Genomic DNA, 144,179 nt, shown 5'->3' on the forward strand with positions numbered 1-144,179 from the left:
AGTTTGCACAGAAATCAAGAGCAATGTATTATAGTGTACTTTTGTAAATTTGTATAGATACAGCCTATGTACACATGCAAATACTAATGGACTAATAAACTGACTATATTAGAATAATTTATTAATTTTCCAATAACTAAACTATAGGGACAGTTTAGAAAATTTGTTCAAAGTCTTAGGGAAGTAGGGACAGACATAAAAACTATTTAAGTATAGAGGTTTGATTACATTATGATTGTAGGTTAGCAATTGTTAGTAGTAGGAATTTTACTTAGTTGAATTTATAGACATTAGGAGATAAGACATATTCACAATGCTCTTGAAATTGTTGGAAGTGTTTAAAATTGTTACATGATTCATTTTTATGTGCAAAACTATATGTCATGTAAATCCTTATTACCTAAAATATTTTTCCTCTACCCAAACTTAGCATAGAACTAGATAGACAGAATAGCTAAGATAAGATTAGGATTTGTTGTTTTGGGAGGGTAAAGGAATATTTAATATAGTACAGGATTAAGAATTAGATAGAAAGATAACAAAATGTATATCTAGAAGGTAAATATCATTAAAAAAATGCTGGTTGCAGTTTTTAAAGACAAAAAGGGAGGAATGTGAAAGAGAAATTGGGAAAGGCATGCAGCAAGAAAGAAGCAGTAGCTGAGTGGTGACCTGTCAATCAAATGAAGGTCCCATTTGGAATGTTAACAGGAAACAGTTGAAGGTAAAAGCCAACTGTGGCTGAACTCTGGAACTGTCTTCTGCTGATTTGTCATATACCAGGGAAGGAGGATTCATCTCTTGAACTTGGATAATCTCTCACTTGCTCTGTTGGTGATAGTGACTGAAAGCCAGACTTATAAATCATTTTCTCTCAATTTCCTCCAACCTAAGGCTAGTCTGTAGTTTAGGGAGATCCCTAACCCTCTTACCTTCATTCTCCATCTTTTCCTGTCTTCCCCGAATAAACCTTTACATAAGATAAAGAAGAAAAAGTATTTTCATTTGGGACACCACAAACTCACTCTGAGTGTTTTAGATGAAAGGAGACAAGGGGGAAGGAAGCTATAGAAGCTGAAGAGGGAGGCTGGGAGAGAAGGAGGAAATGGAAGGAAGGGAGGTATAGAAGGAGGATGGGGAAGACAGAAGAAATAGGTTAACTGCCTGATCTGTTAGTTATCATTTACTCATCAAATATACCCCCACATCTATTACAGCATCTAGGAGAATTTCACCTTCCTTGGTTCTAACTAGAACTACTACATTTAATCATTAAGCATAGTAGTAGCATGTAACAGTAGCTAGGTTTGAGAGTATGGGAAGAAAGACTCTTTTGACTGCAAATCAGGGATGTCACACTATAAAATAAATTAAAATTTTAGGTGGTGCAAATGGTAAGAGAATGATTACCAATTATTATTTGGATGAAATCAATCCTATAAATATATCCAGGAAAATGTGATTGGAAAAGGAAGTGGGTTTGTCTTGATTTAAAATGGAGTAATAATAGGTGCATATACTATGTACTTATTGGATACCCACAAAAATGTCAAACTACTTTAAAAAATTCCTTCATAACATTAGGCATTTATATCATTATAGAGAAAAACCGCACACATTTGAAAAACAGAAAGATTTTAATCTATACTAGAATCTATATTAATATGACTGAGGAGACATTGAACTATTAATACATTGATTAAGTAATCAAATATACAATCATTTTGTTTCTGTGAAATGAAGTAAAAATTGCAAATTGGATATGAGTTCATGGAAAAGAGGCCAGTTCCCAAGTATATACACATATTTTAGAAAATGAATAAGTATTTTCTCTTTTCTGTAAGATTTAGCCTGCCATTGGAGAAAAAAATCATTTTTGAGGTTTCAGAGAGACTAAATTTAAGTCATCAATTTTGGGGAATTATAGCCAAAATCTATCTTTAATTCTGCATATTGTGTAAAGAGTTCAACAATTCTTAGGGCAAGTAAATGTTCTGAATCTCTTTGATAAATGACCCTATCTTCTACAAAGCTAGAGGCATAGCAAAGTAAATTCAGAAAGGTTTAAGCAGACTTTTACCTAGAATGCTACTTTTTTTGGTAGTTTTATGGGGGAAAAATGCCTCCAAGAAAACTTATACTTGCCACAACTAACCATTCTTTGGCCCAGGTGTAACCACAAATAATCTTTTCTGAGAAGTTACATTATCCATCAAACAAAATAAAAATAGTTTTTAATTCATTTGACAGAAGCATACTCAATACACAGCTAGATGCTGTGCCATTTACACAATTAACATAGCTTTATTATTAAATTTAAAAATTAAAGGAATAATTATAAGGCCACTCTGCCTCACATGGTATTCGAGAAACATTATTTTGATGATACCTGTCTTTAAACAATACAGGGCATGTCATTCTTCCTCATCAGTGTCCCGGAAAGCAATTTTGTTCTAATATGTTCCTGGAACAGAGATAGTATGGAACACAGCAGCTTAATGTTGTGGCATATTTATGTGTGTTCATTGACACACATTTTCCCCCTGATGACTGCTGTCATATCTGCTCAGTCTGGTAGTCAAAATAAGTCTTTATTTTTTTTCCCTTTATACACTGTAGACTAATCCCAACTAGACAAAGTTGAGGTGACTTTATTTTCTTCATTCCTAACTGATACTATAAAGCTATCTGCTAATACATCCAGTCTCAGGAATAATTACTTTTGTTAAAGATGTAAGAGACTGACAGAAGTAAAGCTTGACTTACCTAAAGTAAATTGTCTCCAGAGGGCTTAAAGTGGCTTTGAAAAAAAGAAGAATGTGCTTACAGAATGAAGAAAACAAAAACTCAGGCAGTATGTTATATGAAATACTTTTTTACAAAGTCTATTTTCTCTTCTCCCAGATTTTATTTGATTCAGATATTGGAATGAAAATCTGGTAAAGTCACCAAATAAAGGTGAATATGACAAAATTACTAGAATCCTGTGAGTCATGACAGTTTTAACACAATCTCTCAAGCTCCTCTTCATGATTATAGTATGGTAAATTTTAGCCTGTACTAGTACTACTTAACATGGAGGCAGACTTGTCTCTAAATGTGGAACTTTTATGTCATCATGTCAACAAAATTAAAGGCTGGGGAGGAGGTGTCATAAAGGCTTTGGATTTAAAACCTTTTCATCTCATTATTTTAATGCATGATTTATGTAAAACACTTGATAACATCAGTCTCCCTACTGCATTAAAAAGGGTTCTGTGAAGGTTTTTTAAGACCTTTGCTGCAATTACAAAGGATGTTTTTGATATGAAATTAAGAATAGTATAGACAATCTATGTTCTGAGATTGCAGCTTCATAAAGGCTAGATCTCTAAGGAGATCTTGAATGAAATATCCAAGAGGTTTGTTTTGACTGCTGGAGAATGAGAGAGAGAGATGAAGAAATGAGGAACTCTATTACTTACAGGGATGAGTCAGTCAGGAAATGTAGTGGACATCTGTCCTTGGAGTGAGAAAGAACTGAATTCAAATCCAGTCTGAGACACTTATTAGCTGTATGACCTTAGGCAAATTACTTAAACAGGCTTGTCTCAGTTCCTCCTCTGTAAAATGAGTCGGAGAAGGAAATAACAAACTATTACAATAATCTTTGCAAAACCAAACCAAACCAAACTGAACCAAACCAATGGGGTAATGAAGAGTTGGACACAACTGAACAATAACAATGTAAAAGAGAGAAATATGCAAAAAGAAGAAATGGCAAAAGAGAGGAATTAGATTCAGTGAAGCAAGAAATAGCCCACATGGGGGAAGGGCAGAAAGGAAGTGACCCAGAATTCTAAGGAAAGATCAGAGGCTGAGGGGAAGTCAGAAACTACCACTTCAACTGGATTCCTTCAGCTGAGAGCCTGACAAGAAGGTCCCAAAGGCTGGAGGTTCCCCTTTGGACAGCTTTCCTAGTGATTCCTGGAAGTTTTCTGCTTAACTTAGATCAACATAGTAGATTGGACTTTGATAAAAGCCATCTACTAAGGAAATTCAGGATTTCTCCACCTCTCTTTACCCAATTATCTTAAACTTTAGCAATAACCAGATTAACTCAAGAATAGGGACAACCAGCAGCTGACCAAAAAGGATGTCAAGGTTTAGAGCTTGCACTCCCCAAGATATGGAGGAGACAGTCTGCCAGTCTTCAGAGACTCCTGCCACCCACTTTCCTTATCCAACCCTCTTATTTCCCCTTCCCTGAGTGATTCTCCATTAAAGAGTTATTATAAAGATCAGGTCTGCCTACTTTCTGACATCAAAGAAGGTGACTGAGGATTTAGGGAGAATCATATCTCTCCACAAAGAGGAGGATAAGCTCAAGACTGGGGTTGGGAAGTAAACCAGATCTCAAAGAGAAAGTGAGAGTTGGGGTATTGGGAGAATCCAGAGGTAGGAAAGTCTATCCTGCCTCTCAACAACAACTAAGACCAAGAAGGGAGGCAGTGGGTCATTTCTCTAAACTCTCTCCTCCAGACCTTAAACTCTACCTTCCAAACCAAATCTCTGAGGAGACATACTCCGTCCCTTAGGGAAACAGAGGTTGTCTTCACCAATGGGAAGAGAGGGGAAAATCAACCTCTTTTCCCCTCACAGTCTCTCAACCCCTTCTTTCCCTCTCATTCAATTCCATCAGTGTAGGGGGGAGTAACCTCCCATAAGGACCCTATATTACATTACTTATAATACCATTTTGAGATAAAATTCAATCCAATCTGGAGAGATTTTTTTTTTCTTTTGAGTTCTCTCTAACCTTTTAAAGCAATGTATTAAAGTGTGATACTCTATAGTATACATGTATCTCTGGAAAAGTGCTAGAATTGCTTTCTTCATAGGAAAATAGAGCCCTTATAATTCCTGGGAGAAGGAAATACCTAGTTTAACTTGCTGCAATTTAACAGTTAACCAAAATGTGGCCCTAGAATACTGAAGTAAACTCAGTAAGTATCAAATACTAGTTCTCCATGGCTGCAGATTAGAGAAATGAATGCATTTGTTTCTGTTTGCACTGTTTTCCAGCTGAAAACCTCTCTTGTTAGCTGTCGACAATGTCACTTCCACATTTTCATGTGATGGGTTTCTACGGCTGCTTATTTTGAAACAGAGGTGATAATTAATCTTCCCACATTCAAGCACTGCAAACATATTTCCATTTCAAATGAGATAAGAACCAAGCTAAACCACCCACACTTATATTTTAGATAGCTTTGTAGTACACATTGTAACTGGACTGAATTTTTTTCATGGACTTGGCATTGGCATTATCAATGATGAGTTGTAAGGCATTATTTTTAATTGACATATCTGCCCAATAGCATACTAACCCATCCTAAGTTTGAAGGATAAAAGATATTTAGGGAATGGTGAAACATCAGTTGTCTTGCTGGTTTTATTTTGTATGTGATTCTGTCAGAATGAGAGCCCAATTTTTAGTGTTCTTCTTTTGCTTCTTCTTGTTCTCTTTTTCCTTCTCTTCCATCCCCCCTCTTTCATTTTCTTCATTTTCTCTGTACTACAAACATCCTCCTCATATCCTGGAGAATTCAACCCCCAAGCAATTTGAAAGAGCACCAGAAGAGACAATTACCCTGAAAAACAATTCAGAAAATTTGAGAACAATGTTTTAATAGAAATCACTACATTGAAATTTCACAACATCTCTACTGTGGAAAATGGAAAGTTCTTGGCATATAGAGATTGAATGGATCAAAATAAAGCCCTCTAAGAAGAGGATAAAGCATATATCATTTTTCTGTTATTTGATTTTCCATGAAGATACTTTATTTGAGCTTGTAGAAGATAAATTTATATGCCAAGATATTTGTTTACAAAAAATAATTATTTTATCCATCTACAGAATAATCTGCCAAAATTTAAACAAAAAATTAAGAGTTAGAGAGTCACTTGTCCCAATACCATGTCTGCCTAAAGACCAACAACTATAACATGACAATAAAAATAAAGGCTGACATTCATATAAATAATTCATTTATGATATTTATAACTTTATCTCATTTGAACCTTATAACAATGCTATGAGGTAGATGCAAATGTTATTTGCAATTTACAGATGGTAGCACTAAGGTTCAGAGAGCTTAAGTGAATTCATATAGCTAGTCAATATCAAAGGCTAAATTTGAACTCAAGTGTTTCTGAATCTAAAACCCCATTGTCTATTTGGCTACACTGACACTTATCATTAATTATTGGCAGTAAATAATAATGACTTACATTTGTAGAGTGTTTTGTGATTTTTACCCATTACTTTTTCTGAAAACAACCCAGTGAAGCAGGTAGTAAAAATGTTTTATCTCTAAATAAAGATGAAAATAATGAGGCATACCTAAAATATCCAAGCCAGGACATGAAACTAGGTCACTTTTATTGTAAACACAGTGCTTTTTTCACTCTTTTATTATATACATTTTTGCTATGTTCTTCTTGCTAAATCTTCAAGGTTGTATGTCTCTAAAAGGCTACAGTTCAGGACTGGTCTTAAAGGGTTTTGTTAGATTCTTTCTGGACTATACTTTATTATTAATGGCTACCATGTGACTTGCTGCCTCTTGTTAAGCAAAATAAAACCACTACACATTGAGGACACAAAGATAAACAATGACAGTCAAAGGGATTTAGGTTATCTATTGGGAGAATATAATATAAAATAGGATGCAATAAGTTCATTAGAGATATTCATGGAAGAAAGATGACATATTTAGGGACAATAGGTTACTTCTACCTTATTCTAGGGCAATTTATATGTAGAGACCTTTAAGAAATAGAAGTATTTTATTAGGTGAAGTCATGGAGAGAGTCATTTCAGGAATAATGGCAGCCTGAATAAATATAAAGTCCAAAGAGAAGCAAGGCTAGATATGGGAGATGCCTAATAGTTCCATTTAACTGGAAAGTAGAGTATATGAAAATGAAGTAGTATGAAGCAACCTTTAAAAGGTAGGTTGGAGTCATTTTGGAGATAAAATACAGTGCTAAATAGAGTTTCTCTTTTAACCTGTTGTCAGTGTCAATAAAATAAAGCTAAAGGATTTTATGCAGAGGAATGATGTGTTTAGGCTTGTGCATTAAGATTACTTTGGCAAAGGTAGATATGAAGGAAGGATTAGAGAGGCATAAGATTGATTCATTAATCAATCAATCAATTAGACTAATTCTGGGAGGCAGGGTATGGAATGATGGAGACTTGAATTAGAATCATTTAAGAACAAGTGGAAAGGGGAGAATGTGTATGAGTGATATGTGAAAGGTAGAATCAATAGGATATATTAATTCAATTTATTGAGGAATAAGGGAGAGGAAAAATTAAAAGCAGAATCTAAGTTTTGAGCCTGGGTGACTGACTCAATAGTGGTGCTGTCCATAGTGTAGTAATGTGCACTGTTTTGGGAGTTAGAGAATATAGGTTTAATTCCTGATTCTGACTTTGGGCAAGCCACTTTATTTCATAGGACCTTGGAGTTTTTACTTTTCAAATAAGATGATTGGGTTAAAAAAGATTTCAGGTCTCTTCTAGTTCTGGATCTATGATCTTATGTTTGTAGGAACCTCATTTCTTGCTACAGTGGATCCAGAATCTCATAAATATGTCTATTTTCTCCAATGATGCTGATTTCAACCTACCTACTCTTTCTTCTCCCACAGGATTCCTATCAGGTTTTTGTTCATGTCCTCCTATAAATATTTCATTAATGATTTGTCTAATAGGTTGGATGGAGGTCTTCCTCTATAAATCAGGCAGGACTTAGTCTATTATCAGATTCATTCTTTTTATGATTTGTTTAGCTCCTTTTCCATCATACAACTCCTGGACTGATTTCCTTTAATATATCAGAGACAGTGCAGAACAGTGAACAGAATGCCAGACTTGGGAGTGGGAGACTATAGTTAAATTTCACCTCTGACACTTGCAAATTGACCCTGGGTAAAAATTAAAGAAATATTTAGAATTTAGCTACAAGAGGGTAACAATTGAGAGAGACAGAGAGAGACAGAGAGAGACAGAGACAGAGACATATAGAGACACAGAAAGACAGAGATAGGAAGAAAGACAGAGAAAGAAAGAGACAAAGAGAGATTGATATAGAGATAGTTATAGTGCTAATGAAATCACTCATGTTTTGTTTTGCTTAATCAGTTTATTCTTTTTTAGTTAGTTATTCCTCTGTAGTATTGTTATACAGTGCTTTTGCTTATCATACTCTCCATTGCCTTCAGTGCTGTCTTTAGCAAAATAAAGAGACTATTTAGGGAAAAGTTTGGGGAGGAAAATAATGTGTACAGGTCTGATAAGTTAATTTTGAGATATTGGTAGGACATCTAGGTAGAAATATCTGGGAATCAGTTGGAATATAGGACTGATATTTAAGTGAAAGTTTAGACTTAGTGAAAAATATTATAAGAGTAATTTTCAGAAAGATTTAAAATGAAGCCATGACATTACTAGTATAGTAGGTATAAGGGTATGAAGGAGAGATTGTTTGGGGAGAATGTGAAGAAAGGAAGAACTAGTGGAGGGGATTTGGGAAATGCCTAGAGAAGGCAACACAAGAAAGAAATCTTAGAGAGGGATACTAAGAAGGAATTAGGATTAAGAGTTTCTACAATTTATAGAAGTAGTTATCTGAGGATACTCAGAAGCTAGGCTACTTGCCCAAGATGACTTAAATATTATACATAAAAAAGGGAAACTTGAATTCTGTTTTTCTTGACTTTGAGAATGGCACTCCATAAATTTTACCAAGCTGGCACTCAATATGATATTTAATTAAAATCATTGAATTTATATATAGAGAGACAAAAGTAAAGAATAGAACCTTGTGGGATAACCAATTTTAGGGATAGGAAGGTAAAGGAAATAGGGGTTGGTAAAGGAAAAAGGGCTTAGGGTATCAAGGGTATCAAAAAGGGTATCAAAGGGAAGAAAGAATGGAAAGAAAGGGAGTGGCAAGAAGGCAGGAAGAAAATGAGGAAATAATGTAACTTGGGGGATAAGGAAGGGAGAGAGTACAACAAAAGGGAAGTAAGGAGGAGAAATGGTAAGAGAAGTATCAGTTATATTTGATTGTACAATCAATCACACAACAAGATTTTATTCAGTTCCCACTTTGTGCCAGGGAGATACAAAGACAAAAATAAAAGTCACGACCTTCAAGTTTTTGAAAAAGCAACATCTACACATACAAATATATATATATATGAACTATACACAAAATATGTAAAATGTAGTTTTGTAAGATTTGGGAGAAATTAGCAATTGGAGATAATCATGAAAAGACTCTTGTAGAAGTTAATGTTTGAACTATGCTTTGAATGAAACTAGAGATTTTTCACAGGCATTGGTGAAGAGAGTTTATTGTAGGTGTGAGGGCCAGTTTGCACAAAGCCTGTACAGTGTCACAAAAGCAAACAAAAAGTTATAGAAAGTAGAGTGAATAGAGTGAAGTCAATCAATCAATCAAAAATCTATTATGTACCTATAAAGTGTCAGGCATGGTGCCAAGCATGTGGGATACAAAGACAAAAATAAAATAGTTCCTGACCTCAAGAAAAACATATTTAAATATGTAAATAATCTCAAATGATATTGAAGAGTCTAGGAGGATGAAGACTCAGGAATAATTTAGAAACCATATTGTGTGAGGGTTCAAGTCATAATAATGGGATGTTTAATCACTTATAATGTGCAAGTTACTGTGCTAGGTGATGAGATTCAAATAATGAAAAAAAAAGAGAAACAGGTTATGGATACACACATAATTATGATGCAAATTATCATGATGTGGGAAAAAACAGAAGCTAAGAAAAGATGTTTAATTTTAAATTTGTTGATAAGGCATAGCATGACTGTCTAGAGAGAAATTTCACCAAGAAGTCAGTGATAGATGACTGCACAACTTGTTCAAATGTATTTTGATAAATAAGCAATGTTTCTTACATAGCAGATTGGCAACTTAAGTGTTATAAACAAATAGGCAACATAGTGAAATGCAATCTGTGGCACAGATGTAGAAATATAGGCAGATTTGTACTTTCCATATTCAGTCATTATTCTAGATGATATCAGTCTCTCAATGTTTGAATTTGGATAAGTCATTTCACTCCAAATAGTTTTCTTCATATGTAAAATGAAGGAGTCAACATGAAATAAAAAAAAAAATAAAAGATGAAGTTACTCCCAAGTAAAATTACTAAGAATTTCTCTCATTTATTTCCATTTGTCGTCATGTGATGTCATCTCCAATTCTTAAACTACATGCTAAGAATAGAAGTCAACAATGTTTTGCTGCTGAAAGATAGATGATAAAAACACAGGGAATGATATTATTAGATCTGAAAGTCAAGGCTACAAGAAGGAATTTTTCAACATTTATGTAATGTTTAAGGCACTATGTAAGATGATAAAGGAAATTTAGCACTACTAATTTGGGAAATCATTAAAGAACTCATTTAGGAAGTGGTATTTCAGTTGAGTATTTATGGAAACTACATTCTAAGAGAGTAGTTAGATGATGCAGTAGTAGATAGAGTGATAGGACTGAAGTTAGGAAAACTCATCTTCTTAAGTTCAAATCTTGCCTCAGATACTTCTCAGATACTTAGCTCTTTGCATTTGGACAAATCACTTAACCCTGTTTGCCTCAGTTCCTCATCTGTAAAGTAAGTTGGAGAAGAAAATTGCAAATCACTCCACTAACTCTGCTAAGAAAACATAAGTGGGGTGAAAAATAAGACAATCCCAGAAAAATAACTGAAGAACAACAAATTCTAAGTAGCAGAGTTCAGGAGAAAGTACATAACAGGAATTGTGGAGAACCTATACAAAACTTGTAAAGTTCCTATATAGTATATAATCACCTAGTAGCACTGGATGTTATAAAGGTTAAATTTAGGGTTGAGACTGAATACAATAATTATTTGGTTACCAATGATTTAATTTCTTAAATCCTAAATGAAACACTCAACTCAGAATGGAATTTTATGGTGATTTAATTACAATAAGAGGAAGAAATTAAGAAAGAAATAACAAAGACAGACAGAGACAGAGAGAGGGAGAAAAAGAGTGAAAGAGAGAGAGAAAGAGAGATAGAAAGAGAGAGAGAGTTAACTCAAACTGATCTGACACAGGCTGAGCCAGGCAGGAGTTCAAAGCCTTGGAGAGACAAGGGAAAAGAGAATGAGTCCTTTTCACTCATGTAACCAATTGAGGGAAGCTGTCTGTGGGAGCTCCTCCAAGCTCGAGTTCCAGGTTCAAACTGGCGTCTAGCCCTCTCCACAGGAAGTGATGAAAACTCCCAAAGGCAGCTCTCTGCATCACTTCTTGTATCTCACATGTGCCAATGGTGGTTCAAGCTTGGCTTAGGACAGCACAGGGGACATTGTCATTTCTGATTTGATATTTGCTAGCACATGCCCGTATAGTGTGGGTGTGCATATTCCTGGGTGCTAGACCAAGCAAGATGGGGTAAAATCTAAAATTCACAGTCCCCCCTGATGGTGATTGGGGGACTAGTCACCCCAATTGATCAATAAACCTAAGAATCCTGCACCCCAAAAATTTCTAACTGCAGGTGTATACAAAATTTTACCCTCTAAAAGGAAAACTACAATAGTTAGAGATAAGGGGGAAATAGAAGAGAGACAGCAAAACCAATGTTTTGCTGGGGGCACTGACAAAAGCCAATTAGGGGCAGTTCTCTTTGGCATAAGAGTGTAAATTCAAAATAAATGTTCAATCAACCTTCAGTTCAATCAACCGCACCACAAGGTTCATTCTGGATCTTGCTGTAGTGTAAGGGTTTAGGTATCTTTCTGCAAACAGCTTATTACTTGGATTTAGGAGTTAGCAAGCTTCTTCTCTGAAGATCTTTCTCGAACAAAAATTAAATTTTGGATTTTTTGAAAGTACAATCCCCCCTGCCTGAAGAAGGTGTTGAAAAACACCCAGTACAGCTCAGGATGAAAAGTTTAGTTATGGGTGTGTGTGAGTCAATTTAAAGAAAAAAGCCAAAACAAAAACAAAAAAAATAATGAAAGAAAAATTAAACCCTTTTATTTTATATATATGTGTGTGTGTGCAAATATATATATATATATACATATATATATATATATAAGAAGAATTTGAAATCAGTAACAAAATATCAAAAATATATGTATATAAAATTTTGAGTAAGCAAGAATAAATTTCTAACAGGTCCTTATATTAGGGTCAAGTGAAAGCAATTTCTAATTTTACAAGTCTATAGGACAGAATGCAGTAATATTTTACTTACCCATTTGCAGCCAAGGCTACAAGAAGTTGCCATACTATAGGAGAGAAAAAAGGACCAGATTTTTATTTTGATAGGGAAATGTCATTCCCTGGTCTGATTTTACCTTCATTCTCAGGGACAGAGGAAGCCAGAATGATAGGAAAACTTTGGTAATTGTCCTTAAGTATTTTCACAAAGAGTGTGGATACAAGGAAGGCCTACATCTTAATGTAAGTCAAATGTCGCAACCTCACACTTGGTTCAAGTCCTTAGTATTGGCTTAGAAGTACATCAGTCCTACCTGGATTGGTTTCTTCTTTTTTTAATCTCTATGCTCTTTTGGCACTATTCAGGTTAAATCTGTGCTCCTTTTTTGATCCCATTTCCTAGAATCAGACACAAACATTAATCACAATCCCATAACAATTATCAATAAATGGCAGGTTCCCACAGTCTAAAGCTGTTTGGGTATGCATTAATATTTTAGCAACTATATATATATATTGATGTTGGAAACTATGGAGTGTCTCTTTATAACATGATTGTTCACAGTCCTCAAATGCTATATAAACCTATAGAACTGCTTGCCATCGGGCCACCCCTTTTTTTAATGGGCAAGATGGGCATGTTGTATTCAGATTTACAAGGGATTATTATTTCCTGGTCAATTAATGAGTTTATTTCTGGGGTAATACCCTCTGTTGCCTCCTTTTAGAGAGGATACTGAGGAATGGAAGAAGGTGGGTTGGATTTAATTTTAATTTGCACAGGAATGGCTGATTTAAGTAAGCCTACATCAGAAGATGTAGCCCAAAGAGACTCCGGTGTATCTGTAGGTATTTCAAAGGTGGGAGGCTCTTTTGCCTCCTGCCTCTCTGAGAGAAGTACAGGGATTAAATTTAAAGATTCCTCAGGCATTTCCAAGGACATAGAGCCATCTGGGACACAGATTATTGTGGCTTGTAGTTTGCATAGTAAATCCCTCCCCAGCAAGTTTGTGGGGGATCCAGGCATTAAAAGTAAAGAATGTTCATCAGTTAGGAGTCCTACGCATACCATGTGAGGAGAATGTTTTGGGACCTTTAATGGTGCTTCTGATACACCTACTACATTTAGGGAGGCAATAGAGTCACATTTTGCATCTGGTTTGCTTACCAAAACTGACCTAGATGCCCCAATGTCCAGAAGACAATTATAGTAAGAATTTCCCACCTTTAAAGTGACATGAGGTTCCTTACTGTGTGTGTGGGGAGTATATAGGGATTATTGACATTAAAATATAAGGATCTGGAAAATCAAAGGTTTCACTCTTTGATCCCAAGGCCCTCTCCCCCCTTCACACCTTCATAAATATGCTTGGACAGTTTTTTGGGATCCCCCACATTATTGGGGGTTTTCACCCAGAGAATAGTGTGGACAAGCTCCATTTTTTATATATTGTTGTTGGGCATTGTTTTGGGTATTATCGTTTTCCTCATTTGGAACACTGTCATTATTTTGATTGGCATTACAGTTCCTATAGTTATTATTCCTAAAGTTGTTATTATTTCTTTTTTCCCATATCCAGCTCCTACAGACCATCATTGCCTGGCCTCTCTTCCCACAGAACAGGCATGTTAATGATTTATCTGTGAATTCCTGCGAAGGGGCTATGGTCTCTACCTTATTTTTCAGTTGTTTTTGTAACCTTTCAATTTCTTTCATTAAGTCTTCCACTGACTTATTGTGTGCCTCAGGTCTTTTTGCAGACCTGAAAAGATTAAAATTTAGGAAAACTGAGGCAGGTAGAAATTAATTTCTCTCTGCAAGGAGTATTATTTTTATGAGGTTTATTAAAGGTCAAGGGTTAAAGAAAATACAAGGAAGAGAAGCACATCATGGCCCACACAAATTTCACTCACATCATGAGATATGTTTGTTTGCCAGTGGAGCCAGGAAGAGAAGAGAGCCCGCTGTGGGTGGAGACCCTTTAAATAATGATTTTGCTCTTGGCCCAGGTGAGACCCCAGTGAGATTACAAAGCACTCTGGGGAAGTGGAGCAAGGATTTCTGGGGATTGAAGTCCTGGATTCAAGTCTATTTTTACGATTCTCCATTTGATTGTTATTGGGGAAAGAAGTTTCCCCAAAAAGGATCATGAAAACATAATCAACTTAAAGATTACAATAATTTGAGGATAAGAGAAAAAAAAAAGAACAAAACCAATAACTGCTGGATGCATTGACAAAAAGCCAGTTAGGGGGCAGTCCCCTTTCTGGCATGAAAGTATACATACAAATAAATGTTCAATCAACCACACCCAAAGATCATTTTTGTGCAGATTGTGATCTGGAGGTTTCTTCATGGTGTCTTCTCCAATAGTTCAATTTCTGGATTCAGAGAGGTAGCATCTTTCTTTGCCTAAAATTCTTCTAAAAGGAATTTAAAATTTATAATTTTAATAATAATAATTTTTACATTCCCCCTTAAAGAGGGTGATTGAAAAATACAGGATCACTTAGGGATGCATGCCTGAGGTGTGAGGTATATGTACCAATTGGTAAGAGAAATTAAAAAGACATCAGAAAAATCCAAATGAAAAAGAAAAATTTCTGGATGAAAATATAGACTATTAAAGTCTTATGTGTAAACATTCCATGTAAAGGAAAAATAAATCTATGACAGGTGCTTGAATCAGGGCCCAATCAAAATGATCTAAGCAATGATGCATTTACCCAGTCAATAGCCAGGACTACAGAAAGTTACCATATTATGAAAGGCAGAAAAAGGGACCAGATTTATAGAAGCCAAGTAGGAGCCAAGTTTGTAGATACTCATCTGTGAGTATTTTCAGAGTGAGTGTGGACACAAAGAAAGCCTATGTCTAGCAATGATGAACACAGTAACCTCGAGTCTTCACACTAGGTTCACGACCTTTGCATTGGCTTAGAAGTGCATCAGTCCATCCTGGATTGGATTTTCTTTGGCTCTGTGCAATGGCTCTTTTGTGTATATCTTGTCCTGGAATAAGACAGAATCATTAAGCAAAGTCCCATAATTTTTTTTAAATAATTAATGGCATCATTTTTATAGTCTTTAGCTTTTTGGGCATGCATTAGCAAATGTATCTTAAACTTATAGTAATGAAAAGTCAAAAAGTTAAAGAAAATCTTAATGCTGGTGACATGTGTTTCAAATATAAAAAAAGAGAAAAATATATTAAAAGCCTGAAAAAGTATATTGCACATGTGAGAAAAATATAATAAAAGTTTTAAAAATTCAAAAATATAGTTTATAATCATTGACACGCTGTGTCAGCTAAGAAAATATAGAATGCAAGGCTTTCTCACCAAAAATGAGATCTATTTCCTCTTCATGCCTGGCCATGTTCTACTGTGAGTATAAGGCAAATGTATTGAGCAAGGATTACCTTTTTCACTTTTAAAGAACAGTAGTACAAATATGGAGGTATCAATATCCCCAAAATTCTCAATAGCCCAATTAATTACAATAGCAAATAAACACACTATCATATTTCATATAAATTGCTATATGGCATTTTTAAAAACCTATGAATTGATGGATATTTGTCACAAGTTTTTTACAAATGTAGCAATCTTTCAACCTTGGTATTTAAACATATATTTTAAACAAGGTAAAACTTATCTTGGGTTAAGAACATAATCAAGAAATCTATATATCATTCTGGTGGAAGTTAAGTAGTGAGCTGAAGAGTATAAATAAAGGGGTGCTCCTTTTTTGGAGGCTTTTTTAGGGATACATGCCCTGAGATTAACTGTCCAAGTTCCATTCACATATTTAGAAATGCAGGAAGGTTGGGGGTTATAATTGTATTTCACTTCAGCTACTGGAATGGGCCTTACCTCATGGTAGGGGCAGGAAAAAATAACCAGAGATTGTTCAAAAAAATTCCAGAAATCATATTTTAAAAAATCCTTAAAATCAGTTGAGATATTTAGCACATTAAATTTTTCAAGTTTGTTATAGCAATTGTAACCAGTTCTGATGAAGTCCATCTATCCTCTTTGTAACAATTTACAAAGGCAAAAATAGAAAAAAGCTGTTTTTTCATAATGGGCTTAATTACAATGATATTTGTTCAATAGTTATAGGGGAAAAGCAACAGAATTTTAAAACTCAGTACATTAAATGAACAGTATAACAGAATAATATTGAATCCAGTAATATATGAACTTAAAATCACAAAGTTAGACCTTAAACAAAACAATCAGGAAAATGCAATACAGAGATTTTTATGATCATTGGAGTCTGAAATGCCTTAAAAATATAGCCTCCAGTATCTTTGAAGTTCCTTGGGTCCTTATCCATTTAAATGTCTATTGTCCGAAGGCAGAGTGGTAAGGGCTAAGCAATGGGGGATAAGGGACCCATCCAGGGCCCCACAGCTGGGGAGTATCTGAGGCCAGATTTTAACCCAGGACAGCATGTCTTTAGGGCTGGCTCTCAGTTTTCTGAGCCACCAATTTGCCTCCCCAAAGTTAGCTGAATCTTCTATTTAATGGGATCTCTGCCTCCCAAGAGGCTCTTCCTCTACTCAGAGATTGCAACAAGATGTAAGTGAATTGTGAATGGGCTAATGTGCCCTAGGCATGTGCTTTTCTTATTTTGTATTTCTTTATCCTTTATTTCTAATAATCTTTAATAAACCTCTAAAAATATAATGCTTTTAGTAGACAAACTAATTTAACTGTTACATGTCCTATTATATTTGGTTTTGTGTCACCCTGGAAGCACTTTGGTTTCAATTGGTGTGGAAAGTTTTTCATAGAGGACTTGACTTTTAGTGTTTCTAAGCTGAAGGTGAAGGTGAAGATGAAGGTGTGGAGGCTGACGTTGACTTTGCCACTCCAATATCAGAATCTTTTGGTTATTACTGCTTTGTAATACAGTTTGAAATCTTATAAGGTTTATTTACCTTTCTTCACATTTTTTTCCCATTAATTACCTTATTATTTTTTGGTGTTTTGCTCTTCTAGTTGAATTTTGTTATTATTTTTGGAGCTGCATAAAATTTTTTGGTAGTTTGACTGATTTGACATTGAATAATTAAATTAATTTAGGCAGAATTGTCATTTTTATATTGGCTTAGCCTCCTCATGATCAATTAATATTGTTCCATTGTTCTACTTTAACTTTGTTAGTAAGAAAAGTGTTTTATAATTGTGTTAATATAGTTTCTGGTTTTCTCTTTGCAAGTATACTTCCAAGTGTTGTATATTGCCTAGAATTACTTTAAATGGAACTTTTATTTCTATCTCCTTGTGCACTTTGTTGGTATTATATTCAAAAGCTGATGATTCATGTCGATTTATTTTTTCCTTCAATTCTGCTTGTTGTTAATTATTTCAACTAGTTTTTATATATTTTTGTAAAATACTCCAAGTATATGATTATATCATCAACAAAGATTAACAGTTTTTCCTCATTACCTATTTTTATACCTTGTATTTTATTTTCTTCTCTTATTTCTATTGCCAACATTTCTAATACAGTATTTGACAATAGTTATGACAATGGGCTTCCTTGTTTCATCTTGCTTTTATTGTGAAGGTTTATGACTTATTCTCCTTACAGGTAATGCTTTCTGGTGGTTTAGATAAATGATATTTATAACTTTAAGGAAATTTCCATTTATTCCTAGCTTTTCCAGTGTTTTTAGTAGGAATGAGTATTGGATTTTGGTCACATTCTTAGGAGTTAAAAGTATCTTCCCATGTGGGAATATAAACAGTTTAATTTTATTGACTTTTTTATGATTTCTATTTCCTTTTTATTTTTTTATGCTTCTTTTGAATTTAATATTTGAAAGTAAAATTTCCATCCCATTGTTCTAGACTTTTTATTAGAAATGCTTGAAAGCTCATTATTTCATACTGTGGAATATTTTACTCAGTTTTACTGTTGTGCGTCATTTTTGCTTGCAATCCAGTTACTTTGCTCTCAGAAACATTTCATTGCCAGCTTTCTGATCATTTGATGTAGAAGCTGCTAAGTCTTATATCCTGACTGTGGCTCAATGATATTTGAATTGTTTCTTTTGGCTCTTTGTAATATTTTCTCCTTGAACCAGGTGTTCTGGAATTTGTCTATAATATTCCTAGGAGTTTTCCTTTGGGGATCTCTCTCATGAGGTGATTGGCAGATAATTTTCATTTGAATTTTATCTTTGAGTTCGAGGATATCAAGACAAATTTCCCAATAATTTCTTAAAACATGGTATCTGCTCTTTTGATCATGACTTCTATATAGTCTAATAAATATTAGGTTATCTCTCCTGGATCTGTGTTTCCAGGACTGTTTTTTTTAAAATATATTTCACATTTTTTTCTTCTTTTCATTTCACTTTTTTCTTTCTTTTTCTTTCTTTTAAACATTATTTTATTTGGTCATTTCCAAACATTATTCATTGGAAACAAAGATCATTTTCTTTTCCTCCCCTCTTCCCCCCACCTCTCCCATAGCTGACGCATGATTCCACTGGGTATCACAAGTGTTCTTGATTCAAACCCATTTCCCTGTTGTTGGTATTTGCATTAGAGTGTTCATTTCACTTTTGTTTCTTAATGTCTCATGAATTTTTTCCATTCCATTTGTCCAATTATAATTTTAAGGGATTATTTTCTTTATTATGGTTTTATAACTCCTTTTACATTTCAATGATTCTACTTTTTAAAAGGAGTTGCTTTCTTCAATTACTTTTTGTACACTTCTTTATTTTTGTTATGTTTACTAAGCTATTTAATCTTTTTTTCATGATTCTCTTACATAATTTTCATTTATTTTCCTGCTTTTTTCTGAACTGCTTTTATTTGATTTGTGAAATCCTTTTGAGTGCTTCTAGGAATTCCTTATTTACCTGATACAAATTTACATGTTTCTTTGAAGCTTTGCAAGTATCTAGAAATAGTGAAATAAATATAAGGAGGCTGTTTCAAGTAATACATTGGTTTGATTTTATACTTTAAAAATATCTACCTAATAATGATTTATAATTTGAAAATATTTTTTGTTTTAATTTGTATATGCTAATTATTTTTTTCTGTTCCAATTAAATTCAGAATACAAAAATAAAGAAAAAAGAAAAATAGTATCCAGCATATGGATCAGAGACCCATAGTAACTTGCTATAAAGCAGGCAAGTTGGTCAAAGCTTCCCTAAAACCTAGTACTTATGTGTCACTTTATTGTTTGTGTGGCAATTTGCATTATCATTTTACATCAATCCTGTAAGGTTGGAGCTATTTAGTGAACTAGTTAATAAACTTATTTTGAGCTTCTATTATGTACCAGACATAGTTTTATGTGCTAGATACAAAAGGAGGAAAAATAGTCCCTATTTGAAGGATCTCACAATCTAATAGATATTTTTATTTACACTTTAGACTTGAAAACTGAGGATGAGAAAAGTTAAGTGAAATTATCTACTATGTAATGGATATGTGATTCCTTTTACTCTAAGGTCTGTTATACTAAAGAATTGAGAAATTCATAGTTTATACTGAGAATATATACATTATGGAGAAACATTTCTATTATTTCTGTCTCTTTTCTATTACCTAAAATCCCTTCCATGTCTCCACTTGTAAGGTTGAAGATAAGCCAGTTAGACCTCCTATAGGAGCAGATATCAGAAGAGATAGCACTGAAAGTAGGCCATTTCTTCTCATAGAATAGATTTTATTATTTTCTGTATCTGAGTGACTAAGTCAGATGAAAACATAGGATGCTTTCTGCTAGTTCTTTTATATTCTTTATGAACAACTTATTGAATTTGGCTATGCTTTTCAGGTTTGAGAGATAAAAAGAAGTTTTCTTACTTCTGGCACCTGTTTGGTTGAAAAGATATGCATTTTTCTGTTGGTATAGTTCACCAAATCTGCCATGTATATAGTTAACTTTATAATATTAGGCACATAACTGGTCTCTATGGATTTCAGTTTTTGTGTTCATAAAAAAAGGCATTGGAGCAATTGAAGCACCAAGTCCCATCCTGCTCCAAATTCATGATCCTGTGATTCCACAACTTTTCCTTCATTATTTTAAATACCACTGGAAACTCAAAAAGGATCAACAGGGACATCTAACTGTTGTCCATGACACTGAGGAGGTCATATTGTTATTTTATTTCTCTTTGTAACTTCTCATGAATTGTTATGAAAAGATCTTACATGTTTCTTCCCTCTTCAGTGTTGCAAAGTGTTGGATATTTTGCAAATATAATAAGTTGATATTTAATTTGATAATATTAATTAGATATTTGGTATTGGGGTTTTTATAATTTTGTGTATTATATTTTAGGCATTTAAAATATTACTTTGAGAAAAGGTCTATAGGCCTCATCCAATTGCCATCAGAGGAAGAAGGAAAAATAACAGAAAACAAATTCAGTTATCAATGTCTATTATAATAATATGGAAAAAATAGATAAGGCTATTTTAAAAGGTGATATTCATTAACACTGAAACTTTGCATTTTTTATGTACATCATCATTCTTAACCATAGTAAAATTTTATTTGGCAATATGTTTCATTTCAGAATACTAGTCACAATTAGTCCCAGTAATAGATCCCAATTAGTTCAAATAATGGATGCCATTAAGTAATTTCATGTGTTCAAATTCATATTTTTAAAAATTATAATTTTGCAAAATATGAGTAATTGGTCCCACTCCAATGGAAATGTGCAGTGTGAATACAAATAATATGACCACTTCACAAGATTCATTACCCATATTAAATTAGACCTATTTTTTGAAAGATAATTCTAAACTATATCTGTAAACCCTTTATCAGACAAATTTTGGAAAACAAATGAAAAACTGGATTGGAATTTCTGCTCTGTATAGCATCATTTTTCTAACAGAGTACTTGAGATGTTACTAAAGGAAATTTTAAAAAGCTTGACTCAGTTTCCTTTAATTTGGTCTTTCATTACTCTTAAATTACTGACTACCAGAGTGGTCTAATTTGATTACTTCAATATTTATGGATTTATAATATTATTAATATGTGTATTCCTTCAATCTATGTATATGGTAATTTCTCCATAATTTAGTACATAGTCTTTAATAATTTCTGTTTGGACAATGGTCAGCCAATAGCCAAACTGGTGAAAAGCCTTGATAAAATTAGATATATTCATCCTCATATAACTAAAATATATCCCATAACTAATCTACAGGTATTTACAGTTTTTTAGGCAGTGCCAGAAAGTATTCTTCATAGGCATAGCTCTTGAAAACACAGAATGACTCATACATCACTATGTCATTATTAAAATTAAATTTTAATAATTATAAAATAACTATCATTTATATAACATTTTAAAATTTGCAAAGTGTTTTATAAGTATTATCTAATTTTATCTCATAACAACTCTGGGAGGTAGGTGCTATTATTATCCTCATTTTTTTAATAAATAAACTGAGGCAGGAGAGATTTAGTTTCATATAGCTAGTAAGTGTATGAAGTAGGATTTGAACCTGGATTTTCCTCATTCCAGGTCAGTTAAGACATTTTAATCTGGCTAGTTTTCTCTCTCCACTATTCAAAAATGAAAAAGAGCCCTTTCCTCTTCTGGCATAGTTCTCTCTCTCTCTCTCTCTCTCTCTCTCTCTCTCTCTCTCTCTCTCTGTATATATATATATATATATATATATATATATGTATGTATGTATGTTTGTATGTATGTTTGTATGTGTGTATATGTATCACTTGTGAGCTCACCATTCTGTCCTGATCCTGGTTATCCTAAAACATCTCTGATAGGTAAATATTCTCTAAGGAGTTGGACTTAGAGACCTCAATTTCTCCCTTATTACTTCTTCATAAGAGGAGAGTTTCCCTGTCGGGACCAGGAAAATGTCAGCACATTGTGCCATGTAGTTTGACCATTGTACTTTAAGTCAATTCATCATTGCTATTCAGCTCATATAATAGCTAGAGCTTGCCAGCTTCTCTTACCTAAGAGAGTTATTGTTTACAGATAAATAAGGAGCAGTTCTCTACTCTACTTCTAAAAGGCCAGCCCAGTAAGATGCACAGAGGCCTGGAAGTAATTATTTTAGCTTGGAAGCTGACTGACCTTTGGAGCCTAAAATCTAAGAAAGGTTTCAAATATAAGTTATTATAATTTAGCATTAATTTTTCTCAACAACCCATGAGCTATAATAAATGAGGATCAGGATGATTTCAGAAAAACCTGGGAAGATTTATTTGACCTATATAAAAAGTGAAGTGAGAAGAACCAGAAAAAAAACATTATATACACTAACAACAATATTGGAATGAAGATCATATGTGAAATACTTAGTAACTCTAACCAGTAAAATGCTCCAAGAGAATTTCAAATTAAAATGAAAGATTCTGTCCATCTCTGGAAAGAGAGATCTGGAACTCTGAGCTGAAGTCAAAGCATAATTTTTTCACTTTATTTTCATTATTATTTTTTGCAACATGGCTAATGTAGAAATATGTTTTGCATCACTTTGCATGTATAATGAATATCATATTGCTTCCTTAACAATTGGTAGGGGAGGGGATTTAGGGAGGAAAAGAATTGGGAACTCACACTTTGAAAAAATTAATATTAAAAAATTAAATTTCTAAAAAGGAATCTGTTATAGATAATTTGTATTCTACATTATTTGAAGGAGTTTCCTTTTTGAAAGATCTCTAAAATGATGTTTAGAACCTCCCCTCATTAAACTCTTGCAAAAAGTCCTAAAAATGTAAAGAATGAAAAAATGAGTAAATACTACAATCATTAGATGGAAAAGGATCTCTATCGGTTTCTCTCTTTTCCCCAGATGCTATTTATAGCTATTGCTACATCGAAATGCCTCATACTGTCATTTGGTGGCTTTGGTTGTAGAACAAAATTAATAAAAATGTTCACCTGAGGTAAAAAAAAAAAACATACTGACTGATTTTGTCCAATTCTTGGATTTTTCAGCTCAAACTGCAATCTGTAAACTTTTCAAAAACTTTAAAGAAAGGCAAGCAATTCAAAGAATAAGATGGGAGCAGTGAGTGTCAATTTCATTTGCCTTTGGAACCAATTCATACATTAATTTGTTTCTAGAGTTTGTAAAGATCAGTTTGAAATTTATAATTTACAGTATTTGTTTACAAATACATAAGGAAACAATAAATGCTTCAAACACCATCTGCCTGTATTTTCCCTAAAGGGTTTTGCATATTTTCAACAAGAACAGAGTCTAAATATCTTGCAATTTTCTCCAAATTTCATAATTTCACAGTGTCCCTGCTAATGAAGTACAGTATGTGCCCTTATAATAAGCCAAATTGATTTCAATCTGCAGACAGTGCCTCCTAATATTGTGAAAACATAGCAGGAACTGTTTGGTGAATAGGAGTGTTACTTTGGAGGAGAAGGAAGACTGAAGGCAAATTTCATTTTGACACTAGAATGAAAAAAACATTTTGTACTACAACTAACAATTGGGTTCAGGTATCTCAGAAACCTGGAAAAAAGAGCCTGGCAGACCAAGAAATATTAAATGAGTGCATGTTGATATATGGAAGCTATTGAGGCAAAAGATAACTGATCATTCCTTCATATAGGTAAACTGGTGATGAAAATCAGTATCATCTCTGATATGCAAATGCAGTCTTTGGACATCTGAAAAAAAGAATATTTGAGGACCACAAAATTAGATCTGAAATTAATTTCCTGGTTTGACATAGTCATACTTTCTGACTTTCTTTGTAGGGTAGAAGCACAACTTATATACAAGAAGGATTTTAAGATGTTGTAAACCTAGTGCCATAGTATCATAGAATCTTAGGACTAGGAAGAATTGTTTTTTGAGACTGGATCTTCCTATTCTGTTCAATCTTCCAAGTATAGGATGGGACCAGAGGCAGTATTAATTGAATTAGAAGCTTTAACTTGTCTTTTTTTTTTCTTTCTAAGTTGGGCTAATTCACCACTCCTTATGCAGCCTGCTTCCTCGGAGCTCATCATATTTTTTTCCCCAGAAGTACAGGCATCCAATTGATTTTAATACTATAGCATTATAGAACTCTCAAACTCTAGTAATCCATCAGATTCAACTTCCCCAGAATCAGTGACTACCAGTCTTAGTATGGGCAACACATTTAGAGGATATTTGATCTATTTTTTTTAACCAATGGATAGATATATCTCCTCTACACCATATTTGAAAAATTCCCAGGCCTGCCACTGGCCAAAGGGCCAAGAGTGGAAATTGGGTTCCATGGAGGGCATATTTAACTGGAAGTAATTTTAGAATGAAAGATTACAATAAATATAAAATCTTAGACTGATTGAAATTCTCAATCCAAGGAAATAATGTATATATTACTAGATAGAAATGTATATGTCAGACATTAATACTATTCAGGAAAAAAAGACTTAAAAGGACAAATACAAAAAATGTCATTTTCTCCAAGAAAGGTGTTAGATGTCATTAATATTATAAAGCCTAAGTGAGCAAGCAATAATGTTATTTGGTGGGAAATTCAAGATTTAATAGCAAACATTTCTTAAATGCTTGCCACTTATAAGACATTGCACTAGACCATTGTAATACAAAGACAAAAATAATTCAAACCCTGCCTTTAGAAACTTTAAATGCTCCTGGGAGAATATGATATATGCACAAATAGGCAAACACAAATAAATTAATATATAAATGTATGCAAAGCAATTTTGAGATGGAGAAATTTGTAATTATTAGGGGAGTATAAATCAGGTAAGGTCTCATATCTTACCATGTGACTTCTCTACTCAATAAACATTATTGAGTTCCTACTGCCTTAATGTTTTACCTATCACCTATTTTAGTCTTTTTCAACTTGGCCTCAATTTACCTTTTCATAATTATTACACAATAATCTCCCTGAACTTTGCAAACTAGGTATACTGACCTTTTGGTTAGTCTAGCATGACATTTCATATCCTATCTTGGTGCCTTTGCTCTAGATGTCCTTATGACTGGACTGTACTCCCTCCTCATCTCTGTTTCTTAGGATCCCTGGTTTCCTTCATAATTCACATTGAATACCATCTGCTAAATTAAGCCTTTTTTTTTTAATTCAGAGCCACAGTAAATAGACTATTGGGCCTGGAGTCAAGAATACCTGAGTTCAAATTCTACCCTAATGCTTATTTACTATATGATACTCTTAAACTCTATTTGCCTCAGTTTCCTCACTTGTAAAATGGGGATAATAGTATCTACCTTAGAGGATTGTTAAAATTTGATGAGATAACATCTGTAAAAAAGGTTTAGCACAGTGCTGCACCCCTACTAAGCTGCTAGTTTCCTCTCTGCAAATTATTTTGTCCTTACTTTGTATATATAGTACTGATAGTTATATTGATGCATGTTGTCTTCCCTTATAGGTGGGAATGATTTCATCTTTGTTTTTCTATCCATAGCACTTAATAGTTCTTGGAATCAAGTAGAACTTAAAAAAACTGTTGATGGATTGATTGATAGCTACTTCAAATATTTAGGGATGGCCTGGGGAAGAGAAATGATACTTTTTTCTCTCTACACCAAAAAGACAGAATTAAGAGCCCCAAGTAAAAGTTTCAGAAGGGAAAACATGTATTTGATATAAGGCAATAAAAATCCCTAATGATTGAGCTATTCCCAAGTGTAATGGGCTACCTTAGCAATCTTTTACATAGTAGATGCTCATTAATGTTTATTGATTGATTAAGGATTGTTTGCACTGGTAATTATATGTAAAAACTACAAAGGGGCTAAATGATTTTTAGTGTTTTCATCTAAATCCCACCATCTTAGGAGTCAAAGAAAAATAAAGGAAGACCAACTTAAGGAGTTCAGTTTTGTGTGATTTATGAAAGTAAAGAAAAGAATATGCTAAAAATTGAAGAAAGGTGGAAGAAATAGTAGTTCTGATTTTGAAGTCTTAGAGAAATTCACAAATATTAAGATGGGGCTAAAAGAACAAGTATCTTGAGAAATTTACTGCTACTTAAACAGAGAAAATAATATCAAACTCCTTCAGAACTGTCCCTGCCTCCAAAAAATTCATTTGAATATATTTTTAAATTAAAGAGAAATAGGTGAAAACAGTAAGCTAAAAGAGAATGATGATGATGATGATAATGATGATTAGAGACAGAGAGAGAGACACAGAGATAGAGACAAAGACAGAAATATAGAAATAGAGACAAAGAGACAGAGATATGTAGATGGAGAAAAATTGGAGGGAGGAGAGTCAAATGTAAAACAAACTACAAAAAACAAACTATAAAATGTATTATGAAGATGTTTAAGGGAGAAACATAGACATTTTCTGATTTGTTTGGCTCCAGAAGGTGAAAACCAAGAAAAACGGGTTTAAATTTTAAAGAGAAAATTTTTTCAACAATTAAATCTCCCCGAAAGTGGGACAATTTGCCTCAATAGATGTGTTTTTTCATCTTCTTTGGAGGTCTTCAAAAAACTGGACAGTTACTTGTGTGTTGTGTTATAGTGTGGGTGTTTTCAATTGTGGATGGGATTAGATGGCCATTGAGAATATTCTCAATATTTAAATTCTGTGATTCTGATTTTATTTGCAGTTAAAACAGTCATATGGAGGAAGTATAACACTTTTATTTTCTCTACAATGATTCTTGTTTATCACAATGAAGAATAGAAGGAATTTTATTTCTTATAGATAAGCTTTTTACTTAGAGTTTCTGTATTTCTGTGACTTAAATTATTTACATTTCAATTACTATATTAGTTGGAGTTACAACTTCTTACTTATTCATTCATTTTTTTTTAAACTCTTTCCTTCTGTCTTAGAATCAATACTGGTTCCAAGGCAGAAAAGAGATAAGGGATAGGCAACAGGGGTTAAATGACTTGCCCAGGGTTCTACAGGTAGGCCGTGTGTCTGTTCACAGATTTCAACCCAGGATCTCCTTTCTCTAGGTCTAGCTGTCCCCATTTATCTATCTTAAAGAGGTGTGATTTTACTTAAAGACATTTAAAAATTGCCTAGAGTAACAGAGGAAGAAATAGATTACCTAAACAACCCCATATCAGAAAAAAAAATTGAACAAGCCATCAAAAAACTCACTAAGAAAAAAACCCCAGGTCCAGATGGATACACAAAGGCATTCTATCAAACATTAAAAGAACATTAATCCCAATATTATACAAACTATTTGACAGAATAAGCAAAGAAGGAGTTCTATCAAATTCCTTTTATGACACAAATATGGTACTTGATTCCAAAGCCAAGCAGGTCAAAAACAGAGAAAGAAAACTATAGACCAATCCCCCTACTGAATATAGATGCAAAAATCTTAAATAGGATACTAGCAAAAAGACTCCAGCAATTGATCATGAGGGTTATTCACTATGACCAGGCAGGATTCATACCAGGAATGCAAGGATGGTTCAATATTAGGAAAACCATCCATATAATTGACCATATTAACAAGAAACTGACAAAAATCACATCATTATCTCAATAGATACTGAGAAAGCCTTTGACAAAATACAACACTCATTCCTATTGAAAACACTAGAAAGCATAGGAAGAGAAGGAACTTTCCTAAAAATAATAAACAGTGTATACCTAAAACCATCAGCAAACATTATCTGCAATGGGGAAAAACTAAAAAGTTTCCCAATAAGATCAGGAGTGAAACAAGGATGCCCATTATCATCTTATTTAACATTGTACTAGAAACACTAGCAGTAGAAATTAGAGAAGAAAAACACATTGAAGGTATTAAAATAGGCAATGAAGAGACCAAGTTATCACTCTTTGCAGATGACATGATGGTCTACTTAAAGAATCCTAGAGAATCAACCAAAAAGCTAGTCAAAATAATCAACAACTTTAGCAAAGTTTCAGGATACAAAATTAACCCACATCAGTCATCAGCATTTCTTTATATCTCCAACACATCTCAGCAGCAAGAATTAGAAAGAGAAATTCCATTTAAAATCACCCTAGACAATATAAAATACTTAGGATTCTGTCTGCTGAGACAAACACAGGAAGTATATGAACACAACCTCAAAACACTTTCCACACAATTAAAATTAGATCTAAACAATTGGAAAATCATTGATTGCTCATTGGTAGGCTTAGCTAACATAATAAAAATGACAATCCTACCCAAATTAATTTACTTATTTAGTGCCATACCCATTGATCTACTAAAATAACTTTTTTACTGAATCAGAAAAAAAAGCATAACAAAGTTCATTTGGAAGAACAAAAGATCAAGGATATCTAGGGAATTCATGAAAAAAAAAATGTGAAGCAAGGTGGCCTTGCAGTCCCAGATCTCAAACTATACTATAAAGCAGTGGTCATCAAAACAATATGGTACTGGTTAAGAGACAAAAAGGAGAATCAGTGGAATAGTTGTTGTACTGAGGTAAGTGATCTCATCAAGATAGTCTATGATAAGCCCAATGATCCCAGCTTTTGGGACTGAAACCCACTATTTGATAAAAACTGCTGTGAAAATTGGAAGACAGTATGGGAGAGATAGGGTTTGGATCAACATCTCACACCCTACAACAAGATAAACTCAGAATGGGTCAATGACTTGAATATAAAGAAAGAAACTATTTAAAAGAAATATAAAAAAAGAAACTATAAATAAATTAGGTGAACACAGAATAGTATACATGTGAAATAATTGGGAAAGGAAAGATTGTAAAACCAAGCAAGAGCTAGAAAAAAATCACAAAATGTAAAATCAATAATTTTAACTACATCAAATTTAAAAGTTTCTGTACAAACAAAACCAATGTAACTAGAATCAGAAGGGAAACAACAAATTGGGAAACAATCTTCATTACAAAAACCTCTGACGAAGGTCTAATTACTCAAATCTATAAAAAGCTAAACCAATTGTACAAGAAATCAAGCCATTCTCTATTTGATAAATGGGCAAGGGACATAAATAGGCAATTTTCAGTTAAAGAAATCAAAACTATTAATAAGTACATGTAAAAGTGTTCTAAATCTCTTATAGTCAGAGAAATGCAAATCAAAAGAACTCTGAGGTATCACCTCACACCTAGCGGATTGGTCAACATGCCAGCAAAGGAAAGTAATGAATGATGGAGGGGATGTGGCAAAGTAGGGACATTAATGCATTGCTGGTGAAGTTGTGAATTGATTCAACCATTCTGGAGGGCAATTTAGAATTATGCCCAAAGGGCACTAAAAGATTGTCTGCCATTTGATCCAGCCATAGCACTGCTGGGTTTGTACTCAAAAGAGATAATAAGGAAAAAGACTTGTACAAGAATATTCATAGCTGCACTTTTGTGGTGGCCAAAAATTGGAAAATGAGGGGATGCCCTTCAATTGGGGAATGGCTAAACAAATTGTGGTATCTTTTGGTGATGGAATACTATTGTGCTCAAAGGAATAATAAAGTGGAGAAATTCCATGGGAACTGGAATGACCTCCAGTAATTGATGCAGAGTGAAAGGAGCAGAACCAGGAGAACATTGTACACAGAGACTGATACACTGTGATACAATTGAATGTAATGGACCTCTCCATTAGTGGCAGTGCAGTAATCCTGAATAACTTGGAGGGATCAATGAGAAAAAAACACTATCCACATTCAGAGGAAAAACTGTGGAAGGAAAAACACCAAAGAAAAACAACTGCTTGAATACATGGGTTGAGGGGATATCGTTGGGGATATAGACTCTAAATGAACTTCAAATAGCAACAACCTGGAAATGGGTTTTGATCAAGGACACATGTGAAATTGCACATCAGCTATGGGAGGGGTGAGGTGAGGTGAGGGAGAGAAATAATATGATTCTTGTAACCAAGGAATAATGTTCTAAATTGACTAAAAATTATTTTAAATTAAAAAAGGAAAAACACTCCTAAACGTTTTAACTATAAAGGAATGTTACATTAAAAAAATTTAAGAAAACTATTGAAAATTGAATTGTTACTAAAATTTTAGATGAACATATTTGACTTTATTTTGGGGATCCATTTTCTTAAAAGTTATTTAATACAATGAATTATATTGGTAAATATATCAGTTATTAGAATTCTTTAAGGACTGTTTTTAATGTCACTACATTTCACATTCCATTGCAGCAAACAATATGGTGATAGAACTCATTTGAGTCATTAGCCTATGCCAATGTTGGTGAAGTTTTTAGAGACTGCGTGCCCAAATGGCAATCCTTACACTACATGTGAGTACCTCAGCTTACCCCAGTTGGGGGAGGGAGGAATCATTTCCATTGGGCTGCTGGGCAGAGGGGAGGGTGATGTGAGAAATGTCCTCAAGTGTGTGAAGAGAGAGAAGGGAGCAGCCCCCTCCAGTACATGCGCAAAAGGTTTGCCAACATGGGCCTATGCTAATTGATGAGTATGGTGGTAGATCATACCTACTTCCAAATTAGGTAGTATCAAGTTTAATCTTATTGATTGTATTCACAATAGTAAGTGATCACTATGTTGTAGTCACTATCAATTAATATATTCACCTCACTTTTGTTGACTTTGAATTCAACTTTCTTTGCAAAGGGAATTATGAATGTATTAATGAGGGATTTATATTAGAAAATATTAAAAATTTTGGTCATAGTTTTTCCTCTTCCAAAAGCTCCTTCCTCTCTACATCCCAAATTTGCCCTATAGTTTGGAAAAATATCAGACTAAGTGAAAGAAATAAAATGGACTCCAATAATTTAGCTGGACAAGAGTTGATAGATAAGGTAGGTAGGATTTGTAAACCTCAAAATTCCTTAGACTTATAATTGTTGAAAATTTCACCATTGGGATATTTCATACTTGGAAAATTTCTTACTGATAGTCTATTGGAATGGGAACCCCATTGGCATGGGAGGTTCCTTCTCTTCCCTTCTTAAGATTACTTTAGGACAGAAACCCTTTGCTGAACAATGGAAAGGACTTTGACCTATGCTTAAGCATAGAACAGGAATTTCTTTGAGTCTTGATTGATTTTAGAATTGATGCAATGGAGATACTTGGAATAAATCTCCACCCTATTCAGTCCTAATAGGATTGAGTAAGGGCTGCAGCCTAGATCAAAATTTAATTATTCCAATCTCTACCATACTCAAGTTAACAGGATTTAGAAAGGGCTGTAGCAAAGGAGTATAGATTTAATCATTTGAAAATATGACCTTCAACAGACATGTGCAAAAGCCAGAAACCTCTGGGCGGTCCTGGGTTAAGCGAGAGCCTCCATTGACAGGGAAATTGATGAAGAGTGATTGGTAGATGTGAGGAATGAGGGGAGGCAACTTGGATGGTGTCCTTAAAGATAGGAGGGTCTGGAGACTGAGGGAGGATTGAGTTTTTGGTGGGTGTGGTGCCTGGGCTCTGAGGAAGCTTGCTCTGAAGGAAGCTGAAGGTGGGGGCCTCTGAGACTGTTTCTCCATTTTGGACACGTGAGTGAAAGGGACTGATCTCCTTTCTTTGCCCCAGCTATCTAAGGGCTTGGGCCTTTTGGCCCAGCCTAAACAGAAGGGGTATTTAAGCCCTATTCCCTTCTCTCCCCTTTCTCTCTATATATATATCTCTAATTCCTTTCTTGCTCCTATTGTAAATAAACTCCAAAAAAGGCTGACGGCTGACTTGAGTTTTTCATTTAGGAATTACATAGCTGATTCCTTGGCGACCTTAAATTAATATATATCAGTCTTTTAAAGTGATTCCCTTGTAACATTTGTGGCTGACCACACGGGAGTCTAAAGAATCCTCTCAATAAAACTTTTTCCTTGCCTTTTTACTATACTGTTTCACCACTTAGTCCTTTTTTTTTTAAAAAAAAAAAACTTGGCTTAAAGACACAGCTGCTAGAACACGTGAGTATAAAAAACTTTTTCTCTTTTCTCCTTAAGTTAAATTGGAATCAGCAGTTTTTTCTTTTTCTTCCCTTTAATCTTAAGGGACAGCTGGGTAGCTCAGCGGATTGAGAGCCAGCCCTAGAGGCAGAAGGTCCTGGGTTCAAATCGGACCTCAGATACTTCCCAGCTGTGTGACTCTGATAGACAGAAAACAGCTGTTTTTAAATCTCAGCAACAGGACTCTAAAGTCCTAGCTGGAAGAACTGTTTCTAAATATCCTTTCCCTTAAGGAACAACTTCCTGGATTAAAAAAAAAAAACCCTGTGGAAAGTTTGTTGCTTTACCCTGCTCCCCACGTGTTTTGTGAAATTACAAAATATACATATAAAAATGAGTACTACATTCTTTGACAATTATATGGCAGCTGAAGAAGTAGGGGCATTGAGGAATGAAGGATACCTCCAAATTTTTATATTAATAGGTACTGTCATTTTTGTACTCCTCAATACTATATTTAGAGATGAAAAAATAAAAAATATTGAGGATAAAATAAAACAAAATGAGGATAAAATAAAACAAAATGAGGATAAAATAAAACAAAATGAGGATAAAATAGAAAATATTGAGGATAAAATAGAAAATGTTGAGGATAAAATAGAAAAAAATGAGGATAAAATAGAAAATATTGAGGATAAAATAGAAAATATTGAGGATAAAATAGAAAAAATTGAGGATACAATAGAAAAAATTGAGGATACAATAGAAAAAATTGAGGATAAAATAGGAAATATTGAGAATAAAATAGAAAAACTTGAGGATAAAATAGGAAATATTGAGAATAAAATAGGAAATATTGAGGATAAAATGGGAGATATGGAAGATAAAATAGGAAAAATTGAGGAAAAAATGCAAGCCCAATTAGAAGATCTAAAATGTTTCTTACAGGATCAATGGGCAAACACCCACTCTACCAGAAACAGACCTGTTTCTGAACCTTTGAATGAGGAAATTTCCTTCCCTGAAATAGAGATGGAAAACACCTTCCCTATAGCCCAGTTAACAGACTGCTTCTCTCGTGCAGTGCAAATCTTGTCTGAATTTAATCCCCAAAACCCTTCCCCTGCAATCCCAGCTTCTCATGTTCCTTCTCCTACAGAAAACCAAATTCCAATGCAAGGGAGATCTTGTCCTCCTAGAGAAACCTGTCCTTGTCAAACTGACCCACAAGTGCAAAATTCAACTAGAGGCCTGTTTCCTCTAAGAGAAGTACCTGAAATAGGACGAAATGGGGATGTGGTGACTTTAAGACATAGGATACCGTTTACTCCCCAAGAAATAAATGAATTTACACGAAATATCCCCACATATGAACAAGATCCTTTTCTAGTAACAAAAAAGATGGGAGACATATTTTTTCAATATAATCCGTCTTACAAGGACGTTGAGAGCTTACTACAGGCTTTTTTAAGTGAACGTGAAAAAAATAAAATAATTGCTCATGTCAACAAAACCCGGGGGCGTAATGCAGCACATTGGCCATCTCAGGATCCCGAATGGGACTATAATAATCCTGAGGACTATCTACAACTATACCGTTGTAGAGAGGCCATCCTCACGGCCATGAAGGAATGTGCGGACAGTACAGATAAGTGGATGGAACTGGAAAAAATTAAGCAAAAGGAAAACGAAACACCCTCCAGATTTATGGACAGAATTATCGAGTTTGGGGACAGATACTTAGATTGGGACTTAAATAAAGAGAATAGTTTAAGACAAGTTAGAAGAATATTTGTAAATAATTCTTGCAAAGTAATTAAAAATTATTTTAAAACACAATGCCCAAGATGGTCAGATATGGACCTTGAAGAATTGCGAAAAACAGCTATATATGTTTTTAAGGGAAACGAAGAAAAGGAGAAAGAGAATAATGATGACATGGAGGAAATGAAGAAAAAAATGAGATGTGTAATAGATAGGATAACTAAATTAGAAAGTGGGCATGATAATGAACCAACGACAATTGCCCCTCTCCAGAAATCCAATTATCAATCCATTACTTGCCACTTCTGTGAGAAGAAGGGCCACAAAATGATGGAATGTAGAACCTTTCTTAAGATGTTTGGAAGGAATACACAGTTTAATAATGGTTTTAGAAATAATAACTATAGAAATTATGATAATGGTTATAGAAACCAAAATTCTAGAAATTATAATAATGACTATGGAAATAACTATAATGAATATAGAAATAAGAACTTTAGAAACCAGAATTATAGAAATAGGAATTGGGAATTTAATGACAATGCTCAAATTGAAGAAAATTTTAATGATAATACTCAACAATATATGAGAAATGGCGCTCGTCCAAAAATTACTCGAGGTACTAATGACCCTCAGAGAGGTGCCCTTCAGGGGGGTGCCCAAGGAATATCCCAAACACAATGATGGTGCCCGGGGGGGGCTGGGGCACAGGAATCAGAGGATACAACCTTTGATTTCCCAGACCCTGATGTCCTACTACCCGTTGTCCCTATCCACTGCCCTCCCCATACTAATGAACCCCATGTTACCTTAAAAGTGGGTAACACCTATTATGATTGTCTATTAGACACCGGAGCTTCCTGGTCTGTATTAAAGAGAACACCTGATTTACAATGTTATTCTATTGGCTCAGAGAATGTAATGGGAGTATCAGGAATAACCCAAAGAGTTAAAAGACTTCCTCCTAGAATGGTGTCTGTAGGACCCCTAGAGGTACAACACTCCTTCCTTTTGATGCCTGACTCCCCTTTAAATTTGCTGGGGAGGGACCTTCTATGCAAACTCAGAGCCACAATAACCTGCTCCCCAGATGGCTCATTATCATTAGAAGTACCAGAGGAATCTTTAAATTTACTCCCTGTACTTCTCTCTGAAAACCAGGAGGCAAAAGAACCTTCCATTTTTGAAATACCTAAAGATATACTGGAGTCTCTTTGGGCCACATCTTCTTCTGATGTAGGCTTACTTAAATCTGCTGTTCCTGTGCAGATAAAAACTAAATCTAGCCCACCTCCTTCTATCCCTCAGTATCCCCTCTCAAAGGAGGCAATTGAGGGTATTACACCAGTTATTAACTCATTAATAGAACAGGGAATAATAATCCCTTGCAAATCTGAATACAACACGCCCATCCTGCCAATTAAAAAACCAAAAAAAGGACCCGATGGCAAACACATCTATAGATTCGTACAGGATCTAAGGGCAGTGAATAATCACGTTATAAAGAGACACTCCGTAGTTTCTAACATACATACTATTATTTCATCTATTCCTAGCACAGCTACATACTTTACAGTAGTAGACTTGTGTTCAGCTTTCTTTTCCATACCAATACATGAAAACTCCAGGCATATTTTTGCTTTCACCTGGAAGGGCTCACAATATACCTGGTGTCGGCTGCCACAGGGTTATGTCGAAAGTCCGAGCTTATTTGAGCAAATTTTGAGCCAAGACACAGACAATATAACATTTAAAAATAGCAAATTAATCAAATATGTAGATGATCTACTCTTGGCTTCAACAGATGCAGAAACATGTCAAGAAGATAGCAAACATCTTCTTTTGGAATTGCACAAAAGAGGACATAAAATCTCTAAGGATAAAGTTCAATGGTGTCTCCAAAAAGTAGAATATTTGGGATTCATCTTGACTGCGGGTGCTCGTTATATTTCTCCAAAACGAATTGAGAACATTCAAAAATTGAGTGCTCCTACCACTAAGAAACAGCTGAGAGCAATTTTAGGAGCAACAGGGTTTTGTAGACAATGGATTCCTTGCTATGGGGAAATCACTAAACCCCTTATAGCATTAACAAAGGATTCGGTTCCTGAACCCCTCAAATTAGAGCCTGAACACTTGTCAGCTCTAACAGATCTGAAAAAGGCTATCATGTCTGCCCCTGCTCTAGGCATCCCAGATTACGACAAGCCATTTACTTTATATGTGCATGAGCGAAGAGGAGTAGCCTCTGGTGTGTTAACTCAGACTTTGGGACCTTCTCAGCGCCCAATTGCTTATTATTCTGCCCAACTAGACCCAGTAGCAGCAGGAGCACCACCATGCCTTAGAGGAGTAGCTGCTACAGCCTTACTAGTAACAAAAACCGTTGATTTAGTATTGGGATGTCCATTAACAATAATGTGCCCACATGAGATTGAAGCATTATTGGTAAAACATAGAACACAGGCATTCTCGGATCAGAGAATTACAAGGTATGAAATAACCTTATTAAATAGTGAAAATATTACCTTGAAACGCTGTTCAACTCTTAACCCTGCCACCTTGCTTCCAGATTTACCTACTTCAGGAGAACCACTACATAACTGTGAAACATTAGTGTCCATGGCAGAAAAGCCTCGAGATAATCTCTTGGACACTCCCTTAGACAATGCAGATCTGATTTTATTTACCGATGGTTCCTCTTTTATGAGGGATGGCATACGTTACACTGGAGCTGCCGTAGTCTCAGAATTTGCCACTGAATGGTCAGCTTCACTACCTTCTAACATTAGCGCTCAAGGAGCAGAACTCATAGCTCTAAAACAAGCTTGTATAATTGCCAAGGATAAAAAGGCAACAATTTATACGGATTCTAGATATGCTTTCGGCATTTGTCACTCAGTCGGGATGCTATGGCTCCAAAGAGGATTTTTAACCTCAGCTGGAAAATCCATAGCTAATGCAGAAATTATTAATGAAGTTCTTTCTGCTCTCAAACTGCCTAAAGCCCTAGCTGTAGTTCATTGCTCTGCCCATACAGGTGGCTCTGACCCTGTCTCTAGAGGAAATGACCGAGCAGATGCCGCTGCAAAACTAGCAGCCATAGAAGGACCTGGATTAATTTTAACATTAACAACCACTGATAATTTAAATTTATCACTCTCCTATAATGAAAAGGAAGTGGAAAAATGGAAACAAAAATTTAAAGCAAAACAAATTAATGGAGTATGGGTGTCACCTGAAGGAAAACCCCTGCTCCCTAGAAGTTTCTATAACCAAATTTGCCAATCTATTCATAAAAATGGTCATTTTGGCACCCAGGGCATCGTGGACTCTGTCAAGAGAGTATGGATAGCCCCTGGTATAACTACTGTAGCCTCTAAAGTATGTTCAGCCTGCCCTATCTGCCAGGCATATAACCAACATGCATATCGTGGAAAAGCCTTTGGGGGACGTCCTCTGGCTTACACACCTTTTGAACATCTACAGATAGATTTCATTACAATGCCAAAAGCTGGACGTTATAAATTTTGTCTAGTAATTGTAGATCAACTAACCAGATGGCCGGAAGCATTTCCTACAACCCGAGCCACAGCAGATTTTGTTGCAAAGATACTTTTAAAAGAAATTATCCCTCGTTTTGGCCTACCAGAACGTATTGACTCCGATAGAGGGAGTCATTTTACCGATTCTGTCTTAAATCAAATATATTCTTGCTTGGGGATAACTCCAAAATTCCATGTTCCATATCACCCCCAGAGCTCAGGCCAAGTGGAGAGGATGAATAAAGAACTTAAGACTATGATTGGCAAATTATGCACTGAGACCCATTTAAAATGGCCTGAAATTCTCCCTCTGGCCCTATTTTATCTTAGAAGCAGGCCTAGAGGAGACTTACATATTTCACCATTTGAGATGCTTTTTGGACATCCGCCTATACAGGCTAAGCCTTTCTCCCCGGCTTATACATCACTATTAGGGGGAGATATTACTATTGCTTCCTATATACAGGAGTTACAGCACAAACTACGTGAACTTCATGAATCCGGAGCTGCAGTACAAGCTGGACCATTAGACTTTTCTCTGCATGACCTGAACCCAGGAGATAAAGTTTATATCAAGAATTTCAAGCGAACTGGAGCAACTGAACCTTCATGGGAAGGACCATTCCAAATATTATTAACTACTCCAACATCTATAAAGATTGGAGAAAGAGACTCTTGGATTCACTGCTCACATGTGAAGAAAGCATCTTCTGCTGAGACTGATTGACTCTATCCTATTATATGAATTGTGACTCTATCTTATCATATGAATTGGAGATAATAATCCATAGACAAATGGATATTTTTTTTCAAGAATATATTGAATTACTGATTTTTTTCTTATTTTTTCTTATTTCTTTTCTTTTATTTTTTATCAGAATATTTGATTTTTTTTCTCATTTTTTGTACTGAAGGTACACATAATTAATACTAATATTTTTTTCCCTGCAGTAATACAAGTTAATATATATACTCTTGCTATAATATCAATATATGCCTAAAAGCTTTAAACTATGGGAACCTGCCATTTATTGATAAAATATTATAGGACTGTGATTAATGTTTGTGTCTGATTCCAGGAAAAGGGATAAAAACAAGGAGCACAGACTAAACCTGAATAGTGCCAATAGAGCACACTAGAAATATTAAAGTGAGACTCGAGGTTGCGACGCTTAACTTATGTTTAAGTCGTAGGACTTCCTTGTATCTACACTCTTTTTGAAGTACTCAAACAAGTAAAAAGCTTGACTATCATGCTGGCTCCCTATATCCCTGAGGAAAAATCAGACAAGGGAATGACATTTCCCCATCAAAATAGAATTCTAATTCTTTTCTTCTTATATTATGGCAACTTCCTGTAGTCTTGGCTACAAATGGCTAAGTGAAATATTACTGCATTCTGTCCTACATACTTGTGGGATAGAAATTACTTTAAACTGGACCTATACAAGGTCTATTTTGAGTTTTTCTTATGTTTTTGATTATTTTTTCTATTCTTTTGATAATTGACACATACAACCCCATAACTGAACATTGCATTCTGAGCTAAACTTGATATTTTTTTTTAATACTTACTTCAGGGGGGATTGTATTTTAATTTAAAATCTAAGAATTTTTGAATTTTTTTTGTTTGAGATTTTATTTTTATAAAAATCCAAGACTTTTGTTTAAGATTTTACTTTTATAAAAAATTCAAAGATTTTGATTTTGTTCAAGAAAAGATCTTCAAGAAAGAAGCTTGAAACTTTTCTATCCAGAGAATGAACTGTTGCAGAAAGATGCCAAAAACCTACACTTCATCAAGAAGATCAAGAATGAACTTTGGATGTGATTGATTGGACTGAACTTTTGATTGAACATTTATTGTAACATTTATGCCAAAAGGGACTGCCCCTAATTTGGCTTTCTGTCAATGCGCCTAGCAAACATTGGTTTTGCTTTCTTTTCTTTTCTATTTCCTCTCTCACCATTCTAATTTCTCCTAGAAAATTGAATATTGTATATATCTTTAGTTAGAAGTGAATTTAGAACTACAAAATGATTATATTAAATGATCAATGGGGAGACTAGTCTCCCAATGATCATCAGGGGGGATTGTAAACCTCAAAATTCCTTAGACTTATAATTGTTGAAAATTTCACCATTGGGATATTTCATACTTGGAAAATTTCTTACTGATAGTCTATTGGAATGGGAACCCCATTGGCATGGGAGGTTCCTTCTCTTCCCTTCTTAAGATTACTTTAGGACAGAAACCCTTTGCTGAACAATGGAAAGGACTTTGACCTATGCTTAAGCATAGAACAGGAATTTCTTTGAGTCTTGATTGATTTTAGAATTGATGCAATGGAGATACTTGGAATAAATCTCCACCCTATTCAGTCCTAATAGGATTGAGTAAGGGCTGCAGCCTAGATCAAAATTTAATTATTCCAATCTCTACCATACTCAAGTTAACAGGATTTAGAAAGGGCTGTAGCAAAGGAGTATAGATTTAATCATTTGAAAATATGACCTTCAACAGACATGTGCAAAAGCCAGAAACCTCTGGGCGGTCCTGGGTTAAGCGAGAGCCTCCATTGACAGGGAAATTGATGAAGAGTGATTGGTAGATGTGAGGAATGAGGGGAGGCAACTTGGATGGTGTCCTTAAAGATAGGAGGGTCTGGAGACTGAGGGAGGATTGAGTTTTTGGTGGGTGTGGTGCCTGGGCTCTGAGGAAGCTTGCTCTGAAGGAAGCTGAAGGTGGGGGCCTCTGAGACTGTTTCTCCATTTTGGACACGTGAGTGAAAGGGACTGATCTCCTTTCTTTGCCCCAGCTATCTAAGGGCTTGGGCCTTTTGGCCCAGCCTAAACAGAAGGGGTATTTAAGCCCTATTCCCTTCTCTCCCCTTTCTCTCTATATATATATCTCTAATTCCTTTCTTGCTCCTATTGTAAATAAACTCCAAAAAAGGCTGACGGCTGACTTGAGTTTTTCATTTAGGAATTACATAGCTGATTCCTTGGCGACCTTAAATTAATATATATCAGTCTTTTAAAGTGATTCCCTTGTAACAGATTTAAATTGAGTTTAGAAAGGCATACAAGATTAAAATGGTTAGTTAAATTTCAATTTCTATAATAAATTACAAGATTACTACCACATGATGTAGTCTTATTTGGAAAACAAACAAACATACTTCTAAATCCCAGTAAAAAAAGAAAAAATGCCATTTTGGCAGGGATTGGTAAATAATATATACCTTTCTCAAATTGTCTTGAGACATCCCCAGAAGAATTAAATTGTCTTTTATAAAATAACGTGTTGTGCCAAATTGTATGTAAAGGGAATTAAAGGAAAACACCCTCAGCCTTCATATGGCTTTCAATCTAAGGTAAAAAAAATATTGTGTAGTATTTACTGTGTCAGCAGTTTATCATATATATTGTAAACCTTAAAATTCCTTAGACTTATAAATGTTGGAAATTTCACCATTGGGATATTTCATACTTGGAAAATTTCTTACTGATAGTCTATTGGAATGGGAACCCCATTGGCATGGGAGGTTCCTCCTCTTCCCTTCTTAAGATTACTTTAGGACAGAAACCTTTTGCTGAACAATGGAAAGGACTTTGACCTATGCTTAAGCATAGAACAGGAATTTCTTTGAGTCATGATTGACTTTAGAATTGATACAATGGAGATACTTGGAATCAATCTCCACCCAATTCAGTCCTAACAGGATTGAGTAAGGGCTGCAGCCTAGATCAAAATTTAATTATTCCAATCTCTACCCTACTCAGGTTAACAGGATTTAGAAAGGGCTGTAGCAAAGGATCAAAGATTTAATTATTTGAAAATATGACCTTCAACAGACATGTGCAAAGCCAGACCTCTGGGCGGTCCTGGGTTAAGCTAGAGCCTCCATTGGCACAGGGAAATTGATGGACACGTGATTGGTAGATGTGAGGACTGAGGGGAGGGAACTTGGATGGTTTCCTTAAGGATAGGGGGGTCTGAAGACTGGAGGTGGGGGTTGAGAGTTTGTCTGAGTGGTGGGAGGGTGCTCTGAGAAGCTTGCTCTGAAGGAAGCTGAAGGTGGGGGCCTCTGAGACTGTTTCTCCATTTTGGTCATGTGAGTAATAGGGACTGATCTCTTTTCTTTGCCCCAGCTATCTAAGGGCTTGGGCCTTTTGGCCCAGCCTAAACAGAAGGGGTATTTAAGCCCTATTCCCTTCTCTCCCTTTTTCTCTCTCTCTAATTCCTTTCTTCCTCCTATTGTAATTAAACTCCATAAAAGATTGACTGCTGACTTGAGTTTTCATTTAGGAATTACATAGCTGAATTCCTTGGCGACCTTAAATTAATATATATCAGTCTTTTAAAGTGATTTCCTTGTCACAATATATATATATATATATAATCATGCCTACATAGAACAATTTTTATTTTCAAGAAATTAATGTGATCAAATGAGTAAAATGTTTTATAGTATAAAAAAGGGAGGTAGTTTGGGGATGTGTAAGATTGAATTATGTTGGGCCAGTATCAGAAGGTTATCTACAGTTTGGGAAGGCCAACAAACTCCAGCCAAGCAAAGCCTGGCCTGGGACTACATACACAGGTCACTCAGTGAAATGGGAAAGTAGATTTAATAAAAAAGAATAAGGTAGAAGGGTATGGGATAACCTAAAGCTAATATTTCTAACTAATACCCCAGGATCTAATATCTCTTAATAGGGATTTCTTCAGAGTGATTTTTCCTACTCCAATCCTCTCTTTGGTGCCCCAAATCCCAGTCCCTGATCTTGGCTAAGCTAAAATGAACCTCCCCCCCCCAGCTGATTTTAAGGAAAGGGTCGGTATAATCCTGATAGAGCCCAAGGAAGGTCCTAGATCCAAAAGGACCCAGGAATGGTCTCACAATTAGATGCCAGATAGTTCAGGATCACCAGGAACTGCAGTAGATAACAACAGATCAGCATGGCAGCAGTACAACAGGTTAGCAGAGCAGCATGACAGCCAGACAGCAAAATAGGAAAGGGAATATAGAGTGTTATAAGATAGTATCAGCCACTAAGGAAAAGCAGCCTGTCTCTCCAGGTCAAAAGTAAAGAAAGACCCCTAAACCTCAGTTAACTCTTTCTCCCTTACTATCCCATCCTATAATTCTCTCCCTGTTAGTCTCATGCCTCTGCAAACTTTGTCTAACCTTCTCTTCCTTATAACAATAGCTGTACCTCTTATAAAGTATTTTTAAGTTATTTAATACATGTGATATTCAAGATTGTGTCATACTTAAAATAAGATAAAATATGAATACTTCTGTACATAATAGTATTAGTCACTTGAACTGCTGAAATGTATTTTTTTTAAATCCTTACCTTCCATCTTTGAGTCCAAGGCAGAAGAGTGGTAAGAGCTAAGCAATGGGCGTTAAGTGACTTGCCCACAAGTCACACAGCTAGGAAGTATCTGAGCCCAGATTTGAACCTATGACCTCCTGTCTCTAGGCCTGGCTCTTGATCCACTGAGTCACCCAGCTGCCCCTCCCCCCCAAATTTAATTTTTGACTTTGTAAATTTGATAGATTATAAGTTGAGGCAGGGATTCTTTGACTTTTCATCTTTGTTTTCTCTAGCATCCATCAGAATGATTGTGTCATATAGTAGTCATTTGATGATTGAATTTTTAATTCATTATTTTATTGTTTATTTATTGTTTTGAATTATTTAATTTATTGATTTGTCTGTTTTGTCCTAGACCTATGATTTTGTCAGTGAAAAGATTTTTCTTATAAGGAAACTTTTGTGAGCAGTGAACACTGGCAATCATTCTGCAACTTAGAGTCTTATGGAGTGACCTGAGGGAAATAACAATTTAAGGAACTTGCTCAGCATCATAAAGTCTGTCACAGTATGTACCAGAGACAGGGCTCGAACAAAGGTAGTTCTGATGCCTCTCCATTGACAATAGGACACCACCTTTATTTTTTTTTTCATAAAGCCACCACTTTTGAAGTCTTATGTAGGTAGTAAATTATACAAGATTAAAGATCATGATCATATTTAAACTTTCTATAAAACTTCTTTTAACTCTGGGAATATTGCAAAAAAAAACATTTTGGACATATATATTGGTGATGAGGATAGTATGACTATGAATGATGGAGATGCCTTTTATATATAGGTTTGAGGCATACTCATGTCTTCCTTCAAGCATCAACTAAAATTTTGCCTTCCATAAGAAGTTTTTGCTGATCCTTCTTAAGGCCAGTACCTTTTCCCTGAGTTTATCTCTATTTTATTATATGTGTCTACATATATTATATTATGTAAACAATTATGTATTATCTATCCTCTGTCTACATGTCTTGTATATATACTTGTTTGCATATTGTCTTCCTGATTAGGTGGTAAGTTCAAGAACGGAACCTGTCTTTTACCTTTCTTTGTAGCTCAGCAGAGTTATTGAACTAGTATAGTGGGCACTAGTAAATTATTGGTGTCTGTTGATTACTTATAGTTGTACCACTTTTGCTCTTCCAAGATTTTCAGTGTTCTAACTTGGTATCCCAGATTTTGATGTTAGGCAGGGAGCAGGAGTGTGATGACATTTTTCTATGCTTCTGGGTCAATTCAAACTCTTGGGGACATAGATAGGTTAATAGTACTTAAATATTCACAGTGCAAGAGCAGTACAGACACTTATTATTGGTTTATGATACTTCCTGAGAGCTGATAAGAATGGCAAAAAGGTTTTTAATGAAGCAAAATTTTATTCTATCATTTTGGAGATGACGGTTAGGATGTAATGCAAGGTAAAATTGTGATGACCCCTTTAAGGATTTTAATCACAGAGAACTGAAATGTGTTTTAAAAGTTCTATAATGCTTACATGCTCTGTTCTGTATGTCTGCCATCAAGGTGCTAATTTCCTTGCCTCCAGTGACAAAAAAAAAAATAAAAGCGACACTTTCTTAAACCCAGCTGTTAGGGTATCAAAGGAAACAAAATGAAAGGAAGAAATGAAATAGAGTATATAAGGAGAAAAACACACAGTGATAATGAAATGAAAAATTACATGCCAAAATGAAAATTAGCAAGTGAAAGAAAGGAAGCAATAAGATGACAATTTTGAATCCCTAGCTAAAACTTGTATATAATTTAAGTTTTGTGAGTATATCAATATATCAAGACTGACTTTCATAACATAACCTGAAGATGTTCAAAGACTTTTAACTCCATGGTTCAACATAGAACTTATCACAATCAAAGCATCAGTATAACTGAACTCCATGACTTTTGCTAATAATATATTTCCCTTTGGCAAGATTCCTTATAAGTTGTAAGCAAGAAGATATTGCTTTTTCTCTGCTTTCCCTTGAGACGTGTATATGCTAGATTTAAAAGATTTCAAAAATGATTATAACTTTTATAAGCATTACCTTTATTGTGAAAACTAGGTCAGTGGTTTTGTGTAACATACACAAACTCTGAATTTCAAACAATAGCAATGAAGGTGTGTGGCACTTTATGCTGTCAAGATTGTTTGGACAATTCTTGAAAATTTGACCATTCCTGACAAATCAGAGTTAGTTTTCTATAATGAGATGATTATCAGGTGAAGGACTATATCTTTCTTTGGACTTCTGTCTAAACAGCTCCCAGAATTAGCCTAAACTCAGACAGAAACAATTTCTTTTTTACCTTTTGTCATTAAGTTGCCAATCAAAAATGATTTAAAATTAGGTGTCTTTAAGATGTTCAAAGAATATGAGGAAAGCTTCAAGGACATGGAGTGGAATTCCCATGGTGAACTTATTGGATGAGAACTGCATGTGGACTAAATGGGTCATCACCTAAATAATTTTAAAAGGGATATATATTTTGATAAGATAAACATCCATTAGAGAGGACTTCTTAACCTTTGTATAAATCTGTTATAGACCTCTGTGGCAGTTTTTGGTAAAGCCTGTGGAATCTTTCTCTAAAATGCATAAAATAAAATAAGATGAAAAAGAAATCAATTATATTGTAATATAGTTACCAAAATACTTTTAAGGAATTCATGGACACTAGGCTAAGAACTCCTGCTAAGAGTTTTAGTGTAATATCTCTGATGAAACAAGGAAGTTTTGCCTTATCTTTTAGAGATCCATACTGGGGGAGAAATTAATGCCTCCTCTGTAATTATATAATAGATCTTTAGCTGAAATATCTGCTCAGAGTCTTAGTAATGGTGCTTCAACTGGGACTGATTCACTATAGGTACAGGGTAGAAAGCTTTGGCCAAGAGAAAGAAGTCAGACTGAAGGCATAAACTAGGTGGTTGGTAAGAAAAAGGTGGGTGCTTTCCTACAGACGCAAACACAATCACATGCATATATTTAAGATGATTCAGGAAAGAACAATGCATTAGATGCATGTAGAGATCAAGGAACAAAGTGTAATTTTTGAGATTTAATGTGGAGCAAAGCCCTGAAAGGGGAAATGCATGTACAATGGAAGGTAGAACAAGTAGTAGGTTAGGAACCATACAGGAAGATATCATTTGGGATCTGAATGCTAAAGGATCAGGCAAAATGGAAAGTCATAAGGTTAATCAGAAGACAGGAAATTCACAGGTAGCCAAAGAGAAAGAGAAAGTAGGAAGAATAATTGATAGGATTTGGGATTTAGAATTAGAAGTCATCTAGCCCATATCATATATATGTATATATATGTATGTATAAATATATATATATGTATATATACAATCAAATATATAACCAACACAGCCTAATGTAGCTCCAACACTTTGGAATGTCTGGCCTAAACAATATGAAAATGTAATTGAGAAATTATTAGCTGAATAAATTAAAATACAATAGATAATGTTAATATGTTTTTCTCAGTCACAGGTATCCTTATTATATCACTGAGTAGTCTCTGTTTCAATTTGAGTTTAATATAAATGATCTCATCCAAGTCCTAATTTTATAGATAAAAAATAAGGTCATATGAGGTTAAATGAATGGCCCTAGGAAACATAGGTAGTAAGAGGCACCATTTCATTTAATATCTAGCACTTTTCCATAGCGTGAGTATAGGAACTTGAACTCTGAGGAATTCTTCCTTTGGAGTTATTCAATTTTATAATCGTTTAATCCAACAAGCCTTATTATTAAACTTATTTATATGTGAGACAATGTACTAGGATCTAGAGATACAAAGGAAACAAAAAGAGTGACTGCCTTAAAGGAGCTTACACTTTTGTAGGGGGATATAGCATTTAAACAATTCAATAACATTCAATTTGCGGATCAATGGAATAATAAAAACCAAGGTGATCAGAAAAATTCTCCACCAGAATTTTGAACCTGAGTTAAATGTTGATGGAATCAAAGATTCTAAAAGTCAGAGCTGAGGAAACACTGTATCCCAGATATGTGGATAGCTTGTACAAAGGAGGGGGGAAATGTAATGCCAAGTTCAGGGAATAAATAGGAAATGAGCCAATTTGGCTGGAACATAAAGTGTTTGAAATAACTCTGGAAATGAAGACTGGAATAAGACTCTGCAAGGCTTTAAATATCACAAGCTACAACATTTGCATCTTCCCCCAGCAACAATGGGGAGTCATTGAAGCTTTTGATCAGTGAAATGGTATCACTAGCCCAGTGCTTTAGGAAAATCATTTTGGAAGGTATAGAGAGAGCACAGATAAGTCAGAGGAAGAAAAGCTTTTATAGAGCAAGATCCAGAACAAGAGTTTCTCTAACCAAGTTCTGCAGGTGAACACAGTTAACATGAGGGTAGAATGTGGGCCCTGCCATTCTTAGAGAGAGAAAGTAATTTATTTCTGTATCAAGAAGAGCTATTTCAAATTAGCCTGGTGAATGAACCATCCAATTTCATCCTCTGGTGTTACCTATATGTAGCTAGTAAGCCTATAAAAGGTAGAGAAAGACCAGAATTTTTGTGCCTCTCAATTGATCCTTATACTGGCAAGCAAATTGTGCTTTCAGAAAAGGGAAAAAAAAGAGCCAAATGAGACCTTTTGGTGGCTTAACAGAGAAACCCCAAGGAGACTGTTTACTTGTGTAGTTATTCCTGTGGGTCTTTGTTTGGAGTAGCCTGTGTAACAGTATGTGTGTCTCAAGAGATTCTTTTCAGTGGGCTGAACTAAAAGCAATTGGAAGTTTTAAGACAAAATATATGCTCAAGGAAAGAAGTAAGTAAGAATGCTATTACAAGATTATTGTCAGCTGTGTCCTTAATATTTTGCCCTTTTCACTAAGTTTTGGGAACCATGGTCATCAGAGGTCATGACAAAGTAGATCTGTTCCAAAGTACTGTGCAGCCTCTTCCTTAGCTGATTGTCTCATACTATCTTTAAGTAGAATTTTTCTCCTTAAGGACAAAATATTGTATTATTGTTGCCTATAAAAATAAAATCTGTGGGAAGCCATGCAAAAACCAAATTGATTTATTTCCCTGACAATAACTGGTCCTCTCAGAAGTATGTACAATAACACTATGTTTTATTATCCTTCTGTTTATGAGGTTCCTGTGGGTTATTTACTTATTTTTGACTATGGATAGAAGTGATTATTAGCTTGCTTTTAAAAACCTAGTAATAGACAGGCAGCTTCAATAGCTTGCCTTGCTGCTATGCTCTATCTCTCAGGTAGTTTGCTGAACTGAATTGGACTTTTCCCCTCTTCTGTTTGATTTTACCAGAATTATTTAAAATATCTGCCTCCCATCAGTGGAACAGACTTGGGGTAAATAACCTCATCAAGATAGAGCGAGATAAACCCAAAGATCCCAGCTTTTGGAACAAAAACCCAACATTTGATAAAAACTTCTGGGAAAATTGGAAAACAGTGTGGGACAGATTAGGTTTAGATCAACATCTCACACCCTACACCAAGATAAACTCAGAATGCATGAATGAAAAATATAAAAAAGGAAACTATAAATAAATAAGGTGAACATAGAATAGTGTACCTGTCAGATCTATGGGAAAGGAAAGATTTTAAGACCAAGCAAGAGATAGAGACTATGACAAAATGTAAAATGAATAATTTTGATAACATTAAACTAAGAAGTTTTTGTACAAACATAATCAATGCAACAAAAATCAGAAGAGAAGCAACAAATTGGGAATAAAAACCTTTATAACAAAAACCACTGACAAAGGTCTAATTACTCAAATGTATAAGGATCTAAATCAATAGCACAAAATATCAAGCCATGCCTCAATTGATCAATGGGCAAGGGACATGAATAGGCAATTTTCAGATAAAGAAAGCAAAACCATCAATAAGCAGGTAAAAATGTTCTAAATCACTTATAATTAGAGAAATGCAAATCAAAACAACTATGAGGTACCACCTCACACCTAATAGATTGGCTAACATGACGACAAAGGTAAATAATAAATATGGAGGGAATGTGGCAAAATTGGGACATTAATGCATTGCTGGTAGAGTTGTGAATTGATCCAACCATTCTGGAAGGCAATTTGGAATTATGCCCAAATGGCATGAAAATACTGTCCCCTTTGATCTAACCATACCACTGCTGGGCTTATAACCCAAAGAGATAATAAGGAAAAAGACTTGTACAAAAATATTTATAATAATGCTCTTTGTAGTGGCAAAAAGAAATGGAAAATGAAGGAATGCCTTCTAATTGGGAAATGTCTGAACAAATTATGGTAACTTGGTGATGGAATACTATTGTGCTCAAAAGAATAATGAACTGGAAGAATTTCATGTAAACTGGAAGGACCTCCAGGAATTGATGCAGATCAAAAGGAGCAAAACCAGGAGAACTTTTTAAAACAGAGACTATGGCACAATCAAATGTAATGAACTTCTCTACTAGCAGCAATGCATTGACCCACGACAATTCTGTGGGAATTATGAGAAGGGATGCTATCCACATATAGAGAAAAAACTGTGGGAGCATAAACACAGAAGAAAACATTTTCTTGATCACATGGTTCAATGGGGATATGATTGGGGATGTAGACTCTAAATGATCACCATAGTATTAATATGGAAATAGATCTTGATCAATCATACATGTAAAACCCAATGTAATTGCTTGTTGGCTATTGGAAAGGGGTGGGAGGAGAGGAAGGAGAGAACATGAATCATGTAACCATGGAAAAATCATTTAAATTAAATAAATAAATAAACTTTATAATTAAAAAATCAAAAATAAATACAGGGTCAAAAATTATCTGCCTCCCAAATATTTATATTTTCCAATTAATGCAATTCAATCCAACAAGTATCCACTAACACCTTCATGCTAAGCATTATCCTACTTATTAGTAAGTTAAGATAGTTTTTTATTTATTTTTCCCTTTTCATATTAAAGAGGAAAAAGATAAACAATATTTTTCAATAAGAGATCCCCTGTTATGCAGTTTGTATTTAGAGACAACCTGATGTGCTTTTTGGCAGTTGGTGACAGTTAGAAGGGTGTGACTGAGTGTGGTTTGTAAGTTGAAGACCATTGGAAATGGCTTTTTGTCTCTGGCTCTCCTGGGGAAAGGGTGTGTTGCTAACACTCTCTCTGACTGGAGACAGAGAAACAGAATAAGGCCTTAAGAGCATTATTGATTATTGATTAACTTAGGTAGATAAGTTAGATAGATAGTGGTTACATTTTCAGATAGAGAGAATAGTGAGAGTAGGCGAGGGCTTAGCCTAGAAGAAGATACTGCTCTCTGAGGCAAACCAAAGATAAATTTACTTAAGTGCATGAAAGGGTATGAAATTCATTTCAGAATATATATCTTAGAGCATAAATTTCAAGTCAGATATGTTCCCTCTTGCTTCCCCTGACTTGTTGGAGACATTTCTAGAAAGAGTAGGTCAGAAAATTTATTCAGCTGACATTTGTGCTGGATGAGAATAACATACCCCTAGACTAGCTTGCAGAGTGAACAATGTAGGTTTTCTGTTTATTTGCTAAGAGAGATTTTTAAGACATGATTTTTATTGAACATTTGTAAGACTTACTCTTACATTATTACAAATACTTTACAATAAAAAAATCAGCTTAAAAAATTACATTTTTCTGAATTTGTCATTGTATAGTTTAAGCAAAAGAGTATGATATTTAAATATGAAGGTCATTCTCCAAGTATCACAGCAGAATACTTATGGATTCACTTCATAAAAATATATACACACACACACATATATATATGCACACACACATACATATATATATTGATTAAGAGGGATTTTTGATAGAATGGCATGGTCAGAACTTTGGTTTAGAGAAATCCATTCAGCAGCAGTTTAGAGGACAGACACATTTAATTATTACTTAAAGTTCTTTTTTCCAGTTCTATAAAGCAAAATTTTGATTGGTGTGTTAATCAATAAATAATTTATGTAATATTGTCATTTTTATATTGATTATGAGTGCAAAGATATTATTCTTTCATGCTATCTTTATTTCTGTAAAGACTATTTTGTAGTTGTATTCATATAATTTCTGTGTGTGCCTTGGTAGAGATGTTTCTGATATTTATTACATTTATAATTATTTTGAATTTAATTTTTCATTTTAGTTGCATCATACTGAATGTTGACAGTAATAAAGATGCTAGTTAAATGAGTTTATTTTATATTGTATTACTTTGCTCATTATTATTTCAATTAATTTTAATTAAATATCTCATTATTTAAGTAGACCATAATATTGCCTGCAAAATGCAATAAATTTGTTTCATATTTGTCCTTGTCTATTCACTCATCATTTACTTTTTCTTATCATACTGTTACTGTTAGTATATTAGAAATATGACAAATAATAGTAGTGAAAACAGACATCCTTGCTTCAGTCATGTTCTTATCAGTGTGGACTCTAATTTTTCTCAATTATTTTTATTACCAGTTCTTTTTTTTAGACAAATACTATTCATCATGTTGAGAAAAGGTCTGCAACAAGTCTTAATATTTTTAAACTAAGTTATTTTTTAATTATGTCTAAAGTTTGTTCTGCATTAACTGATAAAATAGTATAACATACTATATATCTATAGATGTATAGATGCGCGTATGTGTACATACATATTTATATGAGTATGCATACACAGATATCCCCCCCACCCAATATTGAACCAAATCTTCCCTCCTGGAATAAATTTAGCATGATCATAGGGTTTAATCCTTTTGATATAATTCTATAGCCTCACTGGAAATATTTTACAACTATATCCATTAAGTATAAGTCTGCTGTTTTCTTTCTTTGTTTCATTGCTCTCAATTTGAGTATTGTTAAAATTTATTGTGGTTGAGACTGATATATATATATATATATATATATATATGTATATATATACATATATACATATATTAATTTGGTGGTCCCAGGGATTTAATTTCTAAATCCAAAAATGAATCTACTAAAGTAAATGAAATTTATGGTAGTTTATTTACAGTAGAGGGAAAAGAAGAAAGAAGAGGGGAGAGAGAGAGAGAGAGAGAGAGAGAGAGAGAGAGAGAGAGAGAGAGAGAGAGAGAGAGAGAGAGAGAGAGAGAGAGAGAGAGCACTCTGGCTTCCACTGATACCAGTTATAAATTCTAAGCCCCAGGCAGGAGAAAAGAGTCTCAAGATGAAGGGCCTTTCCTGAAGGCTTCACACCCCCAGAAAGACAAGGTCACTAAGTCAGTCTTTCACTCACCAATGGTGACTGTCTAAAAGGAAAGCTAAAAGGGAAGTCTGAGGTCTCCTGCACCAGTTCCTCCAGGGTCAAGTTCCTCTTCCATTCTCTTCTCTAGTGTCTGTCCTCCAGTCTTTACTCCAAGTCAGAGTTCTTCCATCTATCTCAAATCTCAAATCTCCTTCTTCTGGCCTCTGGTCCTCCTTTTAAAGATCTTTTTCTCTTGTATCACCTGCCCTAAATTTCAGGTCTACCAATCACAGCAGACTCTTCTCTACAGGACTGCCCACTCGTTAGTTCACACCTTCTTTGGTTAGATTATACCTTTATTGGTTACTTAACACCTTTTATGGTTAGTTCATCTTTTGTAGTTAGTTAACACCTTTTTGTAGTTAAAATGGGTAGACATACTTCAAATACTGAGTTACCACCTTTTGGGGATTAAAATCTAAAAATAGATTGTGGATAACAATTCAATCTTCCCAATAAAGGAAGAGATAAGTACCTTCGTTATTACAATCAGGGGATTACAATTTAATCTTCACAATAAAGGAAGAGATAAATATTTTCATTGTTACAATCAGGAGATAGCTAAATCCAATCTTCAGAATCCCCCCTGATGATCATTGGGAGACTAGGCACCCCACTGATCATTTAACATAATCATCTTGTAGTCCTAAAACCTTCTAACTACAGATGTATACAATATTTCAATTTCTAAGATGAATTACAATAATTAGAGATGAATAGAAAATAGAGAAAGCAAAACCAATGTTTTGCTAGGCACATTGACAAAAAGTCAAATTAGGGGGAAGTCCCCTTTGGCATAAAAGTGTACATTTAAAATGAATGTTCAGTCCCCCTTTTGCTCAAATGATTTACACCCAAAAGTTCATTCTCGATCTTCTTGATGCAGTGTAAGTTTCTGCAAGCATCTTTTTTCAAAAAGTTTATTCTTCTAGATTCAAGGAGTTATCAAAATCCTTTTCCTGAAATTCTTCTCAAACAAAATTTTAAATATTGAATTTTTAAAAATAAAAATACATTAGGGATATTGGCCTATAGTTTTCTTTCTCTGTTTTTAACCTGCCTGGCTTTGGGATCAGTACCATGTTTGTGTCATAAAAAGAATTTGGTAAAACCCCTTCTTGGCCTATTCTGTCAAATAGTTTGTATAATATTGGGGTTAGCTGTTCTTTGAATGTTTCATAGAATTCATTTGTGAATCCTTCTGGACCTGGGGATTTTTTCTTAGGGAGTTCTTTGATGGCTTGTTCAATTTCTTTTTCAAATATGGGTTTGTTTAGGTAATTTATTTCTTCTTCTGTTAGTCTAGGCAATTTATATTATTGTAAGTATTCATCCATATCACTTAGTTTGCCATATTTTTTGCCATATAATTGAGCATAGTAGTTTTTAATGATTGCCTTGATTTCCTCTTCATTAGAGGTGAGGTCTCCCTTTTCATCTTGGATACTGTCAATTTGGTTTTTATCTTTCCTTTTTTTAATTAGACTGACTAGTATTTTGTCTATTTTATTTGTTTTTTCAAAATACCAGCTTCTAGTCTTATTTATTAAATCAATAGTTCTTTGACTTTCAATTTTATTAATTTCTCCTTTGATTTTTAGGATTTCTAATAGAGTCTTCATCTGAGGATTATTAATTTGTTCACTTTCTAGTTTTTTAATTTGCATGCCCAATTCATTGACCTCTGCTCTTCTTAATTTGTTTATATATGAACTCAAGGATATAAATTTCCCCCTGAGTACTCCTTTGGCTGTATCCCATAGGTTTTGAAGGGATGTCTCACCATTGTCATTTTCTTCAATGAAGTTATTAATTGTTTCAATGATTTGTTCTTTAGCTAGCTGGTTTTGGAGAATCATATTGTTTAATTTCCAATTAATTTTTGATTGATCTCTTCATGTATTCTTACTAATTATTATTTTTATTGCATTGTGGTCTGAGAAGGTTGCATTTATTATTTCTGCTCTTTTGCACTTGTTTGCAATGCTTTATGCCCTAGTACATTGTCAATCATTGTGAATGTACCATGTGCTGCTGAAAAGAAGGTATATTCCTTTTTGTCCCTATTTATTTTTCTCCACATGTCTACTAACTCTAATTTTTTTAAGATTTATTCACTTCTCTTACCACTTTCTTATTTATTTTTTGGTTTGATTTATCTAGTTCTGATAGAGGAAGGTTCAGGTCTCCCACTAGTATAGTTTTTCTATCTATTTCATCCTTGAACTCCACTAGTTCCTCCTTTAGAAATTTGAATGCTATGCCATTTAGTGAATAGATGTTCAGTATTGATATTTCCTCATTGTCTATACTGCCTTTTTTCAGGATGTAATGACCTTCCCTATCTCTTATGACTAGATTTATTTTTACTTTGGCTTTGTCCAATGTCATGATTGCTACTCCTGCCTTCTTTTTTATCATTTGATGCCCAATAGATTTGGCTCCATCCTCTTACTTTCACCCTATGTGTATCTACCTTCCTCATGTGTGTTTCTTGCAGACAGCATATGGTAGGGTTTTGGATTCTGATCCACTCTGATATTTCCTTGCATTTTATGGGTGAGTTCATTCCATTCACATTCAGAGTTATGATTATTAGCTGTGTATTTTCCAGCGTTTTGATTTCTACTCCTGGTCCTGCCTTTTCTTCTTTCACTATTTCCTTCTATGCCAATGTTTGTCTATAGTTAGTTCCCCTAGTTCCCAACCTTATTTTACTTCCCTTTCTACCCCCTCCCTTCTTATTCCCTCACTTATTTTCCCCTGTAGTCTTTTTAAAGTTTTCTCCCCTCTCCCTCCCTTGTACTGCTTCCCTCCCCACCAGTCCATTTTTACCCTTCTACTCCCCTATAGGGTGCAAATCTATTCTCTTCCCCAATGTATTGGATGGTCCTTTCTCTTTGGGTCAGTTTCAAAGTACTTAAGAGTTGAGTATTTCCTATATCCAACCTCTTTACCCTTCCAGTGTATCAATGTTCTCCCCCCTCCCACCATGAGCTTCTTTGTGATATATAAATTTACCCCCATTTGTTTCTTTTCCCATTTCTTTTAGTCATAACCTCTTTTTTAGCTCTAGTCATGTATATATATATATACATGCACATGTATATGTATTTATGCATGCATATATCTATATACCTATTTATGTCTTGTCCTTTTATCCTATACAGTTTGTCACTGTTCCCTCTAAGTATAATTCTTCTAGCTGCCCAGGTGATAGCAACAGTTTTTAAGAGTTACCAATGACCTCTTTTCTTATAGGGATACATATAGGCCAATCTTCCTAATGAATATAGATGCAAAAATCTTAAATAGGATACTAGCAAAAAGACTCCAGCAAGTCAATACAAGTGTTATCCACTACGATCAGGTAGGATTGATACCAGGAATGCAAGCATGGTTCAATATTAGGAAAACCATCCACATAATTGACCATATAAACAAGCAAACCGACAAAAATCACATGATTATCTCGATAGATGCAGAAAAAGCCTTTGACAAAATACAACACCCATTCCTATTGAAAACACTAGAAAGTATAGGAATAGAAGGGCCTTTCCTAAAAATAATAAACAATATATACCTAAAACTATCAGTAAACATCATCTGCAATGGGGAAAAACTCAAAGTCTTCCCAATAAGATCAGGAGTGAAACAAGGATGCCCATTATCACCTCTATTATTTAATATTGTACTAGAAACACTCACAGTAGCAATTAGAGAAGAAAAAGAAATTGAAAGTATTAAAATTGGCAATGAGGAGACCAAGCTGTCACTCTTTGCAGATGATATGATGATTTACTTAAAGAATCCTAGGGAATCAACCAAAAAGCTAGTTGAAATAATCAACCACTTTAGTAAAGTTGCCGTATACAAAATAATCCCACATAAGTCATCAGCATTTCTATATATCTCCAACCCATTTCAGCAGCTAGAATTAGAAAGAGAAATTCCATTTAAAGTCACCTGAGACAATATAAAATCCTTAGGAATCTATCTGCCGAGGCAAACACAGGAACTATATGAACACAACTACAAAACACTCTCCACACAATTAAAACTTGATCTAAACAACTGGAAAAACATTGATTGCTCATGGGTGGGATGAGCTAACATAATAAAAATGACCATCCTACCCAAACTTATCTATCTTTTTAGTGCCATATCCATTGAACTACCAAAAAAGTATTTTACTGAATTAGAGAAAACCATAACAAAGTTCATTTGGAAGAATAAAGGATCAAGGATATCCAGGGAAATAATGAAAAAAAAATACAAAGGAAGGTGGCCATGCAGTCCCAGATCTCAAACTATATTACAAAGCAGTGGTCATCAAAACATTTTGGTACTGGCTAAGAGACAGAAAGGAGGATCAGTGGAATAGACTTGGGGTTAATGACCTCAGCAAGACAGTCTAAGACAAACCCAAAGACCCCAGCTTTTGGGACAAAAATCCAGTAGTTTATAAAAACTGCTGGGAAAATTGGAAGACAGTGTGGTAGAGATTAGGTTTGGATCAATACCCCACACCCTACACCAAGATAAACTCAGAATGGGTGAATGACTTCAATATGAAGATAGAAACTATAAGTAAATTAGGTGAACACAGAAATGTATACATGTCAGACCTTTGGGAATGGAAAGATTTTAAAACTATGCAAGACTTAGAAAGAGTCACAAAATGCAAAATAAATAATTTTGACTACATCAAATTAAAAAGTTTTTGTACAAACAAAACCAATGTAACTAAAATTAGAAGAAAAGCAACAAATTGGGTAACAATCTTCATTACAAAAACCTCTGACAAAGGTCTAATTACTCAAATTTATAAAGAGATAAACTAGTTGTGCAAAAAAATCAAGCCATTCTCCAATTGAAAAATGGGCAAGGGACATGAATAGGCAATTTTCAGTTAAAGAAATCAAAACTATTAATAAGCACATGAAAAAGTGTTCTAAATCTCTTATAGTCAGAGAGATGCAAATCAAAAGAACTCTGAGGTATCACCTCATACCTAGAAGATTGGTCAACATGCCAGCAAAGGAAAGTTATGAATGCTGGAGGGGAGGTGGCAAAGTAGGGACATTAATGCATTGCTGGTAGAGTTGTGAATTCATCCAGCCATTCTGGAGGGCAATTTGGAACTATGCCCAAAGGGCGATAAAAGACTGTCTGCCCTTTGATCCAGCCATAGCACTGCTGGGTTTGTACCCCAAAGTGATAATAAGGAAAAAGACTTGTACAAGAATATTCATAGCTGCACTCTTTGTGGTGGCCAAAAATTGGAAAATGAGGGGATGCCCTTCAATTGGAGAATGGCTGAACAAATTGTGATATATGTTGGTGATGGAATACTATTGTGCTCAAAGGAATAATAAAGTGGAGGAATTCCATGGAGACTGGAACAACCTCCAGGAAGTGATGCAGAGTGAGAGAGCAGAACAAGGAGAACATTGTACACAGAGACTGACACACTGTGGTACAAGAGAACTTAATGGACTTCTCCATTAATGGCTTTACAATGTCCCTGAACAATCTGCAGGGATCTACGAGAAAAAAAAAAAAAACTATCCTCAAGCAGAGGACAAAGTGAGAGAGTAAAAACATTGAGGAAAACCAACTGCTTGACTACAGAGGTTGAGCGGCAATGATCGAGGAGAGACACTAAATGAGCACCTTAATGCAAATACCAACAACAATTAAAGGGGTTCAGAGCAAGGACACATGTCATACCCAGACAAATCACGTGTTGGCTAGTGGAGGGATTGCGGGGGGGGGGGGGGTTGAAGAAAAGTAAATGATCTGTTTCCAATGAATAATGTATGAAAATGACCAAATTAAAAAATGTTTTTAAAACTTAAAAAAAAAAGCTTTTGGGATTGCATCTGAAAAAAAAATAAAATAAAAATACAATACAACCCCCCCCCCTGAAGTGTGTGTTTATTAACACCCAGATAAACTCAAAGTGGTTGAGTTATTGGAGAATGAGTCAATTATCAAATGAAAAAATCAGAAATAAATTAATAAAATATATATTTTATATATTATAGAATATTATATATATTATTATATACATATTATATATATTATATATATTATAATATTATACATATAATATTATAAAATATATAAAAATATATATAACATAAAAAATAATAAAGGAAAAAATTAAGCTTTTGAGAGAAAGAAAAATTCAAAATCAGAATAAAAATATCAAAAACTATGTATATAAAATTTCTGAATTAAAAAAGAATAATTTTATAACAGGGCCTTTTATTAGGGCCCAATTAAATTAAATTCCTGTCTTACAAATCTGTAGGGAAAAAATTGCAATAATTTTGTATTTTACCCATTATCAGTCAGGACTACAGGAAGTTGTCATATCTTAAGAGAGAAAAAAGAAAAACTAGATTTTCATGTAAAAAGTGAAGTGTCAGTCCTTAGTCTGATATTTCATCATTTCTCAGGGATAGGGGAGCCAGAATAGTCAATTTTTAGGTACTTGCATTGGAAGAATTTTGCAAGGAGTGTGATTCAAGAAGTTCTGTGTCTTAATATATCTTAAGTACCTCAATCTTGAGTCACACACTAGGTTCAAATTCTTTCATATTGGCATAGAAGTTCATCAGTCCTACATGGATTGGTTTCTTTTGACCTGTGTTATCTTTTGGCACTTTTCAGGTTAAATCTGTGCTTCTATGGCACTATGTAGATAAAATCTGTGCTCCTTTTTTTGATCCCTAGAATCAGACACAATCATTAATCAGAGTCCCATAATATTTATCAATAAATGGCAAGTTTCCATAGTCTTAAACTTTTGGGGTATACATTTTTATGCTAAGCAAATGGATATCTTAGCTTATTGCAAAAATCAAAAATAGAAAATCTTTTCAATACAATTACATGTGCTTCAAATGCAAACATGAAAAAGAAAAAATACTGTATGGCACAAATAAAGTGCAATAAAATAGTACAGATCCACCAATAGGGAAGTATTATCATAATAAATAGTTAAATACAATCAATACAATTAATTATTCATTATCAACGGAAGGTATAATTAGTCATAGAGGTACTGTATTAAAAAATCCATTTCTCCTTTGCTACTATTTGGAGGGGAGACAAAACTAAAAAGAATTAAGTAATATCAACAAAATCAATAAAATCTAAGGGGCACCATCTTCTACCCCACATGGAGGGGCAGTAACACCCTGATCATTTTTTGTATGATTTCGACTTTTTATATATTGTTTGGTATTTTTTTTGTGTTTTTTTTGTCTCAGTTTGAGCACTGTCATTTTCCCAATTTCTAGTTCTATAATTTTTATTTCTAAAATTTTGATTCCTATAGTCATTATAATTATTTCTATCACTTCTAAAGTTGTGATTTCTATGATCATTATTATAGTCATTGCTATAGTTATTATTTCTAAAGTTGTTATTATTTCTTTTTACCTGTAACCAGTTCTTACAGACCATTATTACATGGCCTCTTTTCCCACAGTAAAGGCATGTTATTGATTTATTTGTGGATTCCTGCAAATGGAGTATGGTCTCTCCATGATTTTTCAGTTTTCTTTTTAACATTTCAATTTCTTTCTGTAAGTCTTCCACTGATTTACTGTTTTCCTCATGTCTTTTTGTATGGCCCTTATAACCATAGACTGCTACTCTCCTCAATTCTTCAATGTCCATAGAGTCCCAGTTCGGGAAGCTAGTTTTAAAGTATTCTTTTACCACTGAACAACAATTGTTAATGAATTGTCTACTTATTTGTCTAATGTTCTCTTTCTCTGGATAGAACAAAGCCCATATATATGTTCCCCACATCAATAGTCTGTCCATAAACTGAGATGGAATCTCATCTATTTCTTGTTTGTTGCTTTCGAATTTAGACCATGAATCTGATCTATCAGAGCACACTCTCATGGCTGTCAATAATGCTTCTCTAGCCTGGTTTAGTTTTTCATAATCTGGTTCAACATTGGGATTCCAATGTGGATTTTCAGTTGGCCAATAATTTGCTCCCTTACCTTGCTTCTGATTAGCCAACAAGATGACTTTATTTTTCTGTTTGTCAGAATTTTTTCTAATAAAATTTTGACATCTATCCAAGTGGGATCAAAAGTTTTGAATATGTTTCCAATCTTTTTATAATTAATATTAGCTCTTCCTCAAACGAGGGACAGTCTTCCTTGAATTTATTTAAATCTTCAAGATTGAAAGGTGTTTATTATTTTATAGATACCAAGTTCCCATTTTTATTGAAAATTGGAATTTCCCTTAATGGGAATAAACTTCAATCTGAATTTTCTTGTGTTTCTGTCTCTAGTCTTCTTGCTCTGTTTTCAGTGGGGTAGGTATGACAAAGGGAAGGGGTGGGCAAGCTGAGGGGAAAGTGTGGTTGGCCCATAGTGCCAGAGGGATAAGAGGTAGGAGCAGTATGGGAAATAAATTGGTCAGGGTGGGAAGGAGGGGCAGAGAAAGAAGGGGCATCAGCTGGGGGAAAGGATGCAGAAGGTTTGGGGCAGGAGGAATTGACAAGATGTGAAGTTAGGGTGGAAGGGATGGGGCAGTCAGCATGGGTGGGGGGAGGAGTGGTTTGGGTAGTAATGGAAGGAGTAAGTTGTGTATGGGAGAAGATGGTTTGTGAACTAGGATTCATACTGTCTAGAGCAGAGTGGGACAGAGATTCTGATAATGAGGAAGTATGGAGAGATAAGTCACTCCTATTGTGAAATTTTAATGAGTTCCTTTTAGTATTTTTAATGAAAGCTATGAGCTCCCTGAACTTTCCTCTATAAACTCAAGCTGAGTATTTAGTTCTGCATTCTGTTGAGTATCAATTGTTTGGTTTAACTGGGAAATGGGTTTTTCAAGGGGAGACTGACATAATTCTCCTATCTGATTCTCTAGCTGATGTAGGGTATTTTCCAGTTTTCTCTTAGATAAAAATAGATACAATATTACAGTTCCAACAATTAAAATATCAACCAGGAACAGTGCAGAGTAAATAGGAAATAGCCATTTCCATACATACTTTCAGATTATGAAATGGACAAAGAACAATGTTTGTACAGTTTTGGTCATTTTACTGAAAAGCCAGTTGTTAATTAAGTTGTATGCTGGCTGTAACCACATTTTTTTAGGAGTTTGGGTGTGATCATTTTAAAATTTTCAATCCAATTGACTTTTTCTGGGTGAAAGGTCAAAGCAAGACAAGGCTAAAACTTAATACAAACACCCTCTCTAGCAGGGCTCATTTCTCCAGGTTTACCTCACAGCTACTTAAGAACATTCCAGTCAGTTAGTATTGTCAGTGAGGATGGGCTAATTGGGTTGTTTGTTCCCTAAGGCAAAGGAGACTTAGAAATAGCTCTCCCAGCAAGGACCTTAGGGCCCTGTTGCCAAGATTAAAACAGTTGTGTCCTATCTAATTGAAAGAGAGAGGAAAAAACAAAACAAAACAAAATTTGAATTTATTTCTACACCTGATCAAAATAAGCTATTAAAAGCTGACTTAGGGATAGTCACAGTAAAGAAAAAAATTAGGAAAGTTAAGAAGATTGAATTTACTAAAGTAAATGGAATTTATGGTAGTTTATTTATAATAGAGGGAAGATATTAAGGAAGAGAGAAAAGGGGAGAGAGAAAGATAGAGAAAGCTAGAGCTCTGGCTTCCCCTGATACCAGTTATAAATTCTAAGCCCCAGGCAGGAGAAAAGAGTCTCAAGATGATGGGCCTTTCCTGAAGGCTTCACACCCCCAGAAAGACAAGGTCACTAAGTCAGCCTTTCACTCACCAATGGTGACTGTCTAAAAGGAAAGCTAAAAGGGAAGTCTGAGGTCTCCTGCACCAGTTCCTCCAGGGTCAGTTCCTCTTCCATTCTCTTCTCTAGTGTCTGTCCTCCAGTCTTTACTCCAAGTCAGAGTTCTTCCATCTATCTCAAATCTCAAATCTCCTTCTTCTGGCCTCTGGTCCTCCTTTTAAAGATCTTTTTCTCTTGTGTCACTGCCCTAAATTTCAGGTCTACCAATCACAGTAGATGCTTCTCTACAGGACTGCCCACTCTTTAGTTCACACCTTCTTTGGTTAGATTATACCATTTTTGGTTACTTAACACCTTACATACTTCAAATACTGAGTTACCACCTTTTGGGGATTAAAATCTAAAAATAGATTGTGGATGACAATTCAATCTTCCCAATAAAGGAAGAGCTAAGTACCTTCATTGTTACAATCAGGGGATTATAATTTAATCTTCACAATAAAGGAAGAGCTAAGTATCTTCATTTTTACAATCAGGAGAAAGCTAAATACAATCTTCACAGACCACAATTTGATCAAGACAATATTTGATTGAATCCCCTCTTTCACTAGTTTTTACAAAAATTCATATAGTATTAGAAATAATTGTTTTTTTTTTTGAAAATTTGATGCAATTCACTTATAAATTCATCAGGCCATTCTGGTTCCCTTTCTTTTTGGAAATTAATTGATGATTTTGAATGTTCCTTTTCTTTCACTTTCACTGTGTGGATTTGTTTTCATTTTCTTAGTTTGCCTCTTCAACTTCACTTAACCTATTGTGTTTCTTAGATGTATTCTTACTTTTATGAGTGTTTACTTTTCTATCTGAGAAGCCCAGAAATGAATAAATACTCCTAACCTGGTCTGACTACAGAATAATAGGTTGGATTGCTAAACCATTTTTTTCTGGATATTGTTTCATTGTACACCAACCAATTCATCTAGAATTTGGAGTCTGGTAAAATAACCCATTCTTTTCCCAAATTGGTTGTTCAGTCACATCTCCCAAATCCTGCATTTGTGAAATATATTAATTCCCATATCAACAGTTATTTGTTTGTATATCTTATATTACTTTCTACTAGGTTTTGAGCTCCATGAGAGACTATGCTTCATTTGATTAATCAGCCAACTAAAATTCAGTAAAGACTATACATGCTAAATATTGCTGAGGGATGAAAATATAAATAATTATTTATAATCTAAAAACCAACCAACCACATGTTCTTATTTCAGTCCATGATGTGATCATTTATCATAACTAAGGCATATCATGTCTTGAAAAACTTTTGAAGAAAGAAATATTATTTTCCCTCTGCTACTTACTAGCTGAGCCTGGGCAAGTCATTTAACCTCTATGAACTTCTGTCAAATCTCTATGACTTATTGATATAGGCATTTAAGAGATATTTACAAAGATAAAGGGTTCCCACAACAGTGAAATCTCAGATACTTAAGTGTTTCTTTGTCTCTTCAATCCTCTAGTTGAGCAGTTGAAGCAACAATAGCAGCATAAGCAGATGAGCAGAAAGAAAGAATTTCCTATAAAGAGAAGCAAAGGAAAGAATGCATTTTAGATTGATCATCTCATGCTTGGTTCATGGAGTTGAAATGTAAAATAGTTAATATGCATCCACTAAAAAGGAATTATGTCTGACTTCTCATATGCTACTTCTCATTATATACATACACAAATATATGGGTACACATGTATATGCTCATGCATAAATATATACATAAATTTATGTGTTAATAGGTATAATGTATAATACATATATTTATATCATACATACCTATATTTAAAAAGTGAAAAGTACTAGTGAAAAGATGAGATCAATTATCATTAAATCAAATAAATAACAACAGGATGATGTAATTCTACAAAGACTTTTTAAAATCATTATTCTGAATGCACACAAGTGTTCAAATATGTGGCCACAAAGAAGGTTCTTGATCACTAGATTTGAACTTTGGAAGGTGAAATACTATAATACTATATATAAGTATACATATGTATGTATACTTTTAAGTATACATTAAGTATACATATATATTTAAGTATACATATATGTAAGTATATATCATGGAAAGAATGAGATGATGAGACCTGCACCTTTTTTCTTGAATCTGGGTAATATGTTAGACTGATTTGGGGTTCTTTAATAAACCTATTCTGAATAGTCTGAATGCTATTGAACTTTAGAAATCATCTTAGAATTTCTGTTTCATTGAATGTGGTTTCTTGAATTTTCTGTTTTAGATGGATCTAGAAATAAATAAACAGTAAGATAGTTGGGAATTCCAAATTAGACTTAAAATGTTTCAGGATGTATGGGAATATTTATCACTTATTACTGTTTTGATGAAAAGCATTCTGATTCTATCAAGAACAAATATTTATTTTTTATTTATTTTGTTAAGTCAGGAGATTCAAGTAAAGAAGTCAGGGAGTTCTGATATCAACACTTTTATTGTCCTTCTATCTGACCTTAGGCAAATTATTTAATGTAGAAGACTAGGAAAGGCTATTATATTCCAGGCTTAGCATCACTTCTTCCTTGTGCTATATTTATAAAATGAGATTGCCCTGGTTCTTGGGTAGAACATGAGTACAAAGAATAAAGAGGAGTGCAGGATGAAATAATTTGTGAAGTTAGAATTTCAAAGTAACTGAGGGAATTTTTAGTTTGTATGGTTCAGACTAAGAATTCATCCTTTTAATGAACTCAGTTTAGGTAGGCTAAACTTTTAACTACTTGCTGATCTATTGTCAGCAATTACTATTCTTTCCCCATAGTATTGAATAAGAAAAATAAACAATGCTCCTATTGTTTTGTGCCATTACATAGTAAATTAAGTTACTATTAATTTTTATTATAAGCTTTCTGCTTTGCTTGTAAATCCTCTTATTTATAGATACTGTTGGGAAAACATTCATTTCTAGAAATAGAAAGGAAATAACTTTTTGGCAATTTTTTTCTCAGAAAAAATCAATTAACTAATCAATTAAAAAGCATCTATTATATGCTTTCTATGTCCCAGGCACTGCACTAAGCACTAGGGATACAAAAGAAGGTAAAAACAGTGTGCCTTTAAAGTACCTACATGTTAATGAGAAGATTCCATGTAAATATTGTTCCATATATGTATCTATCTATCTATCTATCTATCTATCTATCTATCTATCTATCTACATATATATATATATATATATATATATATATAAATCTTAAATGGTATATGGTCAGGTAATAGCCATGGAAGAGGAGAAGAAATCATTATTGGGGCAGGCAGGATTTAATCTGAGGCATGGAGGAAGTCAGGGAAAGTTTGAGGCAAAGATGAGGAAGAAGAAGATTCTAGACCAGGGCCAGATAATATAAAGGAACTGAGATGAGAGATGGAGAATTGTATTTAATGAGTAGAGTAGTTAGTATAATTGGATTATAGAATGTATGGAGGGAGTAAGAGCAAGAAATCTGAAAAGGGGAAATGGGACTAGATTATGAAGAACTCTAAATAACAATAAGGAATTTATATGTGATCCTGAAGATAATAGGGAATCGATAGGTTCTTTTGGCAAGATGGAGTGACATTATCGGATAAACCTTTTTGGAAAATCATTTTGGCAGCTGAATGAGGATGAACAGGAGTGGGGAAAGGCTTGAGGTCAAGAGACCAATTAAAATAATATTTTGATAGTCCAGACAGGAGATGAGGACCTAAACCAGAATTGTGACTCTGTGTGTGTGTGTGTGTGTGTGTGTGTGTGTGTGTGTTGAGAGAGAGAGAGAGAGAGAGAGAGAGAGAGAGAGAGAGAGAGAGCACTATGGTAGAGTTATGTAAATAAAAATGACATGATTTGGTAGTAGATTACAAATGTCGAATAAGTAAGAGTGAAGAGTTAAGGATAATGTTGAGGTTGTGAAACCTAGGAAAAAGAGAGGAGAGTGGTGTCATTGGTAGTAATAATTAAGTTTATTTAAAAATGTTTGAGGACCAAAAGAATAAGTTCTATTTTTGTACATGTTAAGTTTGAGATGCCTGTGGGATATCCAAGTCAAGGAGTCCAATATTTAATTAAAGCCTATATTGTAGTTCAGGAGAAAGAGACTAAGGATAAAAATATAGATCTAAGTCTTTTTAAAAATGCATTTAATTGATTAATTAAGATAATTTTCTACGGTTACATAATTTATGTTCTTTCCCTCCCCTCTTTTTCCCTCCCCTCCCATACCCAATGATCAATTTCACTGGTTTTTACATGTGTCATTGATCAGGATCTATTTCCATATTATTGATATTTGCACTAGGTTGATCATTTAGAGTCTACATCCCCAATCATATCCCCATTGACCATATGATCAAGCAGTTGTTTTTCTCCGCTGTTTCCACTCCCATAGTCCTTTCTCTGGATGTGGACCGCATCCCTTCTCATAAGTTCCTCAGAATTGTCCTGGATCATTGCATTGCTGCTAGTAGAGAAGTCTACTACATTCAATTGTGCCACAGTATATCTGACTGTATAAGGTTATCCTGATTCAGTTACTTTCACTCTGCATCAGTTGCTGGAAGTATTTACAGTTTGCATGGAATTCCTCTAGTTCATTATTCTTTTGAGCACAATAGTATTCTATTATGAACATATACCACAGTTTGTTCAGCCATTCTCCAATTGAAGGGCATCCAGTCATTTTCCAATTTTTTCCAACACAAAGAGCATGGCTATAAATATTTTTGTACAGGTCTTTTCCCTTATTATCTCCTTGGGAGATAAACCCAGCCATGGTATGGCTGGATCAAAGGGGAGGCTGTAAGTCTTTTGAATTACACAGCAATGATAATTGGACTTATAGGAACTGATGAGGGCACTAAGTGACATCATGAGGCGAAAAGAGAAGAGAGCTTTATGGGTTATTTGGAAGAAGTAGTATCAGAAGATCTGAAAATGATATCTAAATTATATGAGGTACTGCTTTAAATATATAAGGACCATTTGACAAATAAGAAGTAGTCTAAGCATATGAAGAAGCAATTTTCAAAACAAGAGTGATAACTACAAATAACTATACAAAAAAATACTCCAAAATATCATTATTAAGAGAAATCTAACTTAAAACAGTTCTATGATTCCACCTCATATACCTCTGAATGGCATTGATCCCCAAAACAAAAATGATAATTTTGAAGGGTTATTTTAGGATGGCACATTAATTTTGGTGGGTCTTTGAATTGTTCTAAACATCCTGGAAAGGAATTTGGAAATTTTTTTTTAAGAACTTCATATACACTTTGACCCAGGCATATGAATACTAAGTAAAAATCCCCAATTAGGTGAAAGACAAAGGGAAAGTTTCCATAGATACAAAATATAGCAGTAATTTTTGTTATGGCCAGAACTAGAAACAAAATAAGTGGCATAAATTGGGCTGAACAAATTTTGTTATATAAACATAATGTATTATTTTTGAATAAGAAAAAATTTTGAGGTTGACTGATACATAGAAATCTGTGAAGACTTGTATAAGTTAATAGAGAAGAGAGTGAAGATAACCAGGAGAGCAATTTATATTATGACCACAATAACATAAAGGTAAAAATAATTTTTCAAAAAGAGTTATTACCAATGCAGTGACCAACAATGACTTAATAAGATTAATGATAATGAAGAAAATCTGCTCTCTCTTGGAGGGGCGTTAATGAACTAAAAGTGCTGGCGTTTTTAGACATAGCAGAAATGATCATTGAAAAAGACTTCTATTTTAGGGGGAGGCAGTTAATGGGTACTAATAGGATACAAAAAATAGCAAAAGGATATAAACAATATCAAATATATTAGAATACTGCAGAAAGAATTCTTGAAGGTGGTATAGAGAAGCAGAACAATTTTGGTATCATCAAGCTAAATTTAATATACACTTACAAAAAGTATACAACAGAATTAATATATTCATATAAAATCCTTCTTTTTTACATTGAAATGTTAGTAGTAGTAGTCTCTCCATAACCGAGGATGACGATTGTCTTTGTGCATTTTCGTCTATGATAGATGAGTGTATCGGGTGTATGGGGTGTTCAGGGAGGGGTAGTATCGCTGGTATGGAGGGCTTGTCATGCCCTCCTAGGCCAGCACTCCAGCCTCTGACCCCCACCTGACGCTCAGCTCTCACTTGTGGCTCCCAATAGCTGCTAGCATGCAGCAGCGGCCACATCCCGAGCAACGGCTTCTACAAGCCGGCTAAACCTTGTGAGGATAGCCATCTGGCCGTCGACCCCTGGTGAGCCAGGGCTTTGCTCACCCAGCATGTGAAGACTGCTTCGGCGGAACAGACAGAAGAAACCAATAAGAAGGTTCAACAGCTGAGATGGCGACGCAGCAAAGCACTGTGTAGTGCTTCTGGCATGTTGGAGCACAAAAGACAACACGGCCATCCAATGCAGCTGAGGAAGTCTCCAGGTGTAATGACTTTTCGTGCCACTGGACCTAGGCTTCCAACACCGAGAGAGTGGGACTGTCTGTGTGCGTCAACTTTTCCACTTAAATCTCTTTCACGCATGAGTATCTTTGTGCACACTCATCTATCCTAACCCCGTCCACTCTCTTCAAGACCTGCGGCGATGGTGGAGTGGCAATGCAACAGGTGGAGGTGACCATGGACCAGTGGTCGCTCGGCTCTGTAGGGCAGCAGAGACATTCGGCTGCATCCTGGGTGACTGAGCAGCCCTCTCTAGGACAGCACTGCTCACCCTAATCAAGGGAGGGGACTAGAAAAGGTGTCCCAAATGCTTGCCCTACAAACACTCGGTCAGCATACCGCAGCTGGTGGGTCATCCCTTTAAGCGGTTGAAAGCAAAGGAAACAAAATACAAAGAAACTCCTACTAGGAGCATGGAACATCAGAACATTACTTGATAGAGAGAATACCCCAAGACCTGAGAGAAGAACAGCTCTAATTGGTAAATAACTGGCACGATATAAAATCAAAATTGCAGCATTAAGCGAAACACGCTTACCAGAAGAGGGATCACTCAGCGAACGCACCACTAGATACACCTTCTTCTGGAAAGGTAGAGCCACAAATGAAGACAGAATCCATGGTGTTGGCCTGGCTATAAAGACCAGTTTGCTCAAACAGCTGCCAGACTTGCCTGTGGGCATCAGTAAGAGGCTCATGAAGATCCATTTGCCTCTCAGCAAAGACCAGTATGCCACAATCATCAGCGCATATGCCCCTATACTGACCAGCACAGAGGAGACCATCGAGCAGTTCTAGTGCCCACAAATGACAAGCTGATACTACTGGGAAACTTTAATGCCCGCGTTGGCTAGGACCACGAAAGATGGAAAGGAGTGCTCGGCAAACAGGGCATGGGCAAAATGAACAACAACGGCCTACTGCTACTAAGCAAATACTCAGAGTTTGAACTCACGATCACTAACAATATGTTCAGAATGGCGAAAAAATATAAAACAAAGTGGATGCACCCACGATAAAAACAGTGGCATCTCATTGACTACATCATTGTATGCTGGCGAGACATCCAGGATGTACAGATTACCAGAGCCATGAGAGGAACTGAATGCTGGACAGACCACCAATTGGTTACAGCGACTCTTCAAATGTGCATTGTGCCTCGCCATCCAAAATGTGGCCAGACAGTTCGCGCATTTTACAACATGAGTCATCTTAGAGAACCATTTTATTTGCAAACATTCCAGTCCTGCCTGGACGAAAAGCTGACTGTCAAGGGACCACTCACTGGAAGCTCAACTGAGAAATGAAACCAGTTTAGAGACACAGTGAAGGAAACATCAAAGGCAGTCCTAGGCCCCAAACAACACAACCACCAGGACTGGTTTGACAAGAACAACACTGCTACTGAAGACCTATTGAGCAAAAAGAACAAAGACTTTATGGAGTGGCAAAATAACCCAAACTCTGCTCCTAAAAAGGACAGATTCAAGTCTCTCCAAGTCACGGCACACTGTGAGATCAGGAAGATGCAAGACAGATGGTGGGGAAAAAAGGCAGAAGAAATCCAGCACTTTGTTAATATGAAAAACTACAAACAATTTTTCAGTGCCCTCAAGACGGTCTATGGGCCATTAAAACCCACCACCACTCCCTTGCTATCCTCTGACGGTGACACTCTCATAAAAGATAAAAAAAGGCATCAGCAACAGGTGGAAAGGACACTTCAGTCAGCTTCTCAATCGACCTTCTTCAGTCGACCAAAGTTCCCTTGACCAGATCCCCCAAAACCACACCACTGAACAACTTGAAGTCCCTCCTTCCATAGAGGAAGTCCAAAAAGCCATTAAACAAGTGAGTGCAGGCAAGGCACCCGGTAAAGACGGGATCCCAACTGAAGTGTACAAGGCCTTAAATGGAAAGGCACTTCAGGCATTCCACATAGTGCTGACCAGCATATGGGAAGAGGAAGACATGCTTCCAGAACTCAGAGATGCCTCCATCGTAGCTCTATACAAGAAAAAAGGTGCACGAGCAGCCTGTGACAACTACAGAGGCATCTCACTACTCTCCACTGCTGGAAAGATCCTCGCCCGTGTTATACTCAACAGACTTCTGTCATCTGTTTCAGAGCAGAACCTGCCTGAATCACAATGTGGCTTCCGACCAGATCGCATCACCATCGACATGGTGTTTACAGTGAGTCAAACGCAGGAAAAATGCCTTGAGCAGAGCCTGAGTCTCTACATTGTCTTCATAGACCTGATGAAGGTGTTCGACACAGTGAACAGGGACTCATTGTGGGTGATCCTCAGCAAGCTCGGCTGCCCAGCAAAATTCGTCAAAATGATCCAGCTCTTTCATGTTGACATGACAGGGGAAGTCCTATCTGGTGGACAGACTTCCGATTGCTTCTACATCTCCAATGGCGTGAAACAAGGCTGTGTCCTTGCTCTGGTACTATTCAATCTATTCTTCACCCAAATATTATGACATGCTGTGATGGATCTAAATCTGGGCATCTACATCAAATACTGACTAGTTGGCTCACTATTCGACCTTCACTGCCTGACTGCAAAAACAAAGACAACAGAGAGACTCATCCTGGAAGCTCTCTTCGCAGATGACTGTGCTCTCATTACCCACCAAGAAAATCATCTTCAAACCATTGTGGACAGGCTCTCTACAGCAACAAAACTGTTTGGGCTCACTATCAGCCACAGCAAAACAGAGGTGCTGTTCCAACCCGCACCAAGGAGGCCAACTACCAGCTGTGCATAACTATTGACGGCAAGCAGCTTTCTAACATCAACACTTTCAAGTACCTGGGCAGCACCATCGCCAACGACGGGTCCCTAGACCAGGAAATTAATGCCAGGATGCAAAAGACCAGCCAGGCACTTGGGTGGCTGCACTCCAAAGTCCTCCAAAACAGCAGTGTAAGCACTGCAACAAAGCTCAAGGTGTAAAATGCAGTGGTCCTCAGCTCATTCCTGTACAGTTGCGAGACATGGACACTGTACTGTTAGCACATGAAACAGCTGGAACAATTCCACCAAAGCTCCCTCTGGTCAATCATGAGGATCCAATGGCAGGATCAAATCACCAACCAGGAAGTCCTCGACAGAGCCAACTCCACCAGCATCGAAGTAATCGTCCTCAAAACCCAGCTATGATGGTCATCTGCATGGACCCACGGCGAATACCAAGACAGGTATTCTATGGTGAACTGTCAGCTGGACTCAGGAAACAAGGCCGACCAAAGAAAAGATACAAGGATCAGCTAACATCAAACTTGAAGTGGGCTGGCATTACACCAAATCAACTAGACCTTGCTGACTCTGACAGAAGCAGCTGACGTACCCACATTAACCATGGCGCCACCACCTTTGAAGATGAACAACATCGACGCCTTGCCACTGTGCATGAATGCCTACACCAAGCCACAACCGCACCTCCCGTAACAACTGGTATCCCATGCGCCATGTGCCACAAACTTTGCGCCTCAGTCTTTGGACTTCAAAGTCATATGAGGGTACACCTCATATGAAAACACACAAAGACAATTGTCATTCTCGGACACCGAGAGACTACTACTAGATGAGTGTGCACAAAGACACTTGTGCGTGAAGGAGATTTAAGTGGAAGAGTCGATGCACAGAGACAGTCCCACTCTCTTGGCATTGGAAGCCTGGATCCAGTGGCACGAAAAGTCATTACATCCGGAGACTTCCTCAGCTGCATTGGATGGCTGTGTTGTCTTTTGTGCTCTAACACACCCTAAGCACTTCACAGTGCTTAGCTGCATCGCCATCTCAGCTGTTGAACCTTCTTATTGGTTTCTTCCTTCTGTTCAGCCGAAGCAGTCTTCACATGCTGGGTGAGCAAAGCCCTGGTTTACCATGGGTCTACGACCTGATGGCTACTCACACAAGTCTTAACCGGCCTGTTGAAGCCATTGCCCTGTGTGTGGCCACTGCCGCATGCTAGCAGTTACTAGGACCCACAAGTGAGAGCTGGGTGTCAGGTGAGGGTCAGAGGCTGAAGAGCTACCCTAGGAGAGCACGACAAGCCTTCCGTACCAAGGGTGCTACCCCTCTCGGTACACCCCATAAACCCCTTTATCACCTCACAACCAGATTATCACAAGATATTAATATCTACTTGCCTCATGTCTTTACCCATGACTATCTATCTTCTACCCAGTTTTCAACATTTTATATTCCTAACTAAATGTCTGACAATATTACCTCCCCAGTTCAACTCCAGTGGCTCCCTGTCTCCTACAAAATGAAATATAAAATCTTGGTTTTCATTCATAGACTTTCATAATGGTGCTCCCTCCTAACCTTTCTAGTCTTTCTAGTCTTCTTGTACTTGGCTTCTCTCCACTTATTATGCAATCCAGATTATTATTATTCTTTCTATGAAATACTCCCTTTCTTGACTCTAACCATTTTCTTTTCTTTTTTTTTTTAATTTTAAACATTATTTTATCTGGTCATTTCCAAACATTATTCACTGGAAACAAAGATCATATTCTTTTCCTCCCCGCCCCCCCACCCCCAACACCTTTCCCTCTCCCATAGCTGACACACAATTCCACTGTTTATCACATGGGTTCTTGACTCGAACCCATTTCCCTGTTGTTGGTATTTGCATTAGAGTGTTCATTTAGAGTCTCTCCTCAGTTATATCCTCTCTGTGTACAATGTTTTCCTGGTTCTGCTCCTTTCGCTCTGCATCACTTCCTGGAGGTTGTTCCAGTCTCCATGGAATTCCTCTACTTTATTATTCCTTTTATCACAATAGTATTCCATCACCAACATATACCACAATTTGTTCAGCCATTCCCTGATTGATGGGCATCCCCTCATTTTCCAATTTTTGGCCACCACAAAGAGTGCAGCTATGAATATTCTTGTACAAGTCTTTTTCCTTATTATCTCTTTGTGGTAAAAACCCAGCAGTGCTATAGATGGATTAAAGGGCAGACAGTCTTTTATTGCCCTTTGGGCATAGTTCCAAATTGCCCCCCAGAATGGCTGGATCAATTTACAACTCCACCAGCAATGAATTAGTGTCCCCACTTTGCCACATCCCCTCCAGCATTCATTACTTTCCTTTGCTGTCATGTTAGCCAATCTGCTAGGTGTGAGGTGATACCTCAGAATTGTTTTGATTTGCATCTCTCTGATTATAAGAGATGTAGAGCACTTTTTCATGTGCTTATTAACAGTTTTGATTTCTTTGGCTGAGAACTGCCTGTTCATGTCCCTTGCCCATTTATCAATTGGAGAATGGCTTGATTTTTTTGTACAATTGATTTAGCTCTTTGTAAATTTGAGTAATTAAACCTTTGTCAGAGGTTTTTATGAAGATTGTTTCCCAATTTGTTGCTACCCTTCTGATTTTGGTTACATTGGTTTTGTTTGTACAAAACTTTTTAATTTGATGTATTCCAGATTGTTTATTTTGCATTTTGTAACTCTTTCTAAGTCTTGCTTGGTTTTGAAGTCTTTCCCTTTGTAATGGCGAAAATTTCACCTTTTTAAGATTGTTGTAATATTGAACAATGGCTGCCAAGGAATTTACTTATGAAATTCCTAAAATGAAACACTCAAGTCGGAATGGAGTTTATGAAGGTTTAATCACAATGGGAGTAGGGAAAAGGAGAGGGAGATAAGGAGAGAGGAGAAAAGGGAAAGGGGCTACTCAACCTCTGACCAAGGCAGAGGGAGTTTTAGGCCCAAAGGGCCAAGGTGGAAAGAATCAGTCCTTAACTCACGTGACCGATCTGAAGGAAAGCTGTCTGCGGGCGTCCTCCCTGTCCAAGATTCTAACCCGAACTGGCATCTCGCTCTCTCCACAGGAAGTGAGCGAATTCCAGAGGCTGTTCCCTACCTCACTTCCTGTGCCTCACAAGTGCCAATGGTTGGCTCTAGCTTGGCTTAGGACAGCCCAGGTGGGCAGTTAGATATTTCTGATTTGTCATTGACTAGCACATGCCCGTATAGTGTGGGTGTGCACAATTTTTTTGGGTGCTATACCAAGATGGAGACTTTTGAAATTCACAATCCCCACTGATGATGATTGGGGGACTAGTCTCCCCAATTGATCACTAAACATAAGCATACTGCACCCCAAATATTTCTAAGTGTAAGTGTATACAAAAATTTTTACCCACTAAGAGGAAAATTATAATAGTTGTAAATATGGGGAAATAGAGGAGAGAGAAAGACAACAAACCAATGTTTTGCTGGGCGCATTGACAAAAACCAATTAGGGGGCAGTCCCCTTTGGCATAAGAGTGTACATTAAAAAAATGTTCAATCAACCACACCCCAAGGTTCATTCTGGATCTTCCTGTAGTGAAAAGGTTTAGATATCTTTCTGCAAACAGTTCATTCTCTGGATTCAGTTAGTTAGCAAGCTTCTTCTCTGAAGATTTATCTCGAACAAAATTTAAATCTTGGATTTGATGAAATACAATCCCCCCCTGAAGAAAGTGTTGAAAAAACACTGAGTCCAGCTGAGGATGCAAGTTTTAGTTGTGGGGGTGTGCGAGTTAATCCAAAAGGAAAACAAAACAAAATGAAAAATAAAATAAAAAACAAAATCAAAAGAAGAAAAAAAGGAAAAAATCAAGGGAAAAATATAGACCCTTTATATATATGTATATTTATATTAAAGAAGAATTCAAAATCAGTATCAAAAAATCAAAAAATCTATGTATACAAAATTTGAGAAAGCAAGAATAAAAAAAAATTTTTTTCCACAGGCCCCTGTATTAGGGTCCAGTTAAGTAATTTCTAATCCCACAAGTCTGTAGGACAGAATGCAGCAAATTTACTTATCCATTGGCAGCCAAGGCTACAGGAAGTTGCCATACTATAGGAGAGAAAAAAGGACCAGATTTTTATTTTATATCTAGGGAAGTGTCATTCCCTCGTCTGATTTTACCTTTGTTCTCAAGGATGGAGGGAGCCAGGATGGTAGCCAACCTTTGGTACTTGTCTGTAGGTATTTTCACAAAGAGTGTGGATACAAAGAAGGCCTACATCTTAACGTCTGTCAAGTGTCGCAACCCCGAGTCTCACACTAGGTTCAAGTCCTTAGTATTGGCTTAGAAATGCATTAATCCTACCTGGATTGGTCTTTGATTTTTAGACCTGTGAGCTCTTTTGGCATTATCCAGGTCATCTCTGTGCTCCTTGTTTGATTCCCATTCCTAGAATCAGACACAAACATTAATCATAGTCCCACAACAATTATCAATAAATTGCAGGTTCCCATAGTCTAAAGCTGTTCGGGTGCGTATTAATAATAATAGCAAGTATATATATTTAAACTAATATTATTGTAGAATAAAATTAATATTGATTGTATGTACCTTAAGTACATAGAAATGAGAAAAAAAGGGAAAAATAAAATATTGTAAAAAATAATAATAAAATAAGGAAAAGAGAAAAAAGGAAAAAAGAAAAAAAATTAAATTTAGGAATTCAATGTGTCAAAAGCAGAATAAAACAGTTCCACTTGTCATTGGGTAGTTATCTCCAGTGTATGTATAGGATAGAGTCAATCAGTCTTGACAGAAGATACTCTCTTTACATGAGAGCAGTGAATACAAGAGTCCTTTTCTCCAACCTTTATAGATGTTGGAGTAGTTAACAATATTTGGAATGGTCCTTCCCAGGAAGGCTGGGTTGCTCCTGTATGCTGGAAGTTCTTTATATACACCTTATCTCCTGGGTTCAGGTCATGAAACACAAATTTTAGTGGTCTGGCTTGTACTGCAGCTCCGGATTCATGAAGTTCACGTAGTTTGTGCTGTAACTCCTGTATCTAGGAAGCAATAGTAATATCTCCCCCTAATAGCGATGTATAAGCCGGGGAGAAAGGCTTAGCCTGTATAGGCGGATGTCCAAAAAGCATCTCAAATGGTGAGATGTGTAAGTCTCCTCTAGGCCTGCTTCTAAGATAAAATAGGGCCAGAGGGAGAATTTCAGGCCATTTTAAATGGGTCTCAGTGCATAATTTGCCAATCATAGTTTTAAGTTCTTTGTTCATCCTCTCAACTTGGCTTGAACTCTGGGGATGATATGGAACATGGAATTTGGGAGTTATCCCCAAGCAAGAATATATCTGGTTTAGAACAGAATCAGTAAAATGACTCCCCCTATCAGAATCAATACATGCTGGCAGGCCAAAGCGAGGAATAATTTCTTTTAAAAGCACGTTAGCAACAAAAGCTGCTGTGGCTCGGGCTGTAGGAAATGCTTCAGGCCATCTGGTCAGTTGGTCTACTATGACCAAACAAAATTTATTTTGTCCAGCCTTCGGCATTGTTATAAAATCTATCTGCAGGTGCTCAAAAGGTGTATAAGCCAGAGGATGCCCACCAAAGGCTTTGCCATGAAAGGCATGTTGGTTATATGCCTGGCAGGTAGGGCAGGCTAAACACACCTTAGAGGCTATGGTAGTTATACCAATGGCTATCCATACTCTCTTAACAGAGCCCACGATGCCCTGGGTACCAAAGTGGCCAATATTATGAACAGATTGACAAATTTGGTGATAGAAACTTCTAGGGAGCAGGGGTTTTCCTTCAGATGACATCCAGACTCCATTTATCTGTTTTGCTTTGAATTTCTGTTTCCATTTTTCCACTTCCTTCTCATTATAGGAAAGTGATAAATTTAAGTCATCAGTAGTTGTTAATGTTAAAAGTAATTCAGGCCCTTCTATGGCTGCTAGCTTCGCAGCAGCATCTGCTCAGTCATTTCCCCTAGAGACAGGGTCGTTGCCACCTGTATGGGCTGAGCAATGAACTACAGCTAGGGCTTCAGGCAGCTGAAGAGCAGAAAGTACTTCATTAATAATTTCAGCATTAGCTATGGATTTTCCAGCTGAGGTTAAAAATCCTCCCTGGAGCCATAGCATCCCAACTGAGTGACAAATGCCAAAAGCATATCTAGAATCCGTATAAATTGTTGCCCTTTTATCCTTGGCAATTATACATGCATGTTTCAGAGCTATGAGTTCTGCCCCTTGAGCGCTAATTTTAGAGGGCAGTGAAGCTGACCACTCAGTGGCAAATTCTGAGACTAGAGCAGCTCCACTGTAGCGTATGCCATCCCTCATGAAAGAAGAACCATCAGTAAATAAGATCAGGTCTGAGTTCTTTAAGGGAGTGTCCAGGAGATCATCTCGAGGCTTTTCTGCCATGGACAATAGTGTTGTAATCTCACCTGGGCCGAGATCGAGAAGGTATTTAAGCTGATTCAAAGGCTTTTGAGGGCTCTCTTGGACTCTTGGTCTTCCGTTTTGGGGCAGGCCTGGTTTTTTTCATGATGTACGTGAGGTTGTGTCTAGGCCTCTCTATGGCCTGGACACGTGTCTCTTATCCTGTATTTTCTTTAATCCTTAAACTTTGATAAACCTCTAAAAAATATAATACTCCTTGCAGAGAGAAACTAATTTCTACCTGCCTCAGATGCCTCAGTTCTCCCCATAATCCTAAATTTTAATCTTTAAACCTTCCCAAAGGTCTTACATGTATGCTATTCTGTGTTCACCTAATTTTCTTATACTTTCCTTCTTTATGTTCAAGTCATTCATCCATTTTGAATTTATCTTGGTGTAGGGTGTGAGGTGTTGATCTAAACCTAATCTTTCCCACACTGTCCTCCAATTTTCCCAGCAGTTTTTATGAAATAGTGGATTTTTGTCTCAAAAGCTGGGATCTTTGGGTTTGTCTTAGACTGTCTTGCTGAGGTCGCTTGCCCACAGTCTATTCCACTGATCCTCCTTTCTGTCTCTTAGCCAGTACCAGATTGTTTTGGTGACCACTGCTTTATAATATAGTCTGAGATCTGGGACTGCAAGGCCCCCTTCCTTTGTATTTTTTTTCATTATTTCACTGGATATCCTTGATCTTTTGTTCTTCCAAATGAACTTTGTTATGGTTTTTTCTAAATCAGTAAAAAAACATTTTTGGAAATTCCATGGGTATGGCACTAAATAGATAGATGAGATTGGGTAGGATGGTCATTTTTATTATATTGGCTCATCCTACCCATGAGCAGTTAATGTTCTTCCAATTGTTCAAGTCTAGTTTTAGTTGTGTGGAAAGTGTTTTGTAGTTGTGTTCATATAGTTCCTGTGTTTGTCTTGGGAGATAGATTCCTAAGTATTTTATTTTGTCTAAGGTAATTTTGAATGGGATTTCTCTTTCTAGTTCTTGCTGCTGAGCTGTGTTGGAATTATATAGAAATGCTGATGACTTATGTGGGTTTATTTTGTATCCTGCAACTTTGCTAAAGTTGTTGATTATTTCGATTAGCTTTTTGGTTGAATCTCTAGGATTCTTTAAGTAGACCATCATGTCATCTGCAAAGAGTGATAATTTGGTCTCCTCCTTGCCTATTTTAATGCCTTCAATTTCTTTTTCTTCTTTAATTGCTACTGCTAGTGTTTCTAATACAATGTCAAATAATAGAGGTGATAATTGGCATCCTTGTTTCACTCCTGATCTTAATGGGAATGGATTTAGTTTATCCCCATTGCAGATGATATTAGTTGATGGTTTTAGATATATACTGTTTATTATTTTTAGGAAAGACCCTTCTATTCCTATGCTTTCTAGTGTTTTTAGTAGGAATGGGTGTTGTATTTTATCAAAGGCTTTTTCTGCATCTATTGAGATAATCATGTGATTCTTGTTGGTTTGCTTGTTGATGTGGTCAATTATGTGGATAGTTTTCCTAATATTGAACCAGCCCTGCATCCCTGGTATAAATCCTACTTGATCATGGTGGATGACCCTTCTGATCACTTGCTGGAGTCTTTTTGCTAGTATCCTATTTAAGATTTTTGCATCTATATTCATTAGGGAGATTGGTCTATAATTTTCTTTCTCTGTTTTTGGCCTGCCTGGTTTTGGAATTAGTACCATGTTTGTGTCATAAAAGGAGTTTGGTAGAACTCCCTCTTTGCTTATTATGTCAAATAGTTTGTATAGTATTGGAGTTAGCTGTTCTTTGAATGTTTGATAGAATTCACAGGTGAATCCATCAGGCCCTGGGGATTTTTTCTTAGGAAGTTCTTTGATGGCCTGTTGGATTTCTTTCTCTGATATGGGATTATTTAAGAAATCTATTTCTTCTTCTGTTAGTCTAGGCAACTTATATTTTTGTAAATATTCATCCATATCACCTAGGTTGGTATATTTATTGCCATATAGTTGGGCAAAATAGTTTTTAATGATTGCCTTAATTTCCTCTTCATTGGAGGTGAGATCCCCCTTTTCATCCTTGATGCTGTTAATTTGCCTTTCATCTTTCCTTTTTTTAATTAGATTGACCAGTACTTTGTCTATTTTGTCTATTTTTTCAAAGTACCAGCTTCTAGTCTTGTTTATTAGCTCAGTAGTTCTTTCACTTTCGATTTCAATAATTTCTCCCTTAATTTTTAGAATCTCTGGTTTTCTTCTGGGGGGTTTTAATTTGTTTGTTATCAAGTTTTTTGATTTGCATTTCCAATTCCTTGATCTCTGTCCTCCCTAATTTGTTAATATATGCACTCAGGGATATGAATTTTCCTCTAAGTACTGCCTTGGCTGCATCCCATAAGGTTTGAAAGGATGTCTAGCCTTTGTCATTTTCCTCAACGCAATTATTAATTGTTTCTATGATTTCTTCTCTATCTAACCGATTTTGGAGTATCATATTATTTAATTTCCAATTAATTTTTGATTTGGCTCTCCATGTACCCTTACCGATCAATATTTTTATTGCCTTGTGATCTGAGAAGGCTGCATTTATTATTTCTGCTTTTCTGCATTTGAGTGCCATGTTTCTGTGACCTAGTGTATGATCTATTTTTGTGAGTGTGCCATGTGGTGCTGAAAAGAAGGTGTATTCCTTTTTGTCCCTATTTATTTTTCTCCATATACCTATTAATGCTAATTTTTCTAAGATTTCATTCACCTCTTTTACCTCTTTCTTGTTTATTTTTTGATTTGATTTATCTAAATTTGTTAGTGGTTGGTTCAAGTCTTCCACTAATATGGTTTTGCTGTCTATTTCCTCCTTTAATTCTCCTACTTTCTCTATTAAAAATTTGGATGCTATACCATTTGGTGCATACATGTTGATTAGTGATATATCCTCATTGTCTATAATCCCTTTTAACAGAATATATTTACCTTTCCTATTCCTTTTGATCAGGTCTATTTTTGCTTTGGCTTTGTCAGATATCATGATTGCAACTCCTGCCTTCTTTCTATCACTTGAGGTCGAAAAGGTCTTATTCCAACCTTTAATTCTAACCTTGTGAGTGTCAACCCGCCTCATATGTGTTTCTTGAAAACAAGAAATGGTAGGGTTTGGGTTTCTAATCCAATCTGCTATTTGTCTACATTTTATGGGTGAGTTCATCCCATTCACGTTCAAAGTTATGATTGTCATTTGTGGATTTGCTGGCATTTTGATATCTTCTGCCAGTTCTGACCTTTCTTCTTTAGCTATCTCCTTTTGAACCAGTGATTTACTTTAGGTCAGTCCCCCTATTCCCCTCCCTTGAGATGCTTCCCTTTCTAGCCCCTCCCTTTTTATGCTCCCTTCCCCTCCCCCCTCTCCTTCCCTCCCTTTTTATACTCCCTACCCCTCACCCTCCTTAATTTTCCTTTCTTTCTTGCCCTGTTTGATAAGATAGAATTCAGGATCCCATTGGATCTAGATGTTCTTCCCTCTCAGATTTGATTTCACTGAGAGTAAGGTTTAAATAATTCCACTTCATGCTCTCTTCCTCGCCTTCTCATATGAGAGTTCTTCCCCTCCCCTTCCCATGTGTATCTTTATATGGGAAAGATTATTCTAATAAATCCCCCCTATTTATTGAAGTAAATTTTAGTGTTATCGACAGTTCCCCCCTCTCCCTTTTCCTTTCTTTGCCCCCACTTTCCCCAAATCTTCTTAATGCCCCAATCTTTCCCTATGCATGTTTCTTCTAACTATTCTTATGATGCATACAATTTTTGAGAGTTACACAAAACATTTTCCCCACATATTAATATATATATATGTATATGTATATATATATATATATATAATTTGATGTAAATGTAGTCCTTATAGAAGAGAGTTTGACCTAAAGAAAAAGATTAGATTTATCTCCTTTTCCCTTTCTTTCATATTTACCTTTTCATGTTTCTCTTGCTTTCTGTGCTTGGATATCAAATTTTCCACTGAGTTCTGGTCTTTTCTTAGCAAATGCTTGGAAATCTTCTATTTTGTTGAATGCCTATACTTTCCCCTGGAAGTATATAGTCAGTTTTGCTGGGTAGTTGATTCTTGGTTGAAGACCCAGCTCTCTTGCCTTTCTAAATATCGTGTTCCATGCTTTGCGGTCTGTTAGTGTGTTAGCCACTAAGTCATGTGTGATCCTTATGGGAGCCCCCCTAGATCTGAATCTCCTCTTCTTGGCTTCTTGTAGGATTTTCTCCTTTTCTTGGAAGCTCTTGAATTTGGCAATTACATTCCTAGGGGTTGTCTTTTGGGGATTTAGTATAGAGGGTGTTCTATGAACCCTTTCTATTTCTATTTTGCCTCCTTGCTCCAGAACGTGTGGGCAATTTTCTTTTATAATCTCCTGTAGAATAACATCGAGTTTATTGTTTATCTCTGGTTTTTCTGGGAGACCGATAATTCAGAGGTTGTCTCTTCTTCCTCTGTTTTCCAAATCTGTGACCTTTAGAGTGAGATATTTTATGTTTTCTTCTAATTCATTAATTTTTGGGTTTGCTTTATTGATTCTTGCTGTTTTATGATCTCACTTTCTTCGAGTTGCTTAATTCTGGTCATTAGGGACTGCTTTTGCTTTTCAGCTTTGTCTGCCCTTCTATTGGATGTTTCCAGCTCTTTTTCCAATTGAGCAGTCTTATCTGTCAGACTGTTGATCTCTTTCTCCCATTTTTCTTTCCAGGTTTCCATCTTTTGGGTAAGTTCCAATTTGAGATCTCCCAGAGCTTGTTGATAGTTTCCATTTTTGGAGTCATGTTCTGATTTTTTTTTTTTGGATTTCATCCTCTTTCTCTTCTTTTTTCCTTGAGTACTTCCACCAAAAAATTTTTTCAATAGTCATCTTTTTCCCTTTCTTCCTGGAGGCTTGATTTTGGGCCATTTGAGCCATCCCTTTGGTGGTTTTATTCCCCTTTCCTTTTTGGTCTGAGGTCTGGGTGATATGGGCAGGTTTTCTGTGAATTTAGGTTGCCTCAGACTAGTTCTTCCCAGCCTCCGAGGTTTCTTAGAGTGCTGGGCCCCTGATCACAGCCAAACTGCTCAGGTGTTCAGCTCTGCCCAGATAATCAGCGTGTGGTCTGCCCCTGATGTTTAGCTCTGCCCAGATGCTCAGCACAACCGCCCCGAGTACAGCTCCCTGGGCCTCCTGTGCTCAGCTCAGGATTCTCCCGTGAAACCACCCTGAGATGTTTTTTCCCGGCACTACCCAAATCCCAAGGACCCTGGAGTGCCCCCCCCAGACAGATAAGTTCCCCACTCACTCGCTGTCCCAGTGAGTGTTCCAGTAGCTCACTCTGGTTTGGTTGGGGAGGTGGGGGTGGGGAAGGGAGGCTCAGTTCACATTTCTGTGCAAGCTTTTCCTCCTTCTTATTATAGTGTGGAAATGTTCAAACCCCACGTACCTAATATTCTTGCTATCAAACAGTCCCTACTTGGAAACAAACAGCTTCAGGCTTACTAATGGTGTGTTTTAACTACTCTGCAAGGTATATTAACTGGACACAAACCAGAGCATGTTACTCCTTTGATCCAGCATGATTGCTGGTTAGGTAGATTTTCTGATGCTTTCTTTCTTGCTCTTTCTGTTTACATTCTTGGAAGGGAGGGTTTATTTGAAGTGGGATTAAATGGGCATTAACTATTAGTATTATAAAAGCAAACTATATCATCAATAAATTTTAAAAATACGTATTTTAAATGAGAGCCACAAGAAGGGGTGGAATATAAAGGAGGAGCTAACAAAGGAGCCTGTGAAGTAGTTTTTCAAGTAAGAGGGGCATAACATAAATGCTCAAATAGGAGAACAAATCTAGGAAGATGGAATCTTCAATAATGTCAAAGCCACTAAGAAATGAAGATACATGAAGAATGAAAAAAGGTCATCAGATATTGCAATTTTAGAGATCACTGGCATCATCAGAGAGAGCAGTTTAAGTTGAGTGATTAGGTCAGAGTCAAATTGCAAGGGATCAAGAAGTGAAAGACAGTGGAGGCAATGAAGGTTAGTACCTTTTTCAGGGAGTTTGGAAATTAAAGGAAAGAGAGACAATGTACCTTGTGAGGTAGATAGAATCAAAGTGGGAATTTTATGGATGAGAAGATTCTGGTATGTTCATGGATAGCTATGGATGAACCATAGAGAGATATTGAAAATTAGAGAGAAAGGTTTTGCTTTGAACTATTCTGCTCTCAATTAAAAAGAAAGAATTATTTTAAATAATATATTTTTTCTTTGATAGCTTAAATGGTTCATTAGACACTAACTGTGTATGTTTGGCCACATTCACAACCATTGATTCACAACAGTAAGTATAATGCTAGGTATGCTGTAGTTGAAATTCAATTTAGCAAATATTTATTAATCTTCTTCTATGTGCAGAGGCCTTTCATTGGTACTAAGTGAGGGTGCAGGTTACAAAATGAAAGAAATATAGTCTTTCACCTTAATAAATTTATTTTAATAGGAAATACATGTATTCAAATTATTAGTTAGTAGTAGTCTCTCGGAAGCCGAGAATGACGATTGTCTTTGTGCATTATCATCTATTGATGTACCCTCATGTGGCTATGAAGTCCAAAGGCTGAGGCACAAAGTTTGTGGCACATGGGGCGTGGAAAGCCAGTTGTTACGGGAGGTGCAGTTTTGGCCTAGTGTTGGAGCTGTGACAAGGAAATCACTTTTAAAAGACTGATATATATTAATTTAAGGTCGCCAAGGAATTCAGCTATGTAATTCCTAAATGAAAACTCAAGTCAGCCGTCAACCTTTTATAGAGTTTAATTACAGACAGGAGGAAGAAAGGAATTAGAGATAGAGAGAGAGAGAGGGAGAGAGAAAGAGGAGAGAAGGGAATAGGGCTTAAATACCCCTTCTGTTTAGCCTGGGCCAAAAGGCCCAAGCCCTTAGATAGCTGGGGCAAAGAAAAGAGATCAGTCCCTATTACTCACGTGACCAAAATGGAGAAACAGTCTCAGAGGCCCCCACCTTCAGCTTCCTTCAGAGCAAGCTTCTCAGAGCACCTCTCCAACCACTCAGAGCCAAACTCTCCACCCCCCCCTCAGTCCTCAGACCCCTCTCTCTTTAAGGAAGCCATCCAAGTTCCCTCCCCTCAGTTCTCACATCTACCAATCACTGTCCATCAATTTCCCTGTGCCAATGGTGGCTCTAGCTTAACCCAGGACCGCCCAGAGGTCTGTGGCTTTGCACATGTCTGTTGGAGGTCATATTCTCAAATAATTAAATTTTGATCTATGCTGCAGCCCTTCCTAAATCCTGTTAGGACTGAGTGGGGTGGAAATTGTATTTTCCAAGACCTGATTCTGTGGTTCCAAGTATCTCTATTGTATCAATTCTAAAATCAATCATGACTCAAAGAAATTCCTGTTCTGTGCTTAAGCATAGGTCAAAGCCCTTTCCATTGTTCAGCAAAAGGTTTCTGTCCTAAAGTAATCTTAAGAAGGGAGGAGAAGGAACCTCCCATGCCAATGGGGTTCACATTCCAATACACTATCAGTAAGAAATTTTCCAAGTATGAAATTTCCCAATGGTGAAATTTCAAACATTTATAAGTCTAAGAAATTTTAAGGTTTACAATCTCCCCTGATGATCATTGGGAGACTAGTCTCCCCATTGATCATTTAACATAATCATTTTGTAGTTCTAAATTCACTTCTAACTAAAGATATACACAATATTCAATTTTCTAAGAGAAATTAGAATAATGAGAGAGGAAATAGAAAAGAAAAGAAAGCAAAACCAATGTTTGCTAGGCGCATTGACAGAAAGCCAAATTAGGGGCAGTCCCTTTTAGCATAAATGTGTGTACAGTTACAATAAATGTTCAATCAAAAGTTCAGTCCAATCAATCACATCCAAAGTTCATTCTTGAACTTCTTGATGAAGTGTAGGTTTTCGGCATCTTTCTGCAACAGTTCATTCTCTGGATATAAAAGTTTCAAGCTTCTTTCTTGAAGATCTTTTCTCAAACAGAATCAAAATCTTTGAATTTTTTTATAAAAGTAAAATCTTAAACAAAATTCTTGGATTTTTATAAAAATACAGTCTCAAACAAAAAAAATTCAAAAATTCTTAGATTTTAAATTAAAATACCATCCCCCCTGAAGTAAGTATTTAAAAAAAAATCAAGTTTAGCTCAGAATGCAATGTTCAATTATGGGGGTGTATGTGTCAATTATCAAAAGAATAGAAAAATAATCAAAAACACTAGACTTGAACAATTGGAAGAACATTAACTGCTCATGGGTAGGACGAGCCAATATAATAAAAATGACCATCCTACCCAAACTCATCTATCTATTTAGTGCCATACCCATGGAACTTCCAAAAATTTGTTTTACTGATTTAGAAAAAACCATAACAAAGTTCATTTGGAAGAACAAAAGATCAAGGATATCCAGGGAAATAATGAAAAAAAATACAAAGGAAGGGGGTCTTGCAGTCCCAGATCTCAGACTATATTACAAAGCAGTGGTCATCAAAACAATTTGGTACTGGCTAAGAGACAGAAAGGAGGATCAGTGGAATAGACTGGGAGTAAGCAACCTCAGCAAGACAGTATATGACAAACCCAAAGATCCCAGCTTTTGGGACAAAAATCCACTATTTCATAAAAACTGCTGGGAAAATTGGAGGACACATGTGGGAAAGATTAGGCTTAGATCAACACCTCACACCCTACACCAAGATAAATTCAAAATGGATGAATGACTTGAACATAAAGAAGGAAACTATAAGAAAATTAGGCGAACACAGAATAGTATACATGTCAGACCTTTGGGAAGGGAAATACTTCAAAACCAAGCAAGAATTAGAAAGAGTTACAAAATGCAAAATAAATAATCTGGATTACATCAAATTGAAATGTTTTTGTACAAACAAAACCAATGTAACTAAAATCAGAAGGGTAGCAACAAATTGGGGAACAATCTTCATAAAAACCTCTGACAAAGGTTTAATTACTCAAATTTATAAAGAACTAAATCAATTGTACAAAAAATCAAGCCATTCTCCAATTGACAAATGGGCAAGGGACATGAACAGGCAGTTCTCAGCCAAAGAAATCAAAACTATTAATAAGCACATGAAAAAGTGCTCTACATCTCTTATAATCAGAGAGATGCAAATCAAAACAACTCTGAGGTTTCACCTCACAACTAGCAGATTGGCTAACATGACAGCTATGCAAAGTAATGAATGCTGGAGGGGATGTGGCAAAGTGGGGACATTAATTCATTGCTGGTGGAGTTTTGAATTGATCCAACCATTCTGGAGGGCAATTTGGAACTATGTCCAAAGGGTGATAAAAGATTGTTTGCCCTTTGATCCAGCCATAGCACTGCTGGGCTTGTACCCCAAAGAGATAATGGACAAAAAGACTTGTACAAGAATATTCATAGCTGCGCTCTTTGTGGTGTCCAAAAATTGGAAAATGAGGGGATGCCCATCAGTTGGGGAATGGCTGAACAAATTGTGGTATCTTTTGGTGATGGAATACTATTGTGCTCAAAGGAATAATAAAGTGGAGGAATTCCATGGAGACTGGAACAACCTCCACGAAGTGATGCAGAGCGAAAGGAGCAGAACCAGGAAAACATTATACACAGAGACTGATACATTGTGGTACAATCGAAGGTGATAGACTTCTCCATTAGTATCAATGCAATTTCCCTGAACAATCTGCAGGGATCTAAAAAAAAATACTACCCACAAGCAGAGGATAAACTGTGGGAGTAAAAACACCGATGAAAAACAACTGCTTGACTACAGGGTTGGAGGAGATAAGACTGAGGAGAGACTCTAAATGAACACTATAATGCAAATTCCAACAACAGGGAAATGGGTTCGAGTCAAGAACACATGTGATAACCAGTGGAATCATGCGTCGGCTATGGGAGAGGGAAAGGCAGGGTGGGGGGGGAGGGAGGAAAAGAAAACGATCTTTGTTTCCAATGAACAATGTATGAAAACGACCAAATAAAATAATGTTTTAAAAAAATAATCGAAAACATAAGAAAAATTCAAAATAGACCTTGTATAGGTCCAGTTTAAAGTAATTTCTATCCCACAAGTATGTAGGACAGAATGCAGTAATATTTCACTTAGCCATTTGTAGCCAAGACTACAGGAAGTTGCCATAATATAAGAAGAAAAGAAAAGAATTAGAATTCTATTTTGATGGGGGAATGTCATTCCCTTGTCTGATTTTTTCCTCAGGGATATAGGGAGCCAGCATGATAGTCAAGCTTTGTACTTGTTTGAGTACTTCAAAAAGAGTGTAGATACAAGGAAGTCCTACGACTTAAACATAAGTTAAGCGTCGCAACCTCGAGTCTCACTTTAATATTTTTTGTGTGCTCTATTGGCACTATTCAGGTTTAGTCTGTGCTCCTTGTTTTTATCCCTTTTCCTGGAATCAGACACAAACATTAATCACAGTCCTATAATATTTTATCAATAAATGGCAGGTTCCCATAGTTTAAAGCTTTTAGGCATATATTGATATTATAGCAAGAGTATATATATTAACTTGTATTACTGCAGGGAAAAAATAATATTAATATTAATTATGTTTACCTTCAGTACAAAAAATGAGAAAAAATCAAATATTCTGATAAAAAAAATAAAAGAAAATAAATAAGAAAAAATAAGAAAAAAATCAGTAATTCAATATATTCTTGAGAAAAAAAACAGCATCCATTTGTCTATGGATTATTATCTCCAATTCATATGATAAGATAGATTCACAATTCATATGATAGGATAGAGTCAATCAGTCTCAGCAGAAGATGCTTTCTTCACATGAGAGCAGTGAATACAAGAGTCCTTTTCTCCAATCTTTATAGATGTTGGAGTAGTTAATAATATTTGAAATGGTCCTTCCCATGAAGGTTGAGTTGCTCTAGTTCGCTTGAAATACTTGATATAAACTTTATCTCCTGGGTTCAGGTCATGCAGAGAAAAGTCTAATGGTCCAGCTTGTACTGCAGCTCTGGATTCATGAAGTTCACTTAGTTTGTGCTATAACTCCTGTATATAAGAAGCAATAGTAATATCTCCCCCTAATAGCGATGTATAAGCCGGGGAGAAAGGCTTAGCCTGTATAGGTGGATGTCCAAAAAGTATCTCAAATGGTGAAATATGTAAGTCTCCTCTAGGCCTGCTTCTAAGATAAAATAGGGCCAGAGGGAGAATTTCAGGCCATTTTAAATGGGTCTCAGTGCATAATTTGCCAATCATAGTCTTAAGTTCTTTATTCATCCTCTCCACTTGGCCTGAGCTCTGGGGGTGATATGGAACATGGAATTTTGGAGTTATCCCCAAGCAAGAATATATTTGATTTAAGACAGAATCGGTAAAATGACTCCCTCTATCGGAGTCAATATGTGCTGGCAGGCCAAAACGAGGAATACTTTCTTTTAAAAGTATCTTTGCAACAAAATCTGCTGTGGCTCAGGTCATAGGAAATGCTTCCGTCCATCTGGTTAGTTGATCTACAATTACTAGACAAAATTTATAACGTCCAGTCTTTGGCATTGTTATGAAATCTATCTGTAGATGTTCAAAAGGTGTGTAAGCCAGAGGACGTCCCCCAAAGGCTTTTCCACAATATGCATGTTGGTTATATGCCTGACAGATAGGGCAGGCTGAACATACTTTAGAGGCTATAGTAGTTATACCAGGGGCTATCCATACTCTCTTGACAGAGTCCACGATGCCCTGGGTGCCAAAATGACCATTTTTATGAATAGATTGGCAAATTTGGTTATAGAAACTTCTAGGGGTTTTCCTTCAGATGACACCCATACTCCATTAATTTGTTTTGCTTTAAAATTTTGTTTCCATTTTTCCACTTCCTTTTCATTATAGGAAAGTGATAAATTTAAATTATCAGTGGTTGTTAATGTTAAAATTAATCCAGGTCCTTCTATGGCTGCTAGTTTTGCGGCGGCATCTGCTCGGTCATTTCCTCTAGAGACAGGGTCAGAGCCACCTGTATGGGCAGAGCAGTGAACTACAGCTAGGGCTTTAGGCAGTTTGAGAGCAGAAAGAACTTCATTAATAATTTCTGCATTAGCTATGGATTTTCCAGCTGAGGTTAAAAATCCTCTTTGGAGCCATAGCATCCTGACTGAGTGACAAATGCCAAAAGCATATCTAGAATCCGTATAAATTGTTGCCTTTTTATCCTTGGCAATTATACAAGCTTGTGTTAGAGCTATGAGTTCTGCTCCTTGAGCGCTAATGTTAGAAGGTATTATACTGAAAAAATATGTCTAACATCTTTTTTGTTACTAGAAAAGGATCTTGTTCATATGTGGGGATATTTCGTGTAAATTCATTTATTTCTTGGGGAGTAAACGGTATCCTATGTCTTAAAGTCACCACATCCCCTTTCCGTCCTATTTCAGGTACTTCTCTTAGAGGAAACAGGCCTCTAGTTGAATTTTGTGCCTGTTGGTCAGTTTGACAAGAACAGGTTTCTCTAGGAGGACAAGATCTCCTTTGCGTTGGAATTTGGTTTTCTGTAGGAGAGGGAACATGAGAAACTGGGATTGCAGGGGAAGGGTTTTGGGGATTAAATTCAGTCAAGATTTGCACTGCATGAGAGAAGCAGTCTGTTAACTGGGCTATAGGGAAGGTGTTTTCCATCTCTATTTCAGGGAAGGAAATTTCCTCATTCAAAGGTTCAGAAACAGGTCTGTTTCTGGTAGAGTGGTTGTTTGCCAATTGATCCTGTAAGAAACTTTTTAGATCTTCTAATTGGGCTTGCATTTTATCCTCAATTTTTCCTATTTTATCCTCCATATTTCCCATTTTATCCTCCATATTTCCTATTTTATCCTCAATATTTCCTATTTTATCCTCAATTTTTTCTATTTTATCCTCAATATTTCCTATTTTATCCTCATTTTTTTCTATTTTATCCTCAATATTTTCTATTTTATCCTCAATATTTTCTATTTATTCTCATTTTTTGCTATTTTATCCTCAATATTTTCTATTTTATCCTCATTTTTTTATTTTATCCTCATTTTTTATTTTATCCTCAATTTTTTTTTATTTTAGCATCTCTAAATGTAGTATTGAGGAGTACAAAAATGACAGTACCTATTAATATAAAAATTTGGAGGTATCCTGCATTCCTCAATGCCCCTACTTCTTTAGCTGCCATATAATTGTCAAAGAATGTAGTACTCATTTTTTTATATATATTTTGTAATTTCACAAAACACGTGGGGAGCAGGGCAAAGCCACAAACTTTCCACAAGGTTGTTTTTTCTTTTCTAATCCAGGAAGTTGTTCCTTAAGGGAAAGGATATTTAAGGTTTACAGAGCTCACACGCAGCAGCAAGAAGTCGACATTGTTCATCTTCAAACGTGGTGGCGGCATGATTAATGTGGGTATGCCAGTTGCTTCTGTCAGAGTCAGCAAGGTCTAGTTGATTTGGTGTAATGCCAGCCCACTTCAAGTTTGATGTTAGCTGATCCTTGTATCTTTTCTTTGGTCGGCCTTGTTTCCTGAGTCCGGCTGACAGTTCACCATAGAGCACTTGTCTTGGTATTCGCTGTGGGTCCATGTGGATGACGTGTCCACACCATCATAGCTGGGTTTTGAGGATGATTACTTCAATGCTGGTGGAGTTGGCCCTGTCGAGGACTTCCTGGTTAGTGATTCGGTCCTGCCATCTGATCCTCATGATTGACTGGAGAGAGCATTGGTGGAATTGCTCCAGCTGTTTCATGTGCTTTCAGTACAGTGTCCGTGTCTCACAAGCATACAGGAGCGAGCTGAGGACCACTGCACTTTACACCTTGAGCTTTGTTGCAGTGCTTACACCGCTGTGTTGGAGGACTTTAGAGTGTAATTGCCCGAGTGCCTGGCTGGCCTTTTGGATCCTGGCATTGATCTTATGGTCTAGCGACCCATCATTGGTGATGGTGCTGCCCAGGTACTTGAAAGTGTTAGAAAGTTAGAAAGCTGCTTGCCGTTGATAGTTATGCACGGCTGGTTAGTTGACCTCCCTGGTGCAGGTAGAAACAGCACCTCTGTTTTGCTGAGGCTGATAGTCAGGCCAAACAGTTTTGTTGAGGTAGAGAACCTGTCCACAATGGTTTGGAGATGGTTTTCTTGGTGGGCCATGAGAGCACAGTCATCTGCGAAGAGAGCTTCCAGGATGAATCTCTCTGTTGTTATAATCATTCAAATAATTATAATTATTTTAAAAGACCATATATGTACAAGAGAAATAAAAGCAAAGTGTTCTTAGAGATTCAGGGACTGATAGACTATTCTTTACTACTGGAAAGAACATGTAAGTTGAATCTTAAAATTGAAATTCATATTTCAGCTTACCACTGATTAGTTTTCTGATATAGATTACCACACTGTTTTGTGCCCCAGTTTCCTCATCTTTAAAAAGAAGGAATTAGACCAATTAAATTCTATGATTTTTTCAGCATACAGAATATAAGTTTTTTAAAAAGAAAAAAAATAATAGTAGCCTTGTTATACTGTGTGCACTATTGTTAGATTTAATACCACTGAATATTTTCAGAAACCAATTACAGACATTCAGGATGTCTTCTTTTTATCCCATTTGAATAAGTTTATTTAATCAATTTAGAACATAATTCCATGGTTACAATATTTTTTGTAACAATTTTGTTACAATTATTTACCTCCCTCCCCTTCACCCACTCTTCCCACAGCCAACACGTACTTTCATTGGGTATTACTTGTGTCCTTGATCAGAATCTATTTCCATGTTGTTGTTTACACTAGGATGTTCATTTAGAGTCTACATGCCCCACATATCCCTTCGACACATATATTCAAGCAGTTGTTTTTCTTTGGTGTTTTTACTCCCACAGTGTTTCCTCTGGATGTGAATAGTGGTTTTTCTCGTAGAATCCTCCTAGTTGTTCAGGATCACTGCATTGCCACTAATGGAGAAGTCCATTACATTCGATTGTACTACACTGTATCAGTCTCTATGTACAATGTTCTCCTGTTTCTGCTCCTCTCACTCTGCATCAATTCCTGGAGGTTGTTCCAGTCCCCATGGAATTCCTCCACTTTATTATTCCTTTGAAAACACTAGAATTCCATCACCAACATATACCACAATTTCTCAGCCATTCCCCAATTAATGGGGGTACCTTCATTTTCCAATATTTTGTCACTAAAAATTACACAGCTGTGAATATTTTAGGGAGGTCTTTGATGGCTTGTTCATTTTCTTTGTCTGATATGGGGTTGTTTATCTAATTTATTTCTTCCTCTGTTAGTCTAGGCAATTTATATTTTTTGTAACTATTAATCCATATCATCTAAATTGCCATATTTGCTGCCATATCAATGGGCAGAGGAGTTTTTAATGATTGCCTTAATTTCCTCTTCATTAGAGGTGAAGTCTCCCTCTTTATCTTGGATAATGTCACTTTGGTTTTTTTTTCTTTCCTTTTTTTATTTAGACTGACTAGTACTTTGCCATTTTATTTGTTTTTTCAGAGTACCAGCTTCTAATATTATTTATTAAATTAATAGTTCCTTGACTTTAAATTTTATAAATTTCTCCTTTGATATTTAGGATCTCTAATTTATTCTTCATCTGAGGATTTTAAATTTGTTCGCTTTCTAGTTTTTCTTAATTTGCATGCCCAATTCATTGATCTCTGCCCTTCTTATTTTGTTACTATGTGAACTCAAGGATATAAATTTTCCCATGAGTATTGCTTTGGCTGCATCCTATAGGTTTTGAAAAGATGTCTCACCTTTGTCATTTCCTTCAATTAAGTTATAAATTGTTTCTACGATTTGTTCTTTAACTGTTTTTGGAGAATCATATTGTTAAATTCCAATTAATTTTTGATTTGCCTTTCCATATACCCTTAGTAATTATTATTTTCATTGCATTGTGGTCTGAGAAGGTTGCATTTATTATTTCTGCTCTTTTGCACTTGTTTGCAATGCTTTATGCCCTAGTACATTGTCAATCATTGTGAATGTACCATGTGCTGCTGAAAAGAAGGTATATTCCTTTTTGTCCCTATTTATTTTTCTCCACATGTCTACTAACTCTAATTTTTCTAAGATTTCATTCACTTCTCATTCACTTACCTTCTTCTTATTTATTTTTTTGTTTGATTTATTTATTTCAGATAGAAGAAGGTTCAGGTCTCCCACTAGTATAGTTTTCCTATCTATTTTATCCTTGAACTCCTCTAGTTTCTCCTTTAGAGATTTGGATGCTATGCCATTTGGTGGATACATATTGAGTACTGACATTTCCTCATTGTGTATACTGCCTTTTATCAGGATGTAATTACCTTCCCTATCTCTTTTAACTAGATTTATTTTTACTTTGGCTTTGTCAGATATCGTGATTGAGATTCCCGCCTTCTTTTTATCATTTGATGCTCAATACATTTGGCTCCATCCTCTTACTTTCACCCTATGCGTATCTACCTTCGTCATGTGTGTTTCTTAAAGACAACATATGGTAGGGTTTTGGATTCTAATCTACTCTGATATTCTCTTGCATTTTATGGGTGAGTTCATTCCATTCACATTCAGATTTATGATTACTAGCTAGGATTTTGATTTCTACTCCTGATCCTGTCTTTACTTCTTTCACTATTTACTTCTATACGAATGTTTATTTTTAATCAGACCCCCTAATTCCCACCCATATTTTACTTCCCTTTCTACCACCCTCCCTTCTTATTCCTCCCTTATTTTCCCTGTAGTCCTTCTAAAATTACTCTCCCACCCTCTCTCCCTTCTATTGCTTCCCTGCCTACCAGTCCATTTGTTACCCTTCTACTCCCCTAAAGGGCGCAAATCTATTCTCTGCCCCAATGTATTGGATTGTTCTTCCTTCTTTGAGTAAATTTCAAAGCATGTAAGAGTTGAATATTTCCTCTCCGACCTCTTTACCCTTCCAGTGTATTGATGTTTTATCCCCTCCTGCCATGAGCTTCTTTGTGATATATAAATTTACCCCCATTTGTTTCTTTTCCCATTTCTTTTAATATTAACCTCTCTTTTTTAGCTCTAGTTGTATATATTTATATATACACATGTATATGTATATATGTATTCATATATCTATATACTTATTTATGTCTTGTCTTTTCCTCCTATACAGTTTTTCACTATTCCCTCTAAGTGTAATTTTTCTAGCTGCCCAGGTGATGACAACAGTTGTTAAGAGTTATTAATAACTTCTTTTCTTAAAGGGATACATATCATTTTAAATTTGTAAATCTTGAAATCTCTCAGACTTGTGAATGTTAAAAATTTCCCCATCGGGGAATTCTTAATTGGAACAAATTCCCTACTGAGAAACATTCACCATTTTGATGTGAGAACTTGCCAGGATCAAAAATGGGAGGACCTCTACTCCACCCGTACTTAAGACTGCTTTGGGGGAGAAAACTCCTTGCTAAACAAAAGAAAGTACTTGGATCCATGCTTATGGTTGGGCAAGGAAACTGGGGCACAAAACAGTGTGGTAATCTATATCAGAAAACTAATCAGTGGTAAGCTGAAATATGAATTTCAATTTTAAGATTCAACTTACATGTTCTTTCCAGTAGTAAAGACTGCATTTATGGCTGTTGGAACAAATTACTATTATCTATTCATTCCATATGGGAAAGTCTTCATATATCTCAGGTAGACATCCCTACTAATTCATCAGCAGGTTTGCAGCCTCTTGATTACTTTTACTGCAGAGATGGTTTACTGGAGTGTGACAGGTTCATCAGTGTAGACGAGCAGCTCTGAAAAGGGTCTGGCAAGCTCTTACACCAGAGGTTCTAGTCCTCCCTGACTTTCTAATTTTCCTAGAATGTTCTACTGCCTCCTCTTCATCTTGTGAATACTTATCTAGTTTTAAAACTTTATGCAAATACCATAGTCTCCAGAAATTAAGGTTTTCCTGATTCACTCACCTAGCACTTTGCTCTATGTTTCTCTAAGATAATTTTCTTGGAATATATATTTTACTTAGTTTTGTGCTTTATCTTCCTATAAGACTTTGTGCCATATTTCCATATCTTATCTAAACTATTATTTCTTTCAGCACACATACACAGTGTTCCACAAATAGTAGATGGTCAATATTTTGAAAAATAATGGATGAATAATAATCTTTAAGTCCTTTTCTAACTCTGAAGAGCCATAAAATAAAATTTATGTCCCCTCAGAAAGAAAAAACCATAAGAAACAAGTATTCACTTGATTCTATGGATACTTTCACTTATTTAAATTCATATTTTAGAAATCACCAATGAATCAATAGGTATTCATTAAGTGTCCACTGTGTTCAAAAACTGTGCTAAACACTGGAGATATGAAAACAAAGGTAAAATAGCCTTTCCCTTGAGAAGATCACATTTAATTTGCAGGAAAACATGTACAGAAATATCAGTAATGTTGTGGTAAGCTGATGCTAGCTCACGCTCTCAAGAGACTACTGTTAAATTCTCAATATGAACATTCATACCTCAGAAATTGACCGGTGCTACAAATCACAGCTTATTATTTCATTATCTAATCTTAATAAAGGGATAGAGAAAATGATAAGAAAGTGATAGAGAAGTATACATTTTATCTTGGGGGTGTTTATTATTAAATATTTACTAATACATCCCTATACATACTATATACAAAATGAATAAAAAGGTAGGTTGAGGAGGGAATACACTATCAACTAGGGCTATTGGGAAAAGCTTCATATAACCTGTTTTGCTTAAGCTAAGTCTTGAAGATAACCAGGTGTTCCAAGGTTTTGGGATAAGGAAGGAGTACCCCGCACATGGGTTAAATTTAAAGTCATGGAAAGGGGACATGTTAGAGTTATGTGTAGAGAACCATAAAAAGGCTGCTCTGATGATATCATAGCTTATGTTGGGGAGAATACTGTATAAGAAGAAGGTTTGGAAGGGGTCAGGTTGTGAAGAGATTTAAAAAGCAGAAAGAAGATTATAATATAATAAATTATATTTAATGATTTTATATTTATGTTTATTTCTAGAGACAACAGGCATACATTGAAAATTTATTAAGTATATCATGGTCAGACCTGTACTCTTGAAAAATCATTTTTGTGAGGAGCATAGATTGAAGTGGGTAGATGTTTGAGGTACAGAGAACAAATAGGAGAATATTTCAGAAGTTCTGGTAAGAGGTAATGTATACTAGAATAAGAGATGACTACGTGAAAAAGAGGACTGCATGTCTGTGAAATATTGCAGAGAGAGAAATGACAATATATAGCAACTGATTGTATGAGATGGAGGAATCAAACAGGGCATGTAGATTATGGACATGGATGAATGGAAAGATGGCAACATCCCTGACAGAAATATAAATGCTTTGGCAGAAAGAAGGATTCTTCCAGAAAGATAACAAGCTTTGTTTTAGACATTTTGATTTTGAAATGCCTATGAGATATTTGTATTGTGATTTTCAAAAAGGACTTGACAATTCAAGACAGAAACTTAGAAGAGAAAGGCTCAATAAATACATCTGGGGGAGGTGGAGTCAAGATGATGGCCTAGAAGGAGCAGAAGTTCAGACCTCTGAATACTCTTCCTTACCAATCACAAACTGAATGCTCCTAGGGGACTGAAAATCAAATCTAACAATAAAATAGAGCCAAGGAACCCTCCTGCTGGACTCAATTCAAAAGGTATGCACCCCCCCCAAACCAGAATCCAAGAACACTTGGGTTTAAGGGGAAGGTAGAAGGAAGGTCCAAGGACCCCTCTTCTCCCCCCCCCCCCAACCAAACTAGAGTGCTGAGACTCCAGGGGTAGAGGGAATTTCTGGACAGGCAAAGGTGCTGGTCTGGAGGGTGTACCTTGTGGGCAGGGCTGTGTCAAGCTCAGAGTATTGAACACAGATGGCAGCGAAGGAGCTAGAGAGGGAACATAGAGTTGGCAGCCAGGCCAGAGCTGTGGAGATTATCCATATTTGCTCCAGCCTTACAGGAGGTGTTGGCCTCAAAGCATACATAGCCCAACCAAACTGAACTTATTCCAATCAAAAGCCTTCAGAACTCAGGGAAATCCAGGCTCCACAACCCTCCATCATTGCCAGCTGTACTTTAATCCAATAAAAATCTTTCAGAGGATAAGGAATCTAAAAATCTAACAACCCTCTCCCAGAGACTGCACCGAGAAATCTTCTGTAAAAGCTCCAAGAGGGGAGACTGAGAGAAGCCACCAAAACCAAAAAAAATGAGAGGAGCAAGAGCACCGAAAAATTCAGGGAGCAAAGAAAGGGTGGATATGAGCAAACAACAGAAAATGAAGAAAGAAATTATAATAGACAGCTTCCATACAGCAAATGGAATACTGGGGGAGAGATCAACAAATGATGAATCAGAAATCCAAGTGAATTGGAAACAGACTTTGGAAGAACTCAAAATACAATTCAAAACACAATTAAGAGAGGCTGAAGACAACTTTAACAGCAAGATAAGTAATCTGGAAATAGAAAACAGTGTCTTGAAAGCCAAAATTAGTCAGCTGGAAAATGAAACAAAGGCAATGAAACATGAGGCAAAGAAGATGAAAGATGAGGTAAAGAGGATGAAAGATGACCTCCATAGAAAATCAGACCAGAAAGAGAAGGATGAACAAAAAGCTAGGGATGAATTCCAGTTTTTAAGAACCAGAATACAACATCTAGAATTAAGTGACCTGACAAGGCAGAAGGACACTATAAAACAAAACCAAAATAATGAAAAAATTAAGGAAAATATGAAGCATCTTATTCACTAAAAAGAGGACTTAGAAAATCATTCGAGGAGAAACAATTTAAGAATCCTTGGTTTACCAGAAGACCATGACAAAAGAAAAAGCCTGGACACAATACTATAGGAAATTATTCAAGAAAACTGCCCCAATATTCTAGAACAAGAGGGAAAAATGGAGATTGAAAGAATCCACAGATCACTTTCTATACTTACTCCCCACTTCCACACTGAAGGACTGAAAAGCATAGACTATGATATTCCAGAAAGCAAGGGAACTAAGTCTACAACCAAGAATCAAATACCCAGAAAAACTGACTATATTCTTACATGGGAAAGTATGGCCATTCAACAAAATAGAAGAATATCAAGAATTTGCAAAGAAAAGACCAGACCTGAACAAAAAATTGGGTGTCCAAGGACAGAACTCAAGAGAATCATCAAAAGGTAATTCAAAAAAGAGGGAAAAAAGAGAAACAAAACAAAAAAAATTTAAGAGACTCAATAAGTTAAAATGATATGTATTACTATGAGAAAAGAGGTCATTAGTAACTCTCAAAAACTATTGTTATCACCTGGGCAACTAGAAGAATTACACTTAGAGGGAACAGTGACAAACTGTATAGGATGAAAGGACAAGACATAAATAAGTATATAGATATATGCATGCATAAATACATATACATGTGTGTGTATATATAAGTATATATATACATATACATATATATATATATATATACAACTAGAGTTAAAAAATAGAGGTTAATACTAAAAGAAATGTGAAAAGAAACAAATGGTGGTAAATTCATATGACACAAAGAAGCTCATGGCAGGAGGGGATAGAACATCAATACAATGGAAGGGTAAAGAGGTTGGAGTTAGGAAATACTCAACTCTTTCATTCTTTGAAACCGACCCAAAAATGGAAGAACAATCCAATCCATTGGGGCAGAGAATAGATTTGCGCCCTATAGGGGAGTAGAAGGGTAATAAATGGACTGGTGGGAAGAGAAGCAGTACCAGGGAGGGAGAGGGTGGGGGGTAATTTTAGAAAGACTACAGGGAAAATAAGGGGAGAATAAGAAGGGAGTAGGATAGAAAGGGAAGAAAAATAAAGTTGGGAACTAGGGGGACTGATTAAAAAAAACATTGGTGTAGAAGGAAATAGTGAAAGAATTAAAGGCAGGATCAGGAGTAGAAATCAAAATCCTGGGAAATACACAGGTAGTAATAATACCTCTGAATTTGAATGGAATAAACTCACCCATAAAATGGAAGTGAATAGCAGAGTAGATCATAATCCAAAACCCTACCATACATTGTATACAGGAAACATACATGAGGAAGTTGGATACACATAGGGTGAAAGTAAGAGGATGGAGCCAAATCTATTGGGCATCAAATGATAAAAAGAAAGCAGGTATTGCAATCACGATATCTGACAAAGCCAAAGTAAAAATAAATCTAGTTAAAAGAGATAGGGAAGGTAATTACATCCTGATAAAAGGCAGTATACACAATGAGGAAATGTCAGTACTCAATATGTATCCACCAAATGGCATAGTATCCAAATCTCTAAAGGAGAAACTAGAGGAGCTCAAGGATAAAATAGATAGGAAAACTATACTAGTGGGAGACCTGAACCTTCCTCTATCTGAACTAAATAAATCAAACAAAAAAATAAATAAGAAGAAGGTAAGTGAATGAGAAGTGAATGAAATCTTAGAAAAATTAGAGTTAGTAGACATGTGGAGAAAAATAAATAGGGACAAAAAGGAATATACATTTTTTTCAGCTGCACATGGTACATTCACAAAAATTGACCATGTATTAGAGTATAAAAGCATTGCAAACAAGTGCAAAAGAGCAGAAATAATAAATGCAACCTTCTCAGATCACAATGCAATGAAAATAATAATTAGTAAGGGTACATGGAGAGGTAAATCAAAAATTAATTCGAAACTAAACACATGATTCTCCAAAATCAGATAGTTGAAGAACAAATCAAAAACAATAATTTCATTGAAGAAAATGACAATGATGAGACATCCTTTCAAAATCTATGGGATGCAAACAAAGCAGTACCTAGGGGGAAATTTATATCCATGATCATATATTGACAAACTACAGAGGGCAAAGGTGAATGATTTGGGCATACAAATTAAAAAAATTAGAAAGCAAACAAATTAAAAATCCTCAGATGACTAAATTAGAGATCCTAAAATTCAAAGGAGAAATTAATAAAATTGAATGTCAAAGAACTATTGATTTAATAAATGAGACTAGAAGCTGGTACTTTGTCAAATATAAAAGTCAAAGTCAGTCTAATTTAAAAAAGGAAAGAAGAAAACCAAATTGACAGTATCCAAGATGAAATGGTAGACCTCACCTCTAATGAAGAGGAAATTAAGGCAATCATTAAAAGCTACTATTCCCAATCACATGGCAAAAAATATGGCAATCTAGGTGATATTGATAAATACTTACAAAAATATAAATTGCCTAGACTAACAGAAGAAGAAATAAAATTAACTAAACAACCCCATATCAGAAAAAGGAATTGAACAAGCCATCAAAGAACTCCCTAAGAAAAAATCCCCAGGTCCAGATGGATTCACAAATGAATTCTATAAAATATTAAAAGAACAACTTATCCCAATGTTATGCAAAGTATTTCACAGAATAAGCAAAGAAGGAGTTCTACCAAATTCATTGTTTGATACAAACATGGTACTGATCCCAAACCTAGGCAGGTCCAAAGCAGAGAAAGAAAATTATAGAACAATCTCCTTAACAAATATAGATGCAAAAATCTTAAATAGGATAATAGGAAACAGTCTCCAGGAAGTGGTCACAAGGGTTATTCACTATGACTAGGTAGGATTTATACCAGTAATGCAAGGATGGTTCAATATTAGGAAAACCATCCACATAATTGACCATATTAACAAGTAAACCAACAGAAAACACATGATTATCTCAATTGATTCAGAAAAATTTGATAAAATTCAACATCCATTCCTTTTGAAAACAGGAGAAAATATAGGAATAGAAGGGCCTTTCCTAAAAATAATAAATAATGTATATCTAAAAACATCAGCAAATATCATCTACAATAGGGATAAACTAGAAACCTTCCCAATAAGATCAGGAGTAAAACAAGGATTCCCACTATCACCTCTATTATTTAACATTCTACTAGAAACACTAGCAGTAAACATGACAGAAGAAAAATAAATTGAAGTTATTAGAATTGGCAATGAGGAGACCAAGCAATCACTCTTTGTGGATGATATGATGGTTTACTTAAAGAATCCTAGAGAATCAACCAAAAAGTTAGTCAAACAATCAACAAGTTTAGCAAAGTTGCCGGATACAAAATAAACCCACATAAGTCATCAGCATTTCTATATATCTCCAACCCATTTCAGCAACAAGAATTAGAAAGAGAAATTCCATTTAAAATCACCCTAGACAATATAAAAATCTGAGGAATCTATCTGCCAAGACAAACACAGGAACTATACAAAAACAACTACAAAACACTCTCCACACAATTAAAACTAGATCTAAACAATTGGAAAAACATTGATTGCTCATGGGTGGGTTGAGTTAACATAATAAAAATGACAATCCTACCCAAATTAATCTATTTATTTACTGCCATACCCTTTGAACTACCAAAATAACTTTTTTACTGAATTAAAAATACATAACAAAATTCATTTGGAAGAACAAAATATTGAGGTTATCCAGGAAAATCATTTAAAAAATGCAAAGGAAGGAGGACTTGCAGTCCCAGATCTCAAACTAAACTATAAAGCAGTGGTCATCAAAGCAATTTGGTACTGGCTAAGAGACAGAAAGAAGGATCAGTGGAATATACATTGAGTAAATGACCTCAGCAAGACAATCTATGATAAACACAAAGATCCCATGTTTGGGGACCAAAACACTCTTTTTAATAAAAACTGCTGGGAAAATTGGAAGACAGTATGGGAAAGATTAGGTTTGGATCAACATCTCAGACCCTACACCAAGATAAACTCAGAATGGGTGACTAACCTGAATATAAAGAGGTAAACTATAAGCAAATTAGGTGAACACAGAATAGTATACTTGTCAGATCTTTTGGAAAGAAAAGACTTTAAAACCAAGCAAGAGCTAGAAAAAAACAACAAAATGTAAAATCAATAATTTTGATTACATCAAATTAAAAAGGTTTTGTACAAAAAAAGCTAATGTATCCAAAATTAGAAGGGAAGCAACAAATTGGGAAACAATCTTCATTACAAAAACCTCTGACAAAGGTCTAGTTACTCAAATTTATAAAGTGCTAAACCAGTTGTACAAAAAAAGCAAGCCATTCTCTAATTGAAAAATGGTCAAGGGCCATGAATAGGCAATTTTCAGTTAAAGAAATCAAAACTATTAATAAGCACATGAAAAGTGTTCTAAATCTCTTATAATCAGAGAGATGCAATTCAAAACAATTCTGAGGTATCACCTCACACCTTGCAGTTTGGTTAACATGACAGCAAAGGAAAATAATGAATGCTGGAGGGGATTTGGCAAAGTTGGGACATTAATTCATTGCTGGTGGAGTTATGAATTAGTCCAACCATTCTGGAGGGCAATTTGGAACTATGCCCAAAGGGCACTAAAGAATGTCTGCCCTTTGATCCAGCCATAGCACTGCTGGGTTTGTACCCCAAAGAGATAATAAGCAAAAAGACATGTACAAAAATATTCATAGCTGCGCTCTTTGTAGTGACAAAAACATTGGAATATGAGGGGATGTCCTTCAATTGGGGAATGGCTGAAAAAATTGTGGTATATGTTGGTGATGGAATACTATTGTGCTCAAAGGAATAATGAAGTGGAGGAATTCCATGGGGACTGGAATAATCTCCAGGAACTGATGCAGAGTGAGAGGAGTAGAACCAGGAAAACATTGTACAGAGAGACTGATACACTGTGTTACAATCGAATGTAATAGACTTCTCCATTAGTGACAATGGAATGACCCTGAACAACTTGGAGGGACCTACTAGAAAAACCACTATCCACATCCAGAGGAAACACAGTGGGAGTAAAAACAACCAAGAAAAACAACTGTTTGAATACATAGGTGAAGGGATATGGTTGGGAATGTAGATCTAAATGAATATTGTGAATCTTAAAAATTCTCAGACTCTACATTAGAACATTTGATTAAGATTATTCCCAATTTTAAACAATGAAAGGACTTGGTTAGGAATGTGAGAACTCTAACATTATTCCACCCATACTTAAACATACTTTAGGGGAAGATAAAGTTGTAAACTCTTTACTGAACAATGAAAAGTACTTAACCCATACTGAAAGTAAAGCTAAAAAACCTTAAGCTGGGTCTATTTTTAGATCTAATAAAAAAGGGTGCTAAGTACCTATGAAGCTAAAATTAATCACTAAAAGGTCAGGCAACTTGCAAACTTGCAAGGGACAAGCTTCACAAAAGAGGTGTGAAGTTTTGTTCTACTCAGGTGTGAATTACTCAAAAGTTTAGTCTACTCAGTTGTGAATTAAGAATGGTTAGTACTGTGAAAATGTCTACTGTGATTGGTAGATGTGAGAACTTAGGGTAGGTGACATAGGAGAAAATTCTCTTTAAAACGAGGTCAGAAAGAACTCTGAGAGGGTGGAGTTGCCAAAGCTGAATTGGAGGACTGGTTGGCTGAACTTAGTGGAGCTGAGGAGCTAAACTGGAGGGTCTCTCTGAACACTAGAATGTTGCTTGGGACAAATCTTTTGGTGTGTGGATTAAAGACTGACTGATCTCTCTCGTAAGGCTTAAACCTAGTCTGGCTTAGGCTGGCCTAGCCCTTTTCTCATTATTTCCTCTTACTCTCTCTCCCTTTCAATAATTTCTTAATTTGTATTAATCAAAACCTCCATAAAAACCCAGCTGACTTGGGTATTTCATATTTGGGATTTTGTTCCCATTGCGACCACTTCATTTTTGATTTAACTCAAGACACTGTCTTGAAACCATATTTTCACAGTCACAGTTTAAGTCAACCACTCTTTTATCTGTAACAATATCCTAGTGTAAACAACAACATGGAAATAGGTTCTGATCAAGGACACAAGTAATACCCAATGAATTTGCGATTTTGCTGTGGGAAGAGTGGGTGGAGTGGAGAGAGGGAAACAATGTGATTATTGTAACCAAGGAATAATGTTCTAAATTGACTAAATAAATTTATTCAAATGGAAAAAAATAGATGCATCTGGGCATCATTGGCATAGAGAAGGAAAATAAATATAAGGGAAATGATGAGATCACCAAGTGAAATAGTATATAGAAAAAAGATCAAATGATGTAGTGAATTTTGGAAGGTATATTCAGAGATAGAGAAGATGCCAAGGATGAGCAAAGGAGTTCCACCAATTGAAAGAGAATCAAAAGATCAGTGAAATGAAAACATAGAAAGAAGAGAACATTTTTGAGGAGAAAGTGGTCAGAAGTGCTATTTAGAACTAAGAAGAGACCATTTTATTTTTGCAATTCTAAGAGCACTCATAACTTTGGAGAGAAAAAAATCATTAAACCATGAAACATGGAATTAGATTGCAGAAGACATAAAACAGAGAGGAAATAAAAAGGATTCAATGAACACAGACAGGTATTTAGGGAGTTTAGCTGAGAAATATAGGAGATGTTATATCTTTCAGTGATGGCAAAATCTAGTGAATTTTTTTTTGAAGTTCACAATAAAACTTGGCTTTCTCTTTAAGAGAAGGCTAGAGCCTATCACCATAGTTCAATGGTAAAGGGAGCAGAAGTTTTAGAAGCAGGGATGAACAGCATTGAAAGATAAGGCAATATAAAAGAAAGTAAAATATATCCCCTTCCCAAGTTATTCAGATTGAGGAGTGATGATCTATAGTTCTTGCCAAAATTGATTCCCTATTGCTAACTGGAGAACAGCTTGGCCTAAAAAAGAAGTGCCAGGATTCACTGATTTATAACCATTTTTGTAGACCCTACCCAAAGTTACCTTCTCCCCTCTTTACTGAGTAGGATAATCTCTTTTTTTGAATTGCTAACTTTTACAATGTAACTAATTTGAAAGTTTTTTCCTTGCTTCTCTCTCAAAATATGACATTTCAAGTGTATGGATCTTGAAGTTAGACAATGGTAATACTGACACACATATATAGAAATGTTAAGTAGCTCTGATATTTTGGAGATTGACTAAGATATTAGAGGAAGATTTGAAACTATCCAAGGACAACATTGTATTTGACATAGATACCAGCTGGTACAAATCTGGGATGTGATCCCTGCCCCTTGTAGTATCTGCTTTCATCAGATCTTTCCATTTGACTACATGCCACCTATGTATTTTTAGGTATCCATGTGAAACAAGATGTTACTGCAACTTACATCACCTCATTCCCTACTTTGTCTACAGGAAGAGAGACAATTAGCCATCAACAGAGTACATACTTTACCCACCAGGTGGTGGTATACTCAAGCCACTAGTCCAATGATCCTGTAACCATTTCACTTTCATATGCACAGAAGATTATGAACAATCACCAGTTGTCCACACTGCTAAAGTTTATGGTTTCAAAAGGGTTAGATAAGGAAGACACACCCAGAAACTTGGTTCTATATTCCCATCGAGTAATGGTAGAAATGTATTACTAAGGATTATAAAAATGAGATAACCCATACCCCTAGAATGATGATTTTATACCTGAAAAATGTTTTAACTTAGAAAAAAAACCACACAGTATTTCACAAGACAATTTCCTTTCTATAGCTAAATAACATGTATATATATATATATACATATAGATAGATAGATAAATAGATAGATAGATAGATAGATAGATATCAATATAGATATAGATATTAAAGAAAATAATTTTGGTCCTTACTTTTGGGGAATCCAGACATTTCCCTCTTAGAAGGAATAGTTTTAAAGGTCAAGCCCTATACTCAAGGTCATGAGAAAGGTCCAGGGAACAATTTTTTTTGCCTGGAAACCCTAATATATTAGTTTTTTAAACAAGGGAGAAATATGGAAAAAGAATGAAGATTTTTTTTTCTTCAGTAGCAATTAGGGAACACCTAATCCCATCCTCTGATTCTATTAGTAGTTTGTGTATCTCTGACTTTGTGATAGATCTAGTAATTATGCACAATCCTAGCTTAGAGAATTTCTGTTATCAGCCCTAAAGTATGATGAATCTCTCTTAGAGGAATAGTAAGCATCTATTGTCCACATGACTACATTTTAGGTCTCCATTTCCACTGGGACTCCCTATGCTTAAAGTGAAGACCAATTTGATAGTCTCTCATTGTCTGTAGATGAAGGTATAGAAACCATCATTATTAAATATTCTCAATCCCCAGTCACCTTCTGCTACCTTAAAGCTCAACAATTCAAAATTTTCTCCTCCCATACATACATGGTAATACAGAGAGAAGGTTGATGGTTCTTAAGGGCAATGAACAGAAAAAATAATCTAATTGATGTTGGCATCACCCTCTCCTCTTGCTTGGCTTCTTTCCAGGGAAGTAATAAGTTTTCCCAAAGAACATTATGTTTAAAGGAAATAATAATTTGGGGAGATAAGATGTAACATGAACACTGGTTATATGCCAATTTGAATAATTTGCATTATAAATTTTGGTCTATTTTAGACCTTGGATCCATCAAGAAAGAAATATCTAATGGTATGCTGAGCATCTTAGGTGGTCCATACATGTATTTTTGTCCATATCTGTGTTTTTTCTATTTTCCACAACCCCTTTTATGTTAGCCTCACAGAATCTGGGTCTTGGTAAATTTGGTTTTGTGGCCTTTGACCATATTCCTCATTTATGTGTCACAGGCTCCCATCATATGTGTGAATAGTAATAGTGTTTGAAGGTTACTGACAGCCTCTGCTATGATGGGTTCTAATAATTTATTTAATTGATTGATCATTGTTCTTATGTATAAGTATCATTCAAGCTTGACTAAAATATACATAGTGGAGTACCAATAGACATTCTTACAATTTTACTAGACACTGTAGAGAATTAAAATACTTGACATAGCCTCTGTTTCAAAGAATTTACACTCTAGATTGGGATTAAAAATACCTCTTACACTTCAGTTCATTCTGCTTTATATTATTATCCATAGTTTCATCTTTGTAGTTTAAATCTCCCAGTTGTAGAGAATAAACTCCTTGGGGATTAGGGATGTGTCTTGTAATGTAAAATCTATCATTATATATATCTCCTCCAGTGCCTAACACAATGTTGAACAAATAAGAGGAACTGGATGAATGCTTGTTGATTGATTCATTCCTGCAGCCACATTGTGAAAATATTTGCATTTATCCCTCTAGAAGTGCAGGAGGGTGTGTGTCTGTGTGTATTTTATTCTAGCAAACAAGGAGAAGCCTTGGGATCCTTGAGCTAGTTAATGCATATTCACAATAAATTATGCATTTACACTTGGCATCTGTTTATTAAATTATTCATCTCATTTAAATTCTTTCTAAATATCTTTTCTCTCATAATTTATAAAACCTCATGACAGATAAAAAAGCAATAAACCAAATGTTTTAAAATAGTTCTTCTCCTTCCCTCCCTCCCTCTTTTCCTTCCTTTTTTGCCCATCTCTTCCCTCAATTTCCTGGTTTCCTCTTAATCTCCTCATCTCTATCCCTCTCCTTTCTTTTCTCCTCTCCCTCAATGAGATGATAATGGGGGGCAGGGAGTAAACATGAGGACTAGAGCATATGCCAAATGCTCTATTAATTTATTCAGTGTTGCAGAATTGTGTCAGAATAGGTTGAACATTTTAGATGAGTGAATCATATATTTAAGAACTTTTTAAAAATTTTAGCAGAAAACTAGTATAAAAGAAAAGTCCAACTCTTCCTTTTCCTGTGTAATTACTTTCTCCTCACCTTGTTAGCTGACTTTAGAAGGGAGCAACCACCATTGAGAGATTCCTGTCTTTCTCTATTCTTTGTCTTCTGCCTGAAACTCTAGGAACCTCCATGTGTACTTGGCCTTCAGTTTCTTTGGGGGAGGCAGGGCTGGGAATTGACTGTCAAACATTTTAGAAAGGAGTTGCCATTTGTGCTCCAATTCGAATAAGAGTGAAGGGCTCAAATGGTAAATATTTAACAAGTGGGAATTCGCCTTTCCCTTGCTGTGTTCTCTGACAGATTTGTAATACTAATAATGAGCCTTAATTAATAGGGGGCTGTGGCTTCAGGCACAGCCACTTCAACAACAACAAATCTCATACATGGTTTATAAAACCTTTGGCTCTTGATGGTTCTATAGCTTTCTTACTGAAATAGTTATGAGGTATATCACCCTTGTCACCAACACCAACTTCTGCACATATTGATACTTGCTCCTATGGATAGGGTCATTATTTTTTGGGCTATATCATCTCTTGTCTTGCCATACAGTTTTCTTTGTATTCTTATCTCTTTTTCAATAATTGATATTATTTCTTAGAGGAAGAAAAAATTAAAAAAAAATTCAAATCTGAAAAGAGCCTATGAAATACTTTAATCCACTCTGTATCTATGGTTTAGAGGGCACAACAACAACAACATTCATTTAAATAACACTATAAGGTTTGCTAATTGCTTTACTTAAATTCTTTCATTTTCTAAGTTACTTGCCAATGATAACATGACTAGAAAGAAGTGGAGATGTATGTAGAATCCAGTTTTCTGCTTTTGAGTCTAGTTCTTTTTTATTAAACTAGTTTATAAACTTTTTCATTCATGAAAAATTATTAATATATTATGAATTTATAATTTATTGCCATTATGAAGAATAATATAGAAAGATATGGCAGAACAGTAGGCTAAATTTAATACAATGAAGGTAAATAAGCATAAATGCAAAGTTTTACTTGAATTCAATATATATACACACCTTTAAAATATAAATTTGTAAGAATTTCCTAAAGTTGATCTGAAAATATTTTGATATTTTTAGTAGATCTCCAGGTCAAGTTGAGTATATATTTACTGGCAATGCAATTTTAGATTGCATTTAGAGAGGCATAGGTTTCCCTTAACATAATGGGATAAGATTGTAGCTGGAATCTACCTATCTCTCCAGCTACCACTGATTGATAGATATATAAAATTGAAAGATATTGATAAAGTGAAGAACATTCAGAAAAGAACAACTATGATTCTGAAGGTCACAAGATTAAGGATTAATTGAAGGAATTAGCAGTTTAGCTTGGAGAAGAGGTTTCGTCTTGGAAGAGTAACTGCCTTCAAGTATTCAAAAGGCTATGTCCTGTCATATGGAAAGTAATATTAGTTTTGCTTTTCCTAGTCTCAAAGAACTCAACTAAAACATGAATTTGTAAACTGAGCCAGTAGCCTTTGGGAACCAAAGTTCCTCTTTTCTCAAGAGGAATATTATCCAAAGAACATCATGCAAAATAGGAGCCCGATAGAATAAGAATCCCTCTGTCCCCAAAGGGAGGAATATTCTGCCTATAAATAAAGTAAAAAAAGAGTGATATTTATTTAGCAGGTATCTACATGCACCTATGGAGCAAACAGTCTAATGCTGGAATAACTCAGCTTAAGAGCAGGGAATGTTTTGTCTATTTTTATTTCTTTTCATCTAAAAAACAGAGGCAGGAAATGGGATGATTTAAGGAGGGACAGGGTTTATTATGATCAGAGAGTTCCAGGCATGATGGAGTAGAGAGTGCCAGAAACAGGAATACTGACTTCTTGTTACATTGAACAGTAAACAGTAAACAAAATAAGCATGACAATTCAGAGAGTCTGAGACTCATACAATCGAGTAGATAAACAGGATAGGGTAAGAGAGTCCAAGGCTAACTGATAGCTCAGAAATTGCCCCAAGCTTCTTTGAACTAGGTTAATTTCATGGTACTGATTCTGCACTGGATTTATGCTCAGTCACTGCAAAGGTTGTTGGTTTGTCAAGCCATTCTGTATCCTGATGGTTAACTTAGTCCCATACAATTATTACCTGAAGAGTTGGGGAGCTCACACAAATCAAGGTAATTAGAATGCTCACTTAACAAACTAAAGTAACCAAGGAAGTAAATTTAGGCTTGCATAGGGGATTTATAAAATAATTCACTATTTCAATAGTTTAAGAAAGTAGATGGGGGCAGCTGGCTAGCTCAGTGGATTGAGAGCCAGGCCTAGAGATGAGAGGTTCTAGGTTCAAATCTGGCCTCAGCCACTTCCCAGCTGTGTGACCCTGGGCAAGTCACTTGACCCCCATTGCCTAGCCCTTACCACTCTTCTGCCTTGGAGCCATACACAGTATTGACTCCAAGATGGAAGGTAAGGGTTTAAAAAAAAAAGAAAAAGAAAGAAAGTGGACCTGCCACCCATGGAATCCAATATAACATTTCAGATGTGCTTATACAGGAAAAGCAGAGAGACAAAGAAATTAGTTACATTAGACCAAGTTACCTTAGTAGATATCTGTGTTAGTGATTATACAATTTTAAGGTCATCAAAGGATAAATTCTTAAGGTACTTGAAGGATAGAAATATAACAAAGGAACAGAAAAAAATATCTTGGATTCTTTTTTTTTTGTATTGTTGTTTATTTTACTGATTATAAGGGACTTCTGGTGAGGAGCTAGATCTACCAAAGAATCAGAAGTTAAATACCTTCTCTCTAATGTGTAGTCTTATGGAATTGCTTAAGGCAATGAACACTTAAGTGATATGTCCAGGGTCTTGTAGTCAATATGAATAAAAGGCTAGACACAGACCTATGAGAGACTATGAGGCCAACTCTCTCTGTTTCTCCACCTCTCTGTCTGTTTATCTATCTATCTCTTTCTAAATATCCATACATAGTCTTTCTCCTCAATATTGATTTCTATGAAAATAATCTATACTGTATAGATAGAATCTGCTCCCCACCCTACCCCACTGCTCATTTAACTGTGTGGTTGGATGTCACATGAACATTCCAAACAGAAGTCACTGGTGAAGAGCACTAGGAACATGACCCAGAACTAAAGGTTACAGGTTCAGGTTCAAGAGAAAGGATAAAGGTGTGGTGGGACACCCTCAAGGTCTCTCTATTCCCTTGGAGGTGACCGAAAAGGACCATGACTGAGAGAGAGACAACCATGTGGAAAACCACATGGTCAGTTAGATTAGATTAGTCTTAAATCTGCTTTTTCTACTTTTGGTGATTATTAATAAAACTCTATGAAAAATAAGAACCTAGAATTATTGATATTTAAATTTTACATTTTATTAATGAAAAGAAATCTTAATAAAGGTATCAGAAGGGAGATAGCAAATTTATAGACAAATTTAATGATAAAACACGTCTTTACTATTGCTAAAATATCAATTAACAAAAATCAACAAACATTTATTTAATCCTAATATGTGCCAATAATTACTCTTGGTGCCAGGGATATAAATATAATGAGTAAATGCCCTTTTTGTAAGGAATTTACTTTATAATGGAAATGAGTGCAAGATTTCATTTCTCTTACAGTTTATTGAGTATAAAAAATTGAAATAGTAGAACAAAATATCACCTTAAAGGGTCTCCTTTAAAAAAAAGTGTTTCTCCTGCATGAATAAAAATCAAGAAAGATTATTAGTAATATATAATAGATAACTTCATTGAATGATCTGTCAATTGTATGAATTTTCTTTTGCTCAGCAATGATATTTGCTACTGTCATTTAAGAGATCCAGTGCAAAGTCCAAGTGGAAGAAGCAAGAAAATGAGAATATTATCAATGAAATGTCATCAAAAAAGGTAGGATTCTAGTTATAAGAAGGAGGATTAAATTGCTTAAGAGTCTAAGAATTCCAATGGTATTCCCATCACCTCTTGGAAATAAAATGAAAGGAAAGTACTCAGTATTTTTGGTTGTACTCATAGGGGGAAATATGGGAGAATGTAGACAAGATTCTCCCAGAGTTGCATGCATGAAAAAAAGGTGTGATTTATCTCTTTAGAGGGAATATATATGTTAATGAGATCTTAGATACATTTGAATATTGAATATTCAAGCTGGGGTGGGAAACTTCTTAACACTTATACCTCTCCTAAAGAGGAATTGGATGCCTTGTGAGGAAGAATTTATTCTTTATTTTGATTAAAGACATGAAAATATAATTGATAATAATATACTGGTTTGCACCAATTGTCCATTAATCTTTCTTTGTTATTTGAATGATGGGATCATATATTTAAATGGGAGGGCATTTGATAATCTTGTCCAAGTCTCACATTTTATAAATGAGGAAGTCTAGATCAAGAGAAAATGAAAGGACACAACCATGATCATAGGTCACAGAGGAAGTATCAGAGCCTTGAGTCTTCTGAATACATGTCCACTGTTCCATCATCAGGTAATATTGTCTTCTCATTTTATATAAAGATTTATACCCTCTGTGATAGGGGATGGAGAATAAGGACTGCACCTGTGATTTCATGGAATATGGAATATATACTCCATAAATACTCCTAGATGAGCAAACTTCCTTTGCATGTCTGCCTTTCATGATGCCACCTGAAAAAATTCCAAGATAGATTTAATGGCCCATTTGGGGCCTATGATCCAGAAATTACTCTATGATCTTGGGAAATTAATTTAATTTCTTTGAGTCTTACCTTCCTCATCTATAATTGGAATGATATAAAGCAGGTAATCTCTAAAGGACTTTGCTTCTCTAAGAGATCTTGAAATGTATCTAACTTTTATTTACACATTAATACTTAAATACTTCAACATATCCATGAAAGCTTTGATGAGTGTCTTTTCTTTAGTAGTGATGATAATCAGCCTATTTGTCCCTTTCCATCTTATATAATCCTTTTCTATTTCCTTCCATGAATCTGAGAGAGACGATCTAACAAATACACTGGAGGATTTCCTTTAGGTCTGGAAGTCTAATACACAGAATTAATTTAAATTTGTCTTAATCTAAATGACTAAACAAATTACAATGTATAACAGGTAGCATTTATAGGTATCTACTAAGTACTAATTGACAAATATCTCATTTGGTCCTCATATTGACCTTGGGGAATAAAAATGCTATTATTTAACCCATATTATAGTTGAGGAAGCAGAAGGAGATTAGATAACTTGCCCAGAGTCACAGAGTTAAGTGTCTGACACTGGATTTGATCTCAAAATACTATTGAAGACCGCCAGTGACCAACTTTAATTCTGACTGTAAGGTCTATGAATGTCAAATTATGGAAAGAATAGGCAATAGAATGTATGGAGTCAAGGGGTGATATCACAATTACAAGAAGTTAATTGGGGGAATGGAATTTTTTGGTGTCTGGGATTTAAGACTGTCAACTTGGAAATCTAGAGATCCCCAGTTTATTTAGTTTGAGTGTAGAAACCCCAGGTTTTGACCTTGTCACAAGAGAGGTTTCCCCCTGAGGGAAGGTCCCTCTTCACCAGACAGTGAACTTCCTGGTAGCTTGGGTGGGAACAGCTAATCCCATCCAATATTCAGCATCCCTTTTGTCCCAATGGTTTCTCCCCCTAGGCTAAGGTCCATGACCAAGGTGACCCAGCCCTGGGCTGAGTCTTTCCCTTTTGTGTCCATTGTGGGGCATCAACTCCTCACTATTATTCCTGTCTGGAACTACTCATTTTCCTTTCTCACCATTGTAAAGTCAATCAACTGTCCCTCTAATCCTAAACCCCCCAGGTCATCTAGAGTGGTATATAGGTTCCCCAAGTTCTTTTGTTCCTTGGAGCCCATTCTGAGTTGGTGGCACTCCCAGGGGCTGGTGACCAGGGCGTCTTGACTCTGTGCAGACTTGGAAAGCAGCTCTGTTGTCGTATTAGTAGCACTAACCCCTTTTCCCTTGATTAAAGAGTGATTTTTGACTATTTAATAGTTCTATGTTTTTTCTAGTTGACAAGACCTACAATATCACCAGATGCACAAATCTTAAAAGTGGTTCTAATAATGTCATATGTTAGATTGATTTCAAAGGAGGGAGCAATAATGAAATTAAGATAGGGATTGAATTTGCTAGATGAATGAAGGTAGGGCTTACCATAAAGATAATATAATTTGTTACTACTTTTATATCTCATAGAATTGTATAGGAAGAAAAAAGAAGGTTGGATTATATTTAGAAAATTATGCAGAACTTTCCATAACCCTAAGTACTGAATTTATATTAAAAATTTAAGGACTTAAAATGACTCTGTCACTTAGTGACACACACAAGTTACAATTATTTCATTTCTTGGTTTTCTTATGCAGTCTGGGTCCTGAGTGTTGACTTCCAAATATGTCTCCTGCCATGCAGGGACTTCTACCAGCCCCTTCCAGAATTCAGGATTCCAGGTGCTCATGTCTTTTAGTCTTTAGTCACATGACTTGTTGGTTCTGACTTAATGTATATGTGTGAGTAAGGGGTTACATTTTTATACTAATTTCACACAGCATTTTGACTGGCCTTTGAAAGAAGGAAGGAAATTTATAAGCCAGAGATGAATAGGAAATATTCAAAAAATAGTGTAAACCTTTTGTAAAGAAAGGAGTGAAGGTGGCAAGACAGAACTTTGTTTGGTGAATAGTATTTTGGGCAATCTGCTGGAATATGATACTGAAATAGTGTGATACCAGCCTGAAAATGTATAATGGAGATAATTAGTTAGGAGCTTTACCTGACAATTAGAGTATGCTATTTATCACAGAGGTAATAATATAGAGTAAAAGAAAGTCCTTAAAAGGGGATATAATAGGATCATATAAGTACTTTGAAAATATCAATTTTGTAGCTGAATGAAAGATAGATTGGAAAGGGGAGAGATCTGAAGCAAAAGAACCAATCAGGGCACTATTGGAATATGTCAAAAGAGAGGTAATAAAGGATTTAACTAGAATTATGGTTTATCATGTAGACTTTATACTTAGATATGTCATGTGTATATGTGTATGTATACACATATATCTATATATGTTTTCTTTCAGAAATGATTCATTAACTATTTCTTGAGTATATTTCTATATACATTTTGACTGCATACATGTATCTTTCCTTTGACCACTGGATTTAATTAATAATTATGTTTGACCATGCTCCAGATCTATGGATAATGAAAGTAATGTAAGACATCTAATAAATTAAAATTAATTTGAGTAGCCAATTAAAAAGGGAATCAATTACTTGATATTGAAGAGAAGATTCTAACTAAAAGAATGGATTACACATTTTCCCCTTTGTCAAAGGATACTCGAACATTTTCATTATTTCATCTTGATGAAATGCATCTCAAAAAACTTTGAAAGCATAGGTTCTGATAAATTCATAGAATATTTTCCCTAAAAAATAAAGGAAGTGTCACAAACTGATAACATAAATGTGTGAATTAAAATAGTTATGTTATAAGGTATAGTTTGCTATGGCAAGGAGACACAAGGATAAGAGATAACTCCTAGTTAGTTTCGTTTTTAAAAACAATACATTAATTTTAATATTTAGCTTCCCCCTCCCCAGTTGATTTTAAAAAACTTATGTATTTTTAAAAGTCTGGAAAGACTTAGTTTTGAGTTCTATCCCCTGATCTTGTAGAAATGGTAGCCCTGGAGAAGCACACACATTAAATATATTAAAAAAATATTGATCAATGTTAATTTGTGAATTCTCTTCCCTCTCTTCTCTTCGCTTCACCCTTTTTCTGTTCTTTTTTAACATATATCATGGGATCATGAAAGGATCTCAGAATTAGATAGGATATTAGAAGATACCCAGGCCAATATGCACATGAACAAGTGTTTCCCATATGCTTCATCTGACAAATAGTCATTCACTCTTTCCCTTAATGTCTCTAAGGGGCAGGAAATCTACTTCTTGCCAAAGCAGCCCATTCTACATTTATAAAGCTTTAATTATTAAAATAATTTTCCTTACTTCTCACATAAATTTCTTTTTTTATAACTTATTTTCCCTTTTTAAAAATAAAACCCATACCTTTTATTTTGGAATAAATACTGTATATTTTTTTCTAAAGCAGAAGAGTGGTAAGGGCTAGGCAATGGGTGTTAAGGGACTTGCTCCGCGGGACACAGCTAGGAAGTGTCTGAGGCCAGATTTGAACCTAGAACTTCCATCTCTAGGTCTGACTCAATCCACTGAGTCACCTAGCTCCCCCTTTTTTTTTTTTATAATTTCTACCAATTCTTAATAGCTCTTCTTCTGGTACCCTCTACTACTCTATTCTCTCATGCCAGTAAGAAAAATCAATCTTTTTCTAAATGTCATCTCTTCAAATACCTAAAGACAGCGTTCATGTTTCTAAATTTCCCAGTTCTTTTCTCCATCTTAGACATCTGCAATTTATTTCAATTGATAGGATTATCTTGAAGTTTTCATTATCCTGGCTGGGATTTGGATGCTCTCCAGATAATCACTGTCTTTCTGAAAATGTTACCCAAAACAGAACACAGTGTGCCAGAATTTGTCTGGCCAAAGTAAAATAGAGCAGATCCATTATCTCCCTAGGCCTGAACACTGTGCAGTCAAAGATTGTATTACCATTTTTGGCTGTCACATCACATTTCTGACTCATATTGAGAGTTCAGCCTTTTAAAATCATCATATTATCATCTATTGATTTTGATTAAATTTCATCATATAAAATTTGTCCTAATGTTCTACCCAGTCAAGATAATTTTGGGTCTTGGCTCTATAATTCAGTGTATTAGCTAAACCTTCTAGTTTTTTGTCATTTGGAAATTTGATAAGATTGCCATCTTTGCCTTCATCTAAGTCATTGATAAAAATGTTACCATAGGGCCAGTACAAATCCTCAGATAGTCTAATGGACACCACCTGCCAAGTGGATAAGACTATTAATGACTGCCTGAGGTGTGGGAAACTGGACATTCTGATAGTTCTAAATATATTTATTATTTATTTATTTATATATATATATTTACATATATATATATTTATTATACTATCTTCTAGTCTATATCTCTCCATATTCTCTATAATAATGAAATGAAAGAATTTCTTGAATACTTTACTAAAATCTAGCTACATTAAATATGTAAAATTCCTATAAAAATGTGCAAATTTTATTCTTCTAAAGTCAGGACAAAATGTCCCCTACTTCAGCCTTGTTGTGCCTCTCCAACTCTATAGAATCCTTCAAAAATACATTGAGAGCAGATCAGAAATAAGATTCAACATAGGGTGAATATTTTAAAAATATATAAATTGCCTAGATAAACAAAAGAAGAATAAAATATTTAAAAAATCTATTTCAGAAAAATAAGTTGAATAAGGCATCAAGGAACTCCCTACGAAAAAATTCCAAGGGCCAGATGGATTCACAAGTGAATTTGATCAAACATTGAAAGAACAAATAATCCCAATACTACACAAACTATTTGACAAAAAAAGCAAAGAAGGAATTTTACCAAATTCCTTTTATAACACAAATATGGTACTGATTCCAAAGCCAGTTAGACCAAAAACAGAGAAATAAAACTATAGACAAATTTCTTTAAAGAACATAGATACAAAAATCTTAAATAGAATACTAGCAAAAAGACTCCAGGAAGTGAGGATTATTCATCATGATCAGGTGGGATTTATAGCAGGAATGCAAAGATGGTTTAATATTAGGAAAATCATCCATATAATTGACCATAACAACAACCAAACCAACAGAAATCAGATGATTATCTTAACAGATGCAGAAAATGCCTTTGACAAAATACATCATTCATTCTTATTGAAAACACTGGAAAGTATAGGGATAGTGGGCATTTCCTAAAAATAATAAACAGCATTTATGTAAAACCTTCAGCAAACATCATCTGCAATGGGGATAAACTAGAAGCCTTCCCAATAAGATCAGGAGTTAAGCAAGGATGCCCATTAGCATTTCTATTATTTAACATTGCCCTAGAAACACTAGTAGTAGCAATTAGAGAAGAAAAAAGAAATTGAAGGTATTAAAGTAGGCAATGAGGAGACGAAAGTGTCACTCTTTGTAGATGATATATGATCTACTTAAAGAATCCCAGAGAATCAACTAAAAAATTAGTCGAAATAATCAACAACTTTAGCAAAGTTGCAGGATACAAAATAAACCCACATAAATCATCAGCATTTCTATATATTTCCAATACATCTCAGCAGCAAGATTTAGAAAGAGAAATTCCATTTCAAATTATCCTATACAATATAAAATATTTAGGAATCTATTTACCAAGACAAACACAAGAGTTATATGAACACAACTACAAAACACTTCCCACACAATTAAAATTAGATCTAAATATTTGAAAACATACTTATTACTCATGGGTAGGATAAGCTAACATAATAAAAATTACAGTCCTACCCAAATGAATTTACTTGTTCAATTCTATGCCTATCAAACTACCAAGAAATGTTTTTTATAGAATTAGAAAAAAATAATCACAAGTTCATTTGGAAGAACAAAAAATCAAGAATATCAAGGGAACTAATGAAAAAAAATATGAATGATTGAAGCCTAGCAGTACCAGATCTTAAACTGTACTATAAAGTAGTGGTCATCAAAATAATATGGTACTGGCTAAGAGACAGAAGGAAGGATCAATGGAATATTCCTAAAACCTCTCAGGAGATCATTGTAAGACTCCAATTATATATATATGTATGCATATACATATATATATAATATATTACATATGTTTCTTAAATACATATTTGCAAATTTAAAATTTATAAAATTTCATTTATTATGATATACTTACATGCATCTATGTGTATATTTAGCAAGTTCATAAGCACTTGTTAAACATCTACTATTTGCCTGCCTTAGTGTTAAGCCCTGTGGGTGCAAAGAAGAATAAAAAATACCCCCCAAAAAATCCCCCCCTTTCAAGGAATTCATAGTCTTATAGGAGAATTAACTTCCATATCACTATGTACAAATAATAGAAACATGTACATATTATATAAGTATGCATATATACATTTGCATAAATAAATTAGAAATAATCAGCATAATGAGGTCACTAGCACTAATGGAAATTGTCAAAGATTTGCAGATATAATAAAAGATGTTATTTGAGAACTAAAGGAAATCAGGGAGGACAGGAGACAGGTATGAGAAAGGCAAATATTCTCATCACAGAGACAACTAGTCATGAAAAAGTATGGAGTCAAGGAATGTAGTGTTTTTTATTCAAAAGAGATCAAGGCCAATATCCTGTCTCTACATAGATAATTTGTCTGTCTGTCTTTCAAATTATTGGAAAAAAATCCACTATTCATTCTCCTTTCATTTTTTGACCTTTGTGAAGTAGAATTGTAACCATGTCTCTTTCTCCTCATGAATATGAGTAAATTGAATTTCTAAGCCCCCCACTGTTGATCATCTGTGTGGCCTGGCTTCTTAGAAGCATCTTTCAGAATCTCTTGTTTTTGAGTCCAAGCTCCCTTCACACAGATTCAGGTGCAACAGGGGATGGAAGAAGCAATTTTCAGATTCCCTGGCGAGCTGGATTAAATTACTCCACAGGCTATATGTCTGACAGCCCTACTGTAGTGGATTAAGTGTTTTCTTTTTCTTTGAATTTGAATATTTTCTGGGGAAAAATAGAGACCTAGTAGATAACAATAGATAAACAAATACATTTCCTTTTGTGAAATGACAGCTCAGGGAATTGAACCGAAATGATCACAATTGATGGGTAGTAGATGAGTTTTATTTGACTATTAATATATCTGTCATATCCAAAGAAATTAAAAGGTCAATTGATACCATTAGATACTGATTTCTCCTACCTTCTCCTATCTCCTCATGATGTTAATGACTATTAGAACATTTAAAAATCCATAAGACTTCTGGAATTGGGTGCACCGCTGAGATTGGAATGTGATTAGAAAAGGGAGAAGAAGGAAGGAAGTTAACGGAGGAAGAGGGGAATGGTAGATTTTTTGAAAGATTTTTCTTCCCAATACAGGTCATAGACTGTGTAAGGGGGAAAAATCATCTGTTAAAGGTGACATTTTTCTCTTCATTCTTCCTTCTTCTCTTTAACAACTTTAATATTTTGGCAAATTAATCTCTGGCCTCAATAATATAGGTACTCTCTCCAATGACATAGGTCCTAATCTTTCAACACCTTCTCAAACTGTGAGATTCTCATCTATATTTACCTGAAAACCTTTTACAAAGAGTCTTCCCAAAAAAATGGGACCTTCAAACTGCTCATCCATTATCCCTTATGGTTGTCATATAGTTGCCCAATCTACTTTTCTTTATGATGAACACTTTTGTGAAAATTTTAATCAGCAATACATTACAAATCATTTATTTTATCTTTTGTGAAATCTTTAATCAGTAATACATTGCAGCTGATCTATAGCCACCATTCACCTTTGTGTTTAACTTATAGTCTCTCAATTTTTTGGAGTGTCATGTGTTTTATGACTTAGAGCAATAGAATATGACCAGAAGAATATTCATTTAAAAACATGGTTCTTTGTTTCTGGGGTCATTAAAAACACGAAAAATTTTCCCCAAATAATCCAAAATTGTAACATCCTCTTCTTAAATTTTTGGGCCTAGTTTATTTTATGTTGTAATGTCTCTCCAAATGGATATCATAGTTTGGATATTCAGCATTTTTCACTTGCTTTTTTTTTTTTGACTGTGCAGATGGTTAGGGTGAACCATTTTGAATAACTATAGATCTCACTAATGGAGCTCAATGGTCATATGTGTCTTGATCAATTCTATATAGCACCATTCACAATAAGTAGTAGACCTCACTATCTATATCATTTTTCTTTAATGTTTGTGCTCTACTCTTGATGACTACCATATTGGTAGCAAAAGCCTTCAGTGAGAAGATCTTCCTATTTTATATTTCTTTTGATCTTAGTAACCAAATTGTTATTAAATAAGATTACATGTGCTATATAGTTTTAGCAGTGTTTCATACATTTTGGCATTTGCATGGAAGAAACTGTATTAGAGTTGAAGCTCTAATGAAGCATTTTGATTTACTGAATCAAAGATTTGAAAAAGTATCAGCACAAAATGAGCAATGTGTGAATTTTACTTTTACTTAATCTGGCTTAGTCTTTAGAAATTCTAGCAACCAGGAATGTCTATATATTTCATATCATTTCCTCTCTCAGGCCTCTTGCTCGGGGACTTTGCTCTCTCTCTCTCAGAGATGGGCTCAGCAGTGTGGGGAGTTGGTGGCGGTGTGCTGGGCATCTTAGTGGTTTGGCATTTGTGACTTGCTGGTAAGGTTACTTGAAGAACCTCTATAGCATGTTTTAGGTGAGGCATCATCCTTGAGCATCCTTGGTGAGGTGACTGATTCCTCCTTTCCTCTTTCCTTGACCTCCTACTCCTATCTGGCTTGCCAGGGCAGTACAATTTCCCTTTCCTCTCTCTCTTTTTCTTAATTTCTTCCTTCTATTGTAATTAAAGCCACCATAAAAATCCCAAACTGACTTGAGTAATTTATTGCCATTGAATGCCCTGCCAACCACAAGTATAATATATTCAGTCAATAACCCCTAATTTTACCCCTAACAAATGTAATCTTGTGTTCTCTGTTTCTTTTATTCTATTTTATAACCATACAAATGCCTCATCATATAGAATATTTTCCTTAGAAGTCTGTCTGCTCACTTTTCAAACCTTCTCCTCAAGGATCCTCTTGATACATGTATTGATTTTTTCATAAGGATTTTGTAGTGGTGAGAAAATTGTAATGTATTTCTATGATATTATGTTAGTAGCCCTTTAGTAGTAAAGTATATGGCTTTTCTAAATATTATGTCTAAATATGATTCCCTCTGCCATAAATTCCATCAAAAAAGTGTTAATATGCCATAAAGACATCACTGAATGTAAAGCCTTAGTATATAACCTCTTTACTCTTTGTTTTTCATGAGTACATCAAATGAGTTAGGGAGGAGTATCTCATTTGTACATTTTTAGAGGAGAAAATTAGCAAAAGTCAAAACAGAATAAATATAACTTTTCTGAAGAAAAAATATCATGAAAATTGTATTGGAAATAAATATCAAACAGCAACATAGTTAATGGAAAATAAAGGTCTATTCCCTGCTTATGCATTAAAATTATACATTGCTTCATTTAAGTAAGTTAGAACAAATTAATGCAGGAAAAATTTTACCTCTGTCACTTCACTTTGAATATTTTTATAACATAGAATACTTCATAATCTCAAAATAGGCATCTCATTATCTGGCACCATACCTGTGCATAATTTTTGGAGAAGGTAGGCATTATTTTTTAATGGCCACTTTTGGGGGCAGAACCAGGACAAAATTTCCCTAGGTAAGGTTGAGGAAAAATAATAAGAGAAATACAAAGTTTGAAATTATAAGGGCCTCATCTGTAGGTGAAGGTGAGGGGAAAAGATAAGCATCAAAGACACAGTGAAGATGCAGTGTGGGGTCAGATGGACCTTATTGTTAGTGACAGTGAGTGCAATATAAAGTTAAGTGGTTATATCTTTTATAGATACAAACCACAGAAAGTATAAACTATTGTCTGCGAGAAAATTCCATGGGGAAGTGTAACAAGAAATTGAGATATGGCACCTGGATAGAAGATAATGGTTTCAAGCATCATCTGGGTTCATGGAAAGGTCAGCAACAATATGTCTTGCCAGCAAAAACATGTGTTGTTAGGATAAGCCTAAAGAAGGTGAAGGAGGAGGCCCTTGGACCCATTCTCAGACAGACTCTGAGCACTCAGATCTTTACCTTAGATGGACTCCAAGTTATCAACCTCTGACAATTATTTGCTTTTATAGAGAAGAAACAGAAGTACAGAGATTGTTTTTGATCCTTCTTTTTTTTTTTGGTAGGACATTGCATATTTATAATATTCCTCTTAGATTTCCTTATGATAGATTAGCAAATATATGTTCAATTGCATGAACATATTTGGTTAGTGCATGGAGCAGTTCTAGCCATCTCAGTGTTTTATTTACTTGCAAAAATGTTGAGCAAAAAGTTTTAAAGTGCCTTATTGCTATAGTGGAAATGGGTTGTAAAGATTATAACAAAAAACGACTTTTAAGAGGATTTGTCATGTGGTGTATGTTCTAGCAGCAAAGTAAATTGTAGGTAAATTGAATTTTAAACCATTAGTAAATTAAACCATTAGTCAAAGAGTCAAAGAAATGGGCAGTTGAATTGATTCTGCAAATTCGAATCTCTTATATGAAGATAGGTTCTTGTAAATCTCCTATTCTCTCATTATTTGAATTATAATAATTTGGTTGAATTGAGATGCAGACAGAGCAGAGTACAATTTACAAAAACAACCTAAGGTCAAAAACGGTATATAAGAATGTAAATTATTAGAGATCTGCCTGTAGATGTGCCTTTAGTTTTAAAATAACATATTTGCTTATGTAATTAATTCTGGGATATCTTTCTTGAATATTCCCTGAATGTATTCCTATGAGAAAATGGATGATGTACATCTTTGAGAATGTAAGTGTTTCTTCTGCCCTCTCCCCTATTTTCAATATTCAAGATATTCTTTAATATTTAAGAGCATTGGTAGGGAAAACTGAAGTGCTTTTTTGGCTCCATAACATCCAGGAAGGTTTGGAAAGTATTTGAATTTCTTCTTCTTTTCTTCTTCTTCTTCTTCTTCTTCTTTTTCTTCTTCTTCTTCTTCTTCTTCTTCTTCTTCTTCTTCTTCTTCTTCTTCTTCTTCTTTTCTTCTTCTTCTTCTTCTTCTTCTTCTTCTTCTTCTTCTTCTTCTTCTTCTTCTTCTTCTTCTTCTTCTTCTTCTTCTTCTTCTTCTTCTTCTTCTTCTTCTTCTTCTTCTTCTTCTTCTTCTTCTTCTTCTTCTTCTTCTTTGTTTTTTTTTTCTAATCCAGGAAGTTGTTCCTTAAGGGAAAGGATATTTAGAAACAGCTCTTCCAGCCAGGACTTTAGAGTCCTGTTGCTGAGATTTAAAACAGCTGTTTTCCGTCTATCAGAGTCACACAGCTGGGAAGTATCCGAGGTCCGATTTGAACCCAGGACCTTCTGTCTCTAGGCCTGGCTCTCAATCCGCTGAGCTACCCAGCTGTCCCTTAAGATTAAAGGGAAGTAAAAGAAAAAACTGCTGATTCCAATTTAACTTAAGGAGAAAAGAGAAGAGAGAAAAAGTTTTTTATACTCACGTGTTCTAGCAGCTGTGTCTTTAAGCCCAGTTTTTTGTTAAAAAAAGGACTAAGTGGTGAGACGGTATAGTAAAAAGGCAAGGAATTTCAGAAGTTTATTGAGAGGATTCTTTAGACTCCCGTGTGGTCAGCCACAATGTGACAAGGAAATCACTTTTAAAAGACTGATATATATTAATTTAAGGTCGCCAAGGAATTCAGCTATGTAATTCCTAAATGAAAACTCAAGTCAGCCATCAACCTTTTATAGAGTTTAATTACAGATAGGAGGAAGAAAGGAATTAGAGATAGAGAGAGAGAGGGAGAGAGAAAGGGGAGAGAAGGGAATAGGGCTTAAATACCCCTTCTGTTTAGGCTGGGCCAAAGGGCCCAAGCCCTTAGATAGCTGGGGCAAAGAAAAGAGATCAGTCCCTATTACTCACGTGACCAAAATGGAGAAACAGTCTCAGAGGCCCCCACCTTCAGCTTCCTTCAGAGCAAGCTTCTCAGAGCACCTCTCCAACCACTCAGAGCCAAAAACTCTCCAACCACCCCCTCAGTCCTCAGACCCCCCTATCTTTAAGGAAACCATCCAAGTTCCCTCCCCTCAGTTCTCACATCTACCAATCACTGTGCATCAATTTCCCTGTTCCAATGGTGGCTCTAGCTTAACCCAGGACCGCCCAGAGGTCTGTGGCTTTGCACATGTCTGTTGGAGGTCATATTCTCAAATAATTAAATTTTGATCTATGCTGCAGCCCTTCCTAAATCCTGTTAGGACTGAGTGGGGTGGAAATTGTATTTTCCAAGACCTGATTCTGTCATTCCAAGTATCTCTATTGTATCAATTCTAAAATCAATCATGACTCAAAGAAATTCCTGTTCTGTGCTTAAGCATAGGTCAAAGCCCTTTCCATTGTTCAGCAAAAGGTTTCTGTCCTAAAGTAATCTTAAGAAGGGAGGAGAAGGAACCTCCCATGCCAATGGGGTTCACATTCCAATGCACTATCAGTAAGAAATTTTTCAAGTACGAAATTTCCCAATGGTGAAATTTCCAACATTTATAAGTCTAAGAAATTTTAAGGTTTACACACATGAGAAAGTGTTCTAAATCTCTTATAGTCAGAGAGATGCAAATCAAAACATCTCTGAGGTATCACCTCACACCTAGCAGATTGGTCAACATGACAGCAAAGGAAAGTAATGAATGGTGGAGGGGATGTGGCAAAGTAGGGACATTAATGCATTGCTGGTGGAGTTGTGAATTTATCCAACCATTCTGGAGGGCAATTTGGAACTATGTCCAAAGGGCAACAAAAGACTGTCTGCCCTTTGATCCAGCCTTAGTACTGCTGGGTTTGTACCACAAAGATAATAAGGAAAAAGACTTGTACAAGAATATTCATAGCTGCACTCTTTGTGGTGGCCAAAAATTGGAAAATGAGGGGATGTCCTTCAATTGGAGAATGGCTGAACAAATTGTGGTATATATTGGTGATGGAATACTATTGTGCTAAAAGGAATAATAAAGTGGAGGAATTCCATGGAGACTGGAACAACCTCCAGGAAGTGATGCAGAGTGAGAGGAGCAGAACCAGGAGAACATTGTACACAGAGACAGACACATTGTGGTACAAGAGAATGTAATGGACTTCTCCATTAATGGCTTTACAATGTCACTGAACAATCTGCAGTGATATAAGAGAAAAAAAAAAACTATCCTCAAGCAGAGGACAAACTGAGGGAGTAAAAACACCGAGGAAAAGCAACTGCTTGACTACAGAGGTTGAGGGGACATGATTGAGGAGAGACTCTAAATGAGCACCCTAATGCAAATACCAACAACAAGGAAATGGGTTCAGAGCAAGGACACATGTGATACCCAGATGAATTGCACATCAGCTAGGGAAGTGGTGGAAGGGGAAAAGGGGGAGGAAAAGAAAATGATCTGTTTCCAATGAATAATGTATGAAAATGACCAAATAAAATAATGTTTTTTAAAAAAAAGAAGTCTTGTGCTAAAGGCAGATAGGTATCTCAATGGATAGTGTGCCAGGCCTAGGTTGGAAAGCCCTGGGTTGAAATCTGGCCTCAGATACTTCCTAGTTTTGTGACTCTGGGCAAGCGACTTAACCCTGTTTGTCTAGGCTATGCCTTTCTTCCTTAGAGCTGATACTAAGACAAAAAGTAGGGGTACAAAAAAAAAATAGAAATCTTCTACTAACTTATCAGAAGAAGAAAGCACATCAAAATTTAGAATCATTATCTGCCTTGATGACAGAGACTCTTTTAACATTGAACAGCAATAGAACTTTGCTCATTGGGTAAGCTTTGTGAGGCCTATGGTCTATAGCAATGGTTGTCAAATAGTATAGTTTCAGTTAAAGGAAATCCCTAGTTTAATATTTTATTATTGGAGCTAAGACAAAAGAAAAACCATTCTTCTGTTAGTCAATGGTGAGGACCACACCAAATGGCAAAGTTCTACCTCAGAATAAGGTTTGGACATTGCCTGGAACAACAGATCTAGAATGTATGACAATCTCTTGCTCTAAGGCAATTATTATAGGAAGACAAGGCCTGACCATATTCACTGGGACCAATGTAGAACTGCAAGAAAAGTCATTCTTCATGGCAAATTCTGGTAATAACTAGGAAAATAATGTGCCTATTTGATCTGTCAATCAATCAAGACATTCATTTAATTCAATTAAAATTTATCAAGTTCCCTACTAGACCCTATGCTAAGAATTGGGGCTATAAAAAAAGTAACAAACAAGACAGTCTCTACCCTCAATGATCTCACAATCTAAGTAGAGGAGATACATAAAACGAAGTTGGAAAGGGGAAAGGGAACAATAGGGAATGTCTGTGAAATTCAAATCAAGCAGAACTAAAGGTAGGAAAGGGAGAATAAATAGATCTTTATTTTTCCATTCATTCTCGCTTTCCAACCTTTAGTTCAAACTTTCTGAGAGGTGGAGTCAAGATGGCAGTGGAGAGGCAGCAAAAGTTCAGACCTCTGAAAACCCTTCCTAACCAATGATAAACTAAATGCTCCTAGGGTACTGAAAATCACACCTAACAACAAAACAGAGTCAAAGAACCCTCTTGATGGATTCAATTGAAAAAGTACACACCCCACCCAATCCAGAATTTGAGAACACTCAGGTTTAAGGGGAAGGAAGAAGGAAGGTCCCAGGACACCTCCCCCACCCAAAGCACTAAGCCTCCAGTGGCAGCTGGAGCCTCTGGAAGGGCAAAGGCACTGGTCTGGAGGGAGTACCTTTCAGGCAAAGCTGTGCTAGGCTCAGAGCATCAAACACAGGCAGTGGGGAAACAGATAGCCATGGAATATGATATTCCTGGAAAACAAGGGAAATAGGTCTACAACCAAAACAAATTACACAGAAAAACTGTCTATATTCTTAAAAAGGAAAGTATGATCATTTAAAAAATAGAAGAATTCCAAGTATTTGTAAAGAAAAGACCAGACCTGAACAGAAAATCTGATGCCCAAGCACAGAACTTAAGAGAATCATCAAAAGGTAATTAAGAAAGGGGTAAAAAGAAAAACAAACAAAAAACTTTTTGAGAGACCCAATGAGTTAAAATGATATGTATCCTATAAGAAAAGAGGTCATTGGTAATTCCTAAAAATTGTTATTATCACCTGGGCAGCTAGAAGAATTACACTTAGAGGGAACAGTGACAAACTCTATAAGAGGAAATGCCAAGATATAAATATGTATATAGATATATGTATGCATAAATGCATATATATATGCATATATATACATATATACAACTAGAGCTAAACAAGAGGTTAATACTAAAAGAAATGGGAAAAGAAACAAAAGGGGGTAAATTCATATGTCACAAAGAAGCTCATGGTGGGAGGGAGGAGAATATCAGTACACTGGAAGTGTAAAGAGGTTGGAGATAGGAAATACACAACTCCTATGTGCATTGAAATTGACTCAAAGAGGGAAGAACAAGTTAATACATTGCAGCAGAGAATTGATTTATGCCCTATATGGAAGTAGAAGGGTAAAAAACAGACTGGTGGAGAGGGAAACAGTACAAGGGAGGGAGAGGGTGGGAGGTAGTATAAAAAACTGTAAAGAAAATAAGAGGGAAATAAGAAGGGAAGGGGAGTAGAAAGGGAAGTAAAATAAGGGTGGGAATTAGGGGGACTGATTAAAAACAAAACATTGTTGTAGAAGGAAATAGTGAAAGAAGAAAAGGCAGGACTAGGAGTAGAAATCAAAATGCTGGGAAATACATAGCTGGTAATCATAACACTGAATATGAATGGGATGAACTCACCCATAAAATGCAAGCAAATAGCAGAGTGGATTAGAATCCAAAACCCTACCATATGCTGTCTACAAGAAACACACATGAGGAAGGTAGATAAGCCTAGGGTAAAAAGGAAGAGGATGGTGCCAAATCTATTGGGTATCAACTGATAAAAATAAGGCAGGAGTCAGAATCATGATATCTGAAAAAGTGAAAGTAAAAATAGATCTAGTTAAAAGAGATAGGGAAGGTAATTACATCCTGATAAAATGCTATATTGACAATGATGAAATATCAGTACTCCACATGTATGCACCAAATGGCAAAGCATCCAAATTTCTAAAGGCGAAACTAGTGGAGCTCAAGGATTCAATAACTAGAAAAACCATACTATTGGGGTACATGAACCTTCTTCTGTCAGAACTAGATAAATCAAACTAAAAACTAAATAAGAAAGAGGTAAGAGAAGTGAATGAAATCTTAGATAAATTAGTTATTAGATATGTGGAGAAAAATAAATGAGAAAAAAGGAATACACCTTCTATTCAACAGTGCATAGTACAATCACAAAGACTGACCATGTACTAGGGCATAAAAACATTGCAAACAAGTTCAAAAGACAAGAAATAACAAATGCAACCTTCTCAGATCACAATGCAATGAAAATAGTAATTAGTTAGGGTAAATGGAGAAGCAAATCAAAAATTAATTGGAACCTAAACAATATGATTCTCCAAAATGAGAGAGTTGAAGAACAAATCATAGAAACAATAATTTCTTTGAAGAAAATTATAATGATGAGACATCCTTTGAAAATCTATGGGATGTAAACAAAGCAGTACCCATGGGGAAATTTATATCCATGAGCATATATTAAGAAACTTGAGAGGGTAGAGGTGAATGATGTGGACATACAATTAAAAAATTAGAAAGTGAACAAATTAAAAATCCTCAGATGAAGACTAAATTAGAGATCCTAAAAATTAAAGGAGAAATTAATAAAATTGAAAGTCAAAGAACTACTGATTTTATGAATAAGACTAGAAGAGAGTATATCGCAAAAACAAATAAAAAATACAAAGTACTGGTCAATCTAATTTAAAAAAAGGAAAGAAGAAAACCAAATTGACAGTATACAAGATGAAAAGGGAGAACTCACCTCTAACCAATAGGAAACTAAGACAATCATTAACAACTATTTTGCCCAATTATATGGCAATAAATATGGCAATCTAGGTGATATGGATGAATATTTACCAAAATATGAATTGCATAGACTAACAAAGGAATAAATAATTACCTAAACAACACCATATCAAAAAAATAAATTGAACAAGCCATCAAAGAACTCCCTAAAAAAACTTCCCAGTTCCAGATAGATTCACAAATGAATTCTATCAAACATTCAAAAAACAACTAATCCCAATATTATACAAACTATTTGACAGAATAAGCAAAGAAAGAGTTTTACCATATTCCTTTTATGACACAAATATGGTACTGATTCCAAAGCCAGGCAGGTCAAAACCAAAGAAGTAAAATTATAGACCAATCCCCTTAATGAATATAGATGCAAAAATCTTAAATAGGATGCTAGCAAAAGACTCCAGCAAGTGATCATGAGGTTTATTCACTATGACCAGGTAGAATTCATACCAGGAATGCAAGGATGGTTCAATATTAGGAAAACCATCCACATAATTGACCATATTAACAAGAAAACTGACAAAAATCTTATGATTATTTCAACAGATGCAGAAAAAGTCTTTGACAAACTAAAACACCTATTCCTATTGAAAACACTAAAAAGTATAGGAATAAAAGGGCCTTTCCTAAAGTTATTAAACAGTATATATCTAAAACCATCAGCAAACATCATATGCAATGGGAATAAACTAGATGCATTCCCAATAAGATCAGGAGTGAAAAAAGGATGGCCATTATCACCTCTATTATTTAACATTGTACTAGAAACACTAGCAGTAAACATTAGAGAAGGAAAAGAAATTGAAGGTATTATAATAGCCAATGAGGAGACCAAGCTATCACTCTTTGCAGATGATAATATGATCTACTTAAAGAAACCTAGAGAATCAACCAAAAAGCTAGTCAAAATATTCAACAAGTTTAGCAAAGTTGCAGGATACAAAATAAACCCACATAAGTCATCAGCATTTCTCTATATCTCCAACACATCTCAGCAGCAATAATTAGAAAGAGAAATTCCATTTAAAATCACCCTAGACAATAAAAATACTGAAGAATGTATCTGTTAAGACAAACACAGGAACTAAAAAAAAAACCATCTACAAAACACTCTCCACACAATGAAAACTACATGTAAACAATTGAAAAAACATTGACTGCTCATGGGTAGGATGAGTTAACATAAAAAAAAATGAAAATCTTACACAAATTAATTTAATTACTTAGTGCTATGAAAAAACTTTTTTACTGAATTAGAAAAAAAACATAAAAAAGTTCATTTGGAAGAACAAAAGATCATGGATATCAAGGGAAATCATGAAAAACATATGAAGGAAGGAGTTCTTGCAGTCCAATATCTCAAACTATATTATAAAGCAGTGGTTATGCAAACAATTTGGTACTGGCTAAGAGACAGAAAGGAAGACCAGTGAAATAGACTTGGGATAAGTCTATGATAAGCCCAAAGGTCGCAGCTTTGGGGACCAAAATCCACTGCTTGATAAAAACTTCTGGGAAAATTGGAAGACAGTATGGGAGAGATTAGGTTTGGACCAACATTACACACCCTACACCAAGGTAAACTCAGAATTGATGAATGACTTGAATATAAAGAAGGAAACTATAAGTAAATTAGGTCAACACAGAATAGTATACATGTCAGATCTTTGGGAAAGGAAAGAGATTAAGACCAAGCAAGAGTTAGAAAAAAATCACAAAATGTACAATCAATTACATGATTTACATGATTAAATGAAATTAAAAAAAATTGTACCAACAAAACCAATGAAACCAAAATTAGAAGGGAAGCAATAAACTGGGGGGGAAATCTTCATAACAAAAACCTCTGACAGAGTTCTAATTACTCAAATTTATAAAGATCTAAGCCAATTGTACAAAAAAACAATCCATTCTCCAACTGATAAATAGGAAAGGGAAATGAATAAGCAATATTATGTTAAAGAAATAAAAACTATTAATAAGCACATGAAAAAGTGTTCTAAATCTCTTATAATCAGAGAGATGCAAATCAAAACAACTCTGAGGTATCACCTCACACCTAGCAGATTGGCTAACATGATAGCAAAGGAAATTATTGAATGCTGGAGGGAATGTGGCATAGTGTAGATATTAATGAATTGCTGGTGGAATTGTGAATTAGTCCAACCATTCTGGAGGGCAATTTTGTACTATGCCCAAAGGGCTCTAAAAGACTGCTTGCTCTTTGATCCAGCCTTAGTACTGCTGGGTTTGTACTCTAAAGAGTTAATAAGAAAGAAGACTTTTACAAAAATATTCATAGCTGCACTCTTTGTGGTGGCCAAAAATTGGAAAATGATGGAATCCCCTTCAATTGGGGAATGGCTGAAAAAATTGTGGTATATGTTGGTGATGGAATACTACTGTGCTCAAAGGAATAATAAAGTGGAGGAATTCCATGGGAACTAGAACAACATCCATGAATTGGTGTAGAGTGAGAGGAGCCCAACCAGGAGAACATTGTACACAGAAACTGATACATTTTGGTACAATGAAATGTAATGTACTTCTCCATTAGTGGCAACGAAGTGATCCTGAACAACTTGGAGGGATTTATGAGAAAAATCACTATCCACATTCAGAGGAAGAACTGTGGGAGTAGAAACACAAAAGAAAAAACAATTACTTGAATACATGGGTCAAGGAGAAATGGTTGGCGATGTAGACTCTAATTGAACACCCTAATACAGACATCAACAATAAGGAAATAGTTTCTGATCAAGGACACATGTAATGCCCAGTGAAATTGTGTGTCAGCTATGGGAAGGGTGGGGTAAGGGGAGGGAGGGAAATAATGTGATTCTTGTAACCAAGGAATAATGTTTTCAATTGACTAAATAAATTATATAAAAAAGAAATTTTTGAAGTGTTTTAGCAATCTATACTCCAACCCTTCAAACAGAGGGAAGAGGGTAATGGGGAAAATGGGAAGGTGTTGAGTACTGAAGGCTACATTTAACAGAATGATGAATAGATTTATTCTGAGAAAGGCATCTCATTCTTTAGAGTTCAAATCAGGGAGAAATACCATGTGTCAGCAACCTGCTAAGGACTAGGGATACAAATGTAAAAAAAGAATATATAATTGGAATGAATTTTCATTCTCACATGGGAAACATTCATATAAAACACATACTGCAAAAATATGAAGTTAATACAAATAGAAATTATCATGTGTTTTAAATACAAGGTGGTTTCACAGGGAGGGAACTAGCAGTTGGAAGAATTGGGAAAGCTGTATCTTAAGTGATGAAAAAGATTCTGTTTGCTGTCGCTTAGGAGAAAGTGCATTCCAGGCATGTAAAAAGCTCATACAAAAGCAAAGAGAAGGGTATGGAGAGTTGAGAGTGAAAAAAAGAGAGAAAATCCATTTGGTTGGATTGCAGAGTCCTGAAGCAGGAGTAATGCTCTACAAGGCTTGAAAAATCATTCAAGGCCAGATTAGGTAGGGATTTAAAAGCCAAATAGAGAAGTCTACATGCAATTCTGTAGGCAATGGGTAGCTAATGGAGTTGATTAAATGGGGAGTCACATGCTCAGATATACTTAAAGACTATCCTTAAGAATATGTTTGAGAGAGAATTGCTCTCTGGAGAGTTATATTTTTCATATATATCTGTTTTTGGCTCTATTTGCCTTGATCTTTCAAAAAATCTTTGCTACTTCAAAAATTTTATTCTTGAAAGGGAGTTGATATTAGTATAATAGGAGTTGTCATGGAATGATTTTTTTCCTCCGCTTTTCTCTGTTAGAGTTATTAAAAGAATGAGAAATTCCCCAAAGTAAACCTGAGCCCTTCATGTAGTGAGAACTTTTGTAAATGGCACAAATATTTTTATAGTGCACAGGCCTGTATTTGTACTTCATTGAATCATTTGTCATCTGTTTGTAGTACTGAGGTTGAAAAATAGCCATTGGCAATTCTATAGATCATAACTCCTTTTCAGAAGGAAAGGAGAGAAATTAGTATTTTTAATTACATTAAAACAATTCCTACCTTATGTCTTAGAATCAATACTAAGTATTGGTTCTAAGGCAAAAGAGAGGTAAAATTGGGTTCAAGTGAGACAACTTAGTAAAATAGTAAAAATAGATCTAGTCAAAAGAGATAGGGAAGGTAATTACATCCTGATAAAAACAATATGGAAAATGAGGAAATATCAGCACTCAACATGTATGCACCAAATAGCATAAGCGTCCAAATCTCTAAAGGAGAAACTAATGGAGTTCAAGCATGAAACAATCAGAAAAACTATATTAGTGGAAGACCTGAACCTTCCTCTATCAGAATTTGATAAATCAAACCAAAAAATAAATAAGAAAATTGTAAGAGAAGTGAATGAAAGCTTAGAAAAATTAGAGTTAGTAAATATGTGGAGAAAAACAAATAGGGAGAAAAAAACCTTCTTTTCAGGAGCACATGATACATTCTCAAAGATTGAGCTTGTACTAGGGCATATAAACATTGCAAACAAGTACAAAAGAGCAGAAATAATAAAGGCAACCTTCTCGGATCACAATGCAATGAAAATAATAATTAGTAAGGGTATATGGAGAGGCAAATCAAAAATTAATTGGAAATTAAGCAATATGATTTTCCAAAATCAGTTAAAGAAAAAATCATAGAAACAATTAAAAATTTCATTGAAGAAAATTACAATGATAAGACATCCTTTCAAAATTTATGGGATACAGCCAAAGCAGTACTCAGGGGAAAATTTAAATCCTTGAGTTCATATATTAACAAATTAGGGAGGGCAGAGGTCAATGAATTGGGATTGCAAATTAAAAAAACTAGAAAATTAAAAAATTAAAAATTCTCAGATGAAAACTAAATTAGACATCCTAAAAATCAAAGAAGAAATTAAAAGTGAAAGTCAAAGAACTATTGAATTAACAAACAAATAAAACAAATAAACAAAAAAAAATAGAAGCTGGTACATTAAAAAAAACAAATAAAATAAACAAAGTAATGCTTAATCTAATTTAAAAAAGGAAAGAATAAAACCAAATTGACAGTATCCAAGATTAAAAGGGAGATCTTCCCCCTAGTATGCCCAAATATATGTCAGTAAATATGGCAATCTAGATAATATTGAAGACTATTTACAAAAATACAAATTGCCTAGATTAAAAGAGGAAGAAATGGAATACCTAAACAACCCCATACTAGAAAAAGAAATTGAACAAACCATCAAAGAAATCCCTAAGAAAAAAATCCCCAGAATGAGATGGATTCACAAATGAATTCTATCAAATATTCCAAGAAAAACTAATTCTAAAATTGTAAAAAGTATTTGACAGAATAAGCAAGAAGGAGTTCTACCAAATTCCTTTTACCATACCAATATGGTAGTGATTCCAAAGCCAGGCAGGTCAAAAACACAGAAAGAAAACTATAGACCAATCTGCTTGATGAATATAAATGCAAAAATCTTAGATATTAGCAAATAGAGTCCAGCAAGTGATCACGGGTGTTATTCACTATGACCAGGTAGGATTCATACCAGGAAAGCAAGGATGGTTCAATATTAGATAAACCATCCACATAATCGACCATATTAACAAGCAACCCAACAAAAATCACATGATTTTCTCAATAAATACAGAAAAAACCTTTGACAAAATAGAAGACTGATTACTATTGAAAACACTAGAACGCATAGGAATAGAAGGGTCTTTCCTAAAAATAATAAACAGTATATATCTAAAACCATCAGCAAACATAATCTGCAATGAGGATAAACTAGAAGCCTTCCAAATAAAATCAAGAGTGAAAAAAGAATGCCCATCATCACCTCTATTATTTAACATTGTGCTAGAAACACTAGCATTAAAAATTAGAGAAGAAAAAGAAACTGAAGGTATTAAAATAGGCAATGAAGAGACCAAGCTATCTCTCTTTGCAGATGATAAAAAATCCTAGACAATCAACTAAAAAGCTAGTTCAAATAGTCAATAAGTTTAGCAAAGTTGCAGGATACAAAATAAACTCACATAAGTCATCATCATTTCTATAAACCTCCAACACATCTCAGCAGCAAGAATTAGAAGGAGAAATTCCATTTAAAATCACCCAAGACAATATAAAATACTTAGGAATCTATCTGCCGAGACAAACATGGGAACTATATGAACATAATTACAAAAATCTCTCCACACAGTTAAAACTAGATCTAAACAATCAGAAAAACATCCATTTCTCATGGGTAGGATGAGGTAACATGACAATTACAATCTTACCCAAATTTATTTACTTATTTAGTGCCCTACTCATTTAATTACCAAAAAACTCTTACTTAATTAGAAAAAAATCATAGCAAAGTTCATTTGGAAGAATAATAGATCAAGGATATCCAGGGAAATAATGAAAAAAAATGCAAAGGAAGGTTGTCTTGCAGTCTCAGATCTCAAATATACTACAAAACACTGGTCATCAAAACAATATGGTACTGGCTAAGAGACAGAAGTGGAATAGACTTGGGGTAAGTGACCTCAGCAAGACAGTCTATGATAAACCCAAAGATTCCAGCTTTTGGGAACAAAATCCACTATTTGATAAAAAAAAATACTGGGAAAATTGGAAGACAGTATGGGAGAGATAAGGTTTGGATCAACAGTGCACATCCTAAACCAAGATAAACTCAGAATGGGTGAATGACTTGAATATAAAGATGGAAACTATAAGTAAATTAGGTCGACATGGAATAGTATACATGTCTGATCTTTGGGAAAGGAAAGATTTTAAGACCAAGCAAGAGTTAGAAAAAAAATCACAAAATGTAAAATCAATAATACTGATTACATGAACTTAAAAAAAATGTTTGTACCAACAAAACCAATGCAACCAAAATTAGAAGGGAAATAACAAGCTGGGAAAAAATCTTCATAATATAAATCTCTGACAAAGGTCTAATTACCCCAATTTATAAAGAGTTAAAGCAATTGTACAAAAAATCAAGCCATTCTAGAGTTGATAAATGGGCAAGGGATATGAATAGGTAGTTTTCAGATAATGAAATTAAAACTATTAATAAGCACATGAAAAAGTGTTCAAAATTTCTTATAATCAGAGAAATGCAAATCAAAACAACTCTGAGGTGTCACCCCACACCTAGCAGATTGGCTTATATGATAGCAAAGGAAAGTAATGAATGCTGGAGGGAATGTGGCAAAGTCAGGACATTAATGCACTGCCGGTGGAGTTGTGAATTAATTCAACCATTCTGGAGGGCAATTTGGAACTATTACCAAAGGGCACTAAAAGACTGCCATTTCATCCAGCCATAGCACTGCTGGGTTTATACCCCAAACAGTCAATTAGGAAAAAAGGCTTTTACAGGAATATTCATAGCTGTGCTCTTTGTGGTGGCAAAAAATTGGAAAATGAGGGAATGCCCTCCAATTGGGGAATGGCTGAACAAATTGTGGTATATGTTGGTGATGGAATACTACTGTGCTCAAAGGAATAATAAAGTGGAGGAATTCCATGTGAACTGGACTAACCTCCAGGAAGTGATGCAGAGTGAGAAGAGCAGAACCAGGAGAATATTATACACAGAGACTGATACACTGTGGTACAATTGAATGTAATGGACTTCTCTATTAGTGGCAATGCAGTGATTCTGAACAATGTGGAGGGATCTATGAGAAAGAACACTATCCACATTCAGAGGAAAAAATGTGGGAGTAGAAACACAGAATAAAAACAACTGTTTGATTACATGGGTTAAGGGATATATGATTAGGGATGTAGACTAAATGATTGTCCTAGTGCAAAAATCAACAACTTGGAAATAGGTTCTGATAAAGGGCACATGTAAAACCCAGTGTAATTGCATGTTGGCTATTGGACAGGATGTGGGAGAGCAGGGAGAGAAAGAATATGATTCTTGTAACCAAGCAATAAATAAAATATTCCAAAAAGAAAAAGAAAAATACAATCACATAATCTCATTGACTGAAAAAATGCCCAATTGAAAAAATGCATTTAAATTGTCAAATTTTCTGATATTTAGTTATTTTAAATGAGAGGTTAATAATTTTCCCAAAGCCATACAGCTAGTGATAGAAGATAGAATTTAGCTCAGGTGTTTGTTGTTTTGAAACTATCTCTTGTGAATCTTAAAACTTCTCAGACTCTACCTTAGAACATTTGGTTAAGGTTATTCCCCATTTTAAACAATGAAGGTATTTGTTCAGGATTGTATTGGGAACTCTAACATTACTCCACCCTTACTTAGGCATACTTTAGGGGAAGATAAAGTTGTAAACTCCTTATGGAACAATGATAAAAAGTCCCCAACCCATACTTATAGTGAGGCAAAAGCCCTTAAGCTAGGTCTATTTTTAGATCTAATACAAAAGGGTGCTAAGTACCTATGAAGGTCAAATTAATCACTAAAAGGTCAAGCAACTTGCAAAGGGCAAGCTTAGCAAAGAGGTGTGAAGGACTCAGAAGATATAATCTACCCAGAGAAGGTGAGAACTAAAGAGTGGTGAAAACTAAGAATGGGCAGTCCTAGGAAAAGCTTCTACTGTGATTGGTAGACATAAAAATTTAGGGGAGATGATACAAGAGAAAATTTTTTTTTAAAAGGAAGGAGCATGAGGCCTCTGGAGTTAGTTCAGCTTTGGAAGTTGAATTGGAGGTCAGTAGTCAGAGCTGGCTCTTGAACTCAGTTCAGGAGTTGAGGATTCAATGAAGAATTGGAGTTTTGCTTGGGACAAAATCTTGTGGTGAGTGATTAAAGACTGACTTAGTTTCTCTCTTAAAGAGAAAGTCCTAGGTCTAATGGCCTAGGCCCTAGCCTTTTCATACCATTTTCTCTTACTCTGTCTCTTTCCCTTTCTTTAATTAATTCATTTGTATTAATTAAAATCTCCATAAAACCCAGCTGACTTGGGTATTTCATATTTGGGAATTTTTCCCATGGTGTCCATTTGTTTTTGATTTAACTCAAGACACTAAAAAATATCTTTACAGTTTTGGCAATTCAGATTCTTAAAACCCATATTTTTGCAGTCACACTCTTTATAAAAATTTTAATAACACTAATTTATACTCCTTTTACCTGTTTGATACCATTTGCTTTATTAGTTTCCCTTCCTTTTATTTTTACTTTCTTTGTTCCCCCTTTCCTCTTTCTCTTTGTTATGCTTTTCTCCTTTTTCAATTCATCTCTCAAATAAAATATATTTTCATTATTTTGAGATTTGATTCATGAAAAAATGATGAAGAGAAATAAAAAGGATTGTGTCTGAGAGAGTGCCCTTTAAGGATATACTTAATGAGATATGGTTAGAGGTACATTATTGATCCATCATATTCATACTATATAAAATATGAGAATGGGATTCTAATTCATACCCAGCATTCTTGGATTTAAGAGGCTTGATTAAGATGTAACTTTAGTGGGAAGTTTGTTTGTTAAATTTAATTACACTTCAATTGATATAAAAGATAGTAAGAAAGAATGGTTGAGGAGTGACATAATGGTCTACATCTATTTTCCTCTATTATTCCTATTACTCAGAAGACTGAGGATGATGGCTAAAGGAGTGAGGCAGGCAGACAGACAGACAGATACAGAGAGACAGAGACAGACAGACAAACACACACACACACACAGATTTTATCAATGTGAAAGGCAAATTCAGCTGAAGGTAGATTGTTGAAAAAGAATAGTTTGTCCTAACCAAGTTTTCAGATTTTTTTGCTAATGTATAGGGAGAGAGGAAGTAATCCAAATCATTTCTATTTGGCTCTGGGAATTACTATAGAATATCTTATTTTTGTTAGCAGATTTATTTTCCTAATTATGCCTTGCTTAGGCTAATATTAAAATGAGAGTCCATTCCCCAAACACACACCAAACAGCAAGAGGGAAGTTGCCCCAAAATTGTTTTGAGTGGCAAAGTGAGACCAGGATGGGATTTAAAATTATAGCAGACAACCCAGAGAGAGAAATGCCACATTTAGATAATGGAAATGTAACTGTGTGCTAAACATAAAAATTCTTTCTATAGAGAAATCTATTCTTTTCTTTTGGCAACAGCATTGTTGTTTTTCAGATAGAAATAGGGAATTTGCAGAAAACTGGAAAAGGAAAGGGAAACTATCCTGGATCATACACTAAAAGAACTTCTTACTCTAGCATAAAGCTTTTGGGAGGAAAGAGTGAGTGAAAGTCCTTTTTAAAAGTTTGTTTTTAAGTTTAGAAACTTTCATCCACAAATTTTTCAAGCACCATATAAAAAAAGTAAGATGTGTATTGGGTCTGGAGATATATCATGAACATGATCAATGTAGGAATTTGTTTTTCTCAAAGATGCCTATTTGTTACAAATATTTTCCCCTTTTTCCCAAATCAGTGGAAATGGGGGAGTGTGGGAGAGAGAAAATGAATGTTTGTTTTAGAAAAATAAAAATTTCTCATAATCCTGTGAGAATGTAGATATTGTGGATAATTTACTTGTCATAAATTATTTCAGCAAGTGATAATCAATATTTTTATATATTCTGATTTTTCTCTCTTTACTTCTTTTCATTTCATTCTTTTTCTTTCTTTCTCTCCCTTCTTTCATCCCCCCTCCCTCTACTTCCTTCTTTCTCTCTGTGTCTCTTGTTTTGTATGTACATAGTTGTTTGCATGTTGTCTCCCATATTAGAACATAAACTCTTTGTCAGGCAATATTTTTGCCTTTTATTGCATTCCCAGTGCTCAGCATAGAACCTGATATGTAGTTAGTTCTTGACAAATGTTGATTGACTTGTCTCTATTATTCTCCTAAATTTTTCCTCTTTTCCTTTCCTTTTCTTCCCAAATTCTCTCCTTGTCTTTCCTATCTTTCTCTTCTTCATTATTTTCCCCTTCTTTTTCTAAAGCACTCTTCTCTATCATTTTCCCATTCTCTCCTTCTTCATCCATTCTCACAACTCTTTCCTATTTCTTTTGCTCACTTCCTTTCTCTCCCCTTCTTATTCTATTCTCTTTTTTCTTTGTTCTTCTATTTCTCCATTTACTTGGCCTTCTACTATCTCTTCTTCCCCTTACTCTCTCTTCTTCTCTCACTTTTCTTCATTTCCAATAATCTTTCCTCATTCTCCTCCTACTTCTTTTCTTCACTTATTCTCTCTTCTTCCTCTACTCTCTTTCATTCCTCTATTTTCTACTATACTTTATTCTTCCTATATTCTATTTCCCTGTGATTACTCTCTTTACTACCTCTCTTCTTTCCTTTTATTCTCTTCCTTACCCCAATCCTCTTTCTTTCCTTATCCTTATATCTCTCATTCTATGCTTTAATTCTCATTTTTCTTCTTTTTTATCCTTTATAGAACAAACACACTTAATAATGCCTTATTCACCAATAATTTGTTTCCATAAAGACCCCATAAGGCTTTTTAAAAAAACCCCAACAACTCCTGTGTTTGAACTGTATTTTTGAGGTGTGTTTTGTGGCAAGGAGAAAGGAGTTAAAAAGGTGGGAATATTTGCTATAAATGTTTTCCTTTTCAGTATTTTTTGAAATATCAGCCCAAAATTATTGGTGAGTATTGGCACAGTTGCCCAGACTATTTGAAACCCATTATAAGCATCTGGCATTTGTACTGCTAAATTTGTAATGAGTTGCAGGTGTTTGTGATTGAATTCTGTGCTACTCTTTTGTCATTGGCTTACCACTTCACAGTCCATTAAAAGTAGATGTGTGTGTGTGTGTGTGTGTGTGTGTGTGTGTGTGTGTGTTTAACATATGGGGTAGCAAAACTGCTGGTTTAATGATAAAATATAAGGTAATAATCCCTAGGAAAGTAGATCTGTGTTTGTATTTTGGGAACCTCCTTCATCTACCATATCACATATTGCAGAGAGTAATGTACATGATGAATTACCTGAAATGTTAAAGTCACTGATTGTCTTCCAATGATAGTGAATACAGTGCTATGATTAATCAGATATTATGTCCAACAAAAATTATCGTATAGGCCACTCATGGATTACCATTATTCAGATAATTAAAATATAGAAACATTTACTTAACACTTACCTACACCAAACAACTGAACTGTTTTGTTTCTTTGGTATAGAAAGTCCTTTAGAATCATATAAATAAGAGAGGACAATCATTCAAATTAATTTATCTTTTTGTTATAGATGTGCAAAAACTATGATTAATGAAAAAGTCTGATTAACAGAATGCTAAAAACAACAGCATAAGAATATGTACAAAATGCCATGTGAGAGCTATAAAAGAAAACACATTTCCCTCTCTAAACTGAGCAATTCAAAAAGGCCACAGGATGGTGATGACAATGGACTTCAGAGGGTGGACAGATTTTTAAAAATAAATCAATAACTCCTTTTTCAATTCCTAGCCTTTTGAAAAAGAATCAATATTAAGTATCAGTTCCAAAACAGAAGACTGGTAAGGGGGTAGGCAACTGGATCAAATTAAGTGACTTGCCCATGTCACACAGCTAGAATGTCTTTTTAAAAATTATTTGTTTATTTAACTTAGAATATTTTTCCATGTTTACATGATTCATGTTCTTTCCCTACCCTCTTTTGTCCCTCCTCCCATAGCCAACAAGCAATTCTATTGGATTTTACATGTATCATTGATCAAGACCCATTTCCATATTATTAATATTTGCACTAGATTGTTTAGAGTCTACATCCCCAAACATATCCCCATTGAACCATGTGATCAAGCAGTTATTTTTCTTCTGGGTTTCTACTCCCACAGTTCTTTCTCTGCATGTGGATAGTGTTCTTTCTCATAAGTCCCTCAGAATTGTCCTGTGTCATTGCATTGCTGCTAGTAGAGAAGTCCATTATGTTCAATTATGCCACAGTGAACTATGTCTCTGTGTAATACAGTGTCTGTGTACAATGTACTCCTGGTTCTGCTCCTTTCACTCTGCATTAATTCCTGGAGGTCATTCCAGTTCACGTGGAATTCTTCCAGTTCATTATTCCTTTTAATACAATAGTATTCCATAACCAATAAATACTAAGATTTTTGAGCCGTTCCCCAATCAGTGGACTTCTCTTTATTTTCCAATTTTTTGCCACCACAAAGAGTATGGCTATAAATATTTTTGTACAAGTCTTTTCTCTATTATCTCTTTGGGGGTATAAACCCAACAGTGGTATGGCTGGATGAAAGGGCAAGCAGACTTTTAAAACCCTTTGGGCATAGTTCCAAATTGCCATATAGAATAGTTGGAACAAGTCATAACCCGACCAGCAACTTTTAATGTGCCAATTTTGCCACACCCCTTCATCATTTATTACTTTTCTTTGCTGTCATGTTAGCCAATCTGCTAGGTGTGAGGTGGTACCTCAAAGTTGTTTTGATTTATATTTCCATAATTATAAGAAATTTAGAACACTTTTTCATGTACTTATTGATAATTTTGATTTCTTGTAACTGAAAATTGCCTATTCGTGTCCCTTGCCCATTTTTCTATTGGGGAATGACTTGATTTTTTGTAAAATTGATTTAGCTCTTTATAAATTTGAGTATTTAGATCTTTGTCAGAGGTTTTTGTTATAAAGATTTTTCCCAATTTGTTGCTTCCCTTCTAATTTTGGTTGCTTGCATTGTTTTTTTTTACAAAACCTTTTTAATTTAATGCAATCAAAATTATTTCTTTTATATTTTGTAATTTTTTCTAACTCTTTTAGATCTCACAAGTGTACTATTCTATATTCACCTAATTTGCCTAATTTAAGTTTCCTTATTTATATTCAAGTCATTCACCCATTCTGAGTTTATCTTGGTGTAGGATGTGAGATGTTTATCCAAACCAAATCTCTCCAAAACTGTTTTCCAATTTTCTCAGCAGTCTT

The sequence above is a fragment of the Monodelphis domestica genome, chromosome 7 (genome assembly GCF_027887165.1).
Source record: "Monodelphis domestica isolate mMonDom1 chromosome 7, mMonDom1.pri, whole genome shotgun sequence".
Lineage (NCBI taxonomy): Eukaryota > Metazoa > Chordata > Mammalia > Didelphimorphia > Didelphidae > Monodelphis > Monodelphis domestica.